Source organism: Carassius gibelio, chromosome A9, assembly GCF_023724105.1.
Source record: "Carassius gibelio isolate Cgi1373 ecotype wild population from Czech Republic chromosome A9, carGib1.2-hapl.c, whole genome shotgun sequence".
Classification (NCBI taxonomy): domain Eukaryota; kingdom Metazoa; phylum Chordata; class Actinopteri; order Cypriniformes; family Cyprinidae; genus Carassius; species Carassius gibelio.
In genome coordinates this window covers 20,831,789-20,975,967 of record NC_068379.1, presented here as the reverse complement: position 1 = coordinate 20,975,967, position 144,179 = coordinate 20,831,789, and the positions used below count along the sequence as shown (strand labels likewise).

The 144,179-nt window shown below is 37.7% G+C and overlaps 9 protein-coding genes across 15 annotated transcripts; 8 read left to right on the top strand and 1 right to left on the bottom strand.

Moving 5' to 3' along the window:
- Positions 1 to 6,702: 6,702 nt before the first annotated feature.
- On the top strand, positions 6,703 to 8,944 carry LOC128019930 (oligodendrocyte transcription factor 2-like). Its single transcript, XM_052606299.1, has 2 exons — positions 6,703 to 6,839; positions 7,260 to 8,944. The coding sequence occupies exon 2, from the start codon at positions 7,302 to 7,304 to the stop codon at positions 8,121 to 8,123; it is 822 nt and encodes a 273-aa protein (XP_052462259.1). The 5' UTR covers positions 6,703 to 6,839; positions 7,260 to 7,301; the 3' UTR covers positions 8,124 to 8,944.
- An 8,081-nt stretch (positions 8,945 to 17,025) lies between these two features.
- Positions 17,026 to 18,885, top strand: olig1 (oligodendrocyte transcription factor 1). 2 transcript variants are annotated; one of them, XM_052606306.1, is made up of 3 exons: positions 17,026 to 17,250; positions 17,400 to 17,550; positions 17,683 to 18,885. In XM_052606306.1, exon 3 carries the CDS (start codon positions 17,684 to 17,686, stop codon positions 18,386 to 18,388), a length of 705 nt encoding a protein of 234 aa, XP_052462266.1. In that variant the 5' UTR covers positions 17,026 to 17,250; positions 17,400 to 17,550; position 17,683; the 3' UTR covers positions 18,389 to 18,885. The 2 variants fall into 2 exon arrangements, with proteins under 2 accessions (XP_052462266.1, XP_052462264.1); XM_052606304.1 differs by lacking the exon at positions 17,400 to 17,550.
- Positions 18,886 to 37,894: 19,009 nt separating this feature from the next.
- Positions 37,895 to 46,366, top strand: ercc1 (excision repair cross-complementation group 1). The gene is made up of 9 exons (XM_052606298.1): positions 37,895 to 38,062; positions 38,956 to 39,333; positions 39,601 to 39,704; positions 41,477 to 41,576; positions 41,800 to 41,876; positions 42,024 to 42,123; positions 42,268 to 42,339; positions 42,832 to 42,900; positions 45,998 to 46,366. Exons 1-9 carry the CDS (start codon positions 38,000 to 38,002, stop codon positions 46,058 to 46,060), a joined length of 1,026 nt encoding a protein of 341 aa, XP_052462258.1. The 5' UTR covers positions 37,895 to 37,999; the 3' UTR covers positions 46,061 to 46,366.
- A 10,220-nt stretch (positions 46,367 to 56,586) lies between these two features.
- Positions 56,587 to 59,936, top strand: LOC128019931 (granzyme B-like). The gene is made up of 5 exons (XM_052606300.1): positions 56,587 to 58,544; positions 58,693 to 58,840; positions 59,003 to 59,171; positions 59,249 to 59,509; positions 59,668 to 59,936. The coding sequence occupies exons 1-5, from the start codon at positions 58,502 to 58,504 to the stop codon at positions 59,836 to 59,838; spliced, it is 792 nt and encodes a 263-aa protein (XP_052462260.1). The 5' UTR covers positions 56,587 to 58,501; the 3' UTR covers positions 59,839 to 59,936.
- Positions 59,937 to 63,865: 3,929 nt separating this feature from the next.
- On the top strand, positions 63,866 to 65,802 carry gzm3.2 (granzyme 3, tandem duplicate 2). Its single transcript, XM_052606303.1, has 5 exons — positions 63,866 to 64,004; positions 64,137 to 64,284; positions 64,425 to 64,572; positions 64,892 to 65,149; positions 65,261 to 65,802. Exons 1-5 carry the CDS (start codon positions 63,959 to 63,961, stop codon positions 65,408 to 65,410), a joined length of 750 nt encoding a protein of 249 aa, XP_052462263.1. The 5' UTR covers positions 63,866 to 63,958; the 3' UTR covers positions 65,411 to 65,802.
- Positions 65,803 to 65,989: 187 nt separating this feature from the next.
- On the top strand, positions 65,990 to 67,467 carry LOC128019932 (granzyme B). 2 transcript variants are annotated; one of them, XM_052606301.1, is made up of 5 exons: positions 65,990 to 66,227; positions 66,397 to 66,544; positions 66,707 to 66,875; positions 66,953 to 67,213; positions 67,324 to 67,467. In XM_052606301.1, exons 1-5 carry the CDS (start codon positions 66,185 to 66,187, stop codon positions 67,450 to 67,452), a joined length of 750 nt encoding a protein of 249 aa, XP_052462261.1. In that variant the 5' UTR covers positions 65,990 to 66,184; the 3' UTR covers positions 67,453 to 67,467. The 2 variants fall into 2 exon arrangements, with proteins under 2 accessions (XP_052462261.1, XP_052462262.1); XM_052606302.1 differs by having other exon boundaries at positions 66,953 to 67,133; positions 67,324 to 67,418.
- An 8,930-nt stretch (positions 67,468 to 76,397) lies between these two features.
- Positions 76,398 to 78,193, bottom strand: rabl3 (RAB, member of RAS oncogene family-like 3). Its single transcript, XM_052606307.1, has 8 exons — positions 78,125 to 78,193; positions 77,774 to 77,865; positions 77,554 to 77,683; positions 77,314 to 77,428; positions 77,052 to 77,202; positions 76,835 to 76,906; positions 76,649 to 76,687; positions 76,398 to 76,551 (listed from the first exon to the last, which is right to left on the bottom strand). Exons 1-8 carry the CDS (start codon positions 78,168 to 78,170, stop codon positions 76,495 to 76,497), a joined length of 702 nt encoding a protein of 233 aa, XP_052462267.1. The 5' UTR covers positions 78,171 to 78,193; the 3' UTR covers positions 76,398 to 76,494.
- A 269-nt stretch (positions 78,194 to 78,462) lies between these two features.
- On the top strand, positions 78,463 to 82,961 carry LOC128019928 (dnaJ homolog subfamily B member 11). Its single transcript, XM_052606296.1, has 10 exons — positions 78,463 to 78,623; positions 78,931 to 79,087; positions 80,022 to 80,119; positions 80,342 to 80,474; positions 80,655 to 80,797; positions 80,882 to 80,964; positions 81,095 to 81,152; positions 81,315 to 81,426; positions 81,694 to 81,853; positions 81,986 to 82,961. The coding sequence occupies exons 1-10, from the start codon at positions 78,550 to 78,552 to the stop codon at positions 82,048 to 82,050; spliced, it is 1,083 nt and encodes a 360-aa protein (XP_052462256.1). The 5' UTR covers positions 78,463 to 78,549; the 3' UTR covers positions 82,051 to 82,961.
- Positions 82,962 to 91,646: 8,685 nt separating this feature from the next.
- satb2 (SATB homeobox 2) lies at positions 91,647 to 143,832 on the top strand. Of its 5 annotated transcripts, none has more exons than XM_052606291.1 (13): positions 91,647 to 92,725; positions 108,926 to 109,141; positions 112,569 to 112,751; positions 120,869 to 120,995; positions 123,694 to 123,817; positions 124,478 to 124,580; positions 125,611 to 125,652; positions 125,765 to 126,345; positions 127,455 to 127,667; positions 128,960 to 129,046; positions 129,813 to 129,965; positions 132,658 to 132,852; positions 138,315 to 143,832. In XM_052606291.1, exons 2-13 carry the CDS (start codon positions 108,970 to 108,972, stop codon positions 138,933 to 138,935), a joined length of 2,601 nt encoding a protein of 866 aa, XP_052462251.1. In that variant the 5' UTR covers positions 91,647 to 92,725; positions 108,926 to 108,969; the 3' UTR covers positions 138,936 to 143,832. The 5 variants fall into 5 exon arrangements, with proteins under 5 accessions (XP_052462251.1, XP_052462252.1, XP_052462253.1 ...); XM_052606292.1 differs by having other exon boundaries at positions 91,647 to 92,738; XM_052606293.1 differs by lacking the exon at positions 91,647 to 92,725 and adding an exon at positions 98,580 to 98,712.
- Positions 143,833 to 144,179: the final 347 nt, after the last annotated feature.

Here is a 144,179-nt window from a genome sequence, read left to right as displayed (position 1 = left end):
CATGGAATGTGGAATTCAGATTTTTGTGAACTTGTAGATTCTACCGTTGTCATGGCAAGTTTTGTATACAATTGTCTGGGTGAATATTCAATATTCAAATCAGCATAGTATGCAAGCAGAAACACAATCTTTTTTTTTTTTTTTTTTTTTTTGCTGTCTAGGAGCTATTTCATTTTTGTATTTTATATATATATATATATATATATATATATATATATATATATATATATATATACACACACACACACACACACACACACACACACACACACACACAGTACAGACCAAAAGTTTGGACACACCTTCTCATTCAAAGAGTTTTCTTTATTTTCATGACTATGAAAATTGTAGAGTCACACTGAAGGCATCAAAACTAGGAATTAACACATGTGGAATTATATATGGAATTATATACATAACAAAAGTGTGAAACAACTGAAAATATGTCATATTCTAGGTTCTTCAAAGTAGCCACCTTTTGCTTTGATTTCTGCTTTGCACACTCTTGGCATTCTCTTGATGAGCTTCAAGAGGTAGTCACCTGAAATGTTCTTCCAACAGTCTTGAAGGAGTTCAGTCATAAGAGTATAAACCATATTAATAACTTAGGTGATACTTTATGAAAATATTGTATTTCAAAGGGAGAATAGAGAGAATATTTGGCATTACCATACACAAATTCTCTTTTGCCTGATCATCCATTTGTCATATTTGACTGGACATTTTGAACCAAGGAGACTTATCACAGTCTGTCTTAACAGCAGTTCTTTCTTTCTTTCCTCACCTTCCAGCAGAACATTTACAGGAAGTGCCACCCATTGTTTGAAGATATTCAGGTTTTTGGTGAACAATCAGTGTGAGGCTGATGTCTCGACATGGTTGCTGTGAAAGTTAAGGATGCAGGATAAGAGACAATAGAACAGCGCACAGGCACTTGGGGAACAGAAGGGTGACACAGAGGGCAGCTCTCACCCACAACAACTCTCCTCCTTTGAAAACAAAACCCCAACCTGTTACTGCTTCAGCCTGACTGTGGGAGGGGGTGCTTGTAATAAATGTCCCAGCCCCCTCGTTAGGCATCACTAGGGTAAGTGCATGTGTATGTGTTTGAGTGAAGGATCAGGAAGCAATAGTACAGGAATGCTCTCTTATAAGTGACTTTTGGGACTGAGAGTGAGAGCTGTTTGTCACTGTTTTTCATATGCATGTCTTTTTCTGGTCCCTTCCCATTTTTATCTTTGTTTCCCCTAAGAACTCCACAGACTTGTCAGTTTAGGCAAATAGATTCGATAAACTGTTTAAAAAAATAAAAATATCCTGTTAAGTCGTCAAAATAAGCAGCTGTTGTTTCTAGAAGTTCACTGTACAAAAATATGATGACAGTGTTTCAGGTTTAATGGGATGGCATATCAATTTATGGCTTGTAACTATACATTTAATTTAGTGATGTATGTTTATATATACAGTTTTACAAAATTTGCACTGTGATGATCACTATAATAATACAGGTAGTAAAATAGAGAGCCACATAATGAATCACAGTTCATCACATATTGCTTGTCCATAAAACATGGCCAATATTTATATATTGACAGTGCACAGGTTCATAGAAAAATGACAAACCACCACCAGGATAATACACAATACTAAAATAATGCAATAAATAAAAATGTTTTTTTTTTTTAAACCTGTATGATTGACTTTTATGTGTGAAAAAGAAATTACATCAGTATCGATATGAATCAAGAAAAAGTAAGACGGGTAGAGAAAGAGAAAGACAGAGGGTGAGAGTGAAAGTTTTTTTCTGATATTAAAGCATTGTTACACTAAATCAAAGCTGTTTGGAATAATTGTGGAAGAAAAAAAAAGGCTGTTTAGTGAGAAAGGGACAGAGAAAATGTTGGATTGTGAGTGGGATATGCATAGGGTTATTGACTTTTTTATGTGTGAGAATATATATATATATATATATATATATATATATATATATATATATATATATATATATATATATATATATATATAGATATATATATATAGATATATTTTTTTTTTTTTACTGTTTTTGTCAATGCAATGAAAGTCAGTTGGGTCCTAAATAACATTACCCCACAGACTTTCACTAAATCCATATCCGTCTCATAAACAATCTTTTTTTAAAAAGAATATTATTTTGTGTTCTGCAGAAGAAAGTCTTACTGGTTTAGAATACTATGAGGGTTAGTAAAGTATGGAAAAATGTTCATATTTTTTGTTGAAGTATGTATTTCGGTGCAGATTTCATAAGATACAAAAACTTTTTCTTGATTCATATTGGAACTGATGTCATCTCTTTTTCAGGTTCCATCTAGCAACCCCCCTTCTTCACCTAAGAACACATATGCAATCACACACCCCTCCTTTATATCTTCCCCTCTTGCAGGATCAGGGGAGCAGCTTGTGGTAACATTTGTATCATTTGGCTGCAGCAAATCCCACAGCTTTTTTCCTGAAAAGAAGCAGCCACCTTAAAAAAGGGGGGGTTCTACTCCAGTGAAGCCCCTGTCTTTTTCCTGCTCTCAGCCTGTGCTCAGCAGTCTGCATGCCCCTCACCATCGCTTGCAAATCCCCCTTTATCCGCTGGCAGCCAGATGGGGTGGCAGGAATAATAGGCAGAGCCTGATGAGCACCATTCAATTTGTCCAGCCGTGTAAAGGAGCTTGTAAGCCGTTCCATTTGAGCAGGGTGTAATAGTAGCCAGGGGAGCAGAGGCTATGTTAAGACTTAATTACCTACTAATGGCTGTTGTAGGGACAAAAGACTTCTGTAGACCCCAACAACTTACACTCCTGTAATAGAGGAGAAGGAAGGGAGTAGAAGGGGAGGGGGGCTGTTTATTGAGATGTTGTGGCCAGAAATTTTTGATGTCCATATGTCAAAAATGTCATCAGCACAACTTTAGTTCACTATGCATGAGATGTGTGGATGGAAAGAAGAAAAGACTTTGCTTCATGTACTTTGATTTTCTTCAGAAAGCCATTTGGGTTGGGAGAAAAGTTTTTCTTTTTCGTTTTCCTTTTTCATTCTTTTTTCTTTTCTTATTCTCTTTCTTTTTCAGTTGGAGGGAAGATTAGCAGGATTAAGACTGGCTCACATATGCTGCTCTTCACTACTGGCATTCATCACAACACAAGCCCAACTGCCACCCAGACGGGGGGAGAAAGAGAAAGACAGAGAGTGAGAGTGAAAGTTTTTCTCTGATATTAAAGCATTGCTACACTAAATCAAAGCTGTTTGGAATAATTTTGGAAGAAAAAAAAAAGGCTGATTAGTGAGAAAGGGACAGAGAAAAAATTGTTGGATTGTGAGAGGGTTATGGAAGAGGATGCAATAGCGTTTATGATGGAAAATAGCTAAAGAGGTGTAGGACATACAGTTTGGTCAAAAAGTATTTATTTATTTTTACTAAAAAAAAGTTGTGGGATTTTGATAATTGTTGAAAAAAATATGATGAGAAAGGTTAATACTGAGTACTCTCCAATCAATTTTAAGCAAGATTGTGACACTGATCATGTAAATTTTACTGGATAACCTGATTGTCAGCTTTTTTCATTTTTAAAAAACTTTAATGTACCTTTATATTGCTTTGTGTTGTTTTACCTTGGCATGAAAACTTAATGCTGCTTTGTGGGTTTCTTATGACTAAGGGAGTGACAGCAAATTTGGCTAAAAGCATCTGCTAAATACATGAATGTACCTCTTTTGGTCATACAAACAAGCAAGTAGGAATGTAAAAAATATTTGTTGTGGTTTCCATTTACCACTATAGAAGATTGCTCAATGACGAATTCTGCTTTTGAGAACCCCGGAAAAAAATTGAAGATGTCCATTTTAAAATGATTGAAAAACAGAATCATTTTCACTAGTGTTTTTAGTGAATTGTATTTATTTTGGAAATAACTCCCAGTTGGATTAATAAGACAGGATGAGAAAAAAAATGTCTGACTAAACACCACCTCATTTTTACAGAACAACAAAAAATGTTGAAGATGTAGAATGTGCCATGACACGACAGTTAGATGTAATGCATAGAAAGACATGCTTTCAAGTACTGTAAAATACTGTACTGCATGTTGAGTTTGGGGTTAACCATGCAAAAAAATGGTGACACTTAACTCCAGGTGGATTCATTAGCTTAAATATGACTGCAGTTACAGCTCTGGCTAATTTAGCTCTTAGGGTTAACAGTTTTCACACATATACACACATCTGCCCACCTCATTATTGGAATGCATACGCAAACACATCATTATCTCATAAAGGTAATGAGAAAAGAAGAGTCTGGCGTTGCCAACCGGCAGAAATTAGCACTCAGTCTCCCTTCACACTCATCCAACAGGCTAACATTCATTCACCCTGAGGTGGCAAAAGCTCTGCTATCTTCCTCCCTCTTTCTCTGAGGCAGGCCCTCATTAAACAAATAGCTTTTAATTAAATGACTGAATGACATAAAATGTATCCAGTTCTGTATTTTTGTCATTTCAGCTGATTAAATTTTCTGCACCTGAATTGTGAAATTTGAATAAGCTGTAAAATTCTGTGGAACCTGGCATTTCTCTCTCTCTCTCTCTCTCTCTCTCTCTCTCTCTCTCTCTCTCTCTCTCTCTCTCTCTGTTTTTAAGCAAATATGTGAAAACTCAGAATAAAATAGTATCACTTTGCATTAGTGTACATTTTATGCATATTAAATTTATTTAAATAATTACAATTGGAGCAGTGACAAGTGGTCCACAAAACCTTAGAATCAAGGACATTGCTCATTAGGCTTTCACGCAGCACTGTAATCACATAAGTGGCCAGTGTTTATGCTGAGAGTCTTGTTTAGGCAGGTCTGTAAAAAAAATAATGTACATCTTTGTCATTGGCTCATTGTGATCTAAATCAAGAGGTAATGACGTCAGCCAAGCATGCGCTTAATTAGCCTTAATTGGCAACATTCTCGGCGGACTACAGTTACCAAAGTTTGTTTGAATCGAGGGCAGACCAACCCCAGTCTTTCTCTTTCTGTAATTGCTCCCTTTGACAGTTGGCAGTCAGTGTGGGTGCGTGTGAATTTGTGCGCATTCTTCCCCGGGTGACATTTTAGATAATTATATGCGCGAGGAATAAACTGCAGCTCTGACAATAGGGTTTTTTCTGTCCCCCCGTTTCTAATCCAGACAGTCGCGGCATATATTACCATTTCGCTACACTTAACAAGTGAGATTACCGGAATTCATAATGAAGGAACTGAACTACAATTTATCTCCGACACCGCCGTTTTAAACCAAATCATTTGCATAAGCGTATTTAACGAGAGTAAACAAGCAAACAGACAGACGGGACTGTCCGCACGGGGAAAACAACCCAACTACAAGAGCTCATAGATGCTTCAATGAAAATATGTTTAAGACCTTGATCTGGGGAATTCTCTCACCTGTGGAGTCAGAAGAACAGACACATGACTATCTATCTATCTATCTATCTATCTATCTATCTATCTATCTATCTATCTATCTATCTATCTATCTATCTATCTATCTATCTATCTATATTAAAATAGGCTATGTAGCTATACAGCCTGCGTTTATGGAGGCTATGTCCAATTAATTTCCAAAGTAAAAGCGAAATGTAATTGCTCATTTATGGGTGCTGTGTAACCCGCCCGTTTATGCCCTCCTCTTCTACCCCAAACAATAACTTCTGTTTGCCCATATTGGCCTAATTGATTTGTTTCAGATCATAACCGTTAAAAGCCATTTTACACGCCTCGTTTATTAACGATTTAAATGGGCTTAACGGCTGAAATTATTAGTCAGCTGTCCTGCGCCCGCAAGGGGTCACCGGGTTAAAACAATATGAGCGCATTCAAACCGCAAAACAGTGTCTGCAACTGACCGCGCTCAATCCGGCGGGATATATGCACGGTATTTTGCATCCATTCTCCATCACACTATAGAAAAACTGTCTATGACCATCAGCTTCCTGAGCTGCATTTTTCAAAGCTAATTAATTCGTATGAATCCAGTGAGAAATGTTAGCTAAAACTAATATGTAATGTAAGCTATTATCAATTTAATAATAGGCTAATGATGAATATTTTAAAAAAATAATATGTACAATTTTAATTATGCTAAATGGTGGCTTATAGCCTATATTTAGCTCTAGCCTATCTTGATTTAGCCTACAAAAAATAAATAATTAAATTTATTGTAGAATATTGTAGAAACATAATTTTCTGTAAAGTTGCTTTGTAACGATTCGTATTGTAAAAAGCGCTATACAAATAAACTTGAATTGAATTGAATTGAATAAAAAATAATAAAAAAAATTAAAATGATTTTTTTGTGTTCAGTCATTTGTTTTTGTTTTCGGTGGTAAACGCAGGGGTAGTGTACTATTTAGAGTTTTGAAAGTTTGAAAATTTGTCCACGCATGCATCACTTAACTTAATATTTTTAGGACAGTCTGCACAGTTTGTTCAACCGACTCACTGTAATCCAAACCTAACGATGCTCTATGAGGATACACCATATGCGAAGTGTGTCTAATGTATTTAATGAAGCCTCGATTTTTTTTCTTTGCAATGACATCAGGTTTTAGGGCCCCCACCCACTGGAGCTCATTGGTTCTTGATGGGCTGTCGGAAAAGCGTTGACATTGTCCCGGTGTCTTGCCCCGGGTGGTGGGGAGGAGGGACCTACTATAAAATACCCCTCGTCACTCTCGGGCGTGCCAAACACAAACAGTGCACGAGTGAACTGGAATAACGAGGAAATTCTTCAAAGCCACACACTAGCACGCGCTTGCACCTGCTACCGGTAAATTTGAATATATAGAAAATATTGATTAATTTGTAAAAATGTATAAAAGCAATGTGGATTAGTAAAGGTCAGCATTATTTAAACGATTAGCTTAAATAATGTTCTCTTTGCAATTATTCAGTGGAGTAATTTATTTGACTGTTTTGGCATATTAGATAATCGCTAACTTCTGGTCATAATTATATTTTTATATTTGCTGAACTGGCAAACTGTGTAACAAATTTTACAGCTTTACTTGTAAACTTATTGCGCAGGCGAGTTGCAAAGAATCTCTAGGACATACTAGGACTTTAAATCTGCTGCACTGCATTTAATCAAGCCGTAGCCTATTACCGTTTTTTTTTTTTTACTTTTCGTAATTATTTCGTATTAAATTTGTTTTAAGTTTTAGATTTTAATCATTCTCTACTTTTAAAGGAATATTGACATCTGCGAGAATCTGAAAGCGCACTGAACACCATGGACTCCGACACGAGCCGAGTGTCCAGTAGACCTTCTTCTCCTGAAGGCGATGATCTCTTCCTGTCCTCTGTCAAGAAGTCAGTGGGTTTCTCCGGGGCCGTCTCCTCCACGCAGATCGATTCTTCTCCCGAGTTAAGAGTTACAGACCTGCAGGGCGTCTCCAGCGCCGACGAGGACGCAGTCACTCTGAAGATGCTCTCCAAAAAGGACCGTAAACTTCTATCCGAGACTGAGCTGCAGAGCATGCGCCTCAAGATCAACAGTCGCGAGAGAAAACGCATGCACGACCTCAACATCGCCATGGACGGGCTCCGGGAGGTTATGCCCTATGCCCATGGGCCATCCGTGCGCAAGCTCTCCAAAATAGCCACCCTACTGCTGGCACGCAACTACATCCTTATGCTGAGCAACTCACTGGAGGAGATGAAACGGCTTGTAAGTGAGATCTACGGAGGAGGTAGCGGGGCTCATCACACCGCCTTCCATCCGTCCAGCTGTGGCACCCTTACGCACGCGGCGGGCGCTCCGTTACCGGGTCATCATGCTGCTGTCTCGCATTCGTCTCACCCGGTGCACCATCCTCTGCTTCCACCAGCAGTGTCAACTGCCGTATCTCTCTCCGGCCCGGGTCTCTCAGCCGTCAGGCCGCATCACGGACTCATCAAAGCACCAACAGCCAGCGCTGGCACACTTGGCGCTGGTTTCCAGCACTGGGGTGCGGGGATCCCGTGTCCGTGCAGCATGTGCCAGGTTCCTCCGCCTCACGTGCCCGGTATGAGCACCGTCAGCATGTCACGACTGACAAGTGACTCAAAATGAAGTAGCCTATACTGAACTTTGATAAAAAATCTTTGAGACGGAACCATAGACTTTATATAAAAGCTGTATTATCTTGTTTATCAGTTTATGGCTGAACAATTGTTTTTGGAAAGCACAAATAGTTCTGAAGCGAAGAAAATGGATCAAAGCCACTAACATAGTTTTCTAACACTTAAGAGTTCTTAGGGTTTACTATCCATGTGCATTTCTGTGTATAAAGTTTGTGAAAATGGCATATCTTACTCTTTTTAGCCTTGAAACAAGGGACTGTTATTTACAAAAGAAGTTTAATGCGAAACAGATTCATAGGATAATTAAATATAATTAAAACTTACAATTCATTATGCAGTTAAAGATTGCTAGTTTAATGGGCAATTACTGTTAGACGAAATTATACATTAAAAAGTTATAGAGCTTTTAAAAAAAACATAATGGCACTGTACTGTGTAAATATGTAGATAGCGTTTGTACAGTTTGAAAGATTTTATATTACCTTCCTCTGTTTATGTTTGGGGTCAGAATTCATTTGCCAAGCGTTGTCTGTAATAGGAAGTATGCACCTGTTCATCTCTCTCTCTCTCTCTCTCTCTGTCTTTATCTCTCCCTTTACTTTTCTGGCTTTCCATTTTTGTTATTTTTTATCTTTTCTTTCTGCATAAGCTTACCCGACATGGCCGATGCGAAGAATGATCAGCTTTTATTTTTTTATAATAAAGTGTAAAAGGATATTTATTTACTTATTTTGATGGTATTTTCAAATTAATGTACATTGAATGTTTGAGTCCTAACTGTAAAATAAATGTTGTAAAATGATGCATTTATTTGCTTGTTTGTGCTTGATTAATTAACCTAATTTATAATAATAATTATCATTATTATTCAGTGTGCAAAATCTATCTATCTATCTATCTATCTATCTATCTATCTATCTATCTATCTATCTATCTATCTATCTATCTATCTATCTATCTATCTATCTATCTATCTATCTATCTATCTATCCATCTATCTATCTATCTCGAAACTTCAACACGTCAAAAAATAATATTAAAAGAAAATTAAATTACAGCGCTGTTGGATTGAAAAAAAAAGGTAGCTATTCTTGGAAACAAATCAGTTACTCACTCGTGATGTCATCAAACAGAGAGTGTTCAGAGCGACACCATTTAGTGAATTTAAACTGGAACAAAGGCGGTCTAAAAAGAGTGCGAATGTTCTTACTTCGAGCTTATAGATAAACCCCACAGTAAGTTTTATATTGTAATGTTTAATTTTTTTATATAGTTGGTATTTTATTTAGTGTTTTAGGCTAGACGTTCTTTTATATTAAGTAAAAAATAATGCTTGATACATTGTGTAAATCAATTTTTTAGTTACGAATGATTGTTTTTTCAAACGCAATTTATCCCAACTGTATGATTTAGATTTACACATTATCCTAGACTACTATTAGATGTTTATACAGGCAAATTAAACTAAGCTGCAACTGAATAACGAGTATCTTTATAACTAGTAAAAACACAGAGAGAGAGAGAAATCACTTAATTGATCATTCTAATCAACGCAAATTCACCACCATTGCATTCGTTTGCGTTAGAATGACAAAATAGTTTATTATAACCCAGTAATTCTGAACAGAAGGATAACCGTAGATTAAGTTCCTATACAGATTGAGAGAAAATATAAATTCCAGCCTATGGTCAGAGAGAGAACAAGTTAGTGTGATATAATGAATGTGTTACAATGACTTCACTTACACTTGACTTCTGTCACCTGTGTGAACACTCTTATCTGTCAGCCAATGATTCTGCTGCGTTTGGCAGTTTTCCAAATGAGACCTTGTAGATTTTCTAATAAACATTTATGAAGCATGTCCACTTCATTCTGGAAAGAATGAGATAACCTTCATGTTTTAAGCTTCAAGGAGGAGATCATTTATTTAGAATGTAGGAAACGTATTTGAAGTCTTTCCCTACACACAATAGGCAAACAAATAAAATAAATAAATAAATAAAAATAAACCTGGAGCTGCGAGATGGAGGGAATAAATTAAGATACATTAAGTGGAATACAAACTAAACGCCAGCTGCTGGATTGCAGATTGCTCTTTCTGTTGCAATGTTTTCCAAGGGATTTTTGAGCTGGAACGATATGGAGTAAAGCTGGCTTTTGAATATTCATATTTGCCACTTGTTTATTTGTCTATATTTTTAAACATTCATTGTATTATTATAATTTGTTCTATTTTTTTTTTTTTTTTTTTTTTTTTACAAAATAAGGAGTCATTCATATTTTATATGGACAAACGTAACTGATTATTATAGAAGATAAATTTTTTTATTTTATTTTTTTACTTTTTTTATCTGCCGATTTATTTTGGGCAGTTTAAAATCATCATGCCAACTGAATAATTTAAATTGAACAAAAATGTCTCATATACATCATCAAATCTTCACGAAAGTATTTTAAAGTTTCAATAAAAAAAGGACTGCACCCTTAACAGCAGTCAGTGTAATAGTAATGTCTACCCCAGATTGAGCTCCATGAAAGCAAACAGGCTGCTGATGTCTTGTCTTCCTCCACTAACATCTGCTTGTTAGTAATCTTCAGCCGCCTCGCCCATTTGCTCCGCGTAAAATGCAATTACTCCGAAAGTTAATGAGAATTACACGCTATCACGTTTCCAAATTAATCAGAGCTGCACCTCCCCCTGCGGAGCCACTGAACACAGTCCACCTTAACGAAGGCCTCCTCTCAATCAGACTTGCTGACACATATTTACAGATACTAATATACCGTAACTAATAAATCTACATATATGCTAACGTGTCATGAGTCCAGTAACAACTGCACTTTAGTAGCCGACGTCATCGCATACAGATCATTGCATAGCAGATCAAACAAATATGACGTCAGTGTAAATTAACTGAATGTACATAATCTGTTGCATTATATAAAGTAACTGTTTACTATACTGTTAGAAAAAGTAGGCTATAAATGAAACCTTTTTCAGAAGATAGCGACTATTTTATTCTGAAGAAGGCTACAACACTCTCATGCATTTTCACAGATTGTGTTTAGTGTTTAATGTTTATTATGTGTGTGTGTGCCAGGTGATTTTAAACTCAGATCTTAAAGCCATCTTTAAATCCTCTGATTCAGCACAGATGTTGGGCCATTCAGAGGCAAACACTAGGCCTTGTTAGCCCAAAGGATTACAGCTAGAGGATTGAAGAGATGCATCAAAGGTGGTGGAAAAAAAAAAAAAATAGTGTGGAGAAAAAGAAGAAGAGCCAAAATAAATAAATGAAGTGCATCTGTTGCATTGTGGGACAATTGAAAGTAACAAGAAAGAAAGATGGGGACAAAAGTAAAGTTATCCACTTTGTCTCCTTCAATGTGTTTTTGGGCCTCTCAGTTTCATTGATCCATCATCTTTATAGCAAGTGTCAGTCATTTATCATAATCATTTCAAGAAGTACATTTTAGAGGAGGAGCAGACGGATGATTTGAGGAACCCATACAGTGTACATATGAGAGCACACATCCCCAGGGTCTAGTGTTTATCTCACCCTCCATCATCTGTTCATCCTTATGTAACACACCCCATGGAGAGGAGGACATTTCCATGTAAAAGTCATTGTATTATTCTTTATTTTAGTTTGTTGGGATTCATTGAGTGTCTTGTGATGATTGTATGATTAAAAAACATTGCGTGAAACAAGACTGGCATGAATTTGGGTGACATATTCTGCTGCATAAATATATATATATATATATATATATATATATATATATATATATATATATTAATTTATCTGAAACTAAATGGAAATGCAATTTATTTAGCAAACCTCTATCTACAACTTGGCAACCTGCAATTGTTTAGGAAATTGTTAAGGAACTTTTACTAACTTCTTTCTCAAACAAAAATATCAAAGTTTGAAAGTGAGATCATTTTTTTTTTCTTTTTTTCAATTTGTCTCTTTTTCAGCTATTGCTATTGGGCTTTTGGGAGTGAGTGAGAGAGAATAAGAGAGACAGCATGTATGTGCGTCTGGTGCTTGTTTTCAGGTCATGAGCTGGGGTGCTGTGTGCACCTAAAAGTCTATGATTTTAAATCCAGTGCACTGTCATACAGGGTGGATCAATGTGTTTACTGAGAGTCAATGTGTTTACTGAAAGAGACTAAGACAGATGGAGCAGAGAAACTGAGAGAAAAAAAAAGAAGTCAACGGAGTGTTAGATAGAAAGATGTGCATTAAGAATGTTTGAGCGGTTAAAGAAAGGAGATAATCCTGTAAGGGGATGAACTCTTGGATATTCATGACTGGCTGAGTGTGGATGCTCTATGAAAAGAGGACAGGGCCTTGACAACTTAACATCGAAGAGCACCATGGGAGCTCCACAGGCCAATAAGGGTTTGTAGCTGCTGGACTTTTTGTTTGTGGCTTTTTTTCTGTCCAGCTGAACCTTTTCAGAGAAATGATCTTATGTGCAGTGTCCTTTCAGAAAAACTGTGTGTGTGCCCGATTACTTTGTTCTGCAATCTGATCCTGTTCTGGCATATGTCTCTCTTTTTCAGTCCACTGGGAACACTCTCATTCTCTGTCTTTCTGCAGCACAAAATCATATTAGTAACTTTAAGGAGTGAGCAAGAAACTTTCTGCCCACTTCTGTCATCGCACACATGCTTTCACATACACACTCTGTCTTGTATTGCTGCATTTATCTGGGGTGTGTTGTGTGTGCATGTGTCAGGGTGGTTGATGTATGGTTGATTGATAGAGGTGTTCCGCTCTCAGTTTGCATGGGTCGCCTGACTCTTCTTTTCTCTCATTTATCTTCACTCATTTTCAGCCGCCTTCACAAGTGTCTGAGAATCCATTCTTCATCAGGCCTACACTTCCTGAATGGAGGGCAGACGACACTATAGCTAACATTCAACACCAAAAAGCTAAATTAGGTAAATTACTCTGTACACATGCTATATTCAAACAATGGGAAATATAATCAAACAATGGAACATCTCGTTGCCTTGTTGAGTTTAGGCATCTTTGGCTGGTTAATTTTTTTTCTTTCCTGTAACATTTTTACCACTTTCCACCCTTTTTTTCCTTTTGGTCTCTCTGGCTTGTCCCTTTTCATGTTGTCTTGTTGTCTTTTCATCTAGTCAATGAGTTATTCCATGTCTTCTCCGCAAACCTAGTTAGTAAAAAAATGAGTGGAACTACATGGGCACGAATATAGGTGACACATTCTGAAGCATAAATTCATTCATTTCTGCCTCAATGCATTTACATAACAAATGATTACATTTTATTTAAACATACCTTTAAGAGGGGAATTTAAAGGATAAATGATTTAAGGGATAAAGAAATTTTTTTAAAATGTATTGTAAAGTAAACCATTTGAACTTTGCATCACTGGAAATTACTGTGGGTTGTTCAACATTTCTATCATAAAACATTTGTCCGATATTAAATGCTTAGCTACTTGCATCTTCCCTTGCACTCTTTTACTGTTAAAACTAAAGAGTTGCACTGGAATACATCTTCAGTTTCCATGAACAGTAAAGTAGACCTTCTGTCTATTACATAATTTTTGATGAGAGCTGTTAGTTGAAGAATGCCATCCTAAAAAATTAACAAAGATAATGTTGTGTAATGAAATTTAGCAGAGCAGCATCAAGAATATCAAATACTTGGTGGAACAATTTCACCATATATGATTAATGGGAGAGATCCCTCAAAGTTCAATTCAAATAAAGCCCATGAACTGAAAGGGAGTCAATAATTTAATTCTGAATGTTGCACAACCCTAATACACAAAAATGAATGCCGCCTGAATATTAATGAGTTTATCAATCTAAAAGATGCATTGCAATAATTAGAAGTGAAGCAAAGAAAGGCAGGAGCTGTCCTAGAAATGGTTACTTCACCCACACAATTTATACGTCAAGATCAAAAGATGTGAATGATGAAGCTTACTCACAAAAACTCAATGGCCTTTGCATTTATTCCTAAATCACTGCTGTAAAGAGATCAACAAAAAGGTAAAAACCATGAAATGGAATTCTGTCTCATAAAAGGATTATTATTATTTTTTTTTACATGAAGCCTTTTGGCATGGCATTCTGCAATGCATATGTTCAATGTGACGTGTCAAAGTGAGTGCTCTTATTAGTGAAATGTGACACACATGGCAGCTGGCATTGAGTAGCCCGTGACAGCTATAATCAGTGTGTCCTCAGCAGGACCGCTTCAGAGCGTGTGTTTGAAGAACAATCCCCAGCACTCTCTGGATGTCAGTGTGTGTATGATTTTGAGTCCGTTGTGTCAACTGTTCTTCGGGCAACTTGACAAAAGGCCCATGGGGTGACTCTTCGCCTCGTCTCAACCATCTGAGAAGCCAACCGTTCTGTCCAGGCCAACCTTTCCCAGAGCATGCTGGGAGTCACAATACCCAGCCTTCAGCTCATTGGTTCCGCCTTATTAACAGCTTGTAATCTTCTCATATCCATGGCCGCTGGCCCAGAGCAACATGTCAAGCAGGGTTCACAGCGCTCTGAAGCTCGAGACAGTTCACCTCACCCATGTCAACTTTTTTACAGCATCTCCACCAGATACACATTCGTGACAGTGAATGTGAATCATCTGACGAAGTTTGAGGCCCTCCAGTCTCGCCCTCCACACCTGCTTCTCTCCAGGAGAGAGATAGAGAGAATAAAGTTGTGACATCTGTTTATTTCTCATTAGAACTTTTCTTTATACAGGTTTATTGGTGTGCAAGACAGCTCTGCAGTATGTGCAGTACGGACACAATCTGGCGAAGGGCTGGCCAGCCGGCAGTTGAAATATCATGCTCTGCATTTAGCAGACGTTTCTCGGCATCCATGGTCTGGTGATGAATATGGACTATGTTACTGATTTTTTGCATCAGCTTGTTTTGTGACCTTCTACATCATGAAAAACAGCTAGCAGTGCAAGCTGTCAACGTTAGCACAGGTACTCCAGCTTCTTTATGCCCAATGTTTCCTTGTTTTGTTTCTGGGTAATTAAGCTCACGTGTCTGTCAGAGAGGCTTTCCACTGGCGCACAGAACTGTTTTTGAAATAAGAGAAGGGAGTGAGAAATTGTTGGCAAAAGGAGTGGTTGATAAGATGTATTTTTTGAAACAGTAACTTGAAAATAAATTACAGAAAGGCCTATAGCTTGATCAATGTTTTTCCAAATGGGTATTATTTTTGTTTTCATCAGAGGTCAGGTTTTTCATCTTCTGAGGAACACAAGAGCAACTGTTTTCCAGAATGTACTGGCATCTCTTTTTCTTACAATGAAAGTGAATGGGGTTGTAGCCCAAATTACGTGTTTTAACTGTCCATTCGCTGAGGCTGCGTGATCTCAGTTGCATTTGTGTACATTCAAAATGTCAAGATGCATCATCAAATATCAGTAATGTTGATTCATCCCTTAGTGAACAGAACAACATATTATTTACAGCAATCCACATATGATACAGAGATATTCAGCTTAAAATTGATTCGTTTTCCCTTTTAATTTTGTTGTGGGGGCAGTTGAAACGTTTTTACATGATTAAGTTATCGTGCATGTGTGTGTTGTATGTGTCTCTTAGAGATGGGAACCCCAGCAGTGCCAAGGGAACACACGTTTTACTAGTAACTACAGGAAACAGGCTTGGTGTGAATGAGTTGATTGAACCCCCAGGTGCAGCTCCAGAGACCCAGCCCAAGTTTGCCGGATTGACCCAGACGGAGCACACTATGACCACAAAGACAGCCCTCATCTCCCCCTTGCCTGGCTCCAATGGTCCCTGACCCTTTATAGCCTTGTCATGAAACCCACGGAGGCAATCGGCACTGGGGGCAGGGGGTACGGATGTGAGCCCCCCGGCACTGCGCCACCCCATTCAACTCCCCACAAACTGGACGGAAGGACAGAGAGCGGGAGGGGGGCGTTGTTGTGGGTGGACACCAGGTTCTTTCTTTCCCCTCTCTTTTTCATCTCTTCTCTCTGTCTCTGTGTCAGAGCAGGTGTCCCTTTCGGCCCTCTCTTCTCACCCTCCCTCCTTTCTGTCGCCGTTTCTTTTCACACACACGTTCACAAACGTACAGCTGACGAACATCCCAGCTCTAATCCATCACAGGCTGTCTTTTATAGGTTAGCTAGAGGCACACACACTTCCACACACCCCAACACACTGGCAGGTTGTGTTCTGTTGCCCTGCAGGTGCCTGGCGTTCCGATTGCTCTTTAAAATCTCTTTCCTGTCTGAGCCTACGAGTATGCGTGCATGGATGCCATGATACCATTCACCGGGACCGGGTGCCGCCACCTTCTTACCCTCCTCTCACCCCTGCAAGACAAACAGAAGATTCTGTGTTCTCACCTCCTGCTCTCAACGTGAACAACATGCTTTCTGTTTATGTCTCTTCCTTCCTCTCACGTTTAGAGGGAGGCTAAAAGAAAATGTGTCAATAGTTTGGGAAAAGAGATAATTACACCGTTTGTATGTTTTACAATCAGTCTTTCACTGGATATGTCCGGTTTGCCACCTGTACCGAGAATCATTAGGCCTTCTATTTGTTGGCTCACTTGTTCATTTGCTTCCTCATTCAATCACATGTCACCATATATCTGATCCATGCAAAAATATAACAGTATTGCATTGATATAAGCAGAAATAAAGACATCTTCAGAACCCATTTAATAAATATGGGGCATGTGCTCACAGTCAGGGTTTTCAACCATTGGAAATGTTGATCAAATCATTAGCATGGAGGGCAGATGAGGGGGCGTCAGGAACAGAAATTGAGAGAGTGAGTGAGAGAGAGAGAGAGAGAGATTGAAAGAGTAACCCATTACAGCAGTCCTTCTCTCATATTCTTCTAATGGTTAGGGAGTGTGTTAGTTAGCCATAGTTTAAAGATCTCCATGAAGGACAACTACATGGACAAAAGAGCAAACAATCTAACTGAGCATTTAACTGTTTTTAGGAAGATTAACTCGTGACTAGATGAAAATGTACTTGAAGAAGTGAACTGCTTTATTGTTACTCAAGAAATCCCTGGAAAGAACATCTGGAGCGTGCGGACCAATAGCTTGAAGGTAAAGTCTTTGCCTGCTAACAGGACTGAGCAACACAACAACTATAAAGCGATCACCCCAAAAATTCAAATTTTGCCATAATTTACTACATTTTGTGTGTTCCAATTGATGTTCTGTTCATGTTGTTCTTTCTTCTGTGGAACACAAAGGATGGCATTTTGAAGGCGTTTCTGTGCAATGAATGTCGTTTTGGATCACACTGACTTTGAATGCAAGGTCAAAAACAGACAATTTTCAAAATATGTCCCACAGAAGAAAGAATGTCAAACTTAATTTGGAAACAGTTGGAACAACATGATGGTGAGTAAATAATGAAGAATAGAGAACTTTAATTTCTTGGCTAAACACATTCTGTAAATCCCAAAGATAACATGCTGAGTTTTAAATTTTTCTCCCATATTCTAATCATGTTTTCTTAATATCTTCTTCCAGAATGCAGGCTGTGTCTGGTTTTAGGTGCAGAGAGCAGGGCGAGAGCTCTTTGCAGCAACTCATGCCAAGAATGGTTCGGGTAACGGGAGCAGGAGGACCAGGTTCCAGTGCTGAGGGTCTCCAGGGGCCTCTCAGATCTTTGAAACCCCCTCGTGAGCTTAGTGTGGAGGAACAACAGGAGCTACGGAGAAAGATCAACAGCCGTGAGAGGAAGAGAATGCAGGACCTCAACGTGGCCATGGATGCTTTACGAGAGGTCATGGTGCCCTACTCTTCTCCCACTGGTGTAGGTGGAGCACTGCAGCACCCTTACCTCCCTCCTGGAGCCCCTCCGACCGGACGGCGCCTGTCCAAGATCTCCACACTGGTGCTGGCCCGTAACTACATCCTGCTCCTAGGCTCCTCCTTGCAGGAGATGAGGCGTCTGCTGGGCGAGGTCAGCATCGGGATGGGCATCAGTGGGACTGTACCACGTCTGCTGCTGACAGGGGGGTGGCCGTTTCTTAACGGGCCAGGACAGCTTCTGCTTTCCCCTCCTGAGCAGCAAATGGGTGCAGCAAAGTGCCCCTTTCTGCTTCAGGGTACCCAGGAGGAGCCCTTGCCATGGGGGTCAGGCAGAATATCGGAGAACCTGGTGTGCCAGTGTGGGGTGTGTCGGACCACACGGGTGGTGCATGTTAATCCCGCCATACGTTTCCCAAAGTGATTCCAACATGGAGAAAGGCTAAAAAAATAATAATTCAAGGAACATGCTATTTTTTTAATGTCTGTGAAGGGTGGGGTGTCTTGGTTAATTTTTCGGTAACATTTTACAAAAAGGTTCAATTTGTTAACCTTAACTAAAAGTTAATAGTTCACCCAAAAACTAAAATTCTGTCATAATTTCTTCACCATCATGATGTTTCCAAACCTGTTTTCTTTGCTGAAACACAAATGAAGAAATGTTCATGTTCCACAGAAGAAAGACAGTATCATAAACAAACACTGAGCAAAACTTGTTCAAATTAGCATTTATAAAAAATTGGTTAATGTTAATTTCCACTTCTACTAATAATTTTTTTACATTTCAAGTGGTATAAAGTATGCATTAGCTAACTAAACCTTTTAAAGTGTTACTAGTTTTTCCTTTTGCAAAACACTATACAGTACATCTCACATATTGTTGTTCTCTCCTTTGTGTTTGCTAAGAATTAAACTAGTAATACTGAAGGAGTGTGTGTGTGTGTGTGTGTGTGTGTGTCTGTTGTTTGAAACTAGTGCAAAAGTTCATCTCTCTGCACATTTCCTTTTTTTTTTTTTTTTTATCTTGTCCTGTCAAAGTAAGTGTGTGCATGTGTGTGTATGCTTGGCTGCATCCAAACGGATTGAAATAATTAATTGTGCACCTCTTTTGCAGCACAAGGATGGAGCCTTTCTTTCACCCCGGCCTCCTCTGAACCCACCTCATTCAACTCCCCAAACAAACCCCACATCAAACCCGACAGCCCCATAATAATTAGACCACACTCATTCTCCAGCTTCACCATCTTTAATCCATTCCCTCGATCGCTGCTTGTCTTGGTAAATGCGTTGACATGGGCCAGTGTGGCACCATTCATTACTCTCTGTGAACAGCATATTCAAACGTCTGGAAAATGTGTTTCCACCAAAAGAGTTCACTTACCTAAATTACAAACAACACCCTCTCCAGCACCCAAACTCTGACATTCACCCCTCCAAAGGCTGGGCGTCTGAAAAAAAGAAGCAATTCTTTCAATCTCAGTGCACAGTGAAAGCCATGAAAGGAGGGAAAAGCAATTCCATCTTGTAGGAAGGGGTGCATGAATGAGAATGCAGATTATAATCATAAGCATGATGATAAAATACAAGGAATAATCGGTCCCACTGCAAAAGGGGATTAGTCCGGCCAGGCGCATGAAAGAGGGCGAGAGGCTGAATGGAAGGAGTCTGTTGCCCATCGCCCTGGACAAAAGGAGAGGTAGATGCCATTAAGTGAGATTAGGGTTAATAGGCCTTGATTTTCTTACAAGGAGGTAAAAAAAGAAAAAGAAGTACAGAGGGGGGAGAGGTGGGACAGAGAAGTAGGAAAGATTAAAGTAAGATGCCCCGACTTAAAACCCTTCTCTTTGCGAGGACGCACACACACACACTTTAACTTGCCACCTCTTACATTTACATATAGCTGCCTTATGTCCGCTGACAACTTGAAGAGATTACTTCACTAATTTTAACCTCACTTCAGTGCTTTTCCTAAAGCCATCTTCTCCTGTTGTTCCCTCCTGAGGTGATAACTTTCTCTCTGATGATGGTGGGCGTATTGTGAGAAGGATGTAGGGGTCTGCTCTCTCTTTGTGTTCATTCTTCAGCTCATCAGTGCAGCTAAATCCAGCCAAAACAAAATGAGACAAAAGAAGAGAAAGTACAACAGGGTGTCCTATTGTTCTCCACAAAATGCCTATGTGTCCTGGTACACTTCACTGATATATGCTCTGACAACCACTGTGTGAGTATGTGTGTGTGTGTGTGCTGCATCTGTACTGTGAATTCACAAATTCTCAGATTAATTGATCTGTTTCATTAACTGTTTAATGAGAGTACATTTGGGTAAAACCAATCAATCATGTTTAAGAATGTGTGTAATGTTTTTGATACTTGTGAGGACCAAGTGATGAAAAATGTCCTCACAAATAAAGCAAAACATGTTGAAAATCTAATTATAATGGAAAATGCAGTGCTTTTTAATATTTGCAGTCTCAAAATTGGCTTTGTTTTGCTTTGAATCTACTGATATCACCAAGTGTGCTTCCAATTCTTAAGTGCTGAAATATGTTTACTGAATTATACTATAGTGGAAAAATTTTGAGCATGTTCACATGGGAAAAGTGGTTCATAAATAATTAATAATTGCTTTATTTAATAACAACAGAAGTCAAGCTAGGTAAACGTGAGCATGTTTTTGTGACATATCAGGATACAACTCTGGTCTTTTCAAAACGGTTATACTTTACATCATACAGAATGTGTTTTTTTTTTTTTTTTTTTTTTTGAGAAAGTAAAAAGTTTCCTGTGAGGGTTAGGGTTAGGAGTAGGATGTGTGTGTGTGTGTGTGTGTGTGTGTCCAAGTTAGGGCAAGTTATCTATTGGTGAAAAGATGAGGGTGAGAAGATCTCCACTCCTCCTTTCAGAGTTTCTGCACATGTCCCAGGATTTATCTCTCTCCTCTTCATGTTCTTTATTCTAGCAATGCAGCCAAAATAACACCAACCTCTTTGTGACTTATGAAGGGTTAGAGAGTCATCGATATATCACACACACTAACACAAAACACACCACACACATAGATAAAAACTGATCAATTTTCAAAAGTGGAGGACTGTTTTTCTATATGTTCACTATGCAGTTACATTATTAGTTGAGGTAAACACCACTATTACTATTGCTCATCCTTACATAAATTTGTTGTTAATGATGCCTTAAATGTTGTGGCTAAAGAGAAATTAACAGTTATTGTCTATGTGATTAGACTTGAATTTAAAAGAAACGTGGGGTGGGTTCATTTACCTTCATTTACATTTACCTATATATATTTTTTTTTTTTCCGAAATTGCTAGTATATTTAAAAAAAGTAATTACAGAGAAACAGAAAGTAAGACACTGAATTAAATGTTAAATTTTGAAATAGAAAGACTGAAATAGTATTATCTTGTAAACATACTCCAATAATGTTTTTACAACGTGCACTAAGATTTTCTTGAGAAAATTTAAAAATCTTTATTTTTTATTTTTGTATTTGGTAATTAATTATTTCAAATGTAATAATTTATTTAAAATAAGCTGACTTAATTAAGTCATAAAACAATTTAAATAAAAACATACTTATACATACATACATATATATATATATATTAGTATTATCTAAGAATCCTATCAATTCATTTTCAAACTTTTTATTGTTTCTGCTCTCTCCATCTCTCTCTCTTCTCAACGTGGGGAGTCTTGGAGATAGGAAATGCTGTGCCATAAATTGCAACATGTGAATGAAAGAGAGAGTGGGAGGGAGGGTGGAACAGGGGACCCCTGTCTACTTCCCACCCCTCTTTTTTATCTCCTTGAGCATTAAAACTCCTGTATTCCCTCATCCATCCATTCCTCCCTCTCTGCCTCCCTCTCCACCCCAAATTCTTGCCTACTGTTCTCCAGGCCAGATCAGCCACACACACTTTACTGGGCCCAGTAATGACCTGTGCCATTAACAGACCTGTTCCTCTCACACCCTCTCTCTGTCACACACACCGTTTTATTGGATTCCATAACAGTGTCTCATTGCCTTTATACCCCTAAGGACTGTGAGTGCTTCAGGGTGGTGTGGCATGGGAACAAACCAGACCCCAGCAGCCTAACACACTCACCATTAAAAAAGAGAGTTAAATTTCTTTCCAAAGATATTTGAAACATTACCAACCAGACATGTTGATCTCCTTCAGTTTATGCATATCAATTCTGGTCTGCTTCTAAATGATGTGCCATTTTGTACAGTTGCCTCAAATATTTTTGACACATTTAATTACAATACCTAACAAAATATAAAACCAATGCTTGACATTTTCTCGGAACTAACTAATTACTTTTAACTAAATACTCTCAAGTCTCTTCAGTTTAGTTAGTTCCCCTCATGTTTACACAGGTGTTCTATAGCAGAGTAACCAGAGTTGATGCTCTGTATTGACTATGAATATGTATCATTAGCATATAATATAATATAATATAATATAATATAAGTGCTTTTTGACATTTTATGTAACACAATGGCATTCACATCTCTACTACAGTATATGCCATTTATATATATATATATATACTGTATATATATATATATATATATATATATATATATATATATATATATATATATATATACCTTAATGGATAAATATGTCATTAAAATGTTAAAAAAGAAACAACAACAACAAAAACTTAAATCCTTAGATTTTTGAAATTTATTTCTACGGGGGATTTGCACTCGAAGCAAGAGTATAGTCATGTTTCAGTTCTCAAAGGAGTCTGTGAAGTACAATATGAATACACACTTACTCACACTCTTGGGCCAGAGAGAGTTCTCTCCAGTCTGAAGAGAAGAGCAAACACTCACATGCTCGCAATCATTCTCTCACAGACACACTGTGTCCGGGTGTCCTTGTCGGCGTGGTAATGACCCAGTGGCTCTTAGTTTGACCTGTGCCCCAGCGCTGCCCTTGGGTGCAGAATGCCAGTTAACACATCACAGAGCTTCTCTTTTCACTCCCTCCCTTTTTTCTTCTCTTTTCTTCTCTTCTTTATCTCTGATGTGTTTCTGCCCTTTTTGCCCTGCAGAGGCTGCCGTGCAGCTGACAGGGAACAGGCTTTTCTCTTTCTCTCCCTTTCCCTCTGTCCTCTGTTCTTTCTCTTTCTCTTTCCTACTCTTTTCTGCTTAATTGAGTTGTTTGGCAAACGGGCTTGTCAACCCGCCGCCACAGTGTGGGGAGTCTGTGTGTATGTAAAGACACACACAGTGTGTGTGAGCTGCTCTTTGTGCTTCACTAGATGGGTTAGTTTTTCACTGTTAGTGCTGCTTGAGTAGATATTCCACAGAGCGATAGAGACAGAGAGCAGTAAAGAAAATGATATAATGCTTTTTAGGTGTGAATACAAAGAGTTTCATTGCATTTCATCCATTTTTTATTTCAGACATTATATATTTTAGATTAATGTCTGTTGTAAAGTAATGGTAAATATATAACTGAATTAGTAGCTGTGGTATTTTGGCTGTAAATACAGAGTTCTTGCATGAAACTCTAGATGGTGCAGTCCGATAGGTCTAATTCAGTCTGACCTACTGACATCATTATCACATGGCACAGCTGATTGTTTCTCTCCTGTATCGGTATACAATGAGCTCGCCGCTCAACATTCAAATATATGACTAGTGCTTGCCATAGCAGTTGCTTCAGAAACCCTCCACCTTCCCCAGCTCCACCTGTATAGATCTGCTACGAGGTGATTCATGCATGCTATATGGAGGATATTTCATGTATGTTATTTTTAAAGCAGTAATATTTCTTACATGCTCACAGCTACATGCATCAGCAGTAGCACGCCTCGGTGCTAGCATAGCAGATCTATTCCCCCAAGACCAAATACATTAACATTGTCATGTACATTACCATGCCAATCCCTCCAAGAGTTGTCATGACACAACTACTGTTAACATGGTAAATTTGTGAGAAATTGTGTTATCGTTATAAAACTTTATTAATGACACTTTGTTAAAGTTGCAGTGAAATATTATGTGAAATTTTCTTTTTTTTAATTCTCTGCACACAACTGTGAAACTATTGATGTCAATGAACCTTAGCACTTAAACTAAACAAAACTGTAAAAGTAAATAAAAAAAATTGTTCATTAGAAATGGATGTGAAGAGTATGTAAAATGATCAGAGGAAAAAATTATTATTGCTTCATCAAATGCATTGTTTCTTTTACTTTAAAAAAGCTCTGTGAAAATTAACCCTCAGCTCTGAGAGCCAAGGAAAGAGCATAAATACACTTCATTTAAGACATTAAGTGCACTAGTTTCACTTCACAGTGAGAGGCTTGCAAGCATAACTTTTGAAAGACAAGACAAAATGGAAGTGCTCAGTAAACATTGTGTGTGTGCACTGCCTATTAATCACCTCGGCTTTGTAAAAAATAGGCATGATCATGTTTCATGTTTGTAAGAAACTAATTCGCTTCTGGCCAAAATACCAGTCAATAATTCAAAATAACACTTTCTCCAGTAAAAAAAAAGTACTTCCAGTGTTGTTCTCTCACATCAATATCCACCAACATATTTCTTTAGAAATGTTTTGGACTGTTTTCACTTGTAAAGGGTGCTAGATCTGTGTATATTTCTCTCCCGATTCAGATTAGACTTTTTTCAATGGAGACAGCAATATTAGAGTACTTGTATTTAGCCAAAATGGTTCAAAACAATGGTTTAAAGTTAAAAACAACTTAATGATGAATGTTTATTAAAATCATACAGCCTTTTGATTCACAATGTTATGAATCTGACATATTGTGGAATGTTATGCTCAAAAACTGTTATGCTTAAAAATGTTTGGCATCACTGATTCTGTTACTTCTCTGCTTAATCCTGTGAAGCTGTTTTGAAACAAACTCTATGGTATAATGTTTGACTTTACTTGTATTTACATAATTAACCGATCCAAAATTAAATGCTTTTGAAAGCGCATTTCTCATTGTATTTGATATTGGCCAGAGTATCCCAGCATTTTTTTATGTGAGCAAAGTATGTGCATTTTTCTCAGTGGGAGTGATGCTGTCACGCCCTTTTCTTCTCCCGTATGCACTCTGCCACTGATCAGAGACAGGGAAGGGCAAATACTTTGTGTGTGTGTATGTGTGTGTGTGTGTGTGTGAGAGAGAGAGAGAGAGAGAGAGAGAGAGAGAGAGAAAAAGAAACACCACTGTTTATGTCATTAATAGACAAGGTCTGGACTTGAGCCACCTTACCTCAGCTTTTCCCCACACTATCACCCCAACCAAACATACACACCTCTCCTCATTTGGGAAACACTGACATCCATGCCAAGTCTCAGCACACACACACACACACACACTCTGGAACTGTACTGACAGCAGAACTCAGCCAGACGGTGGACAGACGTTGTGCTGAACAGCACAAACCTAAAGACACATCAGCACAAGGGCAGTGGAGGAGGGAAGGAAAAAAATGATGAGGGGAAAGAGGGAGAAAGGGAGGAGAGGGGTCAGATCCTTTCATTTCCAGCTTGCTGGAATGCCAAAACCAGCATGTTGGATCAAAGCAAACCATGCTGCAGAATTCATAAACGGACAAGATCTGCAGGAGTACAGTATAATTACCACTTAACAAACCAACATTTGTAATAGTGCATCAATATTGACATACCATGATATGAAATAAAGCTAAAGCTAAAACTACTGATTTAATGCAAAAAAAAAAAAAAAAAAAAAAAAAGGTTATATTATTAAATCCTGTGATGCAAAGCTGAGTCTTCAGTATTCAGTGTCACATGATTCTTCAGAAATCATTCTAATATGCTGATTTGGTATTTAAGAAACATGCCTTATTTTTTATCAATATTGAAAATAGTTATGTTGCTTAACATATTTTTTGAAAAACATGATTCTTTAATGAATATAAATCAAAGAACATCAATTAGAAATAGCATTTATTTGAAATCTTTACTATCCGTTTACTATCCAGTCCTCAGACTTTTTTAACAGTATAGTGTTTATACAATATTAAAGCTTTTTTCCCCAGAGATTCCACTTTTCTTTCAATTTTCTTCATTTTTTTTATATATGCAAAAAGAAAAGAAAGAAACAGATGTTAGAAATTCATAATCCAGCTATTGATGACGAATTCAACTTTAGTTTTCCTCAGCTCAATGGAGTTCAATTCCAGATTATTTTATTATTTTGTACATATCTCATGCAGATTATAAAGTCATTTCATTCAGCCCGTGTACAAATGTCCTTATGCTTAAGGAGGGCAGTGAGAAAAGTAGGTAAAAAAGGGTATGGTCACACACACATGCACAGGTCACTACTGGTCTCGACTGGTCAGGTCCGCAGGTGCTGCTTGGCTTGACTTGAGCCTCATCTGCATATATTTGCATACTGTCAGACAGTGTCAGAGAGTTGGAGTTAACCCAAAACCAGAGAGAGAGAGAGAGAGAGAGAGAGAGAGAGAGAGAGAGAGAGAGAGAGAGAGAGAGAGAGAGAGAGATTCTGCTAGTTTGAACTCTAAATACAGAAAAGAGAAGATGAAGAGAAAATGAAAATGTCCTGTTTTAAGATTATACTTTTGTGACCTATTTTTGTCTTGCAAATGTATGTCTATTTAAAGCAAGATTTGTGTTATTTTTATAATATTTTAAGTGCTTGCTGTATAATACAACTGATTGTCTATGGGAAAAAAGTGCATAATGCAATGCAATAAACATTTAAATTACTCAACTTTCAAACTCTTTAGAAAAAAAGATTGTGGTTTAAATATACTTTGCTGGGGATGGAAAAACACTTTTGAGTATTTAAAATATTTATTAGGACTGTATGCAACTACATACTAGTACATACTGCCAGATTATGAAATTGTGTCTTAAAAGCACATACAGCCATGTTGTATATTCTTTGAGTTTGCATATAAACATAAGCATTGATTCAACAACAGTTTTCTATAACTGAAAAAGTTGCAAGGGTTAAGACAAGTTGGCAAGTATATCTATTTGATTTTCTTCTTCCAGAACGCATTAGTACAGATCCCCATCTAAAACGAATCTCTGCCCTCCCTTTCTAACCCTCTCTGAGTTTGTCCTCTCCTGCTGAGGGACACTGATGCTTGTTTACTGCCGTGGTGTCTCTGGACTGAGAGGCTTGTAGCACAGCATGAGTCTCACACAGGTGTGAAACACACACAAACACTAAATATTACAAAGTGAGCGAGGAAATGTTTCTGCAAAATGTGAGGTTGGATTTAATGAAGATTCTTGGTAATGTAATTATTACCTTTAAATAATTAAAATTGTGAGTTATTAAAAATTTATTTACTGTATATTCATAAAAAAGTAAATCATAAAATCATAATTAATTTACTTTAAATAATTTCTTGTTCGGGCACAATATATACAATGGTCAACTTTCCATTTAGAACTATATTTGACAATAACAATAGGAGATTTTATTATCTTGGCAAATCTGTGCAATGTTGAGATAAATGATTAAAATTTACTTTTCCAAACCAGTTTCTCTGATTTCTTTTTTTAATGAATACTTCATTCAGCAAGAATGTGTTCAACTGATTAAAAATATGACAGTAAAGACATTAATAACGTTACAAAACACTTTTGTTTCAAATAAATTATATTCTTTTGAACTTTCTTTTTATTGTTCTATTTGTCAAAGAACCTGATTTCCACAAAATTGTTAAACAGCACAACTGTTTTCAACATTGATATTAGTAAGAATGTTTCTTGAGCACCAAATCAGCATATTAGAATGATTTCTGAAGGATGTGACACTGAAAATTTTTAGTAATGGTTGCTGAAAATTCCGATTTTCACTGTATTGCTTGTCAAATAAATGGAGCCTTGATGAGCATAATATAATTTTTTTTCAGAATCATTAAAATATTTACCAACCCCAATATTTTAAAGTATATATTCTGAAATTCTAAGATGTGTGAGATTACTTTTTATTTCTTCCTCAGGTGACTTAATCTGCAGTCTCCAATTGATCTCATTCATGTCTATGAGAAACAATCAAGATGTAAAAAAAAAAAAAAAAAAAAAAAAAACTTAATCATGATTTGGGTATGTTCACCTGATCATTCAAAAACAATATTTCTAATTCACACTAAAAAGCCCTGTCACCATAAAACTTTGCAAAAGCGGACTTGATGTGTTGATGGATGGAAAGATTGAATTGATGGACGTGGAAGTGTTACAGAATGACAATTGTTCTCTCTATCTTTTGATACAAAGATGGGTCTGTTCCACAGCAGCTACGAGTAGCCTGACCATCTGTCAACAAACCCCCACAGTACAAACATTGTGTTTATAGGACTGACTCGCACACACACGCCGGCACACGCACACCTGACCGGCCCAAAGCATTACATCTCAGATTGTGTTCCTGCCAAAAGTTTATCACAATGGAACGCATCTCTTCCCTGTGCAATGATATCATAGAGAACCGGCTGGGCTCTTTTCTCCTTTCTAACTCCCTCTCTCTCTCTCTCTCTCTCTCTCTCTCTCTCGCTCTCTTTCTGTTTCACCCTCTGACACAAACTCTTTTTCTCAACATGTGCATCTTAAGCCGACACAATAAGATCTGGTCCCCATACAGCAGGCGTGACAGTAGAGTATTGAAACGCTATTGGAGAAGAGAGACACCACTGTGTGAAAGAGGACAGAGAAGAGACAGCATGAGTGAGAAGAAGAGAGAGCGTGTTTGTCAGTCCTTACAGCTTATGGAGCCATCTTTCACTAAGATGCTCATACTGTTTGTGTGTGTGTGTGTGTGTGTGTGTGTGTGTGTGTGTGTGTGTGTGTGTGTCTGTGTGTGTCTTTTCAAGCAGGTTCTCTCACACACACAGCTGTGAACAGGGTGTAAAAGGAAAGAAACCCTCAGACTGCATCCATCACCACCTGCATCTTTCTTTCTTTTTTTCTTTCATACTTTATTTCCACAAGTTTCTGTTGAAGATAAATGTAAGCTTTTTTGTTCCCGATTACTTTTACTCATGAACTTCCAGTAACTTAACTTGGTGAAACTTAATTGTTTTAGTTATACAAGATTCAGCAAGATTTTAAGTAACTTGTAGAACCAATTTGATTATACTTAAAATATAAGCAATAATTGAACTTAAGTTTTTAAGTTGAAGTAGGAAGAAATTATTTATAGTCTTTAAATTGACTAAAAGAAAGTGGTTTACTTCATAGAAATGTATCTTAAATGTAGCTTGTCTATAAAATACAATCACATACCAATGGATTATAATTTTTTCTCTGAGGAAACTACTTCAGGTTCTCATATCAATATATATTTGTTTAATTAGTTATTTGTCTTCCTACAATTAAATTAACGAAGAAGCAAGTCACCAAAATAAGTGTAAACTCTGAAATTGGAGTTCTTCAGTTCAGCCGGGGCCACTTATGTAAGACTAAACTATAAACTATAAACTTATAAACTATAAGTGAAGCAACCCACAAAGGAAAGATTGAAACTGATACTGCATTGGAACATACCTAAATTTGTCGCAATCCAGTTGTGAAATTGTGATGCATTGTTGACATGGCCATAGCCAGCTATGAGGTCACCGAGGTCCGGACCTCAGTAAATTTTTCATGTTTAAAAATATAATTTGTTCTCTGAATGACTGATTTGCTGTTAAACTCCTCATATTGAATGTCTGCATGTATAATTCAGTTTAATTCAGAATGTTTAGCGTCCGTGGTATAAAACGATGGCTGTGTGACGCTGCTAAAATTAAGGACTCTTTTGAGAGTTGTGAGCAAGAGTGCAGGCGCCATTAAGAGCCATAAAGAAATCTATGCTAAGTCATTCAGTATAGTAGTTAAACCTTAACAAATCATGCTATAAACATTCATAAGAGCACTAGACAACGTTATCAGCTATATAATTGTTATAAATAAAAACTATAAAAGCAGTATGTTGCATGAATAATGATTTAAAAATGAGCATCCCATAATTCTCATAATAAGGGGGCAATTATAGGAAGGCAGCAGCTATTGTGTAAGTGTAAATAGCATATTTTCTTAGCGATAGATGCTATTTACAGTAAGTGCAAAGAGCAGCATTTTTAGTGATATGGTATTTACACTAAGTGCAAACAGCTATAGATTCTATTTACACTAAGTTTACTACTCATTGCAAATAGTGGCAATTATCTGCACCTCAGTATTGTAGTACATTGTAAAAAAAATGCAATATTAACTTATTGAGTGTAAATTTTAATTTTAAAACACCTTTAATTCCATACACCTATCATAACCCTACCTGATACTTTATTTTCAACTTTTTGATTATATTCTTCATTTTCATGGAAACTAAATGCTTTTCTGATATGATTTGAAATCTGAAAAGGGAGAAAAAAGTATGCCAAAAGGAAGATTCAAATCCAGGTCAATCTCAGCGACATGAACGCGTCACACATTTTACCATCTGCACCTCTAGAACTGATGACTGTTTGTTATCATTTCTAGTGTTGATAGCGAATCACATGTTGGTGGGTAGAGTCAGTTTAAATAGACACTCCTTTACAGAAACCCCATATACCTCACTAATTTTAAAAGCCTCACTACGGCCATGATTGTGGTGTGCTTAAAGCAGCAGTTGGTAACTTTTGACGCTCTAGCGGTTAATAAACAGAACTGCTTGCGTCTTGCGGAAGAACATCGTAGCCGGAACTACTTCTCTCTGTTTATGTCTATGAAGAATCACAATTGTACTGGGTTACTTCGCCGCGGTACCCCCGAAGCAATCTAAAATAGTCTGAATATAAACACTTATATGTGCACCCTAGTGATTCAGGACAAGCTAAAAACACGGTTTGGAAAATGGATTAATGATGTACTCGCTTATTATATAAATTTTTCTACATTTTGAACACAAACAAAGTTACGGACTGCAACTCTGATTGGTTGTTTCTTACCGGGAGCAGTCCATAACTGCAAATGGCAATAGGGCTACTGGGAGGAGCCAGAGGAGCTTGATTTTTTCACAGATTATCTGTCTCATATTCTACTGTCAGGACATAATGACAGGTTTAACAAATATGTAAAAAAATATATTTTTTACAAAAGTTACCTACTGCAGCTTTAATTGTGACTTCGAATTGTGACCGCTATTGTGTAGTTGGCGGGGGTTTATATGTCCTGTCCAAGCCTTCTGTTTTGACAGTTCTCTTTTGATGTTTTTTTGCTGTCGCTTTGCTGACTTCAAATAGAACATTTTCGTTTTGACTTGTCATGTCACCCAGTTGACGCCCATATGCAATTCCATTCGTTCCTAATGTCAGTTTAAACAACTTGCTAAAATAGTTTTTCTTGATTGTGAACTGTATAAGTTGCTGCAGCAGTAAATTGTGCCTGTTACATGGGACTGCCAACATGGGAGGTCACAAATGGTGAATAGGGCAATATTTGGAAAGCGAAGTTCAGAAAAACAGTCAGGTTGCCACTGTGCTTGCAAGCAACAGCAACAATAACAAGGTGAGACAGTGAATGCATTGGGGTTAATTTCCCAAGTGACTCTCTGTTCCTCTCTCTAACACACGCACACACACATAAGGCAAAGGCAGGGGGAGGATGATCTGCTCAAATAAATGTTGTCAGGTGTGTTTTGTGCTTTAACTCTAATTCCGGGTGTTTATCCGCACTAATGAACCACTCTGAGTCAGCACAAGAGAGCTAATTGTGTGTGTGTGTGTGTGTGCATGTATGTGTAGATGAACATGGGTTAATTTAGTAGAAGAACATTGGAGATTCAGTGACTCTGACATTTATGGGCAATTAAGGATGGAGGAAGTAGGACAAAAACATGGGATATGAAAAGGATAGGGGAAAGTAAGGTATGTGTTTGGGTTTATGCAATTTTAATGACATGCCAGTATCCAAAGCAAGTATCCATTCAAGGGTAGCTGACACACTAAAGCTTCTTTGATTTTTTTTTCAAGAATGCTATTAATGATAACAAATAGTAGATCAGTGATAAGCATAGTGTTTTAGATGAACTGTGATGTTCAATACCTTGACACTCCAATAAAGCACTCATTTCACCATGGCCAAAACTATGTGGAAACCCCCTTCTATTTAATAGGTTTTTCTATTCCAGATAGGACAAATCTTAATGCTATGGCATTCAAATGGCATTTTAGGGAATTGTGTGTTTTCACACAAAAATAAGCTTTTATAGCTTTGCTGTGTGGCAACAGTTAGGAAGCCCACTAAACACCTTTGGAATAAATTGGAAGACTTTTCTCTATCTAGCTTAAACACTGACTTGCTTAGAAAGATTCTCTTCGAACTGTTGCTGTTGCAGTAGTTGACCAGAAATAAGGATCCCAGTAAGAAAACTGACATACTGTACTGTAAGACAGTTTATGCTAATGCACCATTAGCACCTTTTGTGGCAATGCTGCAGTCACAACAGTTCTAGAAGTGGTTTTCTCTTAATTGGTGTCATGGCAAAGCAACAGTTTGTAAAGCAAGTTAGCTAAAGTTATAGCAACTAACTCAATAATAACACATGCAGTTAATGCCACATATATCTATCTAGGGTAAAAATCTTGAATACTGAGCTTCATTACTGCCAGATCAACCCAAGTACAAATGTTCAACCAGACTGTTTGTTTGCCAAGTGTTTTTCAAAGTTCACCCAAAAATGAAAATTCTATAATAATTTACCCACTCTCATGGCATCTCGAACATGTTTGACATTCATTCTTCTGTGGAACACAAATTAAGATACTTTGAAGAAAACATTTTGGTTACCATTGACTTTCACCACTTGGAAAACTACACAACAGATGCTTTCCAAATGAAGCACTCTTTAACAGACATCTTAGAGATGCACATGTGCAAACTGGGTATTTGCATGAAGTATGTTTCTGGCCTGAGACTGAACATTTTGAATGAATGTACGCATATGTCCTTAAACATAAAGAACAGATGAAACCCCGGCAAAAGTGGTTACCCAATCTAAACTCATACACCGATTGACTCATCGTGCCTTATGACCAAGCATTACACAATCCAGCATGGCTGACAGTCATGCTCGTTTCCATCGGCAACAGCTGCTGGGAGGCGATGATGTCGTGCCACACAATACGGCATGTGAGTGCTGACAAAGGCGGCACTGTGTTGGCGCAATGCCGTCACAGCCTGCTTCCTAGTTCGGCTGCCATCAACGTTTGCTTTTTTTGTTGTTATTGTTGCTGCGGTTGTTTAGCTGCCTGTTTTGGAGACTGGGGAGAACACAAGGGTCTTAACCCCCTGGTCCCACAAATAGCCACAAAAGAAGGGTGCATTCACCAGATGAAACACGCAACAATGCACCACACGAGGGGAGAAGTAGGTCATGGGAAGAAGCCCTGGATATGGACGGGGATGCACTGTGGGTAGACGAGGTCATTTATTGCGTGGTGTTTTGTGAAGGTTGTGGAATATCATGTATTTTTGAGTCTTAATGGGTGGTGAGGAAGTATTCCCGTGATATTCACCTTGATGACCTCTCAAATCCAGTGGGCAGTGTTTGCCCTCGCTCCATCCCACTTGAGATTTAGTTGTATTCTCATTAGTGGGCATTTTCAGTGTCTTTGTTAATTGCGTATTGGTTCTTTCTACACCTGGCTCATCCAGTCTTTCCCAAAGTACAATTTTTCTTTGTCTGACTAAATTTAACTATCTTCTTTAAGAAACTTTCAGAATGTCTTATACTTTCTAAATGTACATCTTTGACTTCATTGTCTTGGTCGCACCCTTCCTCTGGTTAATTGTGCTCATAAGGCTTTGCTCCCTGTCACAACTGGAGAACAGACTGTACACAGACAGCATGCAGCTTGCTACCATCAGCCCCTTGAGGCCCCCAAGATGGCCTTCCTGTCCCGAGGGCCACACCCACAAACACACGTGCACATGCACATTCAAACACACCTTACCTCATTTAACCCCTACTTACTGAATATCTTAACTTTGTCAATGATATTGTCTTATACAGCATACATAATCACCTCAATTTCTCTCTTGTTCTCTCTCTCTTTCGATGTGTGTGTACAGATGTACACATGTACAAGTCAGAGCCACCAGGGGCCAATGAAAAACCGTGCTTTGATATTGTAGCTAACAGGCAGTTTTGGGACTTGCTGGTCCCAGGATTGGAGGGTGGGGGAGGTAAGAGAGAGTAATGAAGCCTAACTGGGAATTCTCATAATGTGTGGCACTGGGACGTAGGGACCAATGTATTGTAACCTGACTGAGAAAACACACTTCATTATGTGTCTATGTGATAAGAAGAGGAGAGGCTATTAAAGCTGTAGCCAACAACAGGCGTGGTGACAGAAATTGTAGCAGAAAAATAAAATATGTTTCTACTTGCATCAAGCCACACAAAGCCAAGGCGTAGTGTATTTACTTATGCCTTAGCTTGACCAGAAAAAAATCTAAAAACAACATATTACACATTACAGAATACAGTTTCTTCTCATGGTAAGTTTCTTCCTATGGATTATATTAGGGTACTTCTTCAACTTTTGTGCACCAGAGTATTATTTCTTTTATATATTAACATAAGAGACTTTTAACTTTTTATCCTTGTTATATGATGGTCAACTTAAAACTTGTTTCATTATGTATTTTTCAAATGCCTCAGATTCTCTGATTTTGTATTTGTCATAGACCCAGACCTTCAATATTATAAAAACTGTTTAGCATAAAAAAAGGAAATATGAAACCTGTTTAAAACTAGAATAATCTAAACAAAGAGTGAAATACAGTGAAAACGTGTTCAATATATATTTTTTTAAGTGAAGTGACATACAGCTAAGTATGGTGACCCCTACTCAGAATTTGTGCTCTGCATTTAACCCGTCCAAAGTGCACACACACACACAGCAGTGAACACACACACGAAGCAGTGGGCAGCCGTTTATGCTGTGGCGCCCGGGTGCAGTTGGGGGCTCGGTACCTTGCTCAAGGGCAACTCAGTCATGGTATTGCCTGAGACTCAAACCCACAACCTTAGGGTTAGGAGTCATACGCTCTAACCAAAGTAATTTGCCAATTTTCTAAAAAGGAAAAAAAGTCTCAAAGTGTCATTTTTGCTCATAATAAAGTTTTTTTTTTTTTTCTGAGGAAAATAAAGAATATTCTAGCTAAATCCCTTGGCTTTGTACTGTTTTTTATACCTGCTAAATAAGCAGTTATTTTGTTAAATTATACGCAAAAAGTATGAAAACATAATTTATTTTATTTAGAAAATAAAAATTCAGGCCCACTCAGGTACCTGCTGAAAAAGAAAAATTAAATCAGTCTAGGATGTTTTTATAGACTGGTTTAAGATGGTCTCACAGCCTGGTCAGCCTAGGCTGGTTTACGTTTTTGTCTTTGACTCCGCCAACTTTATTGGCTACAGTGCGACTAAGCAGGACTGAAAAATGTTTGTATGTTGTGTGCTTTCATAATAAAAAAGCAGTTTTTCTAAACCTCATAGGTAAGAGGGTACTTTGGCACATTTGGCACAGGATGATACAGTCAGTGCGCTGCTTAAATGCATATGTTACAGCTAAGGGTGACTCGGTGTGTGTTCGTATCAGGGAATGTGGTGATCTCAATAAGATATGTGTGTATGTGTGTGTTATGTATCAGGGCATGTGGTTTCCTCAGTAAGGGGACTTGGGAGCCCCTCAGTTGGACAGCTGGAGGGCCAATCTGTCCTCTCGCACACCCAGCGATGGCAGGGCCGATAAGCGGCCACCACGGACCTGACCGTTACCCCTCTGCCCCAACATACGTGCACACACACACACCGGAAGCCCAGGAGCAGCCCGCAGCCGGGGGCTGACAGCTCGACACAGCCGGCTCAGCATGAGGTCTGCGAGGGGAGGGGAGGAGAGACCTGAGGGAGGGGCCGGAGGTCTGGAGGTGGCCGTTATAGCAGCCAAAGCCAGGCTCACTGCCAACATAGAAATGGAGAGAAAGCAAGAAAGAGCGACAGAGGAAGGAGAAACAGAAAAAATGCGTCCAGATATACCAGCCAAGTGTTAAAAAGCACTAAATGCCTCTCTGATGCATCAGTAACATTCCTGTTGTATATCTTCTCACCCTTTTTGAACAAGAAAATTACAAAGAAAGTGAAAATGAGTGTTGGTGGAAAAATAAAATAAAAGTAACATGACAGTTAGCACTAGCCTGAATAGATCCTGCACTTTTTCAGCCAACACATCTCTAAAAACGGCTCAGTGAGGTCTGGGATGTAGTAGCTTGTGTTCTTCCCTGAAAGAAATATTATTTTTTTTTTTTTTTTTTTTTTTTTTTTTATTATGATATGTGCTGAAAGTGTCAAACGTTAACCAGGGTTTTAGGGAAAATGTAACTAAAAATGTAAATAACTAACTAACTAAATAAAGCCCATATATTTAACGTGTTAGGGAAAAATGTCCACCATTATTCTGTTATCTAACATTTTAAAAAATCGTAATGAATGAAATCTTGATTTGTTAAACACCTTAGAATGTTTTTTTTTTTGTTTTTGTTTTTTTTTAAACAATGGACATGAAAAAAAAAAACACACTCCTACATCTCCAAAATGTACATAAAAATGTACTGTTGTGCATTGTAATATCTTACATAGGGACCAGTCAATTATGCTTAATTATTATGAACAAAGCCTTCATTTTTGCCATCAGTTATATTTTAATATTAAAAGCCACAGTTGTTCTGACTAAGTATTAATTTTCTTGTAATTGAGTAAATTAGAAGAAACATTATGTTTGTCCTGTTTGCTGCAATGTCTGCAATGAAAACAAGTGAAAAAAAATAAATTATTTCCCAATATAAATATTTCTTTGGCCAGTAAAAAAAAAAAGAGAGCTTTTTCTGAATATTATAATAATTATTATAATTTCATAATGGGGATATAGGGTAGCTAATTTGAATAATGGCCTTACCCAGAGTCCTTTGCACCACAGGCTAGATATAAAGTCCTGCTCACCTTAAAACTCTAACTATGTCCTTGTCATACTATGGTTAAGCAGATAAATCTTTCGGGGTATTAACACGTGTGTGTTTTGTCTGTTTTGACCTGATCACTGATTGACATTGGTATGATGCCAAATGTTTTTGTGCGTTGTGTAAATGCATAGCATCTCTTGGAGGGCATGAACATGATCTCAGAATAAAGTTGGCACCATCTGTCTGTGGGACCCACAGTGCTATGGCACAGTGGCAGGACGTCCCGAAACGCCATCCACACACACAAACACACATAAAGGGTTAAATGGGCAATAGGCAGATGTCTGTCAGATTTTGGGTTCCTTAATTGGATAACCTCTAATTTAACACAAACACCAAACATGATGTTCTGAGAGAAGAATTTTGATGTCATAAAGACAGAACAAAAAATCAATTTATATAGTCAACGATTATAATAAAACTACACTTACTTAAACTTACACTTTAGCCAGCTTCGTTGATTTACAAAAAAAGTGCTTTGGAAATACCATGGTAGAATGATTACATCATTGTAATAGTATGGTACTTTGGGGATTGTATATATATATATATATATATAAATATTAGTTAAGTTATAATTACTTTTAATTATTTTTTAATCTCTCTCTTTATTAATAATTGTCCATTGAGAAATAATGGTGGAAATGTTAAATAGCTTTTCAGTGTGCCAACTTCCTTCAGTATGAACTGTAAATTTCCATGGTCGGTGTTAAAAAAAATAATTAAAACAAATTGTTTAAGAATATGAAAAAAACGATACACTTTCACTGTATTTGAAAAAGTTACCCTTTTCTGAAAAATGTTCAAATCTTTCGCAATGTCGCCATCTGTTGGTCAGTGTGAGTAGGCGTCTCAGTCTCGATCGATGTTTCTGCGTTTGACACACATGTCTGACACTGTTTGTTTGTTTAGTTAGCTGCGATGGCGGCAGATTGATGCAGACGTTTCTCCGGTTTGTGCAGTTACTGATTCATTTATAAATGGAAAAAAAGAGATTCAATATCAATTTGGACGACTCCGCGTTAACAAAGGAAAGAATTCCGGTGGGTTGTGTTTCTTTATTGTGATCGTGTTGCTATAGTGTTGGGGCTAACTGCGAGAATGGAGAGTCCAAAAGGCTTCATACATGAACTCTCTGTCACCATGATTCTAGTTAGTGGGCTTGAACCTGTAATGCATGTACTGCAAGTCATCATACAGCGTCAATCAGCTCTAGTAAAAATCTAAATAAAGATTTTGTAAAGTGTGGTTTGATTTGTCACCCTTACTGACTAAATTGGTAAAATCACAATCGGGATCTGCCAACTTTATTTGCAGCTTTCACACATTTTTTGCAAATGTGCACGTAACAAGGTGATGTAGACATAGGTTGTAGATGATTCAAAATTTACTGATGCGTCACGTTGCCCACCACAACAGGAACAGCCCACGACATGGAATACCATATGAAACTATACTTACTACTAACATGAACTATGCAAAACTAAAAAAAAAAAAAAACTATTCACATGCAGCTAGATTAAATATTTGATCCACGTGGTACTGCTTTTCCTCTAGGTTTAGAGTTTAAGTTATTCCAAAACTGACAATTCTATCGTTTACAGACCCTCATGTCCTCATGTTAAGTCAGACACGTTAGTCCAAAACAGTGGGCAATAATAAGAATAAAAACAAAGTAAAATTTTCACAAAATAAATATTTAACTTCTTTTATTCATTGTTTGTTTTTTGGACATTAATTTTCTTGGTGCTCATTTGAATGTGAGTCTTGGATAAGGTTAAAACAAAAACAAAAAAAATGTTCAGTAAATACTTAAATCATACGTGGACTTAAAAATACTAGAATGGTACAAAATATGCATATGGCCCCTTTAAGATTCCAAATAGCAGTGTTTTTTAAAATGGCTCGTGTAACCCAGTTTCTCATGTTCACACAGGTGACATCTTTGTTTAAGGCCAAAGATGGTCAAGTAGAGACCCCATCTGCTCTGAGTGCTCCTCCAGCTCCTGGCCAACCACTGTCCTATGCAGAGTTTGTTGTTCAGAGAAAAAACAGAGCACTTCAGGGAGCAGCCCATGGACCAGAGAAACAAAGTAGGAACGATGCTGCGGGGCAAAGCAGTGTGAACACAGCTGACAGTGAATCAGTTAGCACGTCCTCCACAGGGTCTGGAAAACCTGAGACTCAGGAGCAGGGACCAGCTAAAGTACTAACAGAAGATCAAACGAAAGAGGAAGGTCATAGTTCGGAAAGTTGTATCATTCCTCCTCATCTCTTAGGATCTGGAAACAGTATTATTGTCAGTCCTCGACAGGTCTGTATTTTGCATTTTCATTTTTTTGCTATTTTATTGTATCTCCTGCTGTTTTACATAAAGAAATGAACTGTACTTTTGAGAAATTATCTAGTGTTAAGTAGCAGATTATAATAAATGGATTTCATGCATTCCTTTAAATATGTGTTAATAAAACGTCCAAACAAAAGTCAAAACGTACTGACTGCACCTTTTAGGTGATTTCCACTATATAACATGCAAATATCGAACATGATTATATAATATGATGTATTCATCTGTCTACAGAGAGGCAACCCCATCCTAAAGTTTGTGAGAAATGTTCCTTGGGAGTTTGGAGAAGTTGTGCCAGACTATGTTTTGGGACGGACAACCTGTGCTGTTTTTCTCAGGTTGGTTTTTTGGAATATGTATGTTACAGGAGAGAAGATTAATTATACCCAAATGAACACAATGAAAACTTAGAAGTCTTATCAAGCATGAATATGAAACCAGTGCTGTTTTGCACATTTGAGGCCAGGTAGTCAGCTCTACTGCACCTTTTATCTGTTTACCACTTGTATGTCTATTTTGTTTTCTTTTCTTTTTGTGGGGGGTTTGTTATTAAAGTAGTTACTGAATATCTGTGCAGATCTTTTAAATTCCAAGAAACCATAAATATATCTTTATTAATATTTATTTGCAATTAAATATTGAGTGTTTAGAGTTAAAATATAGAAACGTGGCTATAAGCATGTGTTTGTGCACTTAAACCTCATTTTGTAAGTGTTATGTGAGAATGGAGTATTCTGAGCTGGTCAGGTGTGAAACCACATCATCCTGTCTTTTCAAAGAAAATAAGTGAGAATTCAAGGTAGCAGACATGTTACATTGTGGCTGAAACTCATTATTGCTATGACAAGACAGCGTAGACAATGTAGAAACAATTTAGAAATGGAAATTAACAAAAGCATTTTATATTTGGAATTGCTTGTTTCTATTGCTTGTGTATCATGAAATTGAATGTATATGGCAAGATGAGTCTTTTTTATGTGTTTAAAGGAATAGTTCACCAAAACATTCAGTCACTCTCCACTTGTTCCAATCCTGTTTCTTAGTTTCTTCAAAATTCCATCTTTCTTCAAAAGAAGGAATTTTGAAGAATGTTGGTAACTAAGCGATTGATGGTAGCCATTGACTTCCATTGATTTTTCATCAACAGTTTGGTTACTAAAATTTGCACAGGTTTCAAACAACTTGGGTCTCATTCATGAAAAATTCGTAAATATACGAGTAATTATCTGAGTGATTTGCGCGTAAAGAGAACTTCCCGAAAACTCTTCTCCTGATTCACAAAAACTTCATAAACGTCAGATGTGATAGTGAAATGTGTGTGTGTGTTAATGAATTCCAATCAGTCGTAAATGGGACCCGCGTGCACGCTCACTCTCAATTACCATAAATCCCGCCTATTAAATCCGACTGACAACTATATATGAGCATCATATTATGACACCAAACGAAGGATTACAACATGTCTTTTCAAAAGCGACTGAAAAAGAAACATTTCTCAGCTGCAGAAATTGAAGTTTTATTATCAGAAGTTCATTCAAAACGCCACATTTTATTTTCAAGCGTACTAGTGGCGTATCAGGTCCTAAAAAAGGAAGTTTGGCAGCATATTACAGATCCTATTACTGGCTCTCATAATAAAAGTTAAAAGAAAAACCGTATGTAATTAATATATATAATGTTTTTTTCAAAATGATGTGTAAATATGTACCCGATTAAGGTGAATTAAAATGCAGCCGTATTAATGAGCAAAACGTTCAGACGTTAAATGCACTATTTACGCGTGGCTGGGAGCAGGTTTAGATTTCTTTCGTACCAACTAACATTTGGAAAATACGAACGTTTTAATGAATCCGAAAATTTACGCCAAAACTACTTTACACGCGATTTACACAAAAATTCGTTCTGCTCGTGTTTCATGAATGAGACCCATAGTGTGTAAATCGTGTGAATATAAATCATTGCAAAGGTTTTTAGTTCCTTAACCAATGGTTTAATTTTACTAAATTGCAAATGGAAAATTTAAAATCATTTTCTATAGTGCTTATATTCACCAGCCATATATCAATACAGTGTGTGATGTTTTAATTTCTCTTTCTCTTCATGACTGCAGTGTGCGTTACCATAATTTGAACCCAAACTACATCCATGAGCGTCTGAAGCAGCTGGGACAGAGTTTCACCCTCAGAGTGTTGCTCGTTCAGGTTGACGTGGTGAGTCTGTCTGTCTTTAAATTCAGTTAAATTTCTTTGTTTTTCCGGTTTCTTTGCCCTTTATCAAATGTGTAGTGTTATTTAAACTTTTTTTCTGAATTAAATGCTAAATAAATCTTGATGGTCAGTAAAATATAGCTTCTTAATGCCAGCTTTTTTTAGGTTCTCTAATTCAGTTAGACGTGTTTGTTCATGTCTTATTTCTCTCTTCCTCATTTATCAGAAAGACCCTCATCATGCACTGAAAGAGCTTGCCCGAATATGCATCATGGCTGACTGTACCCTAATTTTGGCCTGGAGGTAAGGGGATGATTCAAAATAATCAAGCAAAAGGCGAATCCGCTAAGTGGCTTTTGACAACATTTGGTTTTAAAGTTCAAACCCTGTTTGTTTTTAGTGCTTCGGTTCAGTTTCCTGTAATTAAACATATCTGTTTGTGTGTATAAGTCCTGAAGAAGCGGGCCGTTACCTTGAGACATATAAATCCTACGAGAAAAAACCTGCAGATGTTCTGAAAGAACAAGTTGAGAAAAATTACCTGTCACAGGTTAGAGCACAAAAACCTAATATATCTAAATGATTATGTTTGGTTCATTTAATCATAAACGGAAGACATCATTCCTATAAAAACACTCCTGATTTTTTATATATATTTTTTCGTCCTATTTAATACTTCCTTTTTGTTTGACAGGTTACAGATTGTTTAACCACAGTGAAGTCTGTCAATAAGACAGATGCCATGACTCTCCTGTCTACCTTTTCTGTAAGAAATTATTTTCCTTGATATGTTGCACATTTACTGCATTACTTTTTATTACTGTTCAAATGTTTGAGGTCAGTAAATTCTTTTTGAAAAAAAGTTATTAGTTTTATTCATCAAGGACACATTTAATTAATTTAAAGTGACAGTAAAGACTTTGAAAAAAATATATTAAGCAGCACAACTGTTTGCAACATTGATAATATTTTTTTTTCATTTTATTGATTTCTGTCATGTGACACTGCAATCACAGGAATATATTACATTTTAAAATAAAATTTATTAAAATAGAAAACAGTCATTTTAAATTCACATTTTTGATCAAATAATTATGCAGACTTGGTAAGCTTAAGATACTTTTTTCCAATCAGTCAATCAATCATTCTTACCAACCTCAAACTTTTGAGTTTGTGTATATACAACCCATTGCCAATTATCTTATAAAAATTTTTAAAATGTATGTTCTTTTACGTTGATGCCGTTTTATCTCTTCAGTCTTTGGAGGGCATCATTAAGGCCTCTAAGGAAGAACTGGTTTTGTGTCCTGGACTTGGTCCACAAAAGGTGTGTAGAGACACTTTGATATGTTTTGAGCAGTTAGCTTTATAATTCAGGATTTCCGTGGCATCTTAAAAAGTCTTAAATTTTACAAGAAAGTCTTAATTATGATTTCAAGAGGTCTTCAATTTGGGGAAAGAAAGACCAGAATTGCGATATGGCTGAATGTGATGATTAAACTTCAAACTTCACCACAATGCAAACACACAGAGCTTTAAATGTGAACTAGTGGATCAATAAGAAAACAATGCATCAAATTTTTTTAAACAATTTAGGGGTGTGCGATATGTATGGTCTGCGATAATATCGTAATTGTTGTTTTAACGATGTGCGATTTGATATTATGAGTATATTCCGAAAATAAAAAGCACAAAACACACCTACAGAGTGCACGCATACATTAGGTGATGAAGCCTAGATGGTTGGACTAGTGCGCGTTCGCGCCATCTCGAGTGCATTCTTTCACTACATTATTCAGTCTATTAAAATGCATTTAGAATTAAGGCATAAAATGTATATATTTATATCATTTCATATAGTTAATATCACACGGAGTGTAGTTTTTTTCTCAAAAAGTCAGCATGATTACAAATGTAGTACTGATTTTATAAAATAGTTAATATTAAGAGACTTACGTTTTAGACACCGTATTTCCTGTTTTTGCTGTATTTCTTACATTTTCTGTTTTTCTGCTGTTTTGTGTCAACACAATGGTATTTTGTTTCTGAATGAATCAGTTCAAACGCATTGACACTTAACCGTGACTTGCTGCCATCTACTGGCAGTTTTAATTTTACATTTAAGGTACCTTTTCATTTTTTAAATGATTTCAAACGTCATTTTTCAATGTTTTATGTTTAAAATATAAAAACATTATACATGTATTAAATGTTAAAGTATTCCATGTCCCTCAGAGCTGCATTAAACAGTGTGTAAATGTATTTAAAATAACACTTCTAATGCCGATTCTGTGTTTCCTCTGCATTGCAAAGATACATTTTGTCGATACTGATTTAACTTGCTTGGTAACCACCCAAATGCAAGAATTTGACTCGTTGGATTAATTTATTATTTTCTATTACTGCTGTGAACTGACCACACAGAATATGTCAGAATATATGTCAGACCCTTGTATAGTTGAATGTGGAGTTCCACAAGGAAGTATTCTTGGACCGTCCTTATTTTTAACATATATTAATGATATGGAAGACTCCTGTACATGTCATTTTGTCAGAACTCATTGTCCATTAAACATATCCTTCTAGATTGTATTACATCTGCCCCTGTGAGAAACCTTTTTTATTCCGTTGATACTTTTGGAAAAATTTTTAATCAAGTGAATCCGAACATGGTCCTAAGATTTCTAGAGGAAATAAATGTAAAACATCTTTTATAGCCTTCCTTTGATTGGTTGTATCTTATTCTCGCCATGAATATAGCCTTAGAAGCTGGTATGGCGTTTAAAAGAAAAGAAAGAAAAGAAAGACTCCTGTACATGTGAACTATTTCTTTACGCGGATGACTCTGCACTTTTAATTTCTCATAAACAACAATCCACTCTAGAGAGTAACCTGAGCTCTGAGTTATCTTCTGTAAAAAAACTGGCTGATTGATAATATGCTGTCTCTACATTTTGAAAAGACTGAGGCCATTTTGTTTGGCTTAAAATATAAATTAAATAGCAGCTCGAAATGTAGGGTTATTTTGAATAATGTTGAGGTCAGTATAACAATGTCAGTAAAATATCTGGGTTGCATCCTAGAAAACAACTTGTATGGCAGAAAGATGGCCAATAAGGTTCTGAGTAAAGTCAGTTGGCTTACAGTTTTTAGCCAGAAATTCTACGTTTTTAGATAGGTCAACAATGATAATTTTAGCTAAGGCTTTAATTTTAAACCAGTTTGAATATGCATGCACTTGCTGGTTTGAAGGCCTAACAAAACGACTTAAAGGGAGGCTGCAAGCAGCACAAAATAAATTAATAAGAGTAATTCTAAACATGGGCCATAGGTCTCATATAGGTAGATCACAATTTGTTGAGCTTAACTGGCTTCCTGTTGAGTCGCTTGTTATTATGTCAAGACTGACCATGACCCATAAAATATTGTATGGTAATGTCCCAAATTATTTGTTGTGTCTTATTAATAAGGTGAAGGACACACACACTATTTACACTTGTGGCGATATATCAGACCTTTGTCCTTATGCATTCAAGACAATGCTAGGGAAAGAAACATATGCCTATATAGGGGCAGTTGAGTGGAACAAGTTAGAGCGGCAAATTCAAGTGATTTCAAGCATGAACTTTTTTAAAAAGAGGACTAAGGACTGGTTATTAGAGAGGGTAGGGGAATAGGACCAGGGGCCAGTTAATGTCTATATTTTTGCTTTTTTAAGGAAAATGTTTGTACAGTATGTTATGTCACTGATTATTACACAATATGCAATTGTCTTGTCCTGATGTTATGTGTTGAAGACCACAATGGAAATAAGTCCTGGACTTTATTGTGTTTTTATCCTCGATTGTATCTGATGCCTTTTTGTTTTATGGTTACTGTAAGGCTTTCTTGATATAACTAAATAAATCAAATAAAAAAATATATCAACACAATAACACACTCAGCAAAATATTGTCTAATTATTGTTAATCCCAGAATATTATCAAGATATAATGTTTTGTCAATATCGCACACCCCTAATTGTTTCAATTAATATAATAATTAATACTTAAGACTCATCCATTTTATTAAAAATGGTTTAAAGGCTGAAATGTAAAGTTTATCATTTTATAAAACTTTGTTTTTGAAACTTGAATCTGAACTGCAAATTATGCTTTTACAGTTAAATGTGGTACTATAGACATTGCCCTACCCTGCTCATATGGTATTAATTTTATTTGTGCAGGTCTTAAAAATACTTACATTTGAGCTTTAAAACCCTGCAGAAACCATGCACATGTAGCATATGAAATGAGTATACATCTGTTACATAGTTTTACATATATTATTATGTCTCATAAATTTTAACAGTAAATTCATTTGACCCTTTAAACTTGTCCAATAGTATGTGAATTAATTTCCTTTCCTGTTTGTGGTTCATTTAGGCAAGAAGGCTTTACGATGTACTGCACCAACCATTCATAAAAAGCAAGAAGAAGGAAAGCTGATAAAGCCAAACTGCCTTTCTTGAAATCACTAACTGTCTTACGGAGTAACGGAGTAACTAAAATAAGTTCGGGGGACATATATAAGGTCAACTGGAGGCTTCAGGGTCGCCGGCCTGCGATGGTCATAAACAGCCATAAATGCAGTTTTTTTTTTTTTATGAATTTGTATAAAAAGTGCAACCTGCTTGTATAATTCTGTAAATTCAGTCTGACTCAGTATGATGGGGCAAAGTTAACATTTTAGTAAAAAAAAAAAAAAATTCATGTGTGTTCAATTCAATAAATTTCAACACTGTTTTGCAGTAATTATGTTATGTTCTTCTTTTAGAGTGGGAGGGGATATTTTATAATAGTTCCATGATTCTTATTGCAACTGAAACAAAAAAAAAAAAATGTAGGAGCCACTTGTCATACAATTAAAAAAAAAAATGTTGGAAACTTAAGAACAGACTCAAATGATTCGACATAATTAGACTTAATGGGCAAACTGACTCAGAGTATGAATGTGTTTGTGGGCCAAAGGTTCATTGCCATCTCAATTGCCACAGAAAAAAATGCATCACAGCCTTAATCTCACAACTTACTGACTTGACACACAACAAGCAATACTGCACAACAAGTCTGGAGGGATGCTGATTAGTGTTGATTATGTGCTGACAATGGCTCACTCTTTGGAGTGAGTATATACAATGAATATGTATTCAAACATATTTGAACATGATGAGGTATTATAGTCTTTATCTGGATTCTTTATTAGTGTATATATATTACATATTAGTGTACTAATATGATGCACCCCCTTGAAGGGGTGGTTTACTTTTTTATTTGTAATATTTTCTTAATTGTTTATGGAGTGCAGTCTAATATGTCCTTTCTTAGTTTTTTAACAAGCTTATTATTTTTCATATAATTTACCTTTATTCCACACCAATCTGTCCCTTCTCTGACAAATGCATCAAATTATTTCCTGTTATTTATGAAGCCCCTCCCTTAGAAATCGCAATTGTCTAAGACTGGTCAGCTAGCTCAAAAAAGTGCTCCGGTTGTATTGTAAACAATGACGTCCTCTACATTGCTTATCAATTTGAGCCTGATTGAGACAGAGAATATTAATGAAGAGGATCATGCAGAACCTGTGCAAGCCCCGCTCTTAATTGTATGTTTGTTAGTTGTTGTCTCATACTTTTAGAAACGCCATTGTTTGTAGATTCTACTGCTTCTGTAAGCTTTTAATTTGGCAGGCTTTGATTTCATACAGGAACAGTCCAAGCTGTTCAGGCCAGACTGGGTAGAGAGAGGTGTCATAATGTAAAATATATAAAAAAAGAAAAATAATTCTGAGCCTGAATAATAATGAACCTTTTCTAGTTGGGGTGGGCGATATCTCGATATTTAAAATATATCGAGATATTTTTTAAACACGATATGGATTTTGCCATATCGTATATATCGATATATTTTTATATTTAATTCTGATTCCGCCACTTTGCTGTGCTCGCCCCCGCTCGCTCGCCCCCCGCCTCTTTAATTGCTTTTGTCCCCCCTCCCCTCGCGTGTAGAGAACTAGTAAAAAAAAAAAAAAAGGACAACTGGTTCCATTAATATTGAGATTGTATGAGCCATATTCATTTGGTATTGTATGTAGTTTTATTCCTGTGCCACTAGTGGGCTGGATGTGTTTGTGGCCCAGCTGATCTTAGGTCAGCCAGGTATGTCATTTAACCCAGAGGAAACGCAGACACAGGTGTTGCTGATTTGGGAAGCAAACAGTTTTCGAATGTGCTTTTGTGTCTTGCCTTGATAGGAAAGAATACGGTTTGTTGTTTTGGTTATGTATTATGAGTCAAGATATTGCCGCTGTATGGTATACGGAGGAAAATAAATCTGCTAGATAATAGTAACAAACTGAATTCTCCGTTTGTATCGTGTGAGGACGCAAGGGCACACGTCTAAACTTAATCCGTTTTATTAGCAACCAGTAACGTTACTAGACTTCGTTTAGGACTTAGTAAGTACGGTCGAAAACTGCTTCAGCTTGGATAATCGTTACTCGTGAGAACCTGTTATATTGTGGATTAACGGTGTTCGTTTGGAAATCACGGATGTGAGTTGGGCAAATGTTTGGAGTTGCCGATTGCTGAAAGGAGCTGTACCGGAGGAGAAAAGGGTCACCGGAATACCAGCATCATCACAACGGGACATCATTCATAAAGCCGGCCAACGCTCTATTGGGGTATGTGGTGATCAGCGCTGATATTATGAATGGCCATGGTAATTTGTGTGCACACATTCGCGTATAAACCAATGCATTGGTAGCAAGCTCGCAACCATCTAAAAATAACTGCGCATCTAGACGAGTTGTTGTGCAACACAAAACTATTTGCGGGCTTATTGAATAATAAGCCAACTTTTGCGTGGTCATTATGGCCGAAAAGGAAAAAGGTCAACTTGGACTTGAGACTGAACTTTGTGTGGATGTAGGGGTAAAATCTGTAACTGAAAAACGTGTGGTTAAATTAACACCCAAAGCTTTGTTGGAAAAAATAAGCGCTTTAGAAAAGGAAAGAAAGTCTAAATTTAGTAAACTGTCGAACGCAAAAACATCTATTGCTAAACTGATGGAAGATAAAGAGCATGTAAGTGAGGTTGAAAATGAATTTAACATGTTCAATAAGTTGTGTGACGAGATAAATCATGTACATACATCTTTATTGGGTTTATTGCCTACTGATGAAGCAAACAAACATGAAATATGGTACCAAGCTAAAATGTTGAATTTTAATGATTTTTTTGTGGGTACAAAACAATGGTTGTATGACACTAAAGCTTGTTCAATTACTAAAGTGGATGATGATCATGATGATTTGCTGGGTCAAATTGAAATTCAAACTGTTGATGCCAATGTTGTAAATGGAAATGAGGTTGATGGCAGCAATGGAAGGAGTGCTGCTGGTGGAAGGAATGAAGAAGAGGATGATCAGATTCAACCTCAAGACAGCATTTCAAATGTGCAGTCAAGGCACCATGGCTCAAGTAGCAGATCCTCCAGTAGCAGATCTTCCACTTCTTCAGCCAGACGCATGGCAAAGGCGGAACAGGCCGCACTCTTGGCTCGAGCTGCTGCCTTAAAGGATAAGCATGCATTGGAGGAGCAGGAGCTCATCTTGAGGAGAAAAAAGGAGCAGCTTGAGCTGGACATTGAGATAGCTGCCACTTCTGCTAAGCTAGAAGTGCTACAGGGTGGTAGCAGCGTCCATTCAAGGCGATCTGCTGGAATGGCTTCCTATATTGGAGAGGGGGCTAGATCTGAGCTCCTGCCCACCTCTCTAAATCCACAGGCCTCAATATTTGTTCCTCTGCAATCACAGCAACATGTATCTCTACCACTACAAAGCAATGCTTCACCATCAGCCACGCCAATTATCTTGCAAAAGCCAACTGTCATTCAAGGCTCTCAACCTTCTCGGTTACAATCAAAGACAGCTTTCAGTCAAAGCTTTCAGCCCACTCTAGACCAACAAGTATTTCAACCCCTGCAAGACCAATATCAGACAGCAGGTCTCCTCAATTTGCTGCAACAACAGAATGACATAACAGCTCTCCTTGTTAAAATGCAAACGTTACATTTGCTGCCGAGCCGAGAAATTCCAATTTATGATGGAGATCCTCTAAGGTTCAACACATTTATAAAAGCATTTGAACATTGCGTGGAAGCAAACACCAGCTGTAAAGGAGACTGTTTATACTATCTTGAGCAATTTACTAGGGGACAACCAAGGGATATTGTGCGCAGCTGCCTTCATATGACTGCAGATAAAGGATTTGCTGTTGCTAAAAAATTGCTAAAGGAGCACTTTGGAAATGAGTTTAAGATAACCGAGGCCTACATGGAGAAGGTCATAGGATGGCCAAGTATCAAAGCTGAGGACCCCAAAGCGCTCAAAGCTTATGGACTTTTCCTGCGTGAGTGTTCCAATGCTATGGATGATCTTCAGTACTTGGAAGAGCTTAACATGCCAGCAAACATTAAGAGTCTGAGTCAGAAGCTTCCGTATAAACTCAGAGACAAGTGGAGAGCAAAGGCATGTGAGATACTGGAGAAAACTGGTCGAAGAGCACGGTTTTCAGACATTGTGGAGTATATTGAGCGCCAGGTCAGAATCACTTCAGATCCCGTCTTTGGTGACATACAGGACACTTCACCTTTTATCAAAGGAGCTATAAAAGTAAGTCACAGGTGAAACCTCAGCTGGGAAGAAACAGCTTTGCAACACAGGTGGTAATTGAAGATGGATACAGCAAACCAGATAGTAACAAGAAGGAAAAGGCTCAGAACAAAGTGACATCTTTTACCAAGACTGATTCTATTTCCTGTCTGTATTGTGCTGCTGGTAATCATGTTTTGGAACAATGTTTTAAACTAGGAAGAAAGACACACAGGGAGAAACTGGACTACCTAAAGGAGAAAGGTTTGTGTTTTAGTTGTTTGTGTACAGGACACTTGAGTAAGAATTGCGACAGGCGCATCATTTGCAACAAGTGCAACCGAACGCACCCCAGTGTTTTGCACATAGGAGAGAAGGAAAGGTTTATTCAAAAGGTTCAGAAAGATGGTGAGCAGAAAGTTACTGAGCAGTCAAATACTTCTGACAGCTATACAGCATCCTCTGCTTGTTGTCTTACAGGGGTTGGCCACTGCAATGGAATTCTTCCCATTTTGCCTGTTAAGGTAAAGTGCTTAAAGGGAAACAAGGTTATTGAAACCTATGCTTTTCTGGACCCAGGGAGTACAGGAACTTTCTGCACCAGGAAGCTCATTGACAAGTTAAACATGGAAGGACGCAAATGCAAGATTCATATTCGCACCTTGGGCCATAATAACGCAGTAGAAAGTTCCATTGTTGATGGCTTGGAAATTTCTGGATTTTTTGGTGAGTGCTTCTATCCACTTCCCAAAGTGTGTACCCAGAAAGAGATGCCTGTCTCCACAGCAAACATAATCAGTGAAAGGGAGCTGAGAAAATGGCCTTATTTAGAGGATGTAAAAATTCCCCATATAAATGCTGATGTTGACCTGTTAATTGGCACAAACGCCTCCAAGTTGATGGAGCCTTGGGAGGTGATTAACAGTTGTGAAGGGGAAGGACCCTACGCGATCAGAACCCTATTGGGATGGGTGATAAATGGTCCGTTACGGGGATGTAGCGACTGTGTAAGTGACCACCCTTCAGTTTGTGCCAACAGAATTGCCATTGACAGAATCGAAGAACTGTTAACTAACCAGTACATCTATGATTTCAATGAGCAAGCTTCTGCAGAACAGGAAGAAATGTCAAGGGAAGAAAAGAAGTTTGTGAAGATAATGGAAAGCTCTGCTCAACTTCAAAACGGACACTACACATTTCAAATGCCTTTCAAAGGGAAAGATGTTTCGATGCCAAACAACCTTGGTGTTGCCATGCAACGTGTTCGTGGTCTAAAAAGAAGACTTCAGAAAGACGCAGGCTTTCATGAAGAGTACAACAACTTTCTTGCTGATGTCATTAGCAATGGCTATGCTGAAGAAGTGCCGAAGCATCAGTTGGAAACGCCAACAGGGAAGGTGTGGTATATCCCGCACCACGGCGTGTACCATCCACGGAAAGGAAAGTTACGAGTGGTGTTTGACTGTGGAGCAGAGTACAAAGGGATCTCGCTCAACAGTCAGCTCTTGCAAGGACCAAACCTCACCAGCTCATTGGTTGGAGTTCTTATGAGGTTTAGACAGGAACAGGTGGCCATAATGGCGGATATAAAAGCTATGTTCCACCAGGTTAAGGTGGCAGAGAAACACAGGGACTACTTAAGATTTTTATGGTGGCCACAAGGTAACCTGGAGCAAGGTCTTGTAGAGCATCGCATGACTGTCCATTTATTTGGAGCTGTTTCATCACCCAGTGTTGCCTGCCTTGCTCTTAGAAAAACTGCTGAAGACAATCAGGTCAACTTTCCAACAGAAGTGATTGAAACGGTCAACCGAAACTTCTATATGGATGATTTACTGAAGAGTTTACCCTCTGAAGAAGATGCAGTCACCATGGTTAAAAACCTTATAACCATTTGCGGCAGAGGAGGGTTTACCCTCACTCAATGGATTAGTAATAGTCGAAAAGTACTGCAAAGCCTTCCAGCGGATCTCAAGTCCAAGAACCTGTATGAGCTTGATCTGGACAGGGATAAGCTGCCGTTGGACAGAGCTTTGGGTTTGCAGTGGTGTATCGAGACGGATACTTTCAAATTCAAGCTGAAAGTCAAGGAGAAGCCGGCAACAAAACGAGGCATGTTATCCATCATCAGTTCTGTCTATGATCCATTGGGGTTCCTCTCACCCGTAGTACTCCCTGCCAAGCTGTTGTTGCAGGGGTTATGCAGGACGAAGTGTGATTGGGATGATCCAATACCTCCAGCTTTTCAGCAGAAGTGGAACAAATGGCTGATAGATCTTGAAAAGGTGGCATATTTCAAAGTCCACAGATGTGTGAAGCCTGCAGGATTTGGGAGGACTATCAGTGCCCAATTGCATCACTTCGCCGATGCGAGCGAGAACGGCTATGGTACGGCTACTTATCTGAGGTTGCAGAACATGGATGAGAGGGTTCATGTTACTTTCTTATTTGGTAAAGCCCGAGTGGCCCCCCTAAAGACTGTCACCATTCCCCGTTTAGAGCTCACCGCTGCCGTTGTTGCAGTACGAGTGGACAAGATGCTTCAATCGGAGCTCCAGTTTCCACTTAAGAAGACTTGCTTTTGGACTGATAGCACATCAGTTCTTAAGTATATAAAGAATGAGAACCGAAGATTTCAAACCTTTGTGGCAAACAGGGTAACCAACATCAGGGAAAACTCGGAAATTGAGCAGTGGAGATATGTTCCAACATCCCTGAACCCTGCTGACGATGCTTCACGTGGATTGAAGGCAGAAAATCTTGTAAAGCAAAGATGGATAGAAGGCCCGGAATTCTTATGGGAACCAGAAGTGGCCAACATTTCCTGGGGATACAAGTATCACTGCTGATGATCCAGAAGTAAAGAGATGTCTGACGGTCAATGCGATACTTGTTGACACCAACGCCACATCTCAACTGATGACCCATTTCTCTGATTGGCAAAGATTGAAAGTTGCAGTTGTGTGGCTCATTAAGCTGAAAGGAACTCTGCTCAAATTGAAAGAAAAAAGAAAAGAGTTGGAGCAAGCAAACACCAGTGCTATTGGAGCAGCAAGGTTGGATGTACAAAAGGAGATGCAAGCTTTCTCAAGATCGCTTGGGAATCAGAAGGTGTCTCTGGAAGATCTCTTGGAGGCTGAGACCTCCATAATCGCTTTTTGCCAGCAAGAGAGATTCCCTACGGAATTTGCTGCACTAACCTCTGGCAACGCACAAGTGCCAAGAAGTAGCAGCATCCTCAAATTGGATCCGGTTCTAGAAGGAGGAGTTCTACGAGTTGGGGGACGGCTGAAAAGGGCAGCAATCCCTGAGGACATTAAACACCCCCTCATCTTGTCAAAGGACCAACATATCTCCGATCTTATCCTTCGTCATGTCCATTTTCGGCTTGGACATGCAGGTAGAAATCATTTGCTTTCCGCTACAAGGAGAAAATACTGGATCACAAGTGGACCTACTGCAGTAAGGAAGATCATATCAAGATGCCTCATTTGTAAGCGCCATGGTGGAAAAACTGGTGAGCAAAAAATGGCAGACTTGCCAGAAGAGAGAGTGGTTCCTGATTTACCGCCATTTACTAATGTTGGTGTAGATTACTTTGGGCCAGTTGATGTTAAAAGAGGGCGTAGCATCGTGAAAAGATATGGAGTAGTATTCACTTGCATGGCGAGCAGGGCTGTGCACCTGGAAGTGGCCTATTCTCTTGACACCGACTCATGCATCAATGCTTTGCGACGGTTCATCTGTCGAAGAGGACAAGTCTCGCATTTGAGATCTGACAATGGCACCAACTTTGTGGGTGCAGAAAGGGAGCTGCGAGAAGCCTTGGCCTCTTTGAATCATGACCTAATTGATAGAGCCTTGTCTAGGAAGGGAATCAAGTGGAGCTTTAACCCTCCAGCTGGATCACATCACGGTGGCGCATGGGAGCGTATGATACGGATGATCAGGAAAATCTTGTGCTCTGTGCTCCGTCAGCAAACCTTGGATGACGAAGGGTTCCATACCGTGCTCTGTGAAACTGAAGCTATGCTCAACGATCGCCCCATCACAGGACTGTCAGATGATCCCAACGATCTTGAAGCCTTGACGCCAAATCATCTGCTCCTTCTTAAAGGAAAACCAGTTTTCCCACCAGGACTGTTCGACAAAAGGGATGTTTACGCAAGAAGAAGGTGGAAACAAACCCAGTACATCTCTGATCTCTTTTGGAAGAGGTGGATCCGCGAGTACTTACCGCTTTTACAGGAGCGTCAAAAATGGAACCAGGAGAAGAGGAATTTTGTACCTGGAGACCTGGTCATGGTTGCAGACTCCACTGCACCACGTGGGTCATGGATGCTAGGAAGAGTCTTGGAAACTTTGCCTGATAAGAGAGGTCTGGTACGTGTGGTTCGTTTGAAGACCAGGACAAACATAATTGAACGACCCATAACTAAGATATGCTTGCTTAATGAAGCTAAAGAGTAATTGGTTCCCATTCATATAAGCTATATTTTTGGTTTTTATGGCTCTTTTGAATTTGGTGTAATTGCTCTGGCAGATGCAATTAGGGGCTGGAGTGTATGAGCCATATTCATTTGGTATTGTATGTAGTTTTATTCCTGTGCCACTAGTGGGCTGGATGTGTTTGTGGCCCAGCTGATCTTAGTTCAGCCAGGTATGTCATTTAACCCAGAGGAAACGCAGACACAGGTGTTGCTGATTTGGGAAGCAAACAGTTTTCGAATGTGCTTTTGTGTCTTGCCTTGATAGGAAAGAATACGGTTTGTTGTTTTGGTTATGTATTATGAGTCAAGATATTGCCGCTGTATGGTATACGGAGGAAAATAAATCTGCTAGATAATAGTAACAAACTGAATTCTCCGTTTGTATCGTGTGAGGACGCAAGGGCACACGTCTAAACTTAATCCGTTTTATTAGCAACCAGTAACGTTACTAGACTTCGTTTAGGACTTAGTCAGTACAGAGATACTTCGGTTTTAAGGCGTTGGGCGAACAGCAGGCAGATGTCTACTGTGTAGGGCCCTATGATTTACGCGATGCAGAAAACGTGGACGGAATCGCGGAATCCAGTCATAAAAACGGAATTTACAGTTTAACGCGGAATGTCACGGAATTTGTCAAATTTTGAATGAATTAAAAGTAGGTCATGCACTTACATCAAATCGCGATATGGACTAATATCTGCAAATATTAACCCAGAAAAGTCTATTTAAATATGAATCCTGCATGTTCTGCGTGTCTGTGTTAATGAATGGCGCAGAAGCGCATCTTCATTCATTAAACATACGGAAGCGTGCGTGACACTTGCGTTGATTTCAGCGTCTTTCCTCTAACTAAATAAATATGAGAACATCTCCAGAACTGCACTGAGAGTCACTTCATGAGCATCTGACAGTTTGATTTGAGTAAAACTGGCTCATATCACATCATAGACTGCAGTATCACATACACAGAACTGTAAAATAAAAGTATTTGCTAGAAATCTATTACTATTTTTCAGCAGAATGTACATAGCCCACTACTACTACTATTAAAATGAAACGAACATAATTTTTTAAGGAATAATCACACAACATTTCTTCCATGTTTTATTTTTAATAGTAAATCCCCTTTGTTTACCAAAAAAAAAAAAAAAAAAGTTTACTTAATTTTAAATAATGAAAAGATAAATTACATGAATGTTTTATGCCTTCGTTTGATAACCAGAAAAATGTAAATACACAGAATTTCTGAAGGGAAAAAAAACATTTCACATAAGGCTATTTTAAGATTTTAAGAGGTTGTTTTTTTTTTATGCATTTAAATAATTACATGCTAAAAAACAGAATTATGTAACAATAAAACATATGGTGAGGAAAAAAAATAAAACGTTTCTTAGGGCCCTAAACATTTAATATTTGGCATATTTGTTTTTGCAGTAGTTTTTGGGGGGTTATTTTTCCTATAAAGATATCGAGATATATATTGTATATCGAGATATAGCAAAATATATCGAGATATATTTTTTGCTCCATATCGCCCAGCCCTATTTTCTAGTACACACCCAAAACAAAATCGACTTTGTAAAAGAGCATAATGGGACCCCTTTAAAGGAATGGCTGCATACACATTTCCTTATTACTGTAAAAACAAGAAATACTCTGAAGTCTATATGAAAATATCTGCCTTCCTTAAACATTTATTTATAAAAAAAAAAAAAAAAGAAAAAGCCTGTATACCGTTTCACAAAAATGACTTAAATGAAAACTCCACTTTTTTTTTTGAAATAGGCTCATTTTCCAAGTCCCTTAGAGTTACAAGGTTGAGTTTTACAGTTTTTTTTTATCCAGTCAGCCGATCTCCAGGTCTGGCGATAGCACTTTTAGCTTAGCTTAGCATAGATCATTGAATATAATTAGACCGTTAGCATTCCCCTCAAAAATGACCAAAGAGTTTCTATATTTATCCTATTTACAACTTGGCTCTTGTAGTTACATCGTGTACGAAGACCGACGGAAAATGAAAAGTTGCGATTTTCTAGGCCGATATGGCTAGGAACAATACTCTCATTCCGGCATAATAATCAATCGACTTTGCTGCCATATGATGGGTGCAGCAGGCGCAATGATATCACACAGTGTCTGAAAATAGTGCCCAGCTACTTCGTGTAGTTGCAGAGTTGCTGGGACTATTTTCAGGCACTGTGTACTGTAAGAATCTATAGTCAATTAACTACAGAAGAGTCAAGTTTTAAACTGGAAAGCTCTTTGGTCATTTTTGAGGAAGATGCTTACAGTCTAATAAGATTCAATGATCTATGCTCATACCCGGAGATCGGCTGAAACTATTTGAAAATGGTAAAACCCAACTGTTTAACTCTAGGGAAGTTGGAAAATGTTCCTTTAAGCTAGTCCTGGACTAAAATGCAGGAGCTGTTTCGACTGAAAGTTGCACTGAGATATCTTAAAATTTGTCAGTGTTATTGTTTTGTCTCAAGATGCATACCAGTAATGTTTTCAAATCACATCTATAAAAGCTACTTAAATTCCCTAATCTAACTAAAACTTAATCCTGGCTTAGTCTAAGACCTGTCTTGTGAAACTGTATTCTCAGCATGATGCCTATGGGCCATTGGCTAAATGTCTGATGGACACGGCAAAACAAAAGTGGAAACACTTCAGGAGTTTCCAAGTAGTCATCGGATTGGTTGATTTATACAGGATATCCAGAAGACATCTGTGTCACGTTCTTTAGGGTTCCACCTGGAAACAAATATGCTGTGCCACCAAACTACAAAATCCATTCTCCATTCTCAAGTCCAGCATTGCCTGATGTTGTTCCTGATGTAGGGCCGCGAGGCATGAGATGATGTCCGCAATAGGCGTGGAGGACGGGCTCTGCATGGCGGCGGCTATGTGTCTGGCTATGTGACACTATGTGACACTAGTGAAACCGAGTAATTAGTAATTAACCTTTTTTTTAACTAATTCTTGTCTGATCCCTGATGCTATTTCCATATGGAATGTTATACAAATGGTTAAGAATAATATATTTGACCTTTTTCTCTGTATTGCTTACAGGGCTGTCTTCAGGTGGGCCCACTAAGGTCCTCTGTGATAACCTACTTATTGGACTGGCCTTCTTAATTTGCATATGATTAATGAAAAGAAAAACATTTACGTCTCACGAAATAAAAGTTATTAAAAAGACATGCAAATTAAAGTGCAAATAATTATCAGATTTTGCAAGAAACCTTGTACAGTACTAAGTCAAAAATAAAAGCATCTGTAGAACTTTGGTCCACAGGAAGTTACAGAGCATTGTTGATTCTTGATGTTTAAAGGTATAGATTATCATACCATTACATCTAAAATGTAATGAAATAACAGAAATGTTGTACTTCCAGCTAGGTAACTGCAAATATTAAAATGTCCACACAAAAGTATTACAAAGTATAAATGTAATGAGGGTTTAGAAATCACTCCATGTATGCTACAAACATCTCCTCTAAAAAGACTCAGACAAAATATGTCTTTGGTTACCACTACAGCCCATCAACTTACACTTTACTTGATAACTTACTCTCATTTATTAGTCAGTCTACTACTACCTTCTGAATTATGGCCGTCTTGTTATTTTGAACGCACATTTGTGTTTGAGGTAAGAGAGGGAGGGGTTACTACTAGTGAGAGTAGAGGGTAGGTTTGAGTATTTTGGCAGCACTTAATGCTTAAGCGCAGGCTGTTGCACCATGGTTCATTATTCTTTTCTCCTCCTTGTTATCTCTTTGGCTGGTAAGATATAATTCATTAATTTTTTCCATAATTTGTATTGTGCCATAATTTGTATTGTATTTGTAAAAATGTTAGAAAACTAATAAATATTTAAAGCTATAAACATAGAGTCTTGTAATGGTGTAAGTTTCTCATGTTTTTGTCACAGCTGGGATGGAAAGTGATATTATTGGAGGAAAAGAGGCTAAACCTCATTCCAGGCCATACATGGCATCTATTCAGATCAACAAACATCACACATGTGGAGGGATGCTGATCAGAGAAGATTATGTACTGACAGCGGCCCACTGTTTGAAGTGAGTATGTCCCAGGCTGCATGTGAAGGAATACTTATGATGCTTTTCAAAAAGACTGTTTTAGCCTCAATACTTTTAGTTTATCTGTAAATATGTGTTTTAGTTATTCAATTGCTTAAAGACCAAAACACCTTCATTATGGTTTTTGATTTTTTTCCTCAGCCGTAGTGTCTTCTCTCGTAAAGATCACTTTGAGGTTGTTCTGGGAGCTCACAACATCACGCAGAAGGAGAAGAGCCAGCAGAGAATCCCAGTGAAGAAATACATCCGACATCCTATGTTTGAACAGAACAACGAAATTAACTACAGTTATGATATCATGTTACTAAAGGTATTTTCACCTTTGTCTACTGTAACTCTGTATTATGCACTTTGTTTGCTCTCTATAAATTATTATGCTATTTGCAGTTGAAGAACAAAGCCAAACTGAGCAAATATGTGAAAGTTCAGCCTCTTCCTGAGAAGAATGAAAAAACAACAGCTAATGTTCATTGCTCCATTGCTGGTTGGGGGTTGAAAAGCCCAAATGGAAACCAGCCATCAGATGTGATGCGGGAAGTCAGTCTCATATTGGAGGAGAACTCAATATGTGAAAACAAGTGGCAGCAGTACTTCAACTCTGAGAGAATGATCTGCAGTGTTTCAGATGGGAAACATGCTTTTTGTATGGTATTGTCATATTATATTATATTATATTATATTATATTATATTATATTATATTATATTATATTATATTATATTATATTATATTATATTATATTATATTATATCATATCATATTATATTATATTATATCAATGTATTTCTCTATCCATCTTATTCATAGGGGGATTCAGGGAGTCCTCTTATCTGCAATACCAAACCACAAGGAATTGCTTCATATACCATTAATGGCGACTGTACAAATGAATCATATCCTCAAGTTTATGTTAAAATCTCCTACTTCCTCCCCTGGATTAAAAAGAAAATTAAAATGAATGAGTCAATAATGAATTAATTAATTTTAAATTGGGTTTTTGCATTAAACATATTTTTTTCTCTTTTAGACTAAGTTTTTTTTTTTTTGCTATTTTTTTTTCCTGCTGCAACTGTCAAAACCTCTGTGCATTTATTTTCAGCCTGTTTGAGTTTACTAATAAACAGGTGATAAGTACTGATTTCTGTTAAGTATTAAGTCAATGACCTTGAAACCCCTATAAATAAGTCACTGCAATATTCATTAAACCATTAGATGACCGCATGTAGATCACGAAATGAAACAGTAATTTGCTAATAATAATTGCTTAGATAATAATGCATTTTTACATATAGGTTCCATATATGTGCCATAATAGCGGCAAGAGCCAATCAGATCAATCTTAATATATAAGGAAAAACAAGTCAATTCATTAGTAAAAATATGAAGCCTGATTGCAGTTTTGCATACTTCACACTCACACACTCATTGCTAAATGTTTTTTTTAAATGGCCTGAATACAACAACTATATTACACAGATTTTGTTTTAAATAATGGTTATTTTAACTGTGCAGAGGTTGGTGTGTGATTGTTTGAATACTTGAATCCTTGGACTTGTAGACCTACCACGGCAGATCAACATTGTTTGTTGTGAACAACTATAATTAATTAGAAGACACTTGTTCTTTGCTTTGTTTTATTTTGAATAAGAAGGTATAACATTAAAATATATTAAAATGCACATAAACACACAAAATTTAAGTACATACGGAGGGAGGGGTTCTAGTAGATCAATCAAAGCACTTGTGGTCCATGTAGAGTTGACATGCTGTTATATTTTTGGAGAGGTGCACATCAGGCTATGACATAGATTTGATGCAGAAGTATATAAAAATTCTGTTTCTGACAAAACCACTTGCTCTCCGAGTAATGTTCTGTGAAAAGCACACAGGCCTGTGGGGAGAGCGTGAAATCTAGAGCTGTATTTATTTTTTTATTCTTTTTAAGATGTCAATATGTCTATTCAGCTGTTTCTCTTATCAAATGTAGATCCTTTAATTGACAACCACACTTAAATAGACAAGCTTTTGAGTATTTGAAATACACAAGTTCGAATCCTATTTGGGCAATGACCAGAGCTCTTATGGCAGATGATTGTCAGAGATATAAAAAGCATCTTATGCTTTTTTAGATGCTAGCTGTATGAATCACAAAGTATTTTGAGGTTGATAATTGAATAACATGAAATGAAATATATCTCCATTTGCTATTTAAAAAAAATCTGACTAAATATGTTTTAGATTTTCAGAAATTACATTACATTATTGAGGAATAAAAAAAAAAAACAGCTATAATGTAACTGTGGAAATGTATCAAGGGTGCCGCTGGAAGTCACTTGCAAGCTGCTGCTCACTTGGAAATACAGATTCTTTTAACAGCGGTACTTCAGTTCAGAAATATATGATTGACAGTATCACAAAAGGAAAATATTTGTCTGTCCAATAATATTATATAATTTGATTTATAATTATGAATATGTGTTTATATAAAGAAAAGCCAAACAGTTTATTCAAATGGATCTTTATTTATTGTTGATGTCTCTATATAGCCTAGTTCTATACATGCACAATATAAACAGCTCGCTAATATAGCAAATAATTGTGAATCATTTATAATTTACACAGATCCCCTAATTCTAAAGATTAAAGGGGGGGGGGGGGGATGCTATTTCATGCATACTGAGTTTTTTACACTGGTAAAGAGTTGGATTCCCATGCTAAACATGGACAAAGTTTCAAAAAATACTCCTTCCGGTTTGTCACAAGTTTCGGAAAGTTTTTTTTCGAGAATGAGTCTGTGTGACGTTAGATGGAGCGGAATTTCCTTATATGGGTCTTAAGGGCACTTCTCCCGGAAGAGTGCGCGCTCCCGTAGAGCAGAGCAGAGCGATTCACTGATCAGAGCGAGAGCGAAATGTCACAAAAGAAGTGTGTTTTTGGTTGCCAGGTCAAGACAACCCTGCACAGATTACCAAAAAAAAACAGCATTAAGGGACCAGTGGATGGAGTTTATTTTTACAGAGCATCAACGGAGTTGTGCAAGTGTTTTTGTTTGTTCCCTGCATTTCGAAGATGCTTGTTTTACAAACAAGGCCCAGTTTGACGCCGGATTTGCGTATCGTTTATTTCTTAAGGATGATGCAGTCCCAATGAAAAAGGGTCACGATCGTGTGTTGGAACCGCATGCGGTGAGTAAAACTGCTTCAAATATCTCTGTGTTGTTAACTTAGCTATCGGCGCGTAAGCACATCAAGTAAACAACATGAGATGTTGGCATTAAACTGCACTTCCCACATGTACAGCTTTTAAAGAAAAAAAAAAGACGACATAAAGTGGAACCTAGTCATTTTCCAAAACCGTTAAGCAAATATATACAGTTTTAATACATACTACATAGAGACGTCCTGCGGTAGTCCTTGCTGATGCTGCTCTTGTTCAATTTCAGCCTCGGGATCTGATTCTGAATCATAAATATACACTCAATCTGACTGTTAGCCATGGTTTGTTTTGGATGATGGTTTTTTTCCTCACAGTAATGTCACAGCTTCCGTCAACGCAAAAGCCTACTCGCGCTCATGATTCTTTAGCTCCGCCCACACGTCACGCCTCCAGCCACTCGTGTTTTTCCGAGAAAAAACCCGGTACAGACTATCTTTCTCTTATAAATATAATAAAACTAAATATTTTTGGGGGATATGAAGGATGCAGTACTACTCTATAGGTACTCAAGATTAACAGGAGATTGAGTGAAAATGAGCATTTCACCCCCCCTTTAAGCATAGATTGTTCTTTTAATAAAACCTCTGAAATTATACTATAAACAGAGAAACTGGTTGCATTACCTTTTACTCAAAAAAAGGTAACTTACTGCACCAGCCGTTTATAAAGACCAAGAAGAAAAGCTGATAAAGCCAAACTGCTTTTCTTGAAATCACTAACTGTCTTAGAACAGAGTAACTAAAATAAGTTCTGGGGCCATATAGCACAAGCTCAACTGGAGGCTTCAGGGTCGCTGGCCTGTGATGATCTCAGCCATTAATTAGGTCATAAACAGCCATAAATGCAGTAGTTTATTAATTAATTTTTATTTAAAAAAAAAAGTGTAACCTGCTTTTGTAATTCTGTAAATTCAATCTGACTCAGTGTGATGAGTCAAGGTTAACATTTTAGTAAAAAAAATAAAAATGTATGTTATGAAAAATGCAATAAGTTTCAATGCTGTTTTGCCGTAATTATATATGTTGTTCTTTTAGAGTTGGAGGGAAGATTCTACAGTAACTCCATGATTCTTTTTGCAACTGAACAAAACATGTAAGAACCACTTGTCATAAAAAAAAAAAAGGTGGAAACTTGAGAACACACTCAAATGATTCATCAGAATGGGCAAACTGACTCAGAGTATGAATGGGTTTGTGGGCCAAAAGAAAACGATATCACAGCCTTTATCTCACAACTTACTGACTGACACACAACAAGCAACATGACAAGGTGGGAGGTTTTATATTACTGACAGTGATAATTATATCTCTAATCTATCTCTAGAGCATTCATGTGGAAGTTATATTGTTCACATAGTTCTTAAAGAGATACTCTCTATTCCCTGATGGTATTTCCATAATTATGGAATGTCATGCATATGGTTAAGCATATACTCCAACCACATAAAATTACAGTTCTGTCATTATTTACTCACCCTCATGTTGTTTCAAACTTATAGTACTTTCTTCTGTCAAGGATAAAGGAGATATTTTGAAAAATACATTTGCCGTTCCATATAATGGAGGTCAGTGTTCACCAAAACTGTTTAACGAAAGCACGTAATGCAGGTTTGGAATGATATGGGACAGTAAATGACGACTGGACATTTTTGTTTTTTAGATGTTCACATTACTTTAAAAAACAAACAAACAACAAACAATTCTAAGAACTCACTATTATTAATACATGCAAATTAAATCTTTCCCCTACAAATTTCCATTGTTTGCTTTCATATGTGTGGGGTAGGTAACACGAGTCTCTGACCTACATACTCTGTCACATATAAGAGCAGACCACATATAATAGGTGAAATTCTATTCCTGCATCAGCATAGTCGTACATCATGCTGCTCACCGTCTCTCTCCTGATTTCTGTCTTCTCTCTGTCTGGTAAGACATTCATGTCTTACATCAATAAGGCCGATTCCACAAATTATTTTGTTAATAAATGCCTTGCAAGAAGTTTCAGTGATTTATTTACGGAAAATTTAAATTAAAACCTCTTGTATCATGATCACACAGGAGGGTTAGAGAGTGGTATTGTAGGTGGCAAAGAGGTTAAACCTCATTCCAGACCATACATGGCATCTCTTCAGTATAGAAGACAGCATACGTGTGGAGGGATGCTGATAAGTGATGATTATGTGCTGACTTCGGCCCACTGTTTGGAGTGAGTATATATGCAATTAATAAGTATTTGACTATGATGAGGTATTGCAGACTGTATCTGGATTGTTTTAAACAGTGTACTAACATAATGCTCTGCAGTTAACACCTCTTAAAATAACCTCAACAATGTATGTTTCACAGCAAGTCCACCAACTTCTTAGAAGTTGTTCTGGGAGCTCACAATATTAGCCAGAACGAGGACAGCCAGCAGATTATCCAAGTAGACAAGTACATCATACATCCTAAGTATGAGAATGATGCCTTGACCTATGATATCATGTTACTAAAGGTATAATTGGTGCTCAAATGGTCCTTTTTTGGGTGGATCATAAATGTTTATTAGGTTGCACTTTATTTTACAGTACGTGTACTTATAGTGTACTTGCAGTGTATTTATCTAAGAAAGTTCTGGTAATACAAGGTAACTACATGGGGTAGGGTTAGGTTTAGGGGTAGGTTCAGGGTTAGTACCTAGTTATTACGTAGTTATTGAAATTACTATAATAAGTACATAGTATGTACATGGGGAACAGGACTGTAAAATAAAGTGCTACCGTTTATTATTATTTATTTTAACTCAGAGGTATTCACTGACTGAAATGTTACAGATGAAGACCAAAGCTGTGCGAAATGAGTTTGTGGATGTTATTGAGCTGCCTGAAAACAATGAGGGTATTCCTGCCCATGTGGAGTGCTCCATTGCTGGCTGGGGCATGAAAAAACCCAGAGGAAGAGCCTCAGATGTTCTGTGGGAAGTCAGCCTCAAACTACAGTTTAGCTTTGAATGCAAAAACAAGTGGAAACACCACTTCAACTCTGAGAAAATGATCTGTAGTGTCTCAGATGGGAAACGGGCGTTCTGTCAGGTACTGCAACTATCACTTTTAATAATTAACAAAAAAATTATGCCATCTTATATTTCACATAATTTCACATTGTGGCAGACTACATTTGAAGTCTTTCAATTGTTTCTTTAGGGTGATTCTGGCAGTCCTCTGTTTTGTGACTCTGAACTTAAAGGAATGGCTGCATACACATATCCTAATGACTGTACAAACAAGAAATACCCTGAAGTCTATATGAAAATATCTGCCTTCCTCCCGTGGATTAAACAAAACATTAAGTGATTGAAATAGCATAATTTACTCAAACAAATTATCCATCATGTGTTTAAGCCTAAAAAGCTCTTTTATTAATTCTTGGCTGTTCCCGATGCTATTTCCATAATTATGGAATGTCATGCATATGGTTAAGAACAATTTATTTTTACTTTTTATTTTTCTCAGTCCTGTATGATATAACCCATTTAATTTGCATATACATTTTAAAAGGATAATTTACATCTCACAAAATTAAAGATATTGAAAAGACAAACATATTGAAATGCAAATAATAAAATTATTTTTGAAGCAAAACCTGTACAGTCCCAAGTCAAAAATAAAAGCAGCTGTAGAACTTCCTGGTCCACAGGAAGTTACAGAACATTGTTGATTATGATTGATGATGAAAGTTATAGATTATCATACCATTATATATAAAATGCTATGAAATGACAGAAAAGTTAGTAACTGCAATTATTAATTTGTCCCACAAAAGTAATGCAAAGCACAAATGCAGTGATCTTCAATTAAGCGTTTCTTGTTACAAACACCTCTTCTAAAAAGAATGTGTGTTTCTTTGGGTACAACTACAACCCGACAACTTACACTTTACTACATAACTTACTCTTTTCCTGTAACTCTATTACTACCTTCTGAATTATGGCCTACTTGTTATTTTGAACACACATTTGTGGTTTGAGGTAAGAGAGGGAGGAGTTACTACTAGTGAGAGTAGAGGGTAGGTTTGAGTATTTTGGCAGCACTTAATGCTTAAGCACAGACTGTTGGTTGGTTGGAACCATGGTTCATTATTCTTTTCTTCTCCTTGTTATCTCTTTGGCTGGTAAGATATCATTCATTCCTTTTTTCCATAATTTGTATTGTGCCACAATTTGTATTGTATTTGTTTTTTAAAATGTTTAAAATGTAAAAATGTTGGATAACTAATAAATATTTAAAGCTACAAGTATTAAGTCTTGTAATGGTGTGACTTTCTCATGTTTTTGTCACAGAAGGGATGGAAAGTGATATTATTGGAGGAAAAGAGGCTAAACCTCATTCCAGGCCATACATGGCATCTATTCAGATCAACAAACATCACACATGTGGAGGGATGCTGATCAGAGAAGATTATGTACTGACAGCGGCCCACTGTTTGAAGTGAGTATGTCCCAGGCTGCATGTGAAGGAATACTTATGATGCTTTTCAAAAAGACTGTTTCAGCCTCAATACTTTTAGTTTATCTGTAAATATGTGTTTTAGTTATTCAATTGCTTAAAGACCAAAACACCTTCATTATGGTTTTTGATTTTTTTCCACAGCCGTAGTGTCTTCTCTCGTAAAGATCACTTTGAGGTTGTTCTGGGAGCTCACAACATCACGCAGAAGGAGAAGAGCCAGCAGAGAATCCCAGTGAAGAAATACATCCGACATCCTATGTTTGAACAGAACAACGAAATTAACTACAGTTATGATATCATGTTACTAAAGGTATTTTCACCTTTGTCTACTGTAACTCTGTATTATGCACTTTGTTTGCTCTCTATAAATTATTATGCTATTTGCAGCTGAAGAACAAAGCCAAACTGAGCAAATATGTGAAAGTTCAGCCTCTTCCTAAGAAGAATGGAAAAACACCAGCTAATGTTCTTTGCTCCATTGCTGGTTGGGGGTTGAAAAGCCCAAATGGAAACCAGGCATCAGATGTGATGCGGGAAGTCAGTCTCAAACTGCAGTTCAGCACTGAATGTAAATACAAGTGGATGCATTACTTCAGCTCTGAGAGAATGATCTGCAGTGTTTCAGATGGGAAACATGGTTTTTGTTTGGTATTATATTATATTATATTATATTATATTATATTATATTATATTATATTATATTATATTATATTATATTATATTATATCAATGTATTTCTCTATCCATCTTATTCATAGGGGGATTCAGGGAGCCCTCTTATCTGCAATACCAAACCACAAGGAATTGCTTCATATACCATTAATGGCGACTGTACAAGTGGGTATAGAAAAGAATCACCCCCTCACCCCTCTTTAAAATTAAATTAAAAAAGTGATTTGCTTAAATTGCAATCTTAGAGTCGGACACAGTTTTTGTTTGGTCAGGCTTTATTCACTCAGTGCAACTTAGAACATGCAAGTGAAATATATAACACCAACATGTTAGAAAAAAGAAACAACAACAACAACAGAATCAAAATCATTTTATTAAATCACCTTTTGCTTTATTTACAGCCTTCAGTCTGTTGAGATATGAGATATCTGTCTTTACTAACTTTGCACATCTAGACTTTGCAAAATTTGCCCACTCTTCTTTGCAGAACTGCTCAAGTTCAGTTAAATTTGATGCTGACCGTTTGTGGACTGCAGTCTTCAAGTCATTCTGCAGATTTTCATTGGGTTAAGTCTAGGCTCTGATTACTCCATGCAAGGAAATTCACTTTTTTCTCCTTTAAAGCTGCAGTCCATAACTTTTTTTGGCTAAAAATGATCTAAAACCAATATTTGAGCAAGTACATTACCAGCCAGTGTTCAAAACTATCACCTTACTTTACATACCTTTTTTTTTTGTAAACAAAGAAGTTGTTCCGGCTACTAGGCTATGACATGTGAGGTGGTGCAAGTGGTGCATCGTATATAGCCTTTTCTCACAACAGCTAGAATAATTAAATATCAAAAAAAAAAAATTTAATGGCGGATTGTAATCCAGAAAGGATTTTATGAAACATTTGAATGAAATGAGTTTTAGGTTTTAGATGTGCTTCTGATAGCCTGGGATTACATACAATTTGTATTCTAAAGACAACCAGTTCGAAGGAAACATTGTCTGCTTTTTGACTACATCTGATCACAGTTTAAATAATTTTTGTACCCACTGTAGGCTTCATATATTTGCCATCATAGCTGCATGTGCCAATTTGATCGATCTTGTTACCTAAAATAGCATTGACAAAAAGAGTCAATTCAACAGCGAAAACCTGTGTAGCCTGATTGCAGTTATACATGCTTCACACTTTCACACTTTTTGCTTTTAAATGGGCAAAATAAAACAAATAAATTGCACACATTGTGCTGTAAATAATGGTTGCGTTAACTGTGTAGCGTTTCTGCAGAAACCTGTTGTTGCTCAACTCATTTCACACCTCTTTGCTCTCTGAGTGCCCTTGTGAAAATTCCACCTATGAAGCCCCTTTCTTTGCATGCAAGCATGTGGTGAGAGGTATGAAAACTAGAGGTGTATTTTGAGTGTAAGTTGACAACGTTCTAGTTAGATGTCACAATTATGTATCTGCTCACCTCAGAATTAGAGAATCATGTGGCAGTGATAATTCAGTTCAGAAAAATACGTGTGTGGTCAATTTTATTGACAAATAAGTCATCATAAATTATTTGCTGTTAAATATTTTTATAATTAAATAAATTGGTAATTAAAAAGTCAATAATTCATTCCATAGCAACCAAAGACAAACCATCTAATAACACTAGTTTTTTATTGCTCAAAGGAATGCAGGCAGAGCAACTCTTACTCAAGTCCAGTGCTTTAAGTGGCCCCAAAGGTGCCTGTACTCTATTATAATATATATTATTATTATTATTATTTTATTTATTTTTTTTTTTTTTTTTTGATGACTCCCCTCATCCCCTGAGGTAACAACAACTATATTGAAGGGGTTTCATTTACAGCAGTCAACAGACGACCTTATAAAAAATAATAAATCCTTTCATTCTTTTGTGGATTTGCTTGAGCTAGAAAGAGCTACTGAACATAAATAAAATGTGTAAAAGGATTTTGAAAAAATACCATTAGAAAGAGCTACTGAACATAAATAAAATGTGCAAAAGGATTTTGAGAAAAATACCCTTAAAAAGAGCTACTGCATTATTTCATTAGCTTGCGTCTGACCTCCAGCGATATCATTCTGGCTTGGTGGGATGTCAGCCAGCGAGTCATCTGATTCTGACAGTGTTCTTTTAGTACTCAGAGTCTGAAGCCAGGAGAGCATATTGTTGTTCACTGTATTTGTATTTTTACCGAGCCGTGTGTGCACGTTTCACACACCCTCTCCGACCACGTCGAGTGGTTGACACTGACAGCGGCAAAAGCGACGCATGCTCTTTTCACTTGTAAAACTCAAGGGTGTATGGGTAATGTAGTCTCCGCTCTCGGTGGGACGAATTAAGAAGCGTGCATTGTGAAGGGCGCTCTGAAAAGCAGCATCACAAAAGGATTAAACCTCTATTAAAACAGATATCCAAATGAGCATACCAGTACTCTAAAAGCACGTTCTGGGCGCAGGGAGAGGTGGCGGTATGCTCAAGAGATATATTTGGAAGTGGCGGGACTGAGTACCAGTGCATACCGGCCCACTTAAAGCACTGCTCAAGTCTCTCTAATACACACACATAATGCCCATAAAAATGGACTCTTCAATAATTCATTCAGAGGAAAACCTTTCTTAGCATGAACACACATACAGTATACTTCAGGTCATTGTGTATGTTGTTACTGTTTTTGTATATTGTCTGTTGTATCGTATACTGTGTTATGCAAGCTCATGATAGAAGCGCTCGTTCATGTAATCCTACCTATATTTAATCTTACCATGTTAAGTATCTATGAATTCGTCTTCTGATGATCTAAACAAGAGTTTATATTATATGTTTGTACAATATATTAGTGTTCTAAGAATCTTTACTAATTTTGCATCAACACCCATTCCATATGCAAATTACCATGCCATGTTCAAATTACCATACCATGTTCAAACCCGGAAGAAGGTGATCATGACTCCTACACCACCGAACCTCCAAACCATCAAGACTTTTATTTGAGACTGCATCCCAACGCCCATTTATAGGCTAAGCCAATACATGGTGTCTATTCAGATCAACAAACATCACACATGTGGAGGGATTCTGATCAGAGAGGATTATGTACTGACAGTGGCCCAGGCTGCATTATAATGCTTTTCAAAATTATTTGAGACCTGCCTTGCATTGAGACTTTCATTTCATGTGTAAATCTGTGTTAGCTATATACATTAAGACCAAAATACCTTCATTAAACAGTTTAGATTTTTTTCCACAGCCATAGTGTCTTCTCTCGTTGAGATCACTTTGAGGTTGTTCTGGGAGCTCACAACATCATAAAGAAGAAGAGCCAGCAGAGAATCCCAGTGAGGAAATACATTTGACATCCTATGTTTGAATGGAACAATGAGATGAACTACAGTTATGATATCATGTTACTAAAGGTATTTTAAATTATTTAGCTGTTTGCAGTTGAAGAACAAAGCCCAACTGAGCAAATTTGTGAACGTTCTTTTTAAGAAGAATGGAAAAACACCAACTAATGTTCATTGCTCCATTGTGGGTTGGGGGAAGAAAACCCCAAAAGGAAACCAGGCATCAGATGTGATGCAGTCGAAACTGTAGGAGAATGCAAAAATGTGAAAAAATGTTTCAGCTTATGTTCTCCTACTTCCTCCCCTGAATTCACGAGTTCACACTTACATACAATTTGGAGGGTAAAGTTTAATGCCTATTTGGCCTGCTGTCTGGAGGGAGGGCTCCGAGCTCGGAGTTCGGCCCAAACCCAGAGTACTCCCCCCTACCCTATGTAAGTGGTTTAGGACTAGAAGTGCGGAGAAGGGATGCTGCAAGACTGTCAAATGAATAGAGGTGAGACTGCTGTATATATTCACGTAGGATTGGAGGGTTCTGGGAGAAACTGCTTTGAGGATAGTGTCAAGCGATGCGTCAAGCAGGGGTTTTAACGGGTGGGTTACGGGAATATTAGTTCTGAATAACGAGGTACTGGAGTTGGGAATTGATCCGCCTCTGGAGCCAGCGTCCTGAATTTCTGAAACCGAAAACGAGACAGGGAGTCAGCGATTTGGTTTTCTGACCCAGGGATATGTTTAGCAGTTATGATAAATTGGTCGCAAGCTGAAATCCAGGTGAGACACCTTAACAGTGGCATCAGAGCCGGTGAATGGGAACGGCCTTTGTTAATGCAATGCACTGTTGCGTCGTTGTCGCAATGCACTAAAATGCTACTAGCGGCCCATTCTTTCCCACACAGAAAAGCAGCTACTACGAGAGGGTAGAGCTCGAATAGAGCTGAGGATTGAGATATGTCCTGGAGCTGCGGTGGCCACGGAGCCGCGAACCAACGACCTTGAAAAAATCCCCCGAAACCGATTGAGGGGGCGGCGTCTGTGTACAGTTGGATATGGGTCGGGGACGAAACCAAGTTGTTATAGAAAAAGGATAGGCCATTCCACTTGTTTAGAAATGTTAACCAGAGTTCGTCGCGACATGCTTGATTTATGGAAATAAGTTCCTCTAGTGAGTGAACGGAGGACGCGAGTGAGAGGAGATGCGATATAAAGGGGCGGCCCTGCGGAATGATGCGCATTGCGAAATTTAAATGTCCGAGCAGGGATAGGAGTTTGCGTTTTGAACAATTAGATTTTTTAAAGAAAGCCGAGGAGATGAGAATTATTCGGTCAATTTTCTCTTTGGGCAGGGATGCTTGGAATTTGTCTGAATCCAAATTAATTCCTAGTAACTCGATTGATATAGTGGGGCCCATGGTTTTTTCCTCTGCGATAGGAATTCCTAGCTCAGAAAAAAACGTTTTGGACTGTGAGGATGTGTGCGGCTGGGATGGCATTGGGAGGCGAGACTATTAAAAAATCGTCTAGCAAGTGAATGAGGTGTGGAATGGCGTAGTTGTTCGCCAAAATCCAGCAGACGGCTTCTGATAGCATGTCGAAAATTTTTGGGCTGCTTTTGCATCCGAAAGCTAAACGCACTGCGAAATAATATTTCCCGAGCCAGCAAACTCCAAATAGATGCCATGAATCTGGATGTATGGGCATTACTTTGAAAGCAGATGTAATGTCAATTTTTGCTAGCCAAGCACCCCGACCTACGATTTTGATTATGTCGATAGCCTGATCTATGTTATGGTATTTCAACGAAAATTCATCGAGAGGGATCAAGCTGTTTATGCTTGGGAACAGGGAATTGTGCGGGGCTGACAGATCGATTATTAGGCGTTTTTTACCCGAGAATTTCCTTGTAGCCTCTCCAATGGGGCTAATACGAAACAGATCAAATTGAGGATTGTCAAACGGACCGATCATGAAGCCTGACTCAACTTCTTTTTTGATCAGTTTGTTTACGACTTCAGGTTCTATGAGGGCAGATTGAAGATTATTACATGTGATGTTTTGGGAGAGTGGGCACTCTAAGCCGGGTTTAAAGCCATTTTTTAATCCTGACAGCAGATAATGAGTAAATTCGGCGTCTGGGTGATGAGCTAGTTCGAAGTGCATGCGCGAAATATTTACAGGAGTCGCCAGATAATTTTGAGATTTTTTATTCACAGATTTGTAAACTGGACATACGATGCGGGCATGAGTGCCGCCACAGAAATTACAGGCGTGCATAAACCGGCAGTGCGCTCGGTTACATTTACCCTTGTTAAAATGGTTACAGGGCTGTCGGCTTTCGTCGAATGCGGAGTCCTGGTTTGCGTGGGTGGTTGCTGCCCGAGGCACGTAGCTGGTGGATTTAGCGGTGTTTGTTCCCACGTAGGGAAGAGTGGAAGGGTTAACCTGCGGGCACGATGCGGTTGAGTGCGTAACTGACCTGCAAACTGCGCAAGTGATATTTTTGCAACCTAAAAACTCTGCTGTGGAGATCAGAGTCGAGTGCGCCACAGTATGCGACTCGCACTGCACTTTTTGCTGAGAAGAGTTTATGGTACGTGTAGAAGTGCCCACCCCCATAGGACAGCGTGAGCTCCGCTATGATTGCTTGATAATCATTCAGTTCGCGCCGCCTGTGGGGGAAAGCTGAACAGATGATTTCAGTGAAACGAGAAAAAGCAATTGCAAATTCAGGAAATGAAAGAACGCGAGATGAATGAGTCTTTGTATTTTTTAGGGTAACTGAAAAATCACCGTAATCTATACGGCGGTCTGGTTCTGCTGCGGGGAGTAGAGGGAGAAGAGAGAAAAGGTCTATATCCGCATCTGATAGGAACTGTGCGCGGATGCTTTGGGATACCTGTGGTGGTTCCATGACGACTGCGTTGGATGGAACAGGCATCGGAGTCGCTGTGAAGAGAGAATAAGGTGATTTAGTTTGTATGAGAGAGCTAGGAAGGGTATAATCCGGGGCTGCGAATGTTGGCGGCGGCCTCACGCTTAGATGACCCGCTGTGGTTTGAAAAGGAAAGTTAGTTGGAGGGTATGACGAACAGGGAGGATTATAATTTGAAGTGTGGGCTTGAACTGCAAGCGGAGGCGGGCCTGCGCTTGTTTGAGCTACTGGAGCCGCAGGCCACTGAAAGTGGGCGGGGTTATAACCTGGTGGGTAGACTTGTTGGTATCCTTGGGTCTGTGCTACTAGCAGCGATGGCCTCGCGCTAGTGTCTCCAACGGGGGCTGTAGGCCACTGAAAAGAAAAAGGGTTATGTACAGCAGGAGTATGAAACTGAGTGGCTGTGGGGGGGCCGCTGGGCCCAGCTGCATGCGGCACTACGGCAGCAGAAACCGTGGTGGAGGGCTGGGCCTCATCGGGAGGTGGGTGTGGACCTGCCATGGCGGAATCTGGGGCGCGGCCTAGGCTCGCTGAAGACCTGTTTCTGCAGCTCGATGGGTGAAGCGAGCCAGATCCTGTGCGGGAACACGACGGTGGTAGTTGGGCAGGCGAATTTTGGGCCCTGCGGGCTTTGCTCTGCCTGTGGGTCATCTTTGGAGTCGACTGTAGGGAAACGTACAGATCATACAGCTCCGCTTTGTTCATTTTTCGCGAAGCCTGTATGTCTGAGTTGCCGAGCGCTTCTCTCAATCCAGCTACGGTCCACTTCCCGATAGGTGGGATCGTTGGGACGGTCGAGCGGTAGGAGGAGGCCGGGGAAGAAGGTGGAAGCCTTGCCGGGGGCGGTGAAGACTGGCCTCGGCGTCTTGGTGAGCGTAGGGCTGTTCGGGCCGGTGTACGGCCGCGTGAAGAAGCCTGGGGCTCAGGTGCGACGTCCGGCGTTGGAGGGATGGTCGTGGGACCGGCGGAATGTGAAAGTGCATCCTTGGTGGTGTTTCCGTTCTCATCAGATGAAGAGCTCGATTGTGACATAATGGCAGAGCTGGAACCAAAAGCTACTAACTGCTGCGAGACTGTCAAATGAATTGAGGTGAGACTGCTGTATATATACACCTGTTAACATTGATTGCTGAGTGCTCTCCACCTGTGTTAATTATCTGCTCGTACTTCTCCCGAACTTTGTTAATAAAACATCATTTAAAATGAAAATGAATGAATGAATTTTTAAATTAAATGTTTTTCTCTTTTAGACTTTTAAGATTTGTTTTCCCTGCTGCAACTGTCAAAAGCCAAATGTATTTTTCAGCCTGTTTGAATTTTTTAATGAACAGGTGACAAGACTTGAATTCCATTAAGTGTTAATTAAATGACCATGAAATCACTAGAAATAACATTCACTAAAATATTAATTAAACCATAGAAGACCACATGTAAATTACAAATTAAACTAATGTATTAATAATTGCTTAGAATATAATGTATTCTTACATATATGTTCCATATATGTGCCATAAAAGCTGCAAGAGGCAATCAGATCAATCTTAATATGTAAGGAAAAGCGAGTCAATTCAACAATGAAACCATGAAGCCTGACTGCATTTTTGCATACTTCACACTCACACACTCATTGGTCTTTTAAACTGGCAGAACACAACAACTATATTTCACACATTTTGTTTTAAATAATGGATATTTGAACTGTGCAGGGGCTGGTGTTGCTTGATACTTGTGTAATTAGTCTGTTCCTGCCAAAACCCCTTGCTTCCTGAGTGTTGTTGTTTTGAAAAGTCCCCTTTGTGTAAATTCCCCCAGTTTGTGTGCAAGCCTATGGTGAGTGATATGAAAACTAGGGGGGAGGTGTATTAGAGCCAAAGCGGAGAAATTTATTAAGGCGTCCATATTTCTATTATATACGGTCTGTCTTATCAAAAGTAGATCCTTTCAGTGACAACCACCTACACTTGTAAATATAGAATATTTCCAGTATTTGAAACACATGAATTCAAATCCTATTCGGGCAATGACCAGAGCTCTAAATGTCAGAGATCATTAGAGTTGGGGCTAATAGGAAGTAAAATGCATCTTATGCTTTCTTAGATGCTAGATCTCTGAATCATACCAAAGTATTTTGAGGTTGATAATTTATTAACATGAAATAAAATATATCACCATTTGCTTTTTAAAAATATTCTGACTATGTTTTAGATTTCCAGAAATTAAATTTTTACATTATTAACGAATAAAAAAAAGAAGCTATAATGTAACTATGGAAATGGATCAAGTGTGCCGCAGGAAGTCACTTGCAAACTGCTGCTCACCTCAGAATAGATTCTTGTAGTAGCGGTGCTTCGGTTCAGAAATACATGAATATATGTATAATGAAGTGGAAAAAGAAGAGCCAAACAGTTTGTTCAAATGGATCTTTATTGTTGATGTCTCAAATAAATAGTTTTGTACATGCACAATATTAACTATTAATAAAATATCATCATTAACTTGCTAATATAGCAAAGAATTGTGAATCATTCATAATTTAGAAAGATTTAAAAAATAAAGATCTGTGATAATATTAATTTCTTCTTTCAGATAACTGGTAACTAATACGAAAGATTAAGCAGAACTGGTTCTTTTAATAAAAAAAAAGCTAAATCTTCTGAAATTATACTATAAACAGAGAAACTTTTTACATTAACTTTCACTTACAAAGAAAAAAAAAAATCAACACATGAAAATAACCTGTACAAAATGTAAACAAAAATGACAAGGGAAGAGAAGGGGCATTTTCCCATTAAGTATGAAAATGCAAATATCAGAATACAGGTGATGTTTCACACAATTCACATGAATCCTTCTGTCATCTTAAGCTGATGTTAATGTAAAAAAAAAAAATCTAAAACAGCCCTCCAACTGATAGGTCTGTGCAAAGGAACATGATGACAGAAGATTCTTCATATGCTTGTTCTATACCCACATTCAATCATTGTGCAGACTTTTGAAATTAAAGCGCCTCCTGTCGGTGAAACTCTGCATCTAAGGAGGAAAAAAATATTATTAAATAAGTAATTGTATTACAGTAATTTGTACACAAATGTGGTCACATACAAAAAGAGTAATTACACAGTCTCACCTGGCTAGGGTCTCTTGTGAAGTATCTCTTCTCTATTACCTAAAGAGACAAAATAAAAATTTTCACAAAATGTATATATGTTAATACACTGCATAGAGATACAGTATATCAGACATTTACACTAGTACAGAGAATCATTTAGGATCAGAGTGGAAATACACATTTTAGTTTCACTGAAGTCTCTACCTTGTCAAAGAACCGGCTCAATTTAACAGCATTTGATGATCCAGCAGCAAGATATCGTGGATTTGTACAATCCTGAGAATCAAAGCAGGAAAAAGCTCAGAATTCATAAGTGCGTAATCCCCAAAGGAGATTTAATAGAACAAATTGAAACAAGTTTTTTGCTTAATATCATTCTAGTTTGGGTTGAGACATTACAACAGCACTGAAAAGCACACACCAAATTAATCTCTTCCGCATTAAAGTCTTCAGATATAAAGGCAGTGCGGGTCAGGACGTCATTCCGCTTGTTTTCCGGGATCTGATCAAATTTGGTGCCAATTAGCAGAAGGGGAACTGAGTTCTCTGCAAACTGTTCTCTGTCATAATCCCTGCAAGTGCAAAACATCAGAATTATTTCATTTTAACAGATCTAGGACCTAATATACAAAATAAAGTTTTCTCTCACTGTATTCAAATATATAAAGGTAACCTTGACTCACCCATTTGATACAATGATGCCAGTTGGAGAGGAGTCTTTGCTTAGTGCGTCCAGTGACCAGGGGTACAGATTCTGAGATGACTTCTTATTGGTCAAATCATGAACTAAAATAATGCCTAGAAGGGAAATAAAAGAGAAATGATTTAGCATTAAAGTAGAGACCTTATAAATATCCCAGCATGCTTTTTTTTAACATTCTATACATGTGAGAACAACTTTAATGCTGTGTCTGATACTTAACCATTTACAGAATTGTAAAACACAGCTCTGGTGCTCTTAACACTGCTGGCACTGCCAACAGATCCCCCAACATCCCAGAGTTCAATGTAGTATGTCTTCTCTTCTGGAGTGCCTTCTCTATAGTCATGAACCTGTGATAAAAAGCAAGACAATGACTGCTATATAGGTTTATGATAATAACATAGCAGGTTAATAATAATCACTGCGAATTGTCACTGTACCCTGACGTCCACTGAGCAGCCCACAGTCCATGACGGATTTCCCAAAACTTGATTCTGGCAGAGTAAATGTACAAGAGAGGACTTCCCTACTCCTGTAAACAAACATAAATTCACAATGATCACAACAGGAATACTAATGAAGTATTCATAAAAAAAAAAGAAAAAGAGAAGAAGTGTTGTTTCTCATGTTTAATATTCTCCAATGTATTAGCAAATGTGGCAGGCTAATACTTCTAGCTCGAGTCGAATATTAGACATTACGCTAGTTTAAATTAATTTTACATTCACAATATATTTTGAGGAGGTTACAGAAAAACAAGGTCGATTTATATTTTAGATAAATCGTATTACCGGAATCTCCCAAAACCAACACCTTCACCCTATCCAAAGATGCCATTTCGTTCCGGAAGTAACTACAATGTTTATCTGTCCATGTATAAGAACAAAATAAAAGTAGCAGTTGGTGAAAAAAAATAATAATAATAATAATAATAATAAAAAAAATATATATATATATATACATACATACATTTAAGAAAAAAGATGTATAATATAATATAATATAATATAATATAATATAATATAATATAATATAATATAATATAATATAATATAATATAATATGGGTTATTATGAAATGAGACTTTGTTTGTACTTTTATAACACTTCCTTTTTTAAAATGAGGCGGGACTTGTGACAGAGCAGGAAGAGGCTTTTTGATAGACATCGCAGAAAGCCGGTGTATTTTACTGGACTTCTGAAAGAAAGAAGGACCCATGGCTGTTAGAGGAATGAAATTGTCGAGTGTTTGTTTTCTCCTTTTTTATGTGATATTGACAGTGCTGGCTGGGTAAGTGCATGTCGTGTTAGTTTCAGGGTTTAATGTTTAGTGCATTTTAAACTGGCTGGTACACATGTTTCACTGTGATTGGTCTACGCCACTGTCCATGTATCATGCCGATGAAGCTCGCCATACAATAATTAATATCACCTCTCTTATTTATTATACTCTCATGCGTTAATTTATAACTCGAAAATAATGGATATGGATTAAATAATTATATGTCAGTATCAATATATCGGTTTATATGCCTAATTAGTTTGAATGAATGAACTGGTATACGAATGAAAAGTTCTAAAGTAACGTGTATTTTCAGGAGAGATTTCTACAAAATACTGGGAGTTAGTAAAACTGCATCAATTAAAGATATTAAGAAAGCCTACAGAAAGTTGGCATTGCAGCTTCATCCGGATAGAAACCAAGATGACCCAAATGCCCAAGACAAATTTGCCGACCTCGGAGCTGCTTACGAGGTATGATTGTTCATGCTTTATCAACTCCTTTCAAGTGGGATCTTTGTCGTTTTCGCTGTATGCTTCATGTGTTGAACAAAGATAATGTCTTTATAATAATGCATTAGGGAATGACCTGACTTAGTGTCAATTATGCGTCCATTATGCGAATATTATGCGTAACAAATATCTAAATTGGCGATGTTTTGTGTCACTAAAGCATTGCTTTACAGATTTGTCATATATTTTTGCACAAAACATTAACAGAATGGTAAAAAGCAAGTAAATCTGACCGGCACGAGCGTTGTTGTTAGAAACGAACCGATGGAGCGATTTGATTGGTTGGAAGAGATGTGTGGCCGCCTTTGATTGGCTGAAACATCTGTTTATTTTTTTATGCAGGATATTTATGACGTGAACCTCTGGTGTAGCTTGTATTGATGTGTACAAAATGGAATTCTTATTGCATAATAAATGATTTTATTTTTAATGGCAAATAGTCAGTGGTTGGCTCCATTATAATATTAACAATGTTGTAATGGAGCTGTATGTATAGCTTTAATATATAAATAAATATTTAATATATTACATTAAAATGATAAAAATTTGATTTAAATTCATTTTCATATTTCAATATATAATCCTAGATTTTTCTCAGTTTTATTTATTTATTTGCATAATTTAAAAATTATAAATTAATCAAGTCTGCTAAAAATGATAAACGAAGCGCCAAAAATGCCTTTTATTTTTTTTTTATTTTTTTTTATTTTTTTGTATCTTTGTAGATTTCATAACATCTAATAATGGCTTTAGACACAATATTAACCTGTGTGTTTTGTGTTGAACAGAAATTTCCCCCTGAAAATAACTTCAGCGTGCAAATATTGCCCCTTAAGAGTTCACTGTGTTTTTAAGGGTGAAAAGACTATTTTCTGAAGGTTCTTTTTAATCACAGGTGCTCTCCGATGAGGAGAAAAGGAAACAGTATGATGCATATGGAGAGGAAGGGTTAAAAGAAGGCCATCAAAGTTCACATGGTGATATTTTCTCCAGGTAAATGAACCTCAGCTTAAGAGTTTTCTTCAACAGTTAACCACTGAAATTTCCCATGAATGTATGATTTTAGTAAAGATTTGCAAATGTCTGATGCGTAGTTGGTATACTCATTTGAGATGCATGCCCATTTGAAACAAAACTGTTGATACGGTCACTGCGCATTCTTACAGTATTTGACTGCATTGATATTCAAATGTATGTTTTTTTTTTTTTCTCAAGTTTCTTTGGCGACTTTGGATTCATGTTCGGTGGAAATAGGCAGCCAGCTAGCCGAGATATTCCGAGGGGTAATGACATAGTACTGGATCTTGAAGTAACCCTAGAAGAGGTGTATTCAGGGAATTTTGTAGAGGTGAGCTTCTTTTTTGTTCTTGCTGCCTCTCAATTTCCTTCCTGATTTACTGTAGTATTCAGACTCTTTGTGTACTTCCATTGGCTTTTTTCTGGCAGTGTATATGCATAGTCACATGGATATGGACACTCTCCTTTCCTTTTTCCTGTCCTTCTGTTTCCTCTCTTCTTCACCATGCAGGTGGTGCGAAACAAACCTGTAGCAAAAGAAGCCCCAGGCAAACGAAAATGCAATTGCCGGCAGGAAATGAGAACCACGCAGCTAGGACCAGGTCGCTTCCAGATGACACAAGAAGTGGTCTGTGATGAATGCCCCAATATCAAGTAAGCTTGCCTAGTGTTCGCTCTCACTTTGACTCTCTAGGACATACTATGGTCTTCTGTTAAAGACTGTATCATTGTTTCCAGGCTTGTGAATGAAGAGAGAACACTAGAAGTGGAGATCGAGCAGGGTGTGAGAGATGAGATGGAATACCCTTTCATTGGGGAAGGTATAGAAAATAATTATATGCATAACTCAATGCAGTAATATATATATATATATATATATTTATGATTTAGCTAGGTGATGCAACACATTATTTATAGAATGCAACATATCTGTTGGTTAACTGACTGCAGGTGAACCTCACATTGATGGTGAGCCTGGAGATCTGCGTTTCCGCATAAAAGTTTTAAAGTAAGTAAATTATAGCAATTAGAACAGTGAATTGAACTTTTTTTCTTAATGTATATTCTAATGTAGGTTAATGTATGTACCTCTATTTTTTCTCTGTCTTAAAGAGTGAGAATTTATGAACTGTTTCCAGTTCATCGCTTGTAAATGTATCTTCTTGTCCAGGCATCCGGTGTTTGAGCGCAGAGGTGACGACCTTTATACAAACGTCACCATCTCTCTGGTGGAGGCTCTGGTCGGTTTTGAGATGGACATCACTCATTTAGATGGTCACAAGGTATATTTAGTTTAATTTTTGTTATATATATATATATATATATATATATATATATATATATATATATATATATATTTCTATTTCATTTCACTTCACATGTGCATCTAAAACCTGTGACTTAATAGTGTATCATAATTCAGAGTTTTAATGAATTTATTCATATATTTTTGTGGTTTCTTAATATCTTCCTGTTGCCATATGTTGAAGTATTTGCTGTATAAAAAAAGACTCATCATAAACTCACACAGACTTGTTGTTGTCTTGTAGGTGCACATTGTCAGAGATAAAATCACTAAGCCAGGAGCTCGTATTTGGAAGAAGGGTGAGGGCTTACCAAATTTTGACAACAATAATATCCGTGGATCACTCATAGTCACCTTTGATGTAGACTTCCCCAAGGAGCAGCTTGATGACCAGCAGAAAGATGGTAAGAGAACATTTGGGGAATATGGCTTTTCTTAGTGGACAGATGCTCCCTCTTCTGTGTGACTACTGTTGACTTTCTGTATATTGTTGTGCATTTGTGTGTTAATAAATGCAACAATTTATTTTTCCTTAGGTATAAGGCAACTTCTGAAACAGGCACCATCTCAGACGATTTATAACGGACTGCAGGGATACTGACAAATCAGCCAAGTAATTTAGGACTGATTGCCCTGTCCCTGTCTGCCCTTCACACACAATGCACACTGAGGAACAAGCAATGGGTTGTATTTATTTTTTTCTGATTGTTCTCAGGAAGGGCTGAATATGTTTTTATCATTTGTTTTATTATTATTTTCTTTCATTTACATTTTTAAAGGCCTCGGTTTCTCATGGAAAGGTTTTTTTTTTTTTTTTGACTCAACATGTTTCTGTCCAAATGACAAGTTTTCCTTATATTGTCCCTGTTGTCATACTCGGAGTAAGTAGTACAAGACATTTTTCATCAGTTATGTGTTTGGATGCTAACTTTCTGCTATGACCAGTAAACAACATACACTCCTGGATCAGCATATTGTTTAGTGCCAGAAAACAGAAAGAGGACTGAAACTTTCAACCAGAGGACTATTTAAATACCTTCTTCAGCATTATATGTCATCAAGATTATTTTCTTCAGATCCTTTAGGAAAGAAACCATTACATGAATGTAAGTTCATTGACCCTTTCTCAGCTTGGGCTCTTCAGTTTTTGGTCTGCTTGTTTAAAAGAACAGAATCATGTTTGGTTTGTGTGTTGCCATCAGGCTACATATCTGTTTCCTTTGAGGCATTTACTTGGGTTTTGAAGTTCAAACAGTAGACCTCTTAAACTGTACAGTTCAACACTTTCCTGTGAATTTTTTATGTGACAGACTCATGTTCTTGTTTCTTTCACAACCCCTCCTGATGTTCAGCCCATTGGGTCTCTTCCTAGTTAGTAACTATCCTTTGCTCATTTGTGGACTGTACCAGAAAGAACAAAAAGAACAACTTCTTAGGATTACTTGTGCACAAGTGAAGGAAATATCATTTGTCATTTTCAAATGAAAATTAAAAGTTTCTAATTATGGTTAACAGGTTTGATATAAACAGATGTATTTGTTTACTCTAGAAGATTTCTGACATGTGGCTTCACAACTTCTTAATGTATTTCTTTAAACTTCAATGGTTACGAAAATTCTGAACTCTGAATTTTCAGTGGCTGTTTGGTGTAGTTTTAGCAGCGGTTAGTTAGGCGGTAAAATACTTGTCCACTAGAGGGCAGCAAATAATAGATGATCTTCAGCATTAGTGCTCTTTTAAAGTTTCTTCAGACTAGAAGTTTGTGTATTACTTTTATAAGTATTACATTATATTATATAGTATATATTATATAGAATGTTTAAATTTCATAATGTCATATGATACAGTGTATGCGTGTGGGGATATTTAAATATAAATATTCTTTGTATAGAAAAAATAATATGTATAATATTTTATTTATAAATTATAAAGTGTTATGACCTTAAAAGTAAGGCAAACCCACATTTGTTTCTCAGAACTCTTAACATATTTAGAACAGAGTTATTAATGCCCACATTATAGGATGCATTAATTACAGCTCATTACAGATCAAAGGCATTTGCTTTCTTTAATCATGTGGTGGAATCCCACCCAGTTTCATAAGACCTATTCTGCTTGTGAATGCCTTGTGTGCATGTGACCTTTTGGTAAGGAATAAGCTCCATATACTGAACACCCCATATGGAGATTGATTTTGTGTGTGTGTGTGTGTGTGTGTGTGTGTGTTTGCTAATCACTGTCATGTTTGCTGATAATACAGTGTGTGGTGTCATTCAGAGTTGAAGGCAAAGAGTGTCTGCTTGTCTGACACAGTTCATCCGTTTCCATCTTGGTTATGACCTCTGAATACACTGCTTGTGGTTTTACTTAAACTGTGATGGAGGCCGATGAGCTGAGGTGGAGGTACCATTGTGCTGAGTCAGGCCTGAGCCCCGCTCTGAGTGTCCAGGATGAGAGGACGGGTGGTCGCCCTTCTGGGGGAGGTCGTCTGTCAGGGTGGAGCCTGGAACTGTTAGAGGCATCTGTTTGTATGACTGTTTTACAGTGTGGTTTTACATGTTGTGAATTTCCCTCTGTGTATCTGTGAGGCTGTGTGTGAACACTCTACGCATGTTTGTTAGACGGAGTAACAAGGATAAAGAGAATCCGTCTGAATGTAAAGGACAGTCAAACCAAATGTGTAAATAAGTGTTACAGCATTTGTAATTAAAGTGATGAAATGAGTTTATTTGAGGGTCTTGTAAGCAGGATAAAATGTGCCTGCGTGGAGTACATGGGGGGTCTCCCTTAGCATCTGCTCTGGAGATTCATTCCCTTAACCCCACAACTCCAAGCCACAAACCTCTCCATTCACCCAGTTTACCCTGCTTTAGGTTTCCTTTCAAATCATTCTCAGCCAAGACTTCTACCGCTCTTCATCAGTTTCCCCTCCTAAATGGCCTCCAGAATAGATTTGAATTGTTCCTTTTGGTTTATGGCTCACACTGTATGTATGGTATATTTGTATGTTTTGAACTCCCACACTGGTATTAATGCTGAAGGCGGGCGAGTTTCTACTGGCGGTCCACCACAGGGTTGACAGTCGTGTTCTGTACCTACAAACAAATCACAAATCATACCATACACGAATCTGACTGATACGATTCGGAATGATCCAGTCACAACCCATTGCAGGGCAAGATTTATAGGTGAATAATGACATATGAAATTGGACTAGCCTATTTTTAAAGCTTGAAAGTCTCATCCTCATTCACTGCAATGAAAACAGCGACCATCACAGTCAATAGAATTCCTCCTGTGTTACACGGAAGACATGCAGATACACAGGTTTGGACGAACTTTATTAATTGCTTAATTAATAATCGAATGCTTGATTTAATCTGTCCTAACATTTTAATGATAGACACATAAGCACAATAGTTTCCTCATGAGGGCAGTGTTCTCTTTCCAATGGTAATGCAGGAACCATCTGTCACTCATGGTTGGGATGTGTGCCACTGAGATGAGGTCTGGGAACAAGCCTGAACACATTGCTTTTGGGAACACTTTCTGAGCCGATCCTTGAGGTTCAAAACAATCCAGTCAGGCTGTAGATTTTAATGGCATAATTGCAGAGACTTCCTAGCTGTGCTGGGTCAAAGCCACCTGCTTACCCTAAGTTTGCTCTATCTATCTATCTATCTATCTATCTATCTATCTATCTATCTATCTATCTATCGATCTATCTATATTTATTAATGGCACAATTAGAAAGGCTTCCTGGCAGTGCTGGGTCAAAGCACTTCCACTTACTCTGACTTTGCTGAACATCTCCTTAATAATTTAATATTTTTATTTGGTTAATTTTGCACATATTAAGATAATATCATTATATTTAATTTATTTTTTTAGTACCTTGGCATACCATTTACTCTTCAGTATGTGAATGCACCAATCAGTCCTATGGAATGTTCTGAAATTCCACCATTTTTACCACCTTATACATTGCCGTGCAATAGAATGACCACATTATGTTTTCCGAAGGGTTCAGCTATGAGAATAACAATTCTATAATGTTTAGCTGCTTGTGGTTATTAGTGCTCCAACTGCATTTAGAAAAAGCATAGTGGGGGATAAATGGGGTATCCAAAATAGCAGTACTTGATGGACAAATCCAGCTATTTTGTGGCCAAAAGCATGGAGTGAGCAAACGGCAGCACTTGTATGGAATAATACATGTCAGTTGTCTTCAGCCCACTGCTGATTTGAAGGCGGCTGTGGACGGCCAGCACCGTCCCACGTGCGGGAAGCCTGTGTACGCTGTGTTACTATATAAAAGACTGTCGATTCAAAGGCAAAAAGCCTCAACTATTTAACAGCGAGTTGTGGGCTCTAATTATGGGAAACACAGGCAGGAAAAAGTGGCTTGGGGTTTTTCAATCCGTCTGTTTGTGAGGACGAGATGCTGTTTATTGAAATATTTTCAAAGCTAAACATAGACAACTGTCATTATGGACGGTCTCCTCAGAATGTCTCAAATATACTGCATCCCTATTTCACAGGCTAATGCAATGCTGCGAGGGCTGAAACTGGACTTCGGCGTCCACATCCTCAGGAAGAGGTGGTAGAGTCATGTGAAGCCAGAGACACAAACAGTGCACAGACCACCAGTCTTGATTAAAAGGGCTGCATTTGACCCAAGGTTAAGCAGAGCATTTGTTGCTTCCAGGCACATATGGGCTACTGTACAGATATTTAAAGAGTCATGTTGTACTAATATCCTATAATGGTTTGCGTTCAACTGAAACTGAGTGAGGCACTCTGTCCAATTTAACCTCCCTCAGCTTTTATCACCAGTGACATGATTTTGAAGTAATTTGTAATTACCATGGTACATGAATATGGTAATAATTGCTGGGTACACAACCAGCAATAATATATACAAATTTATTTGTTTATATGCATAATGTATACAAAAATGACCATTGATAATACTATTTGATACAATCAGTGTACCGTGGTATGCCACAGTATTTTTTTGTAAGGGGATTAGGTTGCCCTTGCATGAATTGTTGGTGGAATTACCCACTTTTGAATTTCAAAAACACCCACAAGGTAAGCAGGATTTTTTTTTTTAAATAAGGCTAAATGTATGTGAAAGTACAGTAAGTGTGTATTAGAGATGCTTGAGGACTAGAGCGCTGAAAGCAGTCTTTGTGTGGGTGTGGAGTCCATCCTACACCCTCCCCACAGCCGGGGTGCCCGGGTCCTGTGGTGGCGGATCACAGTTAATAACTGTGTGGTTGGCTGTCAAGAGCACTTAGCCTGATGCTGGGCAGGCAGGACCTACGAACAGAGCTTCCTCTGGCCGATTGAGAGTGCACGTGTGTGTGTGTGTGTGTGTGTGTGTGTGTGTGTGTGTGTGTGTGTGTGTGTGTGTGTGTGTGTGTGTGTGTGTGTGTGCATGTATACACCAGTATCTTGACCTTAAACTAGAAGAGAAAAAAACTTGCACATAAAGGTGATTATATAACTATTTTAATCTTACAATAACTTCTTGCATTTGCATTTTGCATTTTCTGCAGCATGCTACAGTTACGGATTGCTTTAAAACTTTATTATTCATAAATGAATGAGTCAAATCAGTGTCCAAAAGTGTATAAAATAAAATAAATAAATATAAATGTTTTTACATGCTTCAGTAAAAACTTGTTAACTGATTCACCTTAATATTACCTTATCATTACAGTGAAAACCTGATAGAATGATACCATGAAAACATAGAATTTGATGAAATTTAGCTATAAAGTACTGATAAATGTATGGTTTACCAAATAATTTTTAAGTTTAAATCTGTATAAAACTCAATAGGAAAATGTAAATTGTTGTTTTTGTAAGTAAGAATAATCCTGCAACATGCATCTCTTGTTATATTTAAATAGTTTACTTTTTTATCATTTTTGTGCATTGGGGTGTTTTGTGCAATAGTTTTTGTTATGTAGTTTAAGCTTATGTTTTAAGTTAAAGGTTGAATTATATACAGGCACCTGTAGAGGATACAAAATGCTGTCCTCTAATACCTGTTACATTTCTGACCATTTTAAATGTTTTACATATATATATATATATATATATATATATATATATATCACAGATAATATCTTTTCATTATTATTATTATTATTATTATTTAAACAGTGCAGGTACCTGTATTTTAAAGCAATCAGAAAAAGCAGAGAACGGCAGAAAATGCCGGTAAGGAAAACCAGACACAAATGGCTTTTATTTTGTAGTCAAACAAAGCAAGCTATATATACGCTGTCTGTTTGGGATTCAAAGTCCAGCTCATCCTCAAGTGTGTAGATTAGATAAAGGTGCATGAAGACGGGGATACCCGACCTTCAGCTGTTTGCTTGGTTCCATTCAAGCCTCTGATCCTGGTACAGATAACCAGGTGTCTTCTTTCTGTTGAATAAAGCTAGACATTATGTGTACAGTTGCTGAGGTTTATGAAGCACTTTGAAAGACACAACACATGACACAGTAGTATGTTACTTTTTGACATAATTTTAAATATAGAATTTAGCATGAGTAGAAATGTGATATTGAGCAAGCTTTTGGACCGCCATTTCATGGGTCTAAAGAAAGTGTCGTATTTTTGTCTTGTCATAGCTCATTGATCCCTTCCACACCTTTCCGCAGCCCCTTTTCCCAGATCATTTCATTGGTTACTGCTGCACAGGCTGTCAGTCGCTGTGCTCCAGGGCTCCTGTATCAGACTCCCTTGGGTGGAGGCTGGAAAAAGTTCCATGCAGTCAGGCCAACAAATTAAATCCCAATCAGTTAGACAGCCCTGAACACTGCTTCTAGCCAGACCCCCAAGCCTGCACACACAAGCCACCACGCAGCTCTGATTCCACCTAGAGCTGCACAAAGCAGAGACAGCTTTGGCTTTGGCCTTGTCCTTGACAAGACCCCTGAGCTCACCACCATTCCCTTCTCCTCTCCCCACACACTCTTCCTGAGAGAAACCAGGTGCTACAGAGGCTGAAATAGTGTTGGCTGTTCTTCTCCTTTCACCCCTGGAACTGGTACACCATTTCCCACGACGGGTCATTTGCACTATCACCTTTCCACTTGATTTTTCAATTTCTTGCTTTCCAGTTTAAAACCCCTGGCTTCTTTTGTAAGTCACTTCAGAGATGCCAAAATTGCACTGTGCAAATTAGAATGTGGAAAAGTTCCAGCTCGGTTTATCGAGTAGGCAATTATTTACAACAACTCCAGATTATGAGGACATGATGTTTTGTCTGTTGTGTAGCCAGCATAAAAATAGAATCAAAATGTGAAGTCAATATATCTTATAATTTCCCAGGCTAGCTCTGGATTGTTTTCTTTTGACTTTGCTTTGCTTCCAATTTGAACATTTTGTAAAACTTTTTGGTAACAACTATTTCCTAAGTGTTTTCCTTTAATAAACTTCCTTACTGCTTATTGATATTAAGTAAGGTAGTTGTTCCAGTAGTTCTTTTTAGATATTGGGTGGGGATAAGGGATCTAGGATATGGTCATGCTGAGTAAGGCATCAATATGTGCTTTATAAATACTAGTAAATAGCCAGTATGCTTGTAATATGCAAACTAATAATAAGCAACTATGTAATGTGAATGTGAAAGTGAATGTGTTCCCTAAACTAAAGTGATAATGCAGTCTTTTTTCAGACTCTACTTAGCAACCATACAGCATCTTTGTCACTTGAGTTGTTGTGTTATTTATGAACTGTATGTGGCTACATTGATTGTAACTAACGAACACTGTCTCCATAAATGGTTCTGACACATTTTCACATGCAATATCTGAAACAATACACTGCAGCTGACTTAGTAGCCTTAAAAATTTGACTGTTAGTCAAACCACATTTTTTGAACTAGGTGCAGTTTTGGTACCGTTTCAGTAACAGTGGGGAAATAGATCACCAGATATGTGAGTGAACAAATGAAGAAGGTGACTTGTCAGATATGATTATCAAAATGCTTGTAGTTTCATAACACTGGCCAAAAACTGAAGCAAGGTTCATGCTAATGACTATTCCTAATTGCCATTCTGAGATTATATTTGCCATTTGCTGGAAGTTATTGTCATTTCCAAATACTTAATTCTGAATGTCTTGCATAAGAAACCATTACAGTTTCCTTTGACAATACGTCAGTATAAAAATCCAAGCTATTTTTCAGTGCCATCACTCATACAATTCATTTTATGACATAGATTGTGCTGAACTGAAATCAAGATGTATGCATAACCGTTAATCTACTTGCTGTTGGACCCCACCCTTCATCTGAGAGTTTTTATCCTGTAAATAGCTTGGAGGCTATTAAGTTAATTAATGGCACATGAAGAATGAGGATCACCCAGAATCTCAGTCTCATGCAGTTTTTATCCCATTGTCTTGTTTCTTCTTTATTCTTTCTTTTCTCATTTCTTCAGCGTCAGACCAGTCCAATACCCCAAATACCTCTGTTCACAATCCAGGCAGACCCAGTGGTCATGTATTACTCATTCAGAGATTCCATTCATTGTAAATATGGCTCTGGCTCCACCTTCCCTCCTCTTGCTGCTTATTCCTGCCAACATCTTTTTCTCCAATGAACTGTTGGTATGCTGTGATTGTCCAAGCCAATACATGGCAAGAGGGTACTGCTAGGAAGTGAAGTTATCTCACGTGGTCCAAAGAAGAGAAAAGAATCAAGAATGTGGGGGGTTAACATCAGGGGGGAGGGTGTTAAACTGATCTGGTTTGCTCTGATGAATATATCTGTATGTGATTATTTTGACAGCAGTTATAAACCCATAAGGCCTGGCCCCAGTTCCTGCTCTTGTTGATTTAAACCACTGAGCCCCATAAATAACGGCTGATTAAGTGGCTGCGCCAGCTCTCTTAGCCCAATTTACCGCTGCCTGGGTCTAAGCGCTGTGGCCCTAAATGTGTTCTGCATTAGTATTACTGAAGAGGAGTGGGAATCCAGGGTGACTGGTCCCATGAGCCGGAGTAAGCTCTCAATGAAAGAGGATTTAATAGATTTAAACATCTTTTGATAATCATTTGAGCAGACCTAAACTGTGCCTTGATTCAAAGGAAACATGGCAGAGACATTCTTGTCATAAATATGTCACGCTAAGTAAACTCATTAGTTACAGAAGTCTGATATTTTAGATGCAAGTAAATGTACATTCACTCAAACTGCTCTGTTAATGTCAATCACTTTTTGCATTGTGTATCAACAATCCAGCTGCCGTTAGTGGCATACAAGAGTAGCCATTGTTGTTGGAGGATAAATATTGGTTACTAGACGATTTGTAAATTAATGTAAAGCTTTAAAAATACTGTAATTTAATAACTTTTTAAAACATAATCTTAGCAACTCTTGAAAGAAAAGTAATTTTTTTCTTACTGTACGTGAAATTGTGGTGATGCCTAAATGCACTTGTAGCATTGAAATGATTCTGTGATTTATAATGATATATCACTTAATTTATTTAGAAATAATATAACAATTTTAATTATCTGCCAATTATTGGTTTCTCTGCACAAATAACATAATTACATAATTATCTGCCTATATTGGTAATGAATTGTTTTTTAGATCAAAACTTTGTGTATAATAACAATATAATAATATGAATTATTATTATTATGCAAATAAAGTTTCAGTACTACAGTTGGCCACTGAAGTGTGAGAGCTCCCTCCAGCTGTCCCTTATCCAGTTCAACAGTGCAAAGACTTGGCGAGCAGTCTTTCTGACAAGGTAAGCGGGCGCAATGGTGGTAAGTGTGCTTTGAAATGTCATTACCCCCTCTTTAGTGGGATAACATTTCACCACTTTAGATTAGCCACCCCAGGTCCAATCAACACATTTAAGAGGGTGACCTCCACCTTCCCCCTCCATAGCGCGCAGTGAGATGTCTGAGATGATGGCGCTGTGTTAACCTGGCCAAGGGCAGCATAGCAATAACAAACACAGGATCACAGAACCAGTGCGACCCCTGACCTCACAGCCCTTGCCCAACACTACATAGATTGTTATCAAAGGAATGGCTTCAAAGAGACCCAAAAAAGATGAAGAGGAAAGAAACAGAAACACACAAGAAAGTTTTTATATTTATTGTTTTATTAGTTTTTAATATATATATATATATAGAGAGAGAGAGAGAGAGAGAGAGAGAGAGAGAGAGAGAGATAGATATATAATCTCATTATTTGTTAATTTGATGCAAACACTAAAACATTCTTTTTCAACTTTTAATATTAAATTACTGTTTTAGAACAGTGGTGGGAAAGGTCTCTTTAGTAACTAAACCTTGACTAATGCTAAATATCCATTTTAGACTTTCTAGAGTAATCCAAAATGAAGGATACTGTGTGGTTTGCAGCCAAATACTGTAGCTGTTTTCTTCAAATCTGTGATACTTTGCATTAAAACATGTCTCTTGTGCATGCCACTGAGTCATAATTGTAAATGAACTGAAATGTAGCCTACAAACATGTCACAGAGAAAGAGGAGGATCAAATTCTGTGGTACTGCTCTGAGCCGAGTCTGACAGACTGCTCTAGTCCAGAGCTCTCAGACCTGATTGAGGTTTTAATAAGTAAGAGTAATATGACCTGGCTCCAGTCCCCATTTCTCTCTCTCTCTCTCTCTCTCTCTCTCGCTTTCTTTGTATTTTCTCTGTCCTTTCACTCAGTGGTTTAGTGCATCAGAAACACACAAATATATTCCAGCTTTGGGAAACTTCACGGACTCAGACTTCACGATTCAGAACTGAGAAGGTGGATCAGTGATGTGTAACACTACTCTATTGCTATAACCCTCCCTACTTTAACAAACACATCAGCTCACACGGCGGTCGCGTTCCACAAAAAAAAAAAAAAAACCCAGTTTGTCTGAGTTTAAACCTCCTTTGGCTTAACCCTTAGTTGTACTGACGTTCGTCAAGAATAAAACATCAGTTTGCTACTGAAAGCAAACTGTAAATCAGACTCTTTGACAGACGACAAGCCAATCAAAGACATAGCTGGCAATGGCACGGTCCTTCATTGGTGAGTAGCAGTAAATGATTCACACTTAGTGTCATAGTTCCGCCCAGTTGTGAAACCAAACTTGTGCAGGCCGCTTGCTTTCACTGATTGACTAGGCTGTTCTTCCGCCAAACTGCTGTCAGTGAAGGCTGTGAGAGTTCGAAAAACCAGATGTCCCGATGAAGAGTCATCTTCCTTTACATTCTGCTTGAACAAGCGGTGAGTAAAAAGGGTAAGATCATTTAATTTGACATCTATCAGTTCAGAAACTTGTCTACGGATATCTGGTTAAATGTTTTTCGGACCATTCACCATTGCATTAATTGAAAAGCCCAAATTTACAAATGGGTTTTACTGATTGCTGCAGCGGTGTATTTTTGTGTACTCAAAGGTGTGTTTGAGATGTTTGATTGGTTGTGGGCCTCATTCTTAGGAATTTGTTTATTGTCCTGGTCACTATTAGAAAGTGGACTTTGGTCCCTACTGCATTGGTGACGACACAAATGGCATCAGCACCAGTAGCTGTAAACTACTCCCATCCGTCCTTTCCATCACCTAAGTCCCTGAGACGAACCTTTGATAAGAGCCCATTCTCCTTGAGTGTTGTGAATGTGTCTATGTAAATGTTGATTCTTTGTCTAGACATCTACTGGCTTGCCTGTTCTCCTGTTACCTGTGGTTTTGCTAGTGATGAAATGATCCACTTGTCTTAAGATGATTTAGGTTGAATTGTTAGGATTTAAAGGATACTGTCAGGGAGGGAAAAGGATTAGCCAGTGAAACAAGATCATGGCTAAACCAGGTAGAATTTGGTGGGTTCAGTTTTAAGCTGCTTCAAATATTGATTACATTTTTATAGGCACAAGTTGCTGTTCAAATGTATTAATTTATTCATTCATTCATTCATTCGCATACAAACTCATACAAAACGGATATCTCTATTAGCAAAGTATACCATAGAAAATGTTGCATTGATTAAGCCTTTGCAACATAAATTTAAAATCAAATAAATAAATAAATGTATTTTGTCAGTAAAACTGCAAAATAAAGTTCATTATAAGGATGGTCATACATGTGATTATTGCTTGAAAAGCTTTGGCTATACTAATATAATTTGTAAATTTTTCAGTTTAAATGTAATTTTAATAAATATATTTCACAATAATTTTCTTTAACTTATTTATTATCTTTATGGTTTTTTATTTTATTTTTAAAGGGAGAATGTACATGTATTGAGCACGTGTCCATTATGTAAATGTGGCAGATTTATACCATACAGCTTAGTTTTCATCTGTAGTCCCTGTTTAGTTTAGTGGCATGACAAACGGCGTCAGCATCAAAGTGTTTATAAAATTCGAAACAATGATTACTCGCTAATATTATTTTACAAAACATGCATAATTTAAATATTTGTACCCACGTGACGTTTATCGTACTTTAAAAAAAAGCAACATTATTTAAGCTCTACTTCATACATACATACATACATACATACATATATATATATATATATATATATATATATATATATATATATATATATATATATATATATATATATATATATATATATATATCCATTTTGAGCAAGGGTTCACAAAACATTCAAATTGCACAGCTCTTGATATCCCCTTGCCTTTTCTAATAATTGTGCTGTGCTTCTTACCTTCAGACCTGCGACGTCCCTTGACGAGGTTCCATATCAGCTGAACTAAAATTAAATGAATAAAATAAAATAAAATAAAATCATTAACAGCACTGTGCGAGTTATGTGGTCGGTCAAAATCTCATCTTGCCCAACAGACGCCCTGTTTTTCATGTTAAGGGGGCAGATCACATTCTTAAGGGCCCCTCCTCCGTTTTCAAACGCGGGATCAATTTCTTTTTACTCTGTTTATGTTATCATTTGTAAATCTTACCAGAACTGGACCATGAGGCACAAGGGGGGCTCGTACACAGTCTAATGAAGTATTTACAGATCATTCCAACTGTCAAATACTTTTGCCCATTGACATAGTGCAGAGTGCTCAAGCTTAACAACTCGCGCGTGCTTTCCAAAGCCCTGCGTGAATGTCTCAGGTCAGGCGGATTTCATCACAGGTAAACACTAATGCGAGGACCTGCAGAATCTGTAGCTATTTTTTACTTTTTAAGGGTGTTTTGTGGAGTCTTGGCTGAGAAGCTTTTTTTTTTTTTTTTTTTTTTAAAGAACATTTCATCCTAGTTCCACTCAGTTATTTCAGATGTAGGCTTCTTCCGTGCTAAACGTTCTCGTGAAAAATTATATGATTTGCAGAACACATACTGTTATATATATGTATATAGTTATAGTTATTGTTATTAAAAGTGCAAAAAGTATCAGGAGAGGTTCTTTAAAAAAGGCGATCCAGTTTTTTCACCATAAGAACCTCTCCTGATACTTTTTGCACTTTTAATAATAATAATAATAATAATAATAATAATAATAATAATAATAATAATAGCATATTACCACTACGGAAATTTGTTCTAAAATCTTGTGAAATATGCAGACAAGATGGTCTTCAGTCCAAGCATTAGAATGAGAAAATACGGGGGGAATCGTGACCTCTGAGTTAAAGTAGTGCCCCTTCTATTAAGTGTTTCGTTTACAAAAACAAATGGGCTTAACATTTATTTGGGGCGTGTTTCTTTTTTTTTTTTCTTTTTTTTTTTTAAACAAATTCTATTTCGTATTTTTTTTACGTAACCTACCATTGCCTCTAATAATATAGCAATATTAATAAAATAACGATTAGTTTTCGTAGGCCTAATATAACAATAAGAAACCAATTAAAGATTTAGATTTAGAATAAGTGTGCGTGTGTGTTGGGGGGGGGGGGGGTTATATTTTTAGTGATGGCTTCCTTTGTAATTTATTGTTTGTGATTGCTGCGTAACTTTAGAAATCACATTTTTAAAATCATTTCAACTTATGTCGGATCTTTTACGATTGGACTAACTCCTATTTCCCAAATCAATATATTGCACGTTATGAGAGCATTTAGAGACCTAATTAGGCCAAATTATTTCAGAATTTTAGATTATCAAATATTATTGAATATGAAATATTTATTTGGCAAGACAGACTTTTATAAATAACAGTGCTTAACAACATATTAATGAAAGGGCTTACTGTCTGTACTTGTGACTGCCATTATGCAATATGCAATGAAACAGACAAAGTTATACCTTAATTCAGGCCTGTCACGTGGCATGCACAGACTGCAGATTATCATTGCAAATCTGATGTAACGATTCCCGGAAGTAATGCACATAGGCTTTGCAATAATCGACATGCATCAGTTTATTCATCTTTCATAAATTGTGTAGTCTTGTTATACGCTGAAAGCAAAGACCATTTACGTCTTTACTGTTCTGAGAATAGGATAGGCTACTTGAATAAATATTAGACTATTGTTATTATTATTAATACTATAGTAGTAGTAGTAACAGACTATTAATGAGGAATAAATGTGGAATATTAACGGATAAAATCTGCTTTAATAGTGCAATGTTTAATGTAAATAGTACAGTTGGTTGAACACAATCAGCCTATTGTTTTACACACAGAATTAATATGTATTACAGAAACTTTGTAGCGAACATAATAGAATGAGAATATATATTTTTTTCTGATTGTCTCTACTATTGACTTATTATTTACTCTTTATATTATCTGAAAACAATTGATCAGAAACTGTATATGGGTCGAGCAAATGCTCAGGAACTTCATAAAATCATAACGTTCGTTTAAAAAAATAATTTAGTAAAATGTGTAAACGTTATGTTAACAAAATGTGTGTTCTTTCTTCCATATGATTGATCATCGTCACCTTTCAAGAATACGGTAGTTCAGTTTCCTTGTAAATTTTGCAGATTATCCGTTTGTGGGTAAATTTAGTAGCTGTAAAAATTTTGTATTCATTTATTACTTGAATCTCCCACCACCTCCACTTCACCTCAACCCTGTACATAAGCATAAACTATCACACTCCATACAATAGGCTACAATTCAAAACTTCCATCTGGAATCACGGTAATTAGAGGTGTAGGTTTGTTTCTGGCCACTAGACGATGCTAGTTCCACATTTACTCCTCAAAGACCAGTCAGAGTAATCAGCAATGACCTAAAGGCACTATCACCTCAACACAGACATAACTTATACAAAACGACTAAAATTTGAGTGATTCGAGATTATGCTCTTAGCTTTTGTTAGGTGAAGTTTAAATCCTTTAGATACATTCATATTTTTATACACAGTGACTGCTCCAGATAGGTTTAGTAGCCTATTATATACTTTGTTTTTAAAACTGTTCTAGTTATTGTCATCATTGATTTTAGATGAGACTTTCACTGTCGATCTGCATAAATTAGCCATAAACCTTTGTATAATGTAGGGCTTCCTCAGTCGTTATTTAATTACATTTCTGGGACGTAATTAGGACAAAAATGATATCAGACATTTCTCATTAGTTACCCCATATTTAAAAATATATATATATTGTTGAATCTTTGATCGAACGTGGATTCAGTAAATTTGAGTTTGGTTTACTTTGAGACGGTAGCGCCCCGCGATGCAAACTGCCACGTAATTGTTGTCTTGTTTTACAAATTCGTCGAGGAAATTACATCTTTTCAATTATTAGTTTTCTCAAACAGAATTGTTTTCGTATTTCTGAAGTCTCCGGCATATATATTTTTAATTGTTTCACGGTTTGACTCTTTGTGCTTGAATGTTGTTTTGACTTACTAGTCAGCTAATTTTAGATCCCCAGAAATGGAAAAAGGAGAGCTCGTGGGAACCGTAAGAAAGATGCTCAGAAAAGGTTTTCAAAACCAGAACTCAATAATTTAGATGTGCTCGAGACACCAGGTTTTTGCGTGCAAGAATTTCAAATCAATACACCACAGTAATGTTATTAGTAATGTTCATTCACACTTGGTTAAAGATTGTTATTCATAGCAATTATTACGGTTTCTGTAATATTTATATAAAACAAAGATAGCATAATTGATTTTGGTTAATTATTTATATCTTTTTTTAACCAATGTAATGCAATGCATACATATAGGCTAAACATACGTAAGCTATATGTCTATCTATTCATTGGGGTAAATTATATATTTTATTTACTAACTGTAAATCAGCAGTTACGTGGACCAGGCGATAAAATATTACATTTCTCATAGAAGTCTTATTTACGGATTACAGTCAGCGGTTTCACTCTACATTCGTATACCATAAGAAACTATATTAACAAAAAAAGCGCGGGTTCTTTGATCTCAGGGTAGACTATAAGATGTTTATTATTTTTATTGATGAAAGTAAAAAAACTATCAACGATCTGATCATTTTGGATTCAAATATTCAGCCAAATATTTAGGTTTTAATTTTGTTATTAATTTTGATTGGATCTTTGTTCGTCTCTTGAAAATTCCAAAGTCTTAAAATGTGCAGTTTTTCATAAAAACGAACGAAACATTGTCAATCACAGAGCAACAACAATAATCACAATAATAATAATATGACAATAGTAATAAATATTAGGTAATGTTTTCCCATGTAATATAAAGACCTGTCATCTAACAAAATATTCGTATATTCAAACATAAATGTTCCATTTAGTTAGTGGAGTTCTGAAAGGAACGGAGCATGTTGCTGAAACAAGCTAAACTTTAGCTGATGGTAACATTCATGTATGTTTTCATTCTGTCAGTGAACACTAACTCGTTTGTCACTATACATTAAAATAGGAACAATTGCACTCACCTATTCAAGTTTACATGAGATGAACAGGCATCATGCAATGCTTCATATTTTATTCATGACTGCGTCCTGTCAAATTCTGCAAGGATCACAGTTAAGAAGTCCATCCAACTAATATTTGATTAGGTTTCGTGTAGCTTCATTCTGACCAGCAGACAAGATAATTTCAAGTTCTAGGCTACATAATATATATTGGTCGACTGCATTATTTAGTCCGTGTTAGCAATGCAATTCCATTTTGCCTTTTACCTGTCACGCAACACTGCAACACCATCATCGTGATCATTATCTGGTATTATATTAGTGACGAATGAGGTTGAAGTGTTCGCTCACACCCCCGTGTGTCTCAAAGCAGCAGAGCAGCCAACTGCGCACACCATTGTGCAGTTATTGAGGTCTCATTAAACCACCACAAAGGTAAGTTTTTTTGTACAGACATATGAATGCTTCCTGTAAAGCTGAATGTCTGCATGCATTTTAATATTCATGTGATGCAGCTTATCTGTGGCTAGCTCTGAGATAAAGACTACCAAACTGAGGTCATAGTTGTAGAAATGAACAAACGGTTGAAGAAGGATATTTTTAGGAACTATATTCCAGAGAACAAGTTTTGATGGTGTCATTAGTGCTGTTGTGAGTTGTCTTCCCGACTCAGGACCACCAAATGTGAGTCTCTCACTTCCAGTGTGCTATGACAGAGAAATCAGCCATTATAAGGTGATTCCGTTAAAACAGTAACAACTCCGCCATCGACACAGAAACTAAATTAGTTGCATTTTAAGTAGTAGGTGTTTACGTGAAAGTGCCTCATCCTAAACATGGTTTTTCCATTAGCCTTTCCGTTTGAACATTAACCCACAAATCCACCCGTGTAGCTTTTCCCCCGCAAGATTTCACGTTGCAGGCTATTTTCTACTGTAGCCTATGTCCATATCACTGTTTAACGTCTGTCGAGCAGATCAGTCATCATTTCTGTGCCATTTCGTTTGGTTTAACAAGTGAAAATGTACAAGACATCGATGCATTCATATCGCGTAAAATGCACTGAAAACAGAAACCGGTGTGCAATTGATCAGAAACGGTTTCTCAAATGCAAGCAAATGGTTGAACTAATAGCCTTTTATAACTGATGTCAACACAGGCGGCACCAAAATAATTAAACAGCCTAATTATTAAAACAGAAGTCAAACTTAGAAGCTAAGAATAAGTTCAACTAAGCTGTTTTGTTGATAACTCATACATGGAATGAATTAATTACCTACCTTGGACAGCCCCGTCCCTCCCTCCCCCCTCCGTCCCTCCCTGTCACACTTCCACGTTTGCTCTCCAGTCCTCCTCCCCTCCCACTCCTCTCTCGGCTCTCCGTCAGTCCGCGCGCCGCGCAAGGGAGAGATTGAAAGTGACACACTCACATTGTTGCTCTTGAGATTTTGCGCCACTTTAATATTAGGTGACGTCCGCATCGCACAAAGCCGATTCTTGACGTCTGTTTTAGCTTGGTTTCTATTTATGTGCATGCAGCAACATAGATGGACGTTTTTAGATTTTGATGCTCTCTTTTTGCGCCCGCTGCTGAGGTTTTCAGTTCTGCCACGGACACTCGTGACTCAAACTCGCGGTAAACGGTGACAACATTCTGTTGCTGCTTTCGGAGAGATCGCTTCTCGGAACTTCTCGGATCTCTGTGCTGTGTTGAGTCTCGTGCACTGTCTTCTCTCTGTTTTTCCCTCGCGCGCGCTCTCTCTCTCTCCCTCTTCATGCTGTCTATCTCCTGCTACCTGTACCCCTCAGCTCGGAGTCTCTCAGTTCCAGCAGCTCAGACACAGCGCGCAGAGCACGGAGCCCAAGTGTCCAACACCGAACCCGACCGTATTTAGTCCTCCTCCGAGGCAGCGAGAAGCCCAGCCCTGGATTCAATACTTTTAATCAATGGACAGAGCCCTCTCAACGGCCAACCGAGGTACCGACACGCCATAAGCAGTAAGTCCAACAGAACATAACTTTCGTCTTCTTTCATCAGATACTTCATATACATTACTGCTACTGTAACAAATGTTGGGGAACTAAGTAGGCTTTCAAATCGAGCTAACCCTTCTGAATACAGTTAAACATAAATGATATGTTTGAATATTCGTTGAGGCCTTTATAAAGAAAAATATATAGGTCCATTAAGCAGTTTAGAAGGCCATGGAAGTTTTACATATTCCCACTTAAAGCGTGCTTCTCCAAGACACGTGCAAATCTTTTCTTTCTTTCTTTTTCTTTTTTTTAATGAGTAAGCTATGTCGGTGAAAGATTCAAATATTTGATAGTGACTGACGTTGAAAAAGTAAAATGCAGAATGCAGCGGATGAGGGGGAGACTTCTTTAAGATATTCACTATATTAATGTTTTTATGAAAGAGATCAATAATAATACTAATTTAAGATGTTTATTTAAGTTTAATTCCAAATATAATTGCAATACACGAATAATAGCTTCGTGCAATTAGCTTTAATTATTACAAAACTCAGAAAAGTTCAAACAAGAGCACAAGAGTCATGCACCTTGTGTACTGTAGATCTGGTGGAAATTTTAATAATGCTTTTTCTTTGAAGAGTATAACATGGTTGATATTCAATTACAGCTAAACAATTAATTTAATACACATGTCGAGATTCTGTAATACATTATTACTCTTTACTGACGAGTGTGTTTCAGTAAAACCCTTGATGTGGAACTTGTTTAAAAAATATTTTAAGTTTTTATATTTATATTTTTACAAATAAATTATGTAAAGTTATTTGACCATCTTAAAGCATTTTTGAGCGGAAATGCTGTTTTTACTCCATCCGCAATAAGGTTAGGCCTCGAGTTTAGCTTCACACGTGTTTGACTTTTATTTCTGTAGTCTCAACGCCCTCACGTTGTGTGTGTGTGTGTGTGTGTGTGTGTGTGTGTGTGTGTGATTGCCATTTTCATACGTTATTTTATTTTAATATTTACTTATTTATTGAAACCCTTTTTTTTCTTTTCTAAGTCAAAGAGAGGAATCTGAGACTTGATTTCGAAAACGTTATGCTTGTTGTATTATTTTGTAAAATAAATGAAAGAATACCAAAACAAAAACAAAGCTATTATTCTGTGCAATGTGTTAAATCATTTTCAGCCTTAAGAAACTGACGATCATGGTTTATTTACCCGTAAAACGTTTTTTACCGTTTAACAATATTTTTCTGTTGTTTAAGAAGGTTGTCAAATGTGGTGGCATACATTAAAAGTAGCTAAACAATATCTCGCTGATGGTTTATGTATTGTAAAACCCCGTACTTCCTGTTTTTTTAGGTACCTCACGTTTTTAAACAACTGCTACTTTAGTTTTCATTTATATATTTATGTATTTTATGAGGAGAAACATCCTTTATTATAGGGGAACCTGAAGCAAAAGATCGGACATGATATTATGATTGTTTTATTCAACGAAGATTACCGATACACTCTTTCGATCAAATTAAATTCGATTAAATTATATTATTACATTACACAATTACATTGAGGTGTTTTTAAAAGCAAATCTGCAAACTCTATAAAACAGTAATTTAGGTGTAAAATCGAACACGATTAGACATGCACCACAGAGTAAATCAGAATAACACAACAACAAGTCTATGCATTTTTATTACCATCTGACAGTTTCGGGATATATTTTTATTTCTTTAGTTTTAATGGCAATGTGAGGAAACCTGTGACCTGCGTCTGCTTCAGTAGCAGGTAGTCTGAATTATTTGGGCGCAGAAGTAGACTGCTCGTTAAGAAGTCCGAGATCTTATGTCAGAAATCACAATATTCCTCTTTAAGAGTACAAATCTGTGAAGTGAAAGCGAGTGAGCACTTTTCCTTTCAGAGCCCGTGAATTTCTCTTTAATATGAAGATGATGGAAGTTAACTAAATCGTCTTTGCTAGAAGCCAAAAAAAAAAAAAAAGAAGAAGAAGAAAAAAAAGGTAATGAAATCGCTATCCTTCTGTTGTCGAAAACCATACACATTACATCGAAATGGAAACACAATCCAGAAGAAAGTTGTAGCCTACTCTTATAAGACTCTGGACTGTGAAGTAAATAGCTAAATAAAAAAATATATAAATAAAAAACACATGCAGAGTGCACATGATTTGTTATTATATTACATGCGATATTTTTTCCCCTGTCAGTTCAAACTCCGAGTTATGCATCACTTTAAAACTTTACAGCAATGTATTTGAAGAGTCACTCACAAAATCATTCCTGTGCAAGAGGGAGGCATGGTTGCTATATAGCTGCCATCAGCAGTAGAGATCATTCTGTTTCTTTTTAAAGTTACATTGATGTATCCATTATTCATTTGCACAAACTTGGCCCCCATAGCCAGCGGAGACGTTTTCTTAACCAGGACCAAAAGGAAAAACTAAACGTTAATTAGTCTCCGTAACAGAGAGGCTCTATACGTCTCAGTAATTTTGCAATAGATGAAAGCCTCTGAGGATCTCGCGCTTTGTGGAGCCCATCACAATGGATCAAATCCAGCATTTATTCACGGCATGTTTTCTCCAGCCCTATACCTGCAGGGACTTCATGGAGAGTTCAGCGCCAGATATTTTTTTACTTTAGCCGATACTTACAATACCTGTTAATTATTTTGCTTAATAAATAAGACACTTGTCGTTATATCTGTATGGAAGTTTCAAGGTGCCTAGAAGTGTCAATAAATAAATAAATAAATAAAGCATTTGGCATTTGACCAACTGCTTGAGCCTATATTTACAATATGGCATTGCCTTATTGTTTTTATAAAAAGCTGTCTTTGTAATAGTCTACTGATATTTCACGACAATTCAGTAAAGCATTATGCAAAGTTTTGAAACGTCATTCTTCCGCTGGAATATAGTCTAGTCGCTGAAAGGTTAAGCTGGCCCATGGGTGCCTCACAGTGATTCACAGATGTACATTAGTTAAGTTAACATGTTTGTGTCATATCTGTTTTATTATTGTGTATCTTAGCAGAATTGGAACACTGTACCGGCCGAGCATCTCTCTGGACCAAACATATTCGTTTAATAGAATAGGCCTAACATGAATTCGCCGCAAAAATCTCGTCAAGGCCTGCTAACTTGCATTTGATCGCGATTCCTTCGATTTTGGTGACAAGTGAATTAGCCTTTTTTTAAGCGTTATTATTATTTTAAATAAATAACTTTTTTTTCTCCTCTGTAATTTTTTTTTCTCAGAGAAGATTTATATATCATAGTAAGTTAAGAATCGCTATTGCCCATGGAAAGATACCGTTCATGCAGTTCATTTCACAGTTATATGTGGCTAAGTTGTTAGTTAAAGCTGATATTAAGCACCCTGTCAGCTAACCTTTTAGTTTAACTATCAGTTAATTTTTTGTAAAATTCGAACAGTAAAACCAAAATACAACATAAATAATTCTCGAAACAGCAAAAAATGTAAAATGTACATTATGAAAACATCAAGTTATTGTATTCGTCAACAAATATTGTATTTAATAACTTTAATTTAAACTTTAATTTAACTTTTGTTTTAATATGAAAACTTTTATTTTTTAGTATTTTTTATTTTGTTATTATAGTCTTGTAGTCCTGAGAACACAGCAGGCTTTCACATAAAATCTGTCATTAGCCTATACTATTGCTTGAATATGCAAGTAAGGTATTATTGTGCATATTAAAAGATCTTTGAACTAGGTGTTTAAAACCTTACAAAACCACTGCAAAAAAGATTTCACTCTAAAATCCTTACTGAGATATATTCCTTTTGACAACCTCCCTGTGTGACAGCTAGCCCCAATATATATTTATGTATATATTATCAAACCATTTAACACTACATACCTAAATCCAAACCGCAGTCACCAACTCTCTCTCTCTCTTTGTGTGTGTGTTCATGTGTGTTTTATAGCCCTGCGCAGTGTAGTCTACCGTGTGTGATTTTTGTGAGTCAATGTGTGGTCCCTGCAGTGTCAGAGCAGTGAGCCTGCTCTGTGGTTTCTGTGCATTGAGTGTTTGTGTACACTTTGTGTTTGTCCGTATTTGTGTATGTGCGAGTCAGAGAGCAAGATATTTAGGGAGAACATAATAAACTGCTGCTCACTCTTTATCTTTTACTGTCTAAGATGTTTATTTAGCAAACTAAACGTGCTTTCAGGAAGATTCGTCATGCCCTCTCTTCATATCTGAATCTATATATTCTCTGCACATGTACATTTGCACACTCACCGACATTGCTGCCACTCTATTTCTTAATTCTTCTCAAATCCGTAACATGAACACTTTTCCACTTCTATCTAACATAGCTTTACTCCTAATGTATATGTCTAATTGCCTCAATATCAAATGTATATTTTATTTCATATATTCGTAAGAGATTTATTTATTTAATATATTTTTGAGAAACTATTTGAATATCTGGAATCTCAGGGTACAAAAAAAAAAAATCTGATCTCCACTTAATATCCTAATGATTTTTGGCATAAAAGAAAAATCTGTATTTTTGACAAATGCAATGTATTTTTGGCTATTGCTACAAACATCCCTGTGCAACATAAAACTGGTTCTGTGTTCCAGGGTCACATATGTATGTGTATATTTACACATACATCTAAGGAAGTCCCAGTATCGAGTTTGTCTTGTTTCCACTGTGATCATCTGTCTTGGTTACAGTTTGATCTGCCATCAAATTCATGGGTGATAAGCTGCTATCTATTCTTCCCTTCCCAACGCACACACCTGTGAGACACTGAGGGGCCTTTAATACGAATCCCTCAACCATCTTCACCTGCTTTATCTGTACCCTGAATGAGCCGATGCTTTAATAACCCTGCAATAAATGAGTATCACAGACCTATTCCCTGGTCAATAAGGTTAACGCCTTAACATGTTGTCAACACAAAGATACCATGATACCACCACGTTCTGAGCAACACACAGCTTTATCTCATCGCTCATTTTCATGCGTATCCTTATTAGTTGTTATTAACTGTTGTCGGGTAAACTTTGAGTTGGAAACAAGCAAGAAATTGGATACTCTTGTCCTGCCAAACACTCTTATCCATACCTAATTTTTTATGTCATCTTTGTGTCAACATTTCTGCTTCCCTTTTCCCTTTTTTCCCCTTTTTTCTCAGTGTCTCTCAATATCGTTCTCTTCTCTGTGTATACTGACTGACAGTGTGACGATAGTCAGATCAGCAGTGTCGTTTACTGCCCTCAGTTTCCTGTGTGTGGTACAACTGGCAGCGGCCACTCTCATTGCCAAAGAAAAGAGTGCAATGTGCAGGGGAGAGGAAGGTTTGCAGAAATCGTATATTGCATGCTTAGGAGAGAGTGTGGTCGTCGTAGTTTGGAAATTTGAGTCTCATGGGATCGGAGTTCTGTTCCACTCCCTCGTCTGGCTTCTCTCATCTACCCCTAAACATAACAGTCATTAGTTATGTTTGTAATATGTGGCTGCAAGCATTACAAATAAAAATGGAACCGTGTATCTGGTTTTGAATACCTGTTGGTCTAACACTGAAATGTAAGGTGCTTAGTATCTTTCAGGTAGTATGTAAGCAAATTTGTAATAGCTGTACTATGCTGTTAAATGCTACAACCTCTTCTGTATTTCACAGTGCTTCCTGCTATTAATCACCATACTGTAAGCAATTTCTTCATCTTGAATCAAGATCTTGCTTTAATTATTTTTTTGATCTTCATAATCTTTGTCGATTATTCTTAATAACTTGCACTGATTAGACATCTATCTCTATTTCTAACTGACGCCAACCAGTTGGAAGGACAGGACCAATCACACTTTTATGATGACTGTAAATGAAATAGTTCACCTAAAATGAAACTCTGTCACCTTCCCGATGTTCCAAACTTGTATGCCTTTCTTCCTTCAGTGGAACATAAAAAAAAAAAAAAACAACTACAAAAAAAGTCAAAAGTCATGTTTTAAACAATATGAGGGTGAGACAGTTATTATAGATTGAAACTACAGTGGCAGAGTTCTTTTATTAATAGCTGTCCCGTATATGCTTTATAATCTTCTAATGGATTTTTTAAATTTAGAAATAAATAAATTAGTCATTTATCTCCAGCCTGTTGATGAAATAAAGGAATACAGTCTCTGTCGATAAAGCTTTTATGAAGTAGTCTGAATATTAGCTCAGCAAAATCTGGATGAGATTTTGTGGTGCTGAATTACAAGATTTTTACCAGCATAATCACACAATATCTCCCACCTTGCATTTGAGTCCATGAATTCCAAAACCTTGAATCGCAATAGTCTGTTGCAAAAGTATCCAAAGTAGTGTATCATAATTATAAGTGTACCTCTTCAATAGGCTTGTATTGATTTGTTACAGCAGGTGTGTATTGACCAGAAGAAACTTTTACAATGCCATCTTTGCATAGCCACTGCCATCTCCATACATGAGTGGCGGGCAGACAAACTGGAGCTGGTTTTATCTCCCCATCAAATATTTGCCGGGGTGGAGAAGGATCAGAAAGATAAAGAGAGAGCGAGCGAGTGAGATTAGCATAGAGATGAGAGAAGAGATTCAGACAAGGTCTTGATTGGGATCGGAAGACTCATTAAAACCAGGCAGGTTTGGACCTGTGAAGCCCAGTGAAGGAAGGAACAAAGACAACCCATTAGTGTCAGATGAACTAAGACTGATAAAATACTTTACAGTGCGAATTGTAGGCAAACAGATGTAAAGCTTTCAGCCTCACTGATGCCAATGAACTCAATTGCAGTGGCCATTGTGTCCATTTGTGGTTACATCCTTCATATTTCTCGTTTGGCTCAGTGCAAGTCTGAAACATTTCAAGACACTTTTTGCGAAGAGATTTTATTTTACCCCTGGGACTGCAAGTCTAATGGGCAAGCCCGCATCATAGACGAGCTGTTAATTAAAAGCAGATCTGTTCGCTTCATAAGTGGATCACAGTGATTTTACACATAGCAGTGGGTTGTATCTGTTATAGTTTAGGATCTTATCCTCTGTTGTTACAGAGGTGCAGTGTTTTCCAACTTTGTGCCATTTAAAAAAAACTTTGACATGAACAGAACTATAGAACTGAGAAATAATTGCTGCATGTACACTGGGGTAATATCAGTTTTAATTGGAAAGCTGTGTTTAATGGGTGGTATTAATTATATATATATATATATATATATATATATATATATATATATATATATATATATACATGCGAGTGTGTTTTCATAAGCATGCATATCCTTTGTTGTACTGTATTGTTCGCACTTGAGCTCTATTAAACTGTCTCAAAGGCTCTGTAAATCTTTTTTCTCTCTCTCCGTGTGGGTAAGTACATTGTGGATCATCAGTTCTTGTTCCCTTAGTAGCACACTAACACATTTATTTCCATTCAAATGCCCTTAAAGTGTTTTTCCTCCCATCCGCTTATTAAACACTAAAGAATTCAGACACTTGATTTCTGGACCCACGTTAGGTTTTTAATCACGCAGAGGCTAATGTTTTTAATTTATTATTCATTTTAAAAAATTTAGCTCCAGCTTGTAATTCTCTTTGGAATTTTTTATGTTCCATGATGTTTTTCTCGTCAGGGCCAAAGGAAAGTATGATGTTTTCTGCATAACCACTATGAGAAGAACAGCAGAGAGAGTGGACATCGAAATCTATTGATCAATCGATCTGTCTGTCTGTCTGTCTATCCATCTATCCATCTATCCATCTATCTTTTCCATCAGTATCCCTCTGTATTTAGGAAGTGATATGCAAATCAAAGCAATATGTTCCTAGTCTTTAACTTTTGGCATGGACCCAATAGAGTCTGGCACTGACTCTGATGGACATTACCAATATTAAAGGTTTGGCTGAAAAACAAAGACCTCTGAAAGGTCCATAGCTCAGATTAATGTGTGCCGACATCCATGTGCATTCAAAAATACTATATGTGCATGCATCCACACACAGATATCATTTGAAAAACTTAAAGTAACTTAATAATTCATTAAAAGATTTTGAGCATCTTTGCTTTCACATATATTTGCATAAAGGTCTGTAATTTTGGCTACACATTCATATTTAAATACACATGCACATAAGTTTACATTCCCCATAGATGCTGAAGCAGAACGAGAGACTGGGACTCAGCTTTTCTGTTTGCTGATGGTGCTGATAAGATGCCAGCATCCTCTTAAACAATTCACTGTAGGACATAAAGTTTGATATCTTTGAGTTGTTGTCTCTTTTAGTTGTGTTTCGAGTCAACAAAAGGGAATCCTTCGAGTTGTGAGTTTCCTGATCAACAAACTTTGAAGAGAAATGTTCATGAAAGTTTATTCTTAATTTAGATTCAGTTCTTTAAAAATTAAATAAGAACTTTAGCATTTGATTCGTTATAGGGTTTATTGGAACCAAATGATGAATTATCATGGTTATGGTGAGGACGCAAACATTTTATTATTTATTTTTTAAATATGTTAAGCATTGTTGTGGTTTTATTTTGTATAACACAGATTTACTAAGCAAATATTTTGGTTATTGGATATACAATTTATGATGTTCAGAAAAAAGTACATGCATCAATGTTGTATTGGCTGTGTTCTCTGTGTCTCAGGTCCTTATCCTCTGGCTGGTGTTCGCCCTGTAGTGTGGAGGGGGATGGAGCGTGGCGGAGGAGAGAGCCCTCACTTACGGGAGAGCCCTGAGCGACGGGGGAGCAGCAGTCCTGATATTGGTGGCCCCCCACCAAAGATGGGTCGTGTGGAACTTAACGGCAGTCCCACAGGTCACCGCGGTCGCCACAATGGGGCCCCACAGAGACCTCTTTGCGGTAAGACACTTATAACTTTGTCTTTGTGTATAATATACACTTGTTATATTTTATTCCTTAAGTTTTTCCTCTTTTATTAGTTGTATGTTGAAGAAAGACCACACACTGTGGCTTAGTGTGCCTGAATTGTAGCCACTTCCTCACTGCTTAAATAAAAATATTTTGAGAGAACTATTATAGAATTGTAAAAATGAATAAAACATTAAAATAAAACATTAAAACAGAACATCCAGCTATGCAGTTTGCCTGGTTCTATCTAATTTATCTGACATTAAAAGAGCCAGCCCATAGTGCTTGATGCAAATCAGTTTAATCCCATACACCATTTTAAATCTGCTCACAGGAGTGTTGTGGCCACTATAAGCTCAGGGAGTTAAGAAGTGCCATATAGACCTGATTTATTAATCTTGGCCAGTTATTGATCGCAACAGTAGTGTGTGTGTCAGAAGGGAGGTCATATTGATTACAGTCACCCCAAAAATGGCCACATACAGTGATGTGGTCACAGCTGTGATTACTGAACGGTTTTAAATATGTTTTTACACATGGGTAGTTGACACATAACATGGATATGGACTTTTTAAATTCAGCATCAAAACTTTCTAAAAAGAATCATCAGATATTGCACATTTTGTTTCTAGACAAGTTTATTTATTTGGCTTGCAAATAGAGTGGTGTGCAAGTAAGTCGAATGGTTACTACCATTTAAAAGAATCAAAAGAGGTGCTCTTTTTATATTATATGAAAATTCAGCTTTGCCTTCACATGAATAAATTACTTATACTGAAAATATCTTAAAATAGAAAACTCTTTTTGAATTGTAATAATATTTGTTAGTGTTGTGCTGTATTTTGATCAAATGAATGCAGTCTTGGTGAGTATAAGAGACCTCTTTCAATAATTAAATTGAATAATTATATAGCATACCAACAGAAAAATTCAAAACGGTAGTATGTATGTATGTATGTTTATACATATAGTATATATGTGTGTGTGTTGTTTATATAGTTTTAGATATATTGTATACCATACTGCAGGATACTGATGTTAGCTACTGCTTCAAATATCATATAGGGAACACACAGCCTGTGTCCAGTAACACACAGCCTCAGCAAGTGTCATATTCTATCATCCTTCACAATGTTATGGATTGGGGCAAAATGTCACCAAGGTCAAACTGCATTCACCTTGAAAGTGAACAATTTGTGTAGCCAATCATAAAGCCACATATCAGATATAGATTAGATATTTTTAGAGGCCAAGACCTTAACAACATGTTCTGTGAGTTTGTTCGTGATTGTGTGTATGTGTGAGTATGACTTGCTGTACAAAACTGCTCTAATCCATTTGATTTGACAGAATATCTAAGTAGAATAATTTTCTGGAATAGGTAGAAGAGGGAAGTAACAGGTCTTTCTCTTCCTGTACCCTGGAAGATGGACCAAATGGTTAGTTTTAATCAGAGGTTGTCTTGAAACGGTCTTCTCCAAACCTCAATTGGACACTAGAGTGGGCCACACACATATCAGACATGGACTCACTCAGAATCACTCACACATGCCTCCATTTTTTTTAAGTATCTAAAGCAAGATTAATTTCTTCTCAAATTTGCATAAGACTAACACTGGTTTTCAGAAAATATAGTTTTAATTAAGTTTGTGTTTTACGCATTCAGTCGTTTATTCATGTTGATTCAAGATATAATTTATGAAAAGTCTTTTGTTGTTCTTCTTCTTCTTATTGTTATTATTATTAAATAAAGATTTTGCTTCTCAAGTAAATTTATCTTATTTTCAGGCTGTTATCAGCTATTCTGTCTGAGAAACAAGACAATAATGCTGATTTATTACTTTATCTTATGCATGTATGCATTTTTTGCTGTATGTTCTTTGCTGCTACGCATATTTCAATTATATACAGTTTAAAGCTGGTTACACTATAGTCTACAGATATGCTTACAAATTTTACAAGCCTATATAACCCTTAAATGAAACACTTCAAAATTAATGCATAAGTCTAAAAAAAGTGTTCAGGCAATGTGCATTAAAACAGATAATCAAAGAGACAGAACTACTTACTCAGTGTGAGCGTTTCACTCTACATCAAAACACAAAACTCACACACAGAAATGAGTCAGACACATGCTTCACACACATGCTGTTGCCTTATGATGAAGCTGTGCTCATACAGGGTACAGGGATGAGCCCATGGGAGCTAGCGGAAGAAAGAGAGAGAGACTGCTGGGAGCTGCTGTGTGTTGACAGTTATATTTCCCTGTTGGGGGAAATTCACTTACTCGAATTGGCACCAGCCCCTGGCCTGTAATTCACTCCATAAGAGCATTCTGAACTGGAAGCCAGGGTGATTAATGGAAAGGAAATAGAAATATAGGAATTGACTGATTAAACCAAGGGGCTCTGGGAGCTGTGCGCGAATGTATATGCATTTGTATGGAAGTGTGTGTGTATAAATTAGGAGAGAGTTTTGTACTGCTCTGCTCTTATTAGTACAACTGGGATTTTGCCTAATGCTTTCAGTCTGTAATTTCTAAGGTGTATTAATTAATAGTCAGAAAGCTTTTGAGCACTTCAGGGAAATTGAAAAACCAACGGATATTTTAGGCCTAGATTAACCAGAGGAAGCTTGGGTGGGAGGTGTTGTTCAGGGATCATTAGGTACTGCATACTATTTCTCAACAAGCCGCGAATGACTATGCATCTCAACATCCCATTAAAAGACAGGACTCTGTACCCACTGAATCACTTGCCAACATATTTTATGGATTAATCATAAATGTTTTTAACTAAAATGTTAACAAAGTCAACACTACTAAAATGATGTGTTAAGTTGCAATGCAATGAGCCGTAACCTCAAACACTGAAGGCAGAAAGGTTTGCATATCCGTTGGTGGCTCATGCAACTAATTTTATTAAGTGACCCTGCCGTTAGCATGCAGTCCGTTGACTTGAGGAGATATCAGCTCAGCTGCCCTGACAAAGTGAAGGGAGGCACCATAAAAAAACTGATAGCTTTAATGGAGTATAACGTAGCTGGTTTGATGGTTGGTATGATACACAATCTGAACAGTTTGTTCATGTATTTGCATTGAGCTAGGAAACCTGGGACAAGCAAATTAACCAGACCAACTTTAATCCAAATGCAAGTAATGAAACCATTAATCATTAATGATTTCTAATGAAAACACTTCTCTTGTGAACAATACATGGTGATTATTCAAAATGATGCCACACTTTATTTAGAAATAGAGTTTTGTAAAAATATTTGTAAAAATTGTGTGGAAAGAGTCGTAGAACATCAGCTCAGTCACTGGACTTCCTTTTTAACATATATTTAGTAATTCAGCACTTCTCTCTTGACCATTGTTTCTCTAATGTTTTCTATACTGTACTTCTCTACTTTATTGCAGGTCTGATGATTCCAGTCTTCTGTGTGGTGGAGCAGGTGGATGGAGGGATGATATCAGATGGCGAGAGCCGGGAGGAACATGCAGAGTTTGTGCTGGTCAGGAAAGACATCCTTTTCACACAGCTGGTTGAGACTGCACTCCTCGCTCTTGGCTACTCCCATAGTTCTGCAGCCCAGGCACATGGTGAGCTCAACATTGTCCCAGACTCAGAGTGCCTGTTCAAAACAGTTAATGAATTTATCTTAAATTACAGTAAAACCAATAATAAATACATAATGACTAGAACTTCACTCTTCCAGTTTGACAAACCAGAACGATATCAGGTATTTTAACATTTACTTGATATACTATTTAGATGAGCCAAATGTTACATAAAAATAAGTGTGACTAATTGTACTGAATGTGAACGTAGTGGTGTAATTTATATATTATAATTTGTAAAAAAACAACAAATAAATTTTTAAATAATCTCAAGGAAATAAAATGCCACTTGATTTTACAACTTAAGTGTACTTTTAACTCTTAAGTACACTTTTTCATCATTTTTTGAAAACAGTGCACTTTTTCATCATTTGAAGTTTAAACCTGTAAATTTATTTGAAGTAAATTTTAAATCATGTTTTAATCATCTTTTGTTGAGCTTTAAATAAGTACACTTGTTGATTTAACATAATAAAGCAAAGTACTGTATTATAATTTTATTTTTATTTCGTTTTACTGTATGTGCAGTGTTTTATGTGATGTTACATCTAAAATGAATATTTTTTTCAATGTACTAATTTGCATTCAACATAAATGATATCAAAGTATATTGCAGTTTACCATAAATTTTTGTTGGTACATTTGGCACTACGCTTTAACCATATTTTAAAGACAATAGAAGTAATTATGAAATTACACATACAAATTTACTTTATCAGTCAAATCTAAATTTAAGTTGCAATGAAATTTAACTGAGTATCCGAAAACTTTACTTCCAGCTCTTTTAACTTTACATTCAATTATTTTAAACTATATTATTTCCGTAATAAGTACTCTTTTTAAATGTTTTAAATGTAAAAGTATAGTAAAATGTGAATCTTTCACAAAAGACACTCATTTTAAAAACAAAGTTCATTCATAATACATAAACCATAATAATTTATTTATACTTCAAAATCCCTATATATGTAAATGAATCAATATTTGTAAATGCTGTAAAACATTTGATCACTGTTAGATTTTGATACTTTAATTGCATTATGCATTAATTAATGTTAATGAATTGAAACTTACTGTAGTGTTATGAAATTCTAAATTATCATATTTATTTCTTATATAACTGGATTCCTGAATTAGTGTACAGTAGTGTGGAAAGCCGTGTACAGTATGTATTGCACAGTATGCAGTCCTCAAGCCCTTTACAGTTCAATGCGATTAGAGTACCATGGAGTGCAGAGAGGAGGTCCGGCTGTTGAGATGTTGACAGGAGGATATACTGTTTTGGGATAATGTGTCTGAGAACACTGAGGAGGAAGGACATTTGTTCAACATAACAGACAGTCTGAAAATCTCATTAAACAAGAACAAAGGAAATGGCGAGGCAAAGAATTCAGTATTTTCACGTCACAAAAAGATGCGTGTGAACTTTATTTGTGTGTATGTATGTCCAACTTTGTGGGAATGCATGTTTGTGTCTGCTTAAGGTCTTTGTACTCTCACAGTATGGGTCCATTTTGTGTGTGTGTGTGTGTGTGTGTGTGTGTGTGTGTGTGTGTGTGTGTTTATGGAGAATGTTTATGAGTATGTGGGCCAAAGAAGCAATATAATGCTTTACTTTATTGTTGTACACATGAATGTCATCTCCCAGTAGATTGAGAGTTTACTTGTATTCTGTGAAGTATGAAGAAAATGTAAAACAGTCATTACTTCATGTTGATCCATGGGTAACAAAAGACATCACAATTTACTTCATAGGTTGAGCATTTGGCATTTATTTGAGCTTATTTTTCTGTAGTGTTTGTAGTCACAGTTCATGCTCTGTACGTCTGACTAGAACAAAGTTTACTGTGCTACAGTTTATTGAAAGTATTGTCAGAAAACCGAGAGCGAAAATTGAAGGCCACATTTCAACCTTTAATTAAAAGATCATTTAAGTCAGGCTGATGAAATGTCTGCTACGTTTTTGTAGTGATTGTAGTTTTTAAAATTAAATGCTGCGTGGTTGTGTTTGTGTGTGACTGCAGCTTGTTATTCATCAAAAATAATGTTAGATAAGCATTCTTTCTCTCGTTTTACTAAATATACACAGTAACAAAAACAGAAAAAACACGAGTCACTCGTAGGTCAACAACATGTCTTTAAATACACTCGAAGAGCCCTTTAGAGATTGCTTTGAAGAGCCAAAAAAAACTGATCAATATGTTACCCACACAGCGACTCAAGCCGTGTGTGTATCCTCCTAAAATACCATTATGTGCTATAAAACGAAACAAGTATGCAAATTGATAGAAGCGGCATTATGATTGGAAAGACTAAATAGTCCTGTCTGGCCCACACAATGGCGCCACATCTGTGAGGAAGTCCCAGACGCTACTCCCCTAAACACAGAAACACAAGCGGTTACTTCTGTACAGTCGCAAAACAATATCAAAAGGACACGGAGGAGGACAGGACAGCACTGGAAAACAAACCGTTTAGGCTGAATATAATCCACACACCCTCACAGTGATCGGTTCAGATGAGGCCAGATAAAATAAAAGGAGAGGGTTAGGGCTAAAATGATGCCCCCACACTCGCTCACACATACTAACAAGCTTCTCTCATTATGAAGAAGTGCACTGACTTCAGTTTATTCCTGAATGAACGATAGAAAGAAAGAAAGAGGGAGAGAGCTCTCCTCTCAAATGAATACTTTTTTTGTTTTTAAAGCAAGCGTTTATGTTAAATGAATAATTTCTGGCTTAAATTATACATTTTTTCCTCTGTGGTTCACAACCAAAATTACACAGAGTCCCATCTATTTTCTCCCTGTTTGAATTGTGTCCTGCATAGCTCTCTCGTAGTGGTATATTTAAGCTCCTCTCCCAGCACCGCTGCCTTTCTTTAATTAGCCTGACCAGTAATTAACTGGGAGATATTGTTTATTTCAATTATAAGGGTCTGAGTACTTTTTTAGAATCATATGGACAGACCTGTACTTTAAGGCTTCAGACAATTAACATTGGTGACGGATTACAGCACGAGTGCATTGTTGTGCTGCCACGTTTGACCTGCAGCCACAGCGGGTCGAACTGGGGCAGTTTGATTAAAAAAAAAAAATGCTATGTTGCCTGATAGCGCCTGGACAGTCACTTCACATACTTTGAGCAGTGACAATTAATTAATTCCCACCTGTAGTGTGAAAACTTGTGAGTATTCACATGTGCAGATAATGTAATGATTATCTACCTTAAAGGGATAGATTGCCCAGAAATTAAGTTTCTGACATCATTTAAAGTGCCTAATGTTGTTCCAAACCTGTATGCTTTTTTCCATAATTTAAAAAAAATGTAACACTGCTCATTTCTGTATTATGAACTGTTCATTTTGACTACTGTCAAACACCATAAAGATACCACAAATGTATATGCAAACAAGTTGCAACTTGGAAAAACACAACAGTGAGTAAATAATGACTGAATTTTATTTTTTTATTTTTTCGGTGAACTATATTTTTGGTATAAAATGCAATAATAATAATAAAAAAACCATCGCTTTCCTCAACGAATCCTTTAGATTTATGACCAAAGTGAGTTAGTTTTCCACCTGAAATGCCCGGCAGCCAATCAGAAGCAAGTCAGTTTAGTCATTGTTACCTGAGTTCTTCGTTGCTCTGTCTGTTTGGTCATTTTAAAGACAGCACTATTACGGTTTAACCTAAAAATAAGATGAATCTGTCCAATCCATAAATCTATAATCTGGAGCATTGTTTCACTTCTGCTTACAATATGCTCATGGTTAAATATCTGTTTAATCAATATGAGTATTAATTCAATAAAAACTATGTTATGTTGATATTATTTCTGATGATTTTATGATCTAATAATTTCAATAAAAGTAGCAGTAGACTCACTCACCTGTTGTGACCAGGATTGTTTGATTTATATTGAAATGTTGTTTCTCTAGCAGGTAGATCATCATAGCACATCATAGTCTTTAAGTTGAAACTGACTGCCAAAGGGAGACATGCTGGTTAAGTTAGTTAAAAGGATACTTCACACAAAAAATAAATCTGACATCATTTATGCACTCTTATGTTGTTCCAGACTGTTAGGCATCCGTCTTTCTTCTTTCAAACAACACTGGACCCTATTGCTTTTTATTGTTTGGACAGAAACCAACCATTGACATTTATTTAAAAAAAAGTCTTCTTTTGGGTTCAGGAACGAAAGAAAGTCAAGGTTTGGAATGACATTAAGGTGTGTAAATTACACTTGATTTATTAAATCTATATAGATATATTATTAATGATTTGTCATAACAATCTTTGGTCTTCACGACTCATTTAGTGGGGCGTATCTTCTACAGAGCTAAGTCATTCAGAACAGCAAACATTTGGATATCAGCGCTTCTATCCAAACTAGCTGAATAGCGTATGGGTGCTGAGGAACATTTTCAAACTGTGTGTGAGGTTGCGTTTTTGTGTGTGCGAGTGTGTACGGATGGATACACATAAGCTTTAGCCAAGCCACCAGCCGACCACATGAAAGCCAAGCACTGGGAGGAGGAATTTTAATGTGGCAATGGGAACAATGGTTTGTACTTGAGGAGGAAAATGACAAGGAACAGAGTCTTTCCAAGTTAAAAATGATTCATTAATGACATTACCACAGTCTGTATGATGCTAGCTCATACTGTAAATAGGAATACATTTTACCACTTTTTATTGGAACAGAGCTCATTGCTTTTTTTCAGATTGGATGTAGAGAGCTGTCTAACACTAAATATGTGAATTGGGTAACCTCGCTGACATTCAGCTCTTACAGCAATTGGAATGAATTACTGCTTAACTTAAAGTACATTAAGAGCATCTCGGTTCAGTCTTAATTGATGCTACTGCTCAAAGTCGGTAACTCAAGACGTCTACAGTGGGCATACATTCAGCATTGCACAAAAAGACAAAACAGCAATGTCCCTCAAAAATCAAAGCAAAACCAGGCTTGAAAAGAAGGACAGATCTAAAGGGGGGCGTGGAACAATCACACAAATTGTCTTCATCTGTCTGACTTGCCTCTCCTCTTTAAATCACTGTCTGAAGTGGGAATACATCTCTACAAATACCTTTAGAACAAAGACAAGAGGCATGCATATTAAGAGGACAGAAGTTTACTGTAGTTACAAAGGTCACCAGCCGGGTCGGCCCCTCTTGTAGTGGTTGTCTGTGACCCCGACTTACTGGTGGGCTTACAAAATAATCGACTTTATAATAAATAAGTGAATTGATACATTCTGACACAAGGGAGCCCAAGTGACCAACCAAGAGCCTACCCAATATAATCATTGTGTTCTTTCGATAACATGAACAAAAGTAGTAAACCTGACCATTTGCTTGCACTTGACAGAAAAAGAAATGCACTGAGGCTATTTTGGCTTACCGTTTAATGTTTAAAGCACTTTTGCATGGCATAAACAGCATCTGTTAAAGCATAATTATTGTCACGCTTTCTCAAGAATAATATAGGGAAGAAATTAAAGCACTGTTGATGAGAAGTACAGAACACGAAGACAAATCTGGATAAATCCACTATTTAATATGTCTGTGTATATAGTCATTAAAAACATGTTTGTCTATAATTATTATTTATATTATTATTATATTTTCATATATTTGAAGTGTTTTTATATATTTATAAGACCTATTTAATTTTGTGCTTTATTGATACTTTTAAAATTTTTATTTAACATTTCTTTATATAATATTTTGCATAATTCTACAACAATTATCTTTATTTTTGTACCATATTTCTTTTAATTTATTGTACATAGTTCTCAACTGCTGTTTGTTTACATTGAATCTGTTAGAATGAAGCACACAATAATATACAGCTCAAAGTATTTAAAAGAAACAATGTTGCAGTGGCTGTATCTCTTATTTTATATTAAGACCATTTTTTTAACCAGTGATGCCCATTTTCATAATCCAGGTGCCTAACACACTGGCCTGGTTTAGATTCTGAAACTGATAAGCTCTCACATAAGGAGCAGTCAGCCAATAGTGGAAAAAAAAAAACAGTTGAACAGGTCACACCGAATGTCTTGTTATCTTCTCTCTAGTCAAAACACAAACAGTGAACTGAGAGAAACAGTGGAGCCCTTGCTAATTAGCAAAAGCAGATTCTGTCCAAAACTAACTCATTTAGTCAGGCTTTAGTGGCAGCAGTGGTATGACAATACAGTGTCTGGATAGAGGTACTGTAAGTGATCCATCGGCATGTCTGTGTGTGATTGAGCAGCTGGAGCTCTTCAGATGACACAAACAGCTTAAAGCAAAAAAAAAAGAAAAAAAAAGAGAGAGTTAGAGAGAAAGAAAGAGAGCGGGAACGTCTGGGTCTAATTTAGTGGATAGTAATGTGATTAGCATTGTTTAGTTTTCACAGCTTCAGTCAGTCCCTCCTAAGACCATGGGAAATACTTTTGTGTGTGTGGATGTGTTTTGTATCTTTTCATGGCACATCCTTCGTTTTTGGTCAGGTATACTTCCTGTTGTCGGATGTGTTGAATATATACATTCGCGCAAGGGATGTACATTGACTGCACATGCGTGTTGAAAAGTGTTTACAGACGTGTGCAGTGTTTGGAAAACGGTTTAATAATGCAATGAGCACAGGGTCCGGTTTACATGTACGGCACATCTTGACAATGATTGTGACATCTGGAAATAAATAGAGCGGAGGGCATAATAGATTCAGCTAATTCATTTTTAATAGCACACTGTGGTTCTTGAAAAAAATAAAAATAAAATAGCATCCTCAGTAGATGCTACAGCTGCTTAGCTTTGATCCTGATCTGTTAGTCTGTTCGGGTTCAGTATATTTTAAGGAAATACCACCACACAAGTTTAAAGGGCTAGTTCACCCTAAAATGAAAATTCAGCTAATTTAATTTCACTGTAAAATTAAATTAAATGTGCTGTTAGATCTGCTACAGTTTTTCAGTGTATATAGTAAGAGAATCTACTGTTAACCAATTAACAGGTTTTTACGGTAGCATTTTTACATTCATTTACCATTAAAATTTCTACTACTTTTATGTTCCACAGAAGAGAAAAGGTCACGGTTTAGAATGACATGAGGCGGACATGTGATATTTAGGTGATCTATCCCTTTTGAATAGGTAGCAATGCACCTCGGTTCACTGGGTTAATATTGGACGGCCTTAGTTACCTGGAGTATTTACAAAACAATCAGACGGCATTGTTCAGAAATATGGCTTTGACTCACAGTGACACCCCGATTACAGATTACTCCTCAGCCATAAATGCTCGTCTCTTCCTTTGCACAACAAGAGGCATTTATAACAGTCAATTTGGGTTAATCACACAATCATTGACCTGTGTTTATGACGGCTCATTAATGGAGGGGGGATTGGGGGTGGATGTAATTGTCAGAGGCATCGATGCACTAGACAAGCGCCTGCTTTCTATATTCCTTGACTGTAAAAGAGGCACAGGCACCCCTGCGGCCCTCAGTATGTGTGTTAGGTGCTTCTTTCTGACCTGATAAGTATTTAATAGATAGAGTCTTATCATTGGTGCAATTGTTCCTTGCTGTCTGCTTTAATAGCAAAAGATTCAAACATTTCCAAAGTGTTTAATGAAATAACCCACGGGTAGTGTAAATAATTTAATAATTGATAAATATATGACTCATTTCCCACAACGATTACTGGTCACTTTAGAACTGTATAATTATGTGTTTCACCATATGCTGCAAATTACATTCGTCTGCCACCTACTTCAAACCCCTCTTTCCAATAACGCAATGTTCTTGTCTTACTGTCTTTCAATCATCGAGTTTATGTGCCCTCTAATGTTGATTTTTACTGTAAGTGGGTCTTTGCGTGGTGATGTAATGTGCCAGGTTTGGTTCTGGTTTGGTGGAGCTGCCTACTCAGTGGAGTGGAGCCCGTCCTAACCTATTCTTTTATTGAGATTTCATTACAGCCATCATTGACATGAGGCCGTCTCTGATGATGTCATGGAAATATGCTACACAAATTTGCGGCACAATGAGATCAAGTGGGGTTAATTGACTCCCCCTTTCTCTGCTTCCTTTTTACAGGCATCATTAAGGTGGGCCGCTGGAACCCCCTGCCCATCCATTACCTGACAGATGCTCCAGAGGCAACGGTTGCTGATATGTTGCTGGACGTTTACCACATGGTCACACTACGCATCCAGCTACAGAGGTATGATGCCACAGAGCACTTTCAAAAAATAAAGGTTCTTCAGAATACTTGGTTCAGCAGAGAACTCTCTGCATATCAAGAACCTCTAAGTTTTTTGGGAGGGAATTTAAAATAACAAAAAAAATCTATAATATAACACACGTTTTTACAACAATTATTATTAGTATAATAAATAAAATAAAATAAGTATGGGTCCAATTTTAAGTTTAAATAACCAAATACCTAAATAAGTTAATAACTATTTTAATAAATACTAAAATAAATAGTTATTTTATTTACCAAATATAAAAATATCTTATGTAATTTAAACAGGTTATCTTGTGGTATCAGTTTATAAAATCCTGAATATTCTTCTGATGACTGGTGAGTCATCATTTTATTACAAAATTAGTATTATTATATTTTGCAATACATCATAACATAATATGAGATAATTATACTTATATATATATATATATATGTATATATATATATATGTATATATATGTATATATGTTGTGACGAGTCAGCTGCCTCCTCCCTGATTATCACCGGCACCCCGTCCTAAATCGCCGCCCTTCACCAGGCTCCCGACTGGAGTGGGTGTGTGAGAGGAGGGGCGCTGGACGAGTCAGGGCTGGCGGCGTGTGATGGGGCACACCTGAAGGAAGTGGAGCCTCATTACCGCCGCTGTTTAAAAGCCCAACGCGCCTCTCCTCAGGAGACCGGTCTCTTCCCCGTGCATGCACACTGGTGTCCTCGTGGGTCCAGGAAGGGTGCGTTGAGGGACTCCCGCGCCACCAAGACGTGAGCTGCCGGACCCGCGATCCGGAAGGGAACCGCACCCGTATACACGGCCGACGGGCCAGGATGCCGGGCCGTCCATCCCCTACCAGCGCCGCGGCCGACGAGAGAGATGTGGCCGCTAGATGAAGCCGCCGCCCCTCGCGCCCCGGACCAAGGAGGGGAGCGCGTGCGGCCGCCGGACTCCGCCCCTTACCTGGACCCTTCCTCGATGAACACTGCCCGACCTACACAAATCCCGCAGCACGACGAGGACACCAGATTCCCTGTTATTTTGGACACTTTCCCCCTTTGGCCACTTTTATTCCCTTTGTTTTATGATTTCTGTTAATAAAAGCCTCTCCGAGGCCTGACGCCACGCCCACTGTGTCTGTCTTGTGCTCCTCCCGTGACACTGGTGGAGAATGCGGGCAGGCGGAGCCTAGACAGCGCAGTTGGGAAACGTCTGGTGACGTCACTCCCTCTCGCTTGCAAACGTTCGTGAGAACCCAGACTGGGACGGAGGAAAACTGGGGACAGCCTCCCAGCCACACAAGGGGTAAGTGACTTTTCCATTGTCATTTTGCCCGGTGGTTGGTTGAGGCTGTCACTAAAACCCGGTTTCTCTGTCCCTGTTCTGGTGCGCTGCGAGAGGGAGGACCGCCCGGAGAGGAAGCCCCGCCCACTCCGACCGTTTGGAGCCTGGTTGAGGATGGTAGCACTCCCGTGTGGGTGGCGCCCTGGGGACGGGGATGTCGCTTGGGAGGGGGAATGTGACGAGTCAGCTGCCTCCTCCCTGATTGTCACCGGCACCCCGTCCTAAATCGCCGCCCTTCACCAGGCTCCCGACTGGAGTGGGTGTGTGAGAGGAGGGGCGCTGGACGAGTCAGGGCTGGCGGCGTGTGATGGGGCACACCTGAAGGAAGTGGAGCCTCATTACCGCCGCTGTTTAAAAGCCCAACGCGCCTCTCCTCAGGAGACCGGTCTCTTCCCCGTGCATGCACGCTGGTGTCCTCGTGGGTCCAGGAAGGGTGCGTTGAGGGACTCCCGCGCCACCAAGACGTGAGCTGCCGGACCCGCGATCCGGAAGGGAACCGCACCCGTATACACGGCCGACGGGCCAGGATGCCGGGCCGTCCATCCCCTACCAGCGCCGCGGCCGACGAGAGAGATGTGGCCGCTAGATGAAGCCGCCGCCCCTCGCGCCCCGGACCAAGGAGGGGAGCGCGTGCGGCCGCCGGACTCCGCCCCTTACCTGGACCCTTCCTCGATGAACACTGCCCGACCTACACAAATCCCGCAGCACGACGAGGACACCAGATTCCCTGTTATTTTGGACACTTTCCCCCTTTGGCCACTTTTATTCCCTTTGTTTTATGATTTCTGTTAATAAAAGCCTCTCCGAGGCCTGACGCCACGCCCACTGTGTCTGTCTTGTGCTCCTCCCGTGACAATGTATATATGTATATATATGTATATATATGTATATATGTATATATTATAAAATGCCATTTAAGATATTATCAGTGTTTGCAATGAGGAAATTTTCCCATTTCTATATATTTTACTCCATTACAAGTGACAAGATCATTAAGGGATTATTTTGCCTATGTCAATTATAGACAGTTGAGCAAGCCTCTAAAGCCCTGTACATACATGACAGCAGGAGATAGGCCAGGGTAAACTTTATATCTGCACTTCTCAATGAGCTCTTTCATGCCCACTGATTGCAGTTTACTCGTGGATGCTGAGGAGTTAAACATAGGGTCCAAATGAATAGACTGTAGTCTTTGTGTAGTCATCCAGGTTTGTTTCTCTGTGTTCCCATGGTGATATTATTATTGACCTGGCCTGCTGTAGGGCTTATTGATTCAGAACTAAAGATGATTACTGTAGAATAATGGAGGGATGAATAATAATGATTTTACGGATACAGCTTTGCCAAACTGGAGGACCTTCCATCAGAGCAGTGGAATCACGCTACAGTACGCAACGCCCTCAAAGAACTACTCAAAGAGATGAACCAGAGCACACTGGCCAAAGAATGTCCTCTCTCCCAGGTACAGTTGCTACCCATTCAGATGCCAACACACATAGATTTGACCATTTAAGATGATAAGTTAAATATGCACTGCTGCTGCAACTCTTCTAAAAACTAACAACATAATAATTAGCAGTAAAACATAAATGAAAATGCTGGGCTTAGTGTTGCATTATGCTTGCAGATGTTCCAGTCAATGGTGTGAGTGCATGGTTAATGCAGCCTAAATATTCTTAGCGTGTTTCATTCATCAATTTGAAATTTACTCAAAAATTCCTCACATTCATGGGCCATTTCTAAAAACCAGAAATTACTTCACACGAGAGAGAGAATGCGTGTGTGTGTAACTGTGGGTGTGCATCCACAATCCTTGGTCTGCTCATTTCAAGCGAGCAATCTTGGAGATTTATGTATCTGTGCATGCTGTGTTTAAGTGGAACTGTGTGGGTATTGATCCTCATATCAATTGTTTGCATGTGTGTGTGGCTCTTTGTCTCTACTTATATCACTGTGGCTTGAAGCTTGTCGCGGCATTCGCTATCTGACTTGCCTGGGTGGCTTTCCACAGTAATGTGTTTTATAGACCATTTATCATTGCAATTTTAAGATCTTGACCATGTGTTAATTTCCATTATCCTCTGTCGTTATTCCCATTTTTTTTCCTTTTATTGACTTCCAGAGTATGATCTCCTCAATAGCGAATAGTTCCTACTATGCTAATGTCTCAACTGCCAAGTGCCAAGAGTTTGGTCGCTGGTACAAGAAGTACAAAAAAATAAAAGGTAAGGATTCCACTGATGTCTTTATGGCTGTACGTTTACTCTGTCCAATCAGCTTTAAAACCAGGTTCAATTCTTAAGTAGCTTTGATCAAAATCGCATACTGTTTGAGTAGGTATTACATTCGATGAAGAACCTATCATTGTCACTGTCTGTGATTTATGGCATTAGTTGCGTCACTTCACTTCCACTGCCAACTCCTCTCCCGTGGCTTTAAGCCATAGTAAATTGTTCACTGAATGTGCATACTGTAGTTTTATGAATTTATGAAATCACACATACTTCTCTTTTCACATACAGATTCTTGTCTACTATATAGTCGGGAACTAGGCATATTCGGACACAGGCACTGTGTTTTTTATTTAATTTTTTCAGAAATTTAATTTTCTAGCATGGGGTGAGGTATTCAAGGTCGTGAGCAAGCCTTGAGTTTTGTGCTACGTTTTATAAATTATCTCTTAATGACTCCTCTTACCTGCGTTGGGGTAACTTGATTAAGCCTCCTCGTAGCCTAATACAAAGCACTGTTCCTTTACCCAAAATGCTGCAGGGGGTCTACCCTTGACAGGTCCTGCAAGAAGTCGTCCCTTAGCTCTGCTGTTTAAGCCTCTTAGTATCCAAATGCCTGTGTCAATTTTCCTCCTCTCGTTGCCCCTTCAAAAAGTGAAATAATTACACAGCAGGACAGATCAAAGTGGGGGCTAAACCCCAAGTGCAGTGAGAGAGCGAGCAGCAGCAAAGAATAAAGCGATCCTCGGCACGCTGACAGAATAAGTGGTGTTGAGTTACACCGAGCCACCTCCATTAGTTCTGCTCCTTGCCTCCCAGAGCTAAACACTCAGCCCGCATTGCCAGATGTATGTGCCAGTGCAGAGAGACCCCACTAGATGACTCATGTGTCAGTCATACCGATGTAAACCCAAGTTGTAAAACTTTATATTCATGAAAGAACATTGTTGATTCATTGTGAGCGTGATTGAGTAAGTGAGTGAATGCTTTTGTCACTTACCTTAAGTTTCTGTATTTGCTTCAGGGGATTATTTGTGGCAAGGACGGGAGAGCTCGGAAATCAAGGGTAAGCATCTACATTCTGATGTTTATTTGGGTAAAAGATTGTCTTTGATTTGTCTAGAAGAATACTAGAGAGTGTGTTCTAGAGGCTCATACGCATCTCTGTCCCTCCACAGTTGAAAGGGACAGTCTCACTGACTTCTGTGTCCTAGCCCAGCGTCCGCCCTCTCACCTGGCTGGTCTGGCGCAGCTTGGTCACTTGAACAGTGCCGGCTCTCTGGTGAAAAGTGGCTCTGGAGAACTTCAGAATTCAGCCCAGTCTCAGCCTCCATCACAAGGGCAGCCACAAACTCCGTCATCTCACGGACAGCTCCATCACAGTCCTCCGCTACGGGCTCAGGTGCCTCCTCCACCTTCGCCTGCGACCATGCAACCTCTTTTTTCTGCACCTGGGGGACTTCTCTCACCCCAGCTCAGTCCACAGCTGGTGAGGCAGCAATTAGCCATGGCTCATCTTATCAACCAGCAGCTGGCCGTCAGCCGCCTCCTGCATCAGCATCCGCAGGCTCTTAACCAACAGTTTCTCAATCACCCACCCATCCCGCGGCCTAGCAAGTCCGGTTGCCCTGGAGAGCCCGGGTCCAACTCCTCATCTGCGGAAGTCTCCTCTGATATCTACCAGCAGGTGCGAGACGAGCTGAAAAGGGCTAGTGTTTCACAGGCAGTGTTCGCTCGAGTTGCCTTCAACCGTACACAGGTAAAGTACAGACTGCATGGTGGAGAATTTGTTATTCACTTAATGGTCCAAAGGTTCAAAGAAAAAAAATTGAGAAAGGAGACACTACACCATATATAGTAGCAAAGAGCCTCTTCAGAACATACCAGTCACTATGGCATGGCGATGTATTAAATGTTCATGATGTATTTGTAATGATATTTGTAAGTTATGTAACACTGTGAATATTGCAATGATTTTAATGCACTCTTTATTTGGACATTCAATTTCTGTAAGTTATACCTAACAAAAAAATGCTTGCAAAAGTAATATTTAAATAAATGATTTAAACATGCCTTAGGTAAGGTAAGGTAACTTTGGTAAGTGTGAATTTAGCTCAGTTAATGCCAAAGCAAATGTATTTGCTTTACCATTCACCAAACTGTATTTTTTTTTCCATTAAATTAAAAATAATATGAACATTTTATTTGTAATTGATTTTAAAATGTTATAGTTTTAATTTTAAATTTTTAAATTTCTTAATTTGTAATACCATTTAAAATTGTCATATAACTGAAGTATTGAGAGATCTTTTCTTCTTGTGACTTATATCCAGTTGATTGGATTGGGCAGTCAATTGCAAGGACTTTTTTTTTTTTTATGTGAAACATATACATGAATAAATTGTTTACAATAAAATCAATAGCATGCATTTAGAAATAGACGGGGTGAATTTGCTAGTAACTATTCCAAACACAGGTCATATGTAGAAATCAGACCATGTAAAAAACAGAACTAATGCATGTTTAATTTGGCATTGAACTTAACAAGGCATAAAGGTGTCAAAGCCATTCTGTTGGAGGTTTCAGGTATGTGAGTTGCTTTAAGCATGTCAGCGTGATAACTCTAGTATCCAGAGGTTGTATCCTCTCATACACCCTCCTGGCAGCAAACACACCTGGTGAATTCACAGAGTCACTGCAGGTCTAAATTATGTCCAATTACATCCAACATAGTGCACAGTCAGTTAAAGAGTGGGTGGATACTTACATGGTGCAGGTGATGTAACTAGATGGAAGTGTTTCAAGAAAATGAGCCTTACACAAATCTCTTCCTCTGTGCTCACGTGTGTCTTTATGTGTGTTCACCAGGGCCTGTTGTCAGAGATTTTGCGAAAAGAGGAGGACCCACGCTCAGCCTCTCAGTCCTTGCTAGTAAACCTCAAAGCGATGCAAAACTTCCTGAACTTACCTGAGAGTGAAAGGGACCGGATTTACCAGGAAGAGCGAGAGCGCAGCATGAACCCCCCTGTGAGTCTGCCGCAAAGCACAAACCCCAGCCCTGGTGTCCCCCGCCTCTCTCAGGTACCCCACTTTCTCACCCCTGACTATGTTCAGCCCCCTAAACATCTCTTTTCCCTGTTGCTGCTTTTGTTTGTATGTTTGACTGGGTGTAGAAATACCTGAAAACTTGTGTTGTGTCTGATTCTGAATTGTTTATTTGTAGGCCTATGAGATTGCTTTTGTTTCGGTCTGGATTCATGTGATCTGTTTACTTGTTAAGTTTGGCTTACACTATGTTGTTTTCTTTGTAATCAGTATCAGGATGTTATAAAGCTAAGTAAAAAAAAACAAAAACAAGAACTTTACTAAAGAACACTGAAGTTTAGTAAACGCTGGAATACGCTACACAACTTTTAAAACCTTAAGTTAAGATATTTTAAAGTACTTGCCGTCATACACTTGCCGAAAAAAGAAAAGAAACAGTGCATCATACACTAAACAACTAAGGATCACACACTACCAGACTTTAAGTCATTCTGAACTCAACAAACTCACGCAGAAACATGCACTTCTTTGATAGGAGAAGCATGACAAATGAAAACAATATGAGTTGTAAAACTGGCTCAAAATATCACTTTCAATATCACTGTGACTCACGGCAACTAATGTCATGTAGTCTTCCAGCTTTAAAGGTGCTGTATGTAGGATTGACACTGAGTGGTTGAACTAGGCGTTACAGTCCAAATTCAGATTATTGGAGAGGGTTTTTTTTTTTCACACAGCCTCTCAGACTTGAGGCACACGCAGGTTGCCAAATTGACGACGGCAAAAGGAACGACCACACTTGACAATGATTTAAATGAAAAATGCAATGTTTTCCACCAACTGGCAACCCAGGGTGCCGAAATACAATTGGGTAAACTGTCAGTGGGCCGGTTTCACAAACCAAAACAAAGATCGGCATTCCGGCCCCGAACACACATTTTCAAAGGAGAATAACTGACAGTAGCATTGTTTTTCAGATAAACAAGTATGGTAACTTAGCATGTTTCCTAAATATCTGCAAACATATTATGGTATTTTTATGCTTTAGTAAAGTCAAAAACTTACATACAGCACCTTTAAGACAACAACAAAGATCAAATGTTTCGATCCTCACATCTTTAAATAAAGCGCACAATGTTATGCAATTTTTCTAGTAAATGTAAATTATATCTTGTCTTTGAATATTAATACATATTGACATTGACAACAATAATATGGATAACACCCTGAAACAACCAAACTCCCTTTCAAGACAGTGCCCGCTAAGGGACAAAGCTAAAACCTGACTGCTACCTTCTTCTAACTTCACCCCATACCTCCCAATGCAGAAAGTGTGGGAGCGCAGCTTCGATGAACAGTTAACCCCTGACGCGTGGGCATCTATTTGGAAGAATAAGACCAAAATCACAAACTCGGTGAGGATTACATCAACACTCATTTCATTTCCTCATAGAGTGTACCTCATCCGAGACCTCTGAGATCAACTGTACGCACAAAACTTATATACATATATATATATATATATATGTTTGTTGAAGATTAAATGGTTCACACCCATTAAAACACCCATTAAAACATCGAGTCCACAAGTTCTTGCCCTTGATTCTCTTAAATGTCAAATGCAGGAAAGCATGGCTCTGCTCTTGTCATGGCATGTTTATATTAAATGACCTGGAACCTGGTGTGTGGACTTTCTAGAATGTTTGTATGAATCATTTGAATACAGCTGCTTTCAACCTCAGGACCATTGTAAATGAATTCATGCTGATGATAAAAAAAATCTTTCTGATATGAGAACAAAGTTCCCATTCTTTGGTCTTAGGGAATGTGGTTGTGTATTATCATTACTATTATGTCTGTATATGTTTATCTCGCAATCGTTTTTACTGGGGAATGTGAGATTACTTGTCTGTGCCTGCAGGGAAACTTCAAACATTGAATGAGAAAACACACCACTCTAAAAAATCAATACACCATACTTCAAACACATACTAAAAAGAGTTTACTAATAGGATGCTTTAATGATTTATCTGCTAGAATCTCAGTACTGTACATTGCTGGTATGAACAAGGGTCTAAAATGTAATTCATGAATGTTATCTCATAGTGTACTCTCTCTAGTAATTATGAATATTTATCTAACCAATTTGTCTTTGTTGCTTTTACCGCTGGACCCTCACAGTCCAAAACTTCTGGTCCTAACCCTGACCTTCCCCTGAAACTGGAGACGCTGGTTAACATCACCTCAGCCATTTATGATGAAATCCAGCAGGAGATGAAACGGGCAAAAGTGTCTCAGGCGCTTTTCGCCAAGGTGGCAGCCAACAAGAGCCAAGTAAGAATGTTTTTTTTTTCATTATTGTTAATAAACTGGACACATTTCCATCCATCCATAATGGACTTAACATAATGGCAATACTAAACTATACAAATACAAATTCTAAACTAGCTTCATCTATGTAAACTATTTTACACTGAAAATACACAAAAAACCTAATAATTTTGTTTCCTACTATTCAAGTACATTTTGCATACGGGTTTGCATTTTATTTCAGTGTACAGGAGAATTAAAACAACTTGGTATTTTATTGTGATAATTATTAATAATATATTTAATACATTTAAGAAGTGTATGCTAACAGTAAAAATAAGATTCTTTGGCTTCTTGAGAGATCCTTTTATTATAAAGAATAATAAATGCAAATAAGTTATTAATTATTTTATAATTCATATAAATATAAATATTAAATATTTCTAGGTGCTTGAAATATTAAGGCACAGCATATTTGAGACACTTAGTTTTTAAAGTGATTAGTTTTTTTCTAAAACGATGTTAAAAAGATGTTCTTTCCTCAGTCAGTGTAGAGGAAGTAACGGTGTCCGTATGTGCAGACTGTTGTATCTGATTCTGGCGCGTCTCTGCAGTTGCTAAACAAAAACATCAACATCAACAGATGCCTTACATTTATTTATCTCTCACTTACCGTTCCAGATCCTGCCAAAGAATCTCACTCTTTCTTTCAGTGCCTTAGCCAATCTCTCCCATGAGTCGTGGCCTTTGTTGTGATACAGACGTGCATCCAGTGATCCATAGATTGATCTGACTTCTTTCCTCATACCATTTACATTGACACCTGTTCCCAGACATCTTTATAAAGAATGCAGAATTCTGTCACTAGAACTATAAGGCAAGGAAGTGTAATAGGCAATGTTATTGAGGCCTTGAAAAACTCTTAACATTTTCTAACTTAAAGGGGGGGTGAAATGCTATTTCATCCATACTGAGTTTTTTACACTGTTAAAGAGTTGGATTCCCATGCTAAACATGGACAAAGTTTCAAAAATTAAGTTGTACATTTGAAGGAGTATTTCTGTTCCCAAAATACTCCTTCCGGTTTGTCACAAGTTTCGGAAAGTTTTTTTCGAGTATGGCTCTGTGTGACGTTAGATGGAGCGGAATTTCCTTATATGGGTCCTAAGGGCACTTCTGCCGGAAGAGCGCGCGCTCCCGTATAGCAGAGCAGAGACATTCACAGAGCGAGAGCATCGCGAAATGTCACAAAAGGAGTGTGTTTTTGGTTGCCCGCGAGACAACCCTGCACAGATTACCAAAAAAAAACAGCATTAAGGGACCAGTGTATGGAGTTTATTTTTACAGAGCATCAACAGTGTTGTGCAAGTGATTGTGTTTGTTCCCTGCATTTCGAAGATGCTTGTTTTACAAACAAGGCCCAGTTTGACGCCGGATTTGTACATCGTTTATTTCTTAAGGATAATGCAGTCGCAACGAAAAAGGGTTTCTGTTTTCCTCATATAAATGCATATGTATTTCAAGTAAATGCTGTTCATTCAAATTTCTATTCACCAAATTATCAATTTCCTAATCAGTATAATATAATGATTTCATGTGACACTGAAGACTGGAGTAGTGACTGCTGAAAATACGGCTTTGCCATCACATAAATAAATGACTTTTAAAAAATATTTTATAACAGAAAAAGGAATCAGAGATGTGTGTATATGGATGTTAAAATTTCCCAATTCACCTGCCATTGACTGCTATGGGAAAAAATGTTGGACCCTTGCCACATACCTTTGTTAGTGCAAAGGACAACAACAATCCCATTCTTTAACATAAACTGGATAAACATGGCATTCAATTCAGAGAGTTGATAAATACATTTCTTAAAGCTTTTGGACCATTTGGTTGTCTCTGTCTCATTTAAATCAAAGAGGGATAACTGATTTAGTCAAATATAATCCCACTCCCAGCTGTGCCTAATTCTTACCATATAATAGCCTAAGAGAGCCTCAATCTCTGCTTCTTGCTTTACTAAGGAACTTATTACGTTATTGTGGGATGGCTTTGCAGGTGCAGACACCTCATCTAGTGGCATGCATTTGAGCAGTCTTTGCGTGTTTGTGTGTATGTGTCAGCAAAGTGCTCATCTGTGTGTGTGTGTGTGTGTGTGTGTGTGTGAGAGTGGGTGAGACAGATGCGGTTAGGTCTCACAGGTCTGGGGTCGGGTGGGGGGGGTCACGGCTGAACGCGCCCATCTGCTGCAGCTGGCCAGTAGGAGCTGAGGGAGAAGGAAAGAGAGAGAGAGATGCTCAGGTCATTAACAATGTGTGCTGGAAGTGGTTGGCTGCACACAACAGCTGGTGTCATAGACTGGCCTAGTCTAGCAGAGATAATCAAATCTTCCTAATCTCCCACCATTTAACTCTCTCTTTCACACACTCTCAGCTCCTTCAGTGCACTTGTGATGCTTTGTGGTGGTAGTTGTTTACTGTAACTTTACAGTCATGAAATAAACATGGACAAGGGGTGACTTGCTTCACTTCCCATTCTGTCGATCATGTCCCCCTGTTAAAGTGACATAAAGGCCCCAAAAATGGAAGAGTTGACACTTTAGTGGGTAATGAACTAAGCAGGCAAGGCATATATTGTTACTATTTAGTGTTATTGTTGGAAACATTCCTTCAGCAAAACAAAATGTGTAATGAAACCTCGTCCCTTCTACAAGGGATGGCTTTGTGAGCTGCTTCGCTGGAAAGAGAGTCCCAGCCCGGAGAACAGGACACTCTGGGAGAATCTGTGTACTATCCGGAGGTTTCTGAGCCTTGCACAAGCGGACAGGGATCTGGTGTATGAGGAAGAGTCCCGCCATCACCACAGTGAACGGCTTCACACTGTACTACACTTACCCGCTGACCCTCAGGTGAGTTTATGAAACATCAAATTGCATACTTGCATATTGCATACAGAAATGTGTGGCAAAAGAAAACAATTTTATATGACGTTTTAACTGCAAGCTGGTCATATTATAAGAAATGAAATGTTCCCTGATTCTTCCCGCTCCAGAAAGGCCGGGATTTGCATAGAGTTTGTCCCTCAAGTTGTTCCAAACCTGTACATATTTTTTATTATTATTTTCAATGCAAAAGAAGATATTCTGAAGAATGTTGGTGGCCAAACAGTTGACGGAAGCCACTGACATCCATGATAGAAAAAAAATATACTATGGAAGTCAATTGCTACATTCAACTGATCGCTCCCCAAACATTCTTCAAAATATCTTCTTTTGTATTCAGCAGAAAAAAAAAGCTTGTGCAGGTTTGGAAAAAGTGGAGGGTGAGTAAACGATGGGAGAATTTATTTTTTTGAGTGAACTATCCCTTTAAAGGCACAGCACTGAAAAAGGCCCTGTTAAACACAAAGAAGGTTGACTCCGATGAAGAATGGTCCAGTAACATGTCATTTACCTATTTATTTCTATTAATTTATTTACATTTTTAAAATTATTTCTATTTCAGTTTTTGTCCATTAAAAATGTTGGTTTAATTCTAACAGAGAGGGTGTTTTGTACAAAAAACCTTGATTAAAATTAAAATTAAAAGAAAAAATAATTTGAAAAACTGCATAAGACTTAGAAGAAAGAGGAAAAATTATTTTGAGCTCTGCAAAAATGTTTTAAGCATACTTCTCTTGAAATCATATAAATTTGTTCATTGTGAACACTTCTTTGAGGTTTCAGGTTTAATATCAGCATCATTCATGCAGCATTCCTGCCAACATCTAATAACCCAACACACCCCAACCTTTTTAATCTCTCTCTCTCTCTCTCTCTCACACACACACACACACACACACACACACACAAACGGACACACACACACACAGAATTCCAAATAACATGCTACTGATTAAATGGACTTTCCTCTATTCCAGCTGGGGTCATTATAGTAAAGACTGTGGACAAACACTTTACCAGTATTAACATAGACATGCATTCATACACGGTATACAAACACATATCTACACACTAATTCTTATATGTAAATACTTGCCCACACAAACGACATACACATAAATCTACAAACACTTGGATCAATGCTTTCCACATTCTTTTAACCTACTCTTCTTTCTCACCCTGCCAGTAAAGCATTGCAGTTTAATTCACTCACAATGATTGCTGTTTATTAACGTTTATTAACTTAAGTTGAGCAGCTGTATTAAGATTAAATTCTAAAAAAATTATGACAGAATGGCTTTTAGTTACTGTCTTAGCCCATTATGTCTGTTTCTCTCTAGCTCACTTTCTATTTTATGTCAGTGGAATAAACAGTCTGCTGGCAGCATGTGTGTGTGTGTAAATATACTCATTTATGTGTTTTGGGCGTAGAAGGAAATGCCCCATTAGGACACACCCTGACAGACAGTGCCACCACAGCCCTGATATTAATAATTACAGGAAGAGAAGGAACACACACACATATGCACATACACACACGTGTAAGGACTCAAGGGACTTCACTACAGTAAGTCTCTTTAGTAACTCCACACAGCTTTGACCATGAACTCTTGTGCAATATTGATCATAAAAGCATACATATGTTGAGGATAGTCAGTGCATTTCCTAAAGCACCGTGTTGCTAAAAGTATCTGTACCAGGCACTTTTTCTATTTATTTATTTATTTATTTGTATTATGTTTATATCATATTGGGTACGTATAGTTATATTTATATTCATACTGTTATCTTTAATTGAAAAAAATATGGGTGTAATATTAAATGAGAACATTATAATATACATATTATAAAACATTTTCTTTTTGATTTAGTTTTTTTTATGTAATGTAATACTGTGGAGCTTTTTGAGACTTTTATTGACAGTGAATGTAGACTAAGAATGTACAGTTGAACATGTCTAACAACTGACAATTCTATTTATTTAGATTCTGTTTATATCATACAGAGCACATACATACATAATAAAATAAATAATAAAAATACAATAAAATAAATGCATAAATTGCAATATTGCAAGAAGTGTCAACATGAAAAGGCCAAACATTAAATGTTTGCGCATTTGTGTCCATATTTCTTTTTTTTTTTTTTTTTTTTTTTTTTTGGTAATAGTAGTAGTAGTAATAGGAGTAGTAGTAATGAGGGTCTTTACTCTTATCAAAATACCCAGCAGCCCCCTCGGTTCCAGCCTGCCTGCCACCCAGCTGCTTATGCAGACATGAGCATCTTAATGAATGAACACACATGCAGCACATGTATACGGTTTATTTAGCAGATACCACCTCATTGTGACCAACATAATTCAGTGATGTATTTACCTAACCTTTATAAGATCACCAAACATCACTCAATAATCCAGAACAAGTCCCCCTTTGGTCTTAACCAGGAACTTCGGTAACATTCACGTGTCAAACAAAATAAAACGTGATTTGTGTGCTCTCATAAGACAAGGTGCAGTAAGACAATTTTAATAATATTAAAAGTTTATCTTGTCTTTACCCATTAAGAATAGGTTTTGACCTGGAGAGAAGACGTTTGAGCATAAATAATGAGCATAATTTTTTTTTTTTTTTTAAGTTTTATAGAGAATTTTTGAAAAAAGAATCTTGCAATATTCTTTCCTTTTTTTCTTTTTCTTTTTTTAAGCACTCTATGACAGGTCCATGTGAGCCCCTGGGTACAGCTCACCCCACCTTAGGGATACACTTACACTTTCTACATGTAGATGGCTGACCTGGTCCCATGTCGTCTGCACACTGTTTCTGCAGTGCATGTGTATGGTCGGTCTTAAGTGCCTCCCATTGCTCATTTGGCAAGACATTTCTTATGAATAATTTCGCCTTTGTCTTTGCGAAATTGGATGCTGCAGACCCTGCCATGTGGAATGGGACCCCATTTGAGTGCTGGGGTAGGGGGAGTAAGATAATTGTAAGATCAAGTTAAAAAAAAATAAGGTCAGTATTGAAAAACAGTCACAGTTGTGCAATTTAAAGTTACATTGGGAGATGTCACATTTGCCAAAACAAAAATGTACATTTTGAGATCAAATTAAATTATATTTTTTTTCTCTGAGGCAGTAACAAGCTTACATACTAATAGTGATTAATGCATGAGTAAATATCTTTTAATTTTGTGAACTGCCTAATCTCTACACATTCACAAAAAAATATCAAAACACAAACATGCACACATGCACGTATATGACTCACCCATTCCTGAGGTACTGCAATGTGGGGAAGGAAAATTATGATGCACGAGATAATTGGAGAAGGTGAAGTCATGCACAAGCAAACCAACAGAAAAGTGTTTTTCTCATCATTACATATTTATCTGCCTGTTAATGGCGTCTCCAGTGGCAACACAGCCCCCTTTTATTCCTGCCTCCATCCCCATGAGGGTCGGTCCTCATTAAGAATCAACTGAATTTTTTATGTTCTATAATTCTTTCATACTTCTTCAGCATAATTTGCCTTAATTTGTGTTAAAAGAGGAAAAAAATTAGATTTTCTTAATGCAGTGAACTCACAGACCTGTCCCAGCTTGGAATTAGAAAAGAAGCGATGGAGATGATTTTTTTTTTTTTTAAGTAAGGCATGCAGGGAAAAATGGCTCTGTGTCCAAATGTGACTCTTGTGGTTGAGAAGACGTTGTTTAAGAACTGAGTAGGTGAATAAATTGGATGGTGGAGGAAATCGGAGGTTGGCTTTATTACTAAAGCAGGGTTTTGAAATGGAGTCACTCCTCTGGCTCGGCAGAAAGGCTCTTCATTAACATCAACCATTAGAGCACAGAAACAGGAATATTAGGCCCTTTACTCTGAATGGGCTGTTGGAGGACTCACTTCATCTCTGAATTTGAAAATATCTGATAGGATGCCAAAACAATGGCATGTACCATAAATGTGCCAAGTCGTTATTTAATGTTTGAGCTGTGCATTTTGGATATGTCTTTGGAACATACCTAAATTGTTCCCAGAATTTCATAGAATAATATACATAACAAGCAAACATATACAGGATGAATGGGTTTGTGAATGTGTGTGTGTGTGTGGTCTCTTTAGCTAAGCTAACGGGTATTTTGCACTGTTATGCCTTGTGGTCAGTCTAGTTATTCACCATCTTCAAACTTCTTTGACATTTCTTTTTCTTGTCCTTTCTTGTGGCCTCTGTTTGTTTCTCTGAGACATGGAAAGTAATACATTATGGAGAAATAGAGAAGAAAAAGAATAAACCTACACACTTCCTGTAAAGCGCCAGCCCAAAACAGCCCCCACAAGTGAAATCGGAGCAATTTCATGGTCTGGCCTGCCCTCAATATTATTTAAAAATACCCTGTTATTATTTAGGGAATAGAGAGAGAGCAGGAGCGAGAGAGAGGCGCATGACTATTATCTTTATGTAGGTCCTTTAATTTTAATGCACCGCAGATTTATAGCTTAGCATTCCAGTGTGGAGGCACTGGGCACCCCACCCTGGTCATAAACTCAGCAGGACAGCGCCACCGACTTCGATAGCTCAGCTGTGATGCACTGCACCTTCTCTTGTATCAGCGCTTTCCAGATACCTATTCTTTTCCTCTAAGTAAATAGTCTATCTGCTATTTACTCCTAATCCTATTTTACCACTTTTTTATACTCTGTCCCCCAGTGCCCACTGTAGAAGAAATTGGCAGATTTATACAGAAACATATATTGAGGGTTTTTAAAAAAAAAACAAAAACAATAGTGTAGTTCTTCTGTTAGTCTGCTAACTTGTTGGAAAATGCTAATGATTATACTGTGTTTTTATAAGACAATAGCATGTGAAAACAATGTCACGTCTCATGTCACAATCAAAAGTGTCATTTCTTGCTGTGTTTTTGCATTATTGTTAAATTTAGCAGCCACTAGTCTGTGCTAACAGGGATGGAATTTATCCCTGTCAAAATGACAGATGAAACCAACTTACCACTATACTTCAAATGTTTTTTTTTTTTTTTTTCAAAACACATTTATTCATAATTCAGATTCTTTTGATGTCATTTATCTTGGTTTTGATGTGTATTTGTTCAGCTTCTTCCTCTGTTGAGTTTCATGCGGTTGATGTGTCAGTTCAGATGCTTTTATTTGCCTTGATGGTCTCAAAACATGATGCAGTGACAAGATATTTAATCTTGTTGGAATTATGTGTACACTATACATAGTTAAACATTTATAGCCTGGAACAGTCTGATTGGATTTATATGTGAGATCACATACATATCAGCTCCAAGAGACATTCATTGAAAAGATACTTTGGAGCAGTTTTTCAATTATACCATACTGCTAATGCTTGTTTATAAGTTTAGGAAAGAGATCACTCACCCAGCTAATAACTTTTCAACTTTCTTACCAGGCACTTCACAGACAGCCCATGCAGCCACTGAAGGACCACTCTCCCATCCGAGAAGAACCTGTTCCCAGTTCTGGACCCGAAGAGAACCCTCAAGCTAATGCAGGTTCAGGCAACAGTGGAGTGGTTTGCAACATCACAAAAAAACCTCGCTCGCGCACCAAGATCTCTCTGGAGGCATTAGGCATCTTACAAAGTTTTATCCAAGATGTGGGCCTCTACCCTGACCAGGAAGCTATCCACACCCTTTCAGCCCAGTTAGATCTGCCCAAACACACTATTGTTAAGTTCTTCCAGAATCAGCGTTATCATGTGAAGCATCATGGCCGACTAAAGGAGCTTGGATCTGAGGGCGGCGGTGTAGATGTTGCTGAATATCGTGATGAGGAGCTGCTCTCCAGTTCAGAGGATGCGGAATCCAGTGAAGATGGCCACGAGGAGATGTACAGTGGGCATGAAAATGCACCAGCCAGAGCAGCCAACTCTGTTTCAACTCCAGCTGTTTCATCAGGCCTGGATGAGAATAAAGACAAAAGCCTGCCTCTGGGATCAGCCAGACCCAGCTCCCTGCCCCCATGTGGTTCTTCCCCAAGTCCCCGAGATCAAGCAGAATATCAGAGATAAAACCTTCTCAACAAAGACTATACTGTAGGTGGGGAAAGGCAAGGAGTGAGCACTTACAACTATTCTGTAGTGGATGAGAGAGTGTTGCGGACAGCTTAGAAACTTTTTGACAAAGACACAGTGTCCTCTGAAGACCTGTAAAAGGCAAACCAAACCAGACAAGATCTGCATTTTGATTAAGGTGGCAAGTAAAGTTTTGTTTTTGTTTCTACTTCTGGCCTCATACCTCACAAGTTACTTACATGGGTGGCATGGTACGGAAGCAATCCCTGTGGCGTACTACAAGGAAATAATTTGGTTAGCTGGGAAGCATTCATTTTCTAGATGTAAATAATCAAACTAACTCAAGATCACCCCCAAGATGTCTCAAGCATTCAAACTTGCATGCTAAGAATGTCAAGAAGGCCAGTCTTTGTGTTTCATTTCTAATCTGAGAGCAGGGGGTCTCTCGCAAAATACCACTATACATGCCCCCTCTTTATCTCTACAGGGTTAAAATGGCAGGGACAGTGCTTTAGATGAGCCAGTGATCTCCTATAGGACACCAACAACATCACTGCTGTCCGATCAGGGAGCCTAGTGGGCGGCTGTGGCTGTCCGCATCTTCCCCTCCATGATGGGGCATTCTGGTGGTCACCAGCTGAGAGCTGTGCTTGACTGCTAAAGTGGTTGGTTGAGTTGGAGGTACAGATGAGATCTTGGGTCTACACATAAGCCCAGCCCAGGAACACTACTATAAACATGTGGTGTGCTGAAAGGTCCACAGTTAGCCCAGTGGCGCTTTTGAAGACTATGCCATCCTTCCCAACCACAACCGTCATTCCAAGCAGTCCCACACAGTTCAAGAAATCACTCTTTTACCCCCACCACCCATGCACACCCAATACAGACTGTGCAATCAGTTACTCCTGTCCAGTGGTTGAAGGTTTGCTTTATACAGATATGTTTAGACTGAAGGTTTCATTCCAGTTTTGCTCTCTCTACATTTAAAAGACAGTAAGAATAAAACATAATTGGCCGGAGGACTGACTGCTATGGACAGAAGGACAATAGCGAGGGTGCAGTCTAACTGCATCTGCCTCGAGCCTAGTGGAGAAGAACCATTTCCAGCAACTGTGCTTGTGTGAAAGTGCGGTAGTCCTTCTTTCTTCCATCACCTCCCACTGCTTTCTCTTTTACTGACTGATGCCCATAATGTCCTGATTTGACCACACTTGCCCACACCCAACTCCACAGCACTATTTATTGCTATCTTCACCCTCAATTATTATTGTTGTTATTGTTATTATTGTTATTATGGTTGTTCTTGCTGTTATTTTTAGTTCTATTTTCATGGTCTAATATCAGCTTTTGGCTCGCAGCAGATGTTTTGGTAATGAGAGACGTTTTGAAAGAAAGTAACACTGCCAAAACAGAGAGGAATGAATTGGAAGCAGTTACTGAAGTTAAGTTGAGTGAATCATGTGATATATCAGCATTATGTGCTTTTCCAAAGAGAACAGCACTTGGCAGATGAGATGTTGAATATTAAAACAAAAGAAATAAGAGGAATCAGTGGAATTTATATGATCTTTTTGTGCATAAGATGACAATCCTTCTTTTGAGCCAGTCAGAACTCAGCAAGCATTCTGATTTAAACTTTGATCAGTGTCACTTGAGGCAACATGGCCACCTATTGCAAATCATCCATGACACCGTGGCAACACTCGTATCCAGGGTTCTGATTTGTTTTTAAGAATCAGCTGCTACTTGCTCTTTCACGGGAAATAGACAAAATATTGTTGTTAACCTTATGCTAACCCTTAAACTATTTTTGTGTCAAACAAATGTAAATTGTGGTCTATGTCCATGTTTTGTCTATTACAAATGGAAATGTTTTGTTTAGAATCTTTAATGTGTAAAAATGCTGATGTGGTCTTTGCAATTACTTTGAGCATCCTGACTTTTTCACATAGGCACAGTGTCCATTTGTTTGTGGCAAAATAGCCTGATGTGGGTTATACCTACAACTGTTGACATTTTAGGCAACCTTAGACTAAGTTGTGCTTCTCTTCTGCTCACCTCTCCAGAGAGACTGAACTTCTAACATTTTCTGTCCTATTTACCCATCTGCATCATTGGCTCATTTCAATTTCACTCTTGCTGTTTGTTTGATTATGTGATTTTTCTTCATGTTCACCAACAACAGTCCACAGTATCTCAGGTTATTTCAATCTCTTACTAGTCATTAAAACCCTTTAATGTTAGTTACATTTACATATCGTCATTCTCTCTTTGTATTTTACAGGAAATGGTAAAAATGGTAAAAATATCATATGTTGCATTTGATAATGGAAAGAGCTATTGAATGACAAGACACACAATCTACACTGTGAAATCTTGGATACCTGTAGGTTTTGCAAAAGGTCTTTAATAACACGGTAGTGTTTGATTTCTTGATCTACACCTTACTTAAGCCTGCCAATCATTTCGTTTCGGAGGCCTACACCTCCCCTTTGGTTATTCTCCGAACATCATCTCCAAATCCCGCCACCCTGCTGAGTCTAGATCAGCTGGAGACAAGCACTTCTGATGAGTCCATCCCCATACACATCCCAAATTATCCTCATAAATGATGAAAGCATGTGCACATGTGTCTGTGTGTCCTAGACTGGTGTTTAACCTACCATGGGGGTGGCTTACCACTCAGTGGGAGCGAACAACCACGCACTTCTTCTCCTCCATCACCACCTCCTCTCCGTCTTTGTCAGAGTTAGTGACAAGTGTGATGGCGAGGAGAAACAAAGAAGATTCCAAGAGTCCCTGATGAGCACTAGGTCAAGGTCACTGCCTAATTATCCATGTCTTTCATTTTCATTCTGTCTTTTCAGTTTCCGTACCATCCTATCTGTTCCCTCATTTTCTCGTTCACCAGGCGGGAAAGTAATCGTTGTCTCCCATGCTGTGGTGTCGAGGTTAAGTGGAAGCGATCATGTCTCCTTGTGGAGAGGCTAGTTCCATGAGAGGCAGCAGAATCCCAGAGTGGCATGTCTGAGAAGTGTTGTGGTTAAGACGAAGGCTTGGTTGGACTCTTTAGTTTAGCCATTTGTTTGGTATCTGGTCGTCTACAAAGCCACTCTAACATTACATTGACTGTCAAAGGATTTGAATGGAAAAGCTGAAGGCCTCTAAGGCCACTTTCTTGTTTTTACATTCATTATTTAGACAATTAGATTTAGAAAACCTGAGTATTATCATTTATCATATAAATAAGAAATTTACATATAAACAGGAATTTCCTTAACCAATAAATAAATAAATAAAATGATTAGAATTATTTTCAATACCCCATGGATTTCTGAGGAAGGATGTTTTGTTAATCTTGCTAATGCTTAAGTTCGTCATACCGTGCCTCTGAACTGAAAACAATGCTCCAGTTTTTTTGCTTTGGGATTACAAAATTAGATGATCACATAATTTTCATTGTTTCATACTCACAAACGCCTACAATGTGAATCAGGATTGCCACTTCTAAATTCCTTGTCAATCGAATGCATTGTCATTATCACTAAGTGATAATTAACTTATGTGCATCATTTGGCTTCTTTGTTTGTATGACAAAGTTTTTTTTTTTTTTTTTATGCTGTTGTTTAAATAAAGTGCATTCAAGGAAATGGAACTATTGCATGTGGGTTTGTTCTACCTGCAGACTGTTGACTAAACTGGGTGGTCCACAAGTCAAATTACTTTTTCCTTAGTTCACATTACGGTTACAGAAGTTAAAAGAAAGCTGTGATTAATGCACAATGCTAAGTTGTTTTGAGCAGAGGGATTAGAAGTGGAGACAAATGAGTGGAAAGAAACAAAATACAGTTTCACTTGTACATTAAAGCAATCTTTAAAAAAAAACATAATATGAAATGTTACTGTTTCATGCCATTTAGGATCATTTAAATAAATAAATCACTTGATACTGCAATCTAGTGAGTAATATTCCATCAGATTGCTTCGATGTCTGTCTGAAGTGTTTCTATAAATCAGACTTTCATAAGTAAATTCATTAGAATCAGACATTATTCAAAATATCAGTTTTGTCCCAACTGAAACAAAACCTGACATTCAAACACAATAAACAAGAACTACACTGAGGAAAGATTCCTGCATCAATAATTCCACACATTATTGCATTTTACAACCTGTTTGCTGAAGGCTTTTTTGCATTCATTCTATTGTGTGCTCTCTTGGGCTTATTGTGGGGTATGAAATGCACATTTACATACAAGTGATAAACTTTCACTCGCATTTCACTCCACTAAATTGCCTCAGCATATGTGACAATTTTTGTTATCATTATCTGTGCAAAGATAAGAATTGCTTTATGTGAAACCCCATCAGTCCCTTAACCACACGTAGCCCTTGACACTAAAGCCACAGCTGAGCTCAGAGTCCTCTTTCTGGCCACCTGCCAGGCTTCCCTCCTTTCCATGGTTCCCTTCTTGCAGTGGTGTCCTCTGGTTTTCATTCCACACCAGCCCTCCAATCTCCTAAATTGAATTTATTATTCGCTCAATTGGCTTGCTTTAACCCTTTCTCCCCCACTAGGTCCAGGCCTGTATGTCATTAGCAAGAGGATTTTTTCAGTCATAGCGAGAACGCCAGGAGCTGGAGGGGTGTAGCTATAAACCCGTGGTCCCTGGCAGGATTTGTAGTTGCATCCGCTGAAAAAGCATCAGCGCTCATTCTATGAGTGCAGTGGAGCCAGACCACCCAGAGAGGGATGTGTGGCCCAGTTTGTTTTCTGGCTGATGCATTTTAGTCCCAGCTGATTGCTTTGGCGACCTGGATCTTTCTCTCTCTTTCTCTGCTCATACATTCACTGTCTCTTCCTCTCTGACGTCAATAAAATCTGTATGAATCATTTTAATGGCCATCTGTGTGTACTCTTTATCACATATCAATAGGGCAGCGTTCTATAAATGTATGCATACCATCCAATACCAAATGATAAGAATATAAGTGCAGTCTTAGAGGTGTCATATAAGTCTTCATAAAAATATGCAAAAAATGATTCCAAGCACTTGCACTTTGCTTGAACATTGGAGTCCTCAAATACTATGTACATCCCCCAGTGGAAAGAATGCTACCCATATTAGAGACTTGAGAAAAACAAGACAGTTATGGGAATCAAGCTCTTTAAAAAAAAAAAAAACAAAAAAAAAAAAATGTATCTCATAGCATCTACATAACCACATAACATAGCAATTT

Bases quoted from the DNA above. Each gene is read 5' to 3' on its own strand.
- LOC128019928 (XM_052606296.1), top strand. From the start codon at position 78,550: ATGGCTGTTAGAGGAATGAAATTGTCGAGTGTTTGTTTTCTCCTTTTT. The intron at 80,965-81,094 runs GTATAGAAAATA...AACTGACTGCAG, and splicing joins ATACCCTTTCATTGGGGAAG to GTGAACCTCACATTGATGGT. The intron at 81,854-81,985 runs GTAAGAGAACAT...ATTTTTCCTTAG, and splicing joins TGATGACCAGCAGAAAGATG to GTATAAGGCAACTTCTGAAA.
- olig1 (XM_052606304.1), top strand. From the start codon at position 17,684: ATGCAGGCTGTGTCTGGTTTTAGGTGCAGAGAGCAGGGCGAGAGCTCT.
- gzm3.2 (XM_052606303.1), top strand. From the start codon at position 63,959: ATGCTGCTCACCGTCTCTCTCCTGATTTCTGTCTTCTCTCTGTCTG. The intron at 64,005-64,136 runs GTAAGACATTCA...ATGATCACACAG, and splicing joins TTCTGTCTTCTCTCTGTCTG to GAGGGTTAGAGAGTGGTATT. The intron at 64,573-64,891 runs GTATAATTGGTG...GAAATGTTACAG, and splicing joins ATGATATCATGTTACTAAAG to ATGAAGACCAAAGCTGTGCG.
- LOC128019932 (XM_052606301.1), top strand. From the start codon at position 66,185: ATGGTTCATTATTCTTTTCTTCTCCTTGTTATCTCTTTGGCTG. The intron at 66,545-66,706 runs GTGAGTATGTCC...TTTTTTCCACAG, and splicing joins ACAGCGGCCCACTGTTTGAA to CCGTAGTGTCTTCTCTCGTA. The intron at 67,214-67,323 runs GTATTATATTAT...TCTTATTCATAG, and splicing joins GGAAACATGGTTTTTGTTTG to GGGGATTCAGGGAGCCCTCT.
- satb2 (XM_052606291.1), top strand. From the start codon at position 108,970: ATGGAGCGTGGCGGAGGAGAGAGCCCTCACTTACGGGAGAGCCCTGAG. The intron at 109,142-112,568 runs GTAAGACACTTA...ACTTTATTGCAG, and splicing joins CCCACAGAGACCTCTTTGCG to GTCTGATGATTCCAGTCTTC. The intron at 123,818-124,477 runs GTACAGTTGCTA...ATTGACTTCCAG, and splicing joins AAGAATGTCCTCTCTCCCAG to AGTATGATCTCCTCAATAGC.
- rabl3 (XM_052606307.1), bottom strand. From the start codon at position 78,170: ATGGCATCTTTGGATAGGGTGAAGGTGTTGGTTTTGGGAGATTCCG. The intron at 77,684-77,773 runs GTACAGTGACAA...TTTTTATCACAG, and splicing joins GCTGCTCAGTGGACGTCAGG to GTTCATGACTATAGAGAAGG. The intron at 76,907-77,051 runs GTGTGTGCTTTT...TTTGATTCTCAG, and splicing joins ATGCGGAAGAGATTAATTTG to GATTGTACAAATCCACGATA.
- LOC128019930 (XM_052606299.1), top strand. From the start codon at position 7,302: ATGGACTCCGACACGAGCCGAGTGTCCAGTAGACCTTCTTCTCCTGAA.
- ercc1 (XM_052606298.1), top strand. From the start codon at position 38,000: ATGGAAAAAAAGAGATTCAATATCAATTTGGACGACTCCGCGTTAACA. The intron at 39,705-41,476 runs GTTGGTTTTTTG...TCATGACTGCAG, and splicing joins ACCTGTGCTGTTTTTCTCAG to TGTGCGTTACCATAATTTGA. The intron at 42,124-42,267 runs GTTAGAGCACAA...TTTGTTTGACAG, and splicing joins AGAAAAATTACCTGTCACAG to GTTACAGATTGTTTAACCAC.
- LOC128019931 (XM_052606300.1), top strand. From the start codon at position 58,502: ATGGTTCATTATTCTTTTCTCCTCCTTGTTATCTCTTTGGCTG. The intron at 59,172-59,248 runs GTATTTTCACCT...TGCTATTTGCAG, and splicing joins ATGATATCATGTTACTAAAG to TTGAAGAACAAAGCCAAACT. The intron at 59,510-59,667 runs GTATTGTCATAT...TCTTATTCATAG, and splicing joins GGAAACATGCTTTTTGTATG to GGGGATTCAGGGAGTCCTCT.